General features: G+C 37.2%; 9 protein-coding genes, 1 non-coding gene and 2 pseudogenes across 10 annotated transcripts; 6 read left to right on the forward strand and 6 right to left on the reverse strand.

Moving 5' to 3' along the window:
• Nucleotides 1-30,685: 30,685 nt before the first annotated feature.
• On the reverse strand, nt 30,686-35,029 carry LOC107765131 (kinesin-like protein KIN-5B; annotated as a pseudogene).
• On the forward strand, nt 33,844-33,950 carry LOC142182409 (small nucleolar RNA R71). Its single transcript, XR_012711244.1, has one exon. It is a non-coding gene; the product is annotated as a small nucleolar RNA R71 (small nucleolar RNA).
• A 7,123-nt stretch (nt 35,030-42,152) lies between the features above and the next one.
• Nucleotides 42,153-47,061, forward strand: LOC107765128 (protein sym-1). Its single transcript, XM_016583738.2, has 8 exons — nt 42,153-42,269; nt 42,553-43,119; nt 43,805-43,892; nt 44,917-45,011; nt 45,830-45,902; nt 46,002-46,094; nt 46,187-46,273; nt 46,779-47,061. Exons 2-8 carry the CDS (start codon nt 42,719-42,721, stop codon nt 46,857-46,859), a joined length of 918 nt encoding a protein of 305 aa, XP_016439224.1. The 5' UTR covers nt 42,153-42,269; nt 42,553-42,718; the 3' UTR covers nt 46,860-47,061.
• Nucleotides 47,062-48,077: 1,016 nt separating this feature from the next.
• Nucleotides 48,078-48,701, forward strand: LOC107765129 (heavy metal-associated isoprenylated plant protein 19-like). Its single transcript, XM_016583739.1, has 3 exons — nt 48,078-48,122; nt 48,228-48,309; nt 48,409-48,701. Exons 1-3 carry the CDS (start codon nt 48,078-48,080, stop codon nt 48,699-48,701), a joined length of 420 nt encoding a protein of 139 aa, XP_016439225.1.
• A 6,122-nt stretch (nt 48,702-54,823) lies between these two features.
• Nucleotides 54,824-57,210, forward strand: LOC107765127 (GEM-like protein 4). The gene is made up of 4 exons (XM_016583737.2): nt 54,824-55,054; nt 55,139-55,222; nt 55,721-55,983; nt 56,844-57,210. The coding sequence occupies exons 1-4, from the start codon at nt 54,835-54,837 to the stop codon at nt 57,018-57,020; spliced, it is 744 nt and encodes a 247-aa protein (XP_016439223.1). The 5' UTR covers nt 54,824-54,834; the 3' UTR covers nt 57,021-57,210.
• Nucleotides 57,211-57,916: 706 nt separating this feature from the next.
• Nucleotides 57,917-58,754, reverse strand: LOC107765134 (kunitz trypsin inhibitor 5). The gene has a single exon (XM_016583744.2). It carries the CDS (start codon nt 58,679-58,681, stop codon nt 58,055-58,057), a length of 627 nt encoding a protein of 208 aa, XP_016439230.1. The 5' UTR covers nt 58,682-58,754; the 3' UTR covers nt 57,917-58,054.
• Nucleotides 58,755-68,819: 10,065 nt separating this feature from the next.
• On the reverse strand, nt 68,820-69,860 carry LOC107765133 (kunitz trypsin inhibitor 5-like). The gene has a single exon (XM_016583743.2). The coding sequence runs from the start codon at nt 69,713-69,715 to the stop codon at nt 68,957-68,959; it is 759 nt and encodes a 252-aa protein (XP_016439229.1). The 5' UTR covers nt 69,716-69,860; the 3' UTR covers nt 68,820-68,956.
• Nucleotides 69,861-80,326: 10,466 nt separating this feature from the next.
• On the reverse strand, nt 80,327-81,295 carry LOC107765132 (kunitz trypsin inhibitor 5-like; annotated as a pseudogene).
• Nucleotides 81,296-111,580: 30,285 nt separating this feature from the next.
• Nucleotides 111,581-114,711, forward strand: LOC142182148 (uncharacterized). Its single transcript, XM_075256139.1, has 4 exons — nt 111,581-112,052; nt 112,328-113,073; nt 113,179-113,283; nt 113,449-114,711. The coding sequence occupies exons 1-4, from the start codon at nt 111,581-111,583 to the stop codon at nt 114,709-114,711; spliced, it is 2,586 nt and encodes an 861-aa protein (XP_075112240.1).
• A 7,221-nt stretch (nt 114,712-121,932) lies between these two features.
• On the reverse strand, nt 121,933-124,306 carry LOC142182149 (uncharacterized). The gene is made up of 6 exons (XM_075256140.1): nt 124,166-124,306; nt 123,399-123,606; nt 123,228-123,253; nt 122,842-123,057; nt 122,365-122,655; nt 121,933-122,268 (listed from the first exon to the last, which is right to left on the reverse strand). Exons 1-6 carry the CDS (start codon nt 124,304-124,306, stop codon nt 121,933-121,935), a joined length of 1,218 nt encoding a protein of 405 aa, XP_075112241.1.
• Nucleotides 124,307-125,665: 1,359 nt separating this feature from the next.
• On the reverse strand, nt 125,666-126,705 carry LOC107765126 (kunitz trypsin inhibitor 5). The gene is given in 2 exon segments (XM_016583736.2): nt 125,666-126,506; nt 126,508-126,705. Coding segments are annotated over 2 exon segments (591 nt in total). The 5' UTR covers nt 126,580-126,705; the 3' UTR covers nt 125,666-125,987.
• Nucleotides 126,706-133,156: 6,451 nt separating this feature from the next.
• On the forward strand, nt 133,157-134,158 carry LOC142182150 (uncharacterized). Its single transcript, XM_075256141.1, has one exon. It carries the CDS (start codon nt 133,157-133,159, stop codon nt 134,156-134,158), a length of 1,002 nt encoding a protein of 333 aa, XP_075112242.1.
• Nucleotides 134,159-144,179: the final 10,021 nt, after the last annotated feature.

The raw sequence follows: 144,179 nt of genomic DNA on the forward strand, positions 1-144,179 counted from the left end.
CACTTTAACTTTTACAAAGTTCATAATTATTCAAGCATTCATGAGAGGTTAAAAGGTTCAAATAGATGGCTAATTCAAACAAATGGGTAAAGCTTGTAGTGTGGTTGCCAAAGAACTGATTACAGGCTCAACGAGGTTAACTACGATACATAACAAATAGGTGGGTGGACTATGTATATATATGGTTCAACAAAGAAATGCCTATATCACTTCCCAGACTAAACAAGACAAGTTCTAGGCATCCAATGCAGTGCACAGAATACAACAATCCTCACACACATATGGCACATGACTCACTCCCGATTGGATCATCGAAACGCTCTAGTTTAGGGTACTTAAGCCAATAAGAACACACAGTTTAAGACATTCTTACAAGAGTTAACAGTTGAGCCTAAGCATCACACTAAAATACCCGCTATTCAAGGCATTACAACGTTAAGAGATCCTATTTCTATTTCCACCCATAGCCCACAAGTTCCTAACTAACAATAAAAAAACTAACTACACTCGGTTCAAATGAAACCCTTGGAAAAGAACCGTGGCTTAAAGAAAAACCAAGGGGGAATTGATACACTACTACAAAAGATTTTTTTTTGTGTGTTTTTTTTCTTCTTCGACTTTAGTCCATCAAGAAACTCGTCGAATGATATCCATCGTCGGGACAAGTCGAAAATGATTTATGTAAATAAACTACAAAACTATTCTACATACAACATACAAACAAAGTATCCCCCACCCCACACTTAAAATGATGTCATGCCCTCATGTCATACAAAATAAAGTAATGCGAGGTAAAGGAACTTCCCTGGAAGATCAGTCTTGATCGGAGACATTGTCCATGATTTTCTTCTCTGACTTCGCATTTTGGGTGGCCAAGGCATCAACTCTAGTTCCCAATTTCATGACGGAAGTGCGCAACCCTGCCATTTCCTGTTCTAAGGCTATCATCCGCATACTTCGTCTGACTGCAGATGGTCCTTCAACCGCAGAAACTTCTTCCTATGGGGTGAGGAAGGCCTAACTTCCTCCTGCACTTTTTCGCTCTCCTCTGACACCTTAGAATCATCACTATCAATTGCACTAGGTACCACCGTATCCTTCCCAATGGTCACTTTGTCTGCTCAGAACTTTTCTTCTTTCTTCACCTTGCCATCTGTAAGCACGTGATTTTTGCCCTATATGAGAATTACTCCCAAAAAATTCAAAAAATAAAGTAATTTTTCTTGGTGTGCAATTTTGTGATATTTTGAATAATTATTTGTATTTGTCTGTGCATGTTTATTTGCTAAATTAAAAAAGAATACAAAAATATGTCGCATTTTGCATGTAGGATTTAATCCTACAATTTGTTAGTAATTAAGTTTGTTTACAAAAAATAAAAATTTACAAAAATAGGCATCGTTTGCATTTTTAGCATTTAATGTCCAAATATACAATTTTATGCTTAATTATTACTTAATTGTGCGTTTATTGTTATTTGGAGTTAATTTGCGCTTTTATAACTTAATTTAGTTATTAATAATAAGTTAAGTATTTTTATAATTTAGTTTTAGAAAAATAAAAGAAGAAAAGAGAGCAAAAATATAAAGAAAGTCGAAATTGGGCGGTCGCCCACCAGTATAATGCAGGAATACATTTATATCTTTTCATTTCTGTTCTAGGTCGCCTACCAGTATAATGCGGGAATATATTTCTGTCTTTTTATTTCATGTTCTAGGTCGCCCACCAGTATAATGCGGGAATACATTTCTGTCTTTTCATTTCTATTCTAGGTCGCCCACCAGTATAATGCGGGCATACATTTCATATTTTTGCATTCAGGCGCCCACCTGTATAACGACAAGAATACTTTTGAGTTTTATACTGCAGATCTTGAAAGCAATAACCCCACCGGAAGGCAGAAGGTTACAACAGGAATCCCTCAGCAGGAAACAATAAAAATCCCCAGCACCGGGAAGCAGAAGGTTGCAACAAGAGGTCCCAGCACAAATTCGAGCGCCTGAGTCAAAAGAAAGAAAAGACGCATTTTGAAAGAAGTGGCATGTGAACATTAAATCATGCCCAGCATAGCAAATCTGATAAAGAGAGTTGTATCCCCAGAGGAACTGCCGAAAAGCTTAATGAAGAAAGCCATGTCCCCAGCGGACCGAACAGAATAATGCAAACTGGTATTCAGAAAAGCAAAGGGCCAGTGTCATCCCCAAAGTCTTGGAAGAAAAGCACCGGAGGAAACACAAGCCGACAAGAAAGCAAGGCAACAAGAACAAGTTACAGTCTAGCCTAGCTTCTTGTTTTCTTTTAAAGCACGGTGTAACAAGGAGATCGGTAAGCAATGGTAATAGCATGCAACAGCAGTAACCTTGCAATCCCACGGTAGTCCCAGCTACCAAAACTTCCCGAACTACATCGACCTGATTCCTGTTTAGCCCAGGATATGTAGGAAACCTCTGAAGCAAAGGTTCAGTCAAATCTTTTTCAAAAAAATGCTTCATACGGAGTACTCGGATGGGCAAAAATCGCTCGCTTTATCTTTGCACGAAAATCCTTCGTGTCTTCGGGCAAAGAGGGGCAGCTGTAAGCACGTGATTTTTGCCCTATATGAGAATTACTCCCAAAAAATTCAAAAAATAAAGTAATTTTTCTTGGTGTGCAATTTTGTGATATTTTGAATAATTATTTGTATTTGTCTGTGCATGTTTATTTGCTAAATTAATAAAAAATACAAAAATATGTCGCATTTTGCATGTAGCATTTAATTCTACAATTTGTTAGTAATTAAGTTTGTTTACAAAAAAATAAAAATTTACAAAAATAGGCATCGTTTGTATTTTTAGCATTTAATGTACAAATATACAATTTTATGCTTAATTATTACTTAATTGTGCGTTTATTGTTATTTGGAGTTAATTTGCGCTTTTATAACTTAATTTAAACAATAATAAATATTTTATACCTAGTTGCGGTAAATATACATATCTACTGGGGAATTTTTCTATGAAAGGAAAAGATAAAAGGAACAAAATAAAAAACAAAGGAAAAAGATGACTCTTTAACAAAAGAAACTATAAATAAAAACCTATCAAACGCAGACACCGACTCTAATGGTCATGACATGCACATGTGGCCTATCCTCCGTCGTCAATCGCCTTTCAAGACCTTCAATTGGCAATTCCTCATCTGATTCTCAATCTTATTCGACTTGTAGTGCCCGAAGGATTTTCACTATCAAGCCTCTCTCATTTGGGTTTTTCTCTCAGCTTTCATCGCCTTATGGTGTCTGTAAAGGTTTTCACCAATAAGACTCTCTCATTTGTATCACTTTCCAGCTGGGGATTTGGAGTGTTGCCGGTATGACTCTCTCTGCTGGAGATTAGAGTCCTTTTTGCTGTGGAACAGAATGTTATGTTCGCCGGTAAGACTCTCATTTGTCTGACTTGGCATCTTTTGAAGACTGATCAGAAGGTCTTTCTTTGGACCGTAATGTGGGTTTTTGGATAGGGCTAGAAAGAAAGGGTATTAAAGGCTCAAAAAATGCATCAATTTTGGGTTCAAAGTTACAACCTTCAGAACTAGATTTATTTACAACAAACGCAACTTTTGCCCCAGTTTCTTGCTTGGGGATATTTTAATTGATTTTTTTTTCATTTTTCAAAACTATGACCGAGCCGTGAAGCGCCTACGTATCCTCTTTGAGGAATCAGGTCAAACGTAGTTCTCAATTCCTCTGTTTTCATTTGACTTTCCTTTGTTTTTTTTTTGTTTTTTATCATTTTTCTTTTCTTTTCTTTTTTTTTTCTTTTTTTTCGCTTTGTTGTTTTCTTTTCTTTCTTTTTTTTCGCTTTGTTATTTTTTTTTTTTTCGAACGAGGGGTACGAAAGAAAAACAATAAGGCTCAAAAAGGGTTAACGAAGGATAAAGTGTTTAGGTAGCAGAACAAAATGCCTTCGTCATTCCAGTCTTCAAAACATGCCAAGTGCAAACAATGCAATTAAATATAGATTTATAGTATCTTCCGATGGTGCCGGACTTGACAATTATGTTAAACAATTTATTTTTCCTTTGTCATTTCTAAAGCACCGTTGGGCGACACTCTCACTCTCATGAACGACTCTCATGCCAATTTGGCGAATCTTGCATTTAACAATTTTCTTTATGTTTTACTTGCCCCAGTTCCACATGACTCGGGCTTCAAATAATCTCAAACCGTTCTTATTTCCTTTAAATGTTCTGATTGCCTTTCCGGGGTTTTATGATTAACTTTAAAGACTAGGCCCATTCAATTAAATGAGATATTCCTTTTACAAATTCCTTGCTGATTTCAATTAAAAATTCAATTACTTAATTATGCAAAGTCAGCCTTCCGGCGTCCCTTTCGGGAACATTCGGCTATGTCTTGATAAAACAGCGTCACCCGACTTCTTTATGACAAAATTAAAATTTGACATTTTTTATTTTATTTTATTTTATTTTATTTGTTTTTGGCTATTTTAGCAAAATGGGGGGTTGGACCCGATGAGGGTTGCCTACGTATCTCACATCCACTGAGAATCAAACCCGCGTAATTCGGGCGATCAAGAATAAGTAGATGAACTAACTTTTTTTTTTTTTGAATTTGTGAAAGAACTACTTTAAAAGAAGAAAGGAAGTATTTTTTTTTGGATTTTTGGTTGATTTTCTTTTTAAAAGAAAGACTTCTAAGATGTTTTTTTTCTGAATTTCATTTGTTTTTTTTTCTTATTCTAAAGAAAAAAAAGAAAATATTTTTCGGAATTTTACCTTTAATAAAAGAAATGCTTCTAAAAATATTTTTTTTGAATTTTGAATTTCTTTTCAATTTTGAAAGAAGAATCAAAATATTTTCGGATTTTTTATTTTATTTTATTATATATATATATATATATTTTAAATAATTAAAAAGACTTTCTAAAGAAGTCAATAATGGAAAATATTTTTGGATTTTTTGTTTTGAAAATTTGGGGGCCAAAAAAATTTTCTAGACTTTTGGCAAGACAAATATTTTTGCAACAAATAAAGACATATATATATTTTTTAGAAATAAAAAAAACTTTTGGATTTATATATATATACATATATATATTTGTGACAAATAATGAAAGACTCTTTTTTTTTTTTGCATTTTCATAAACAAATAAAAAAAATAAAAGAAACCATTTTAAAAATACGACTCTTTTTCATTTTCATTTTCATGGCAAGACAAACTATATATTTTTTCTATTTTTTTTTGAAAAACAGAACAACGACTTTTTTTTTCTTCGCTTTTAATAAAACAAACTAAACATTTTTTCCTCATTTTCTTAAAATTTCGGCAGAGTTTTGACAGTATTTGGGCATTTGGTTTTATTCAAAAATAAACAATCAATTCCCTAACCGCTATTTCCTTTTTTTTTCAATTTCAAAATATTATTCCTGATATTCAAAAGTCGGTCAACACACAAGTCCGAATCAAATAAATGCGCAAGTAGTAGCAAGTAAGATGCATCAGGATGGTCATTTCCATTTTTTGGTACACCTGTCCTAGACAGACCCAACCCCTGTGTTGAGCCTCCAAAGTCAAATGCACGTGATGCAAACAAACGTTCCTACTAGGGATCCGACATGAAGCTGAGTTATTCTAGGTTCATAACCTGGGTATTTGTTCTAGACTGTGTACCCGAGCGGACAACTCGAGTCGAGGAGGGGGCTACGTACCGGGGACCCGCGGGATCGTCCGGCTTTGTAACTTATCCGGCCTCTTTCTTATTTCAGGTATTGACACTAACAGAATAGGGAGTCTCGACCAGCGAGCTTCTCCCCGGAGGTAAGAAGAGAAGGGTTTCGGCACAGTTTATATGTACAGTTCAAATAATATCAAAGCAGTAAAAGCATCATTTAGCACATTAGGCTCAAACATGTAAAAATCAGATAAAACCAAATATAACAATTTATCTAAGCTCGAATTTCTAACCCTGAACCAGTGGTTCAGGGATAAATATTCCCCAGCAGAGTCGCCAGAGCTGTCACACCTCCTTTTTATCGCTCCGCGAGGGGTGAAGGGAGTTTTTTCCAATTAAAGGACAATCGAAACGGGATTTGTTTGTTTGTTTCAGAGTCGCCACTTGGGAGATTTAGGGTGTCCCAAGTCACCAATTTTAATCCCGAATCGAAGAAAAGAATGACTCCATATTATAGTCTGCGTACCAAAAATCCGGATAAGGAATTCTGTTAACCCGGTAGAAGGTGTTAGGCATTCCCGAATTCCGTGGTTCTAGCACGGTCGCTCAACTGTCATATTCAGCTTATTTATCTGATTTAATATATGTTGAACCTCTGTTCAAAATTTAACTTTTAACCGCTTTTATCATTTACTGTTATTTTTATCAAGAATTGCAACATCGTGGAAACACATCTCGAACCACGTCACATCAATGCACCCATGGTTGTGGGCATATTTCAACTCTGTTGAGATTTGGATTTGGGTCACATAAATGTGCACCCGAGTTTAAGAAAATTAAATGATTAAAGGCGCGCCTAAAGCGACTAGCGTATCATTTACTTTGGGTAAGACCGTGGAATTCACTAAACAGTCCATCCCGAATTCTAAATATTCAATTAAACATTTATTGAGGGTCCCACAATTTGGTGCATTTTATTGGGCGAGACTCATCTCATTTTATTTTTTAAAGGACAGTCCTAAAATGCCTACATTTTTCTCTTATTAAATTTGTCTCTACAAAATAAAAGAGAAAATGTCTTAATTTATTTACATGCTACTACCTAGTTATATTATACTAGGTATGTTCTCAGTTTGTCAAAATTAAAAAAAAAACTTAGGAATCTAATTTTAATCCTAGACCATTTACATGCTAAAATTAACCAATATTATTTAACTAAACAATATTCCTACCGAGTTCCTAAATGACCTATTCGTTTGATTTTTTTGACTAGGCGGAGTTACTACACCATTTATTTATTTTTAGGGCAATATATAGATAGTTCATCCGTTAAGCTATCGTCGGATGTTCCACTGTATATATTAAATAGCTACATGATTCTGATTTTTGCAAACTAAATAATTTATACATACAAATAAAATTCAGAATATAATTAAATTAAATTTAGAATTTCAACTCTTCATTTTCGTATTCATGCTTCATATTTCGGTTTACAATGACCAGCGTGTCAGTTGTGTACCTGATATCGGAAGCAAAAGAAAATGAAGATGAGAATCAGCAACAGTAATAACAGTACAACACAGCAACAACAACCCAACAACAGTAACAACCCAGTAACAGACCGGTGAAGTAGTAATCCCAAAACAAATGCTTTCAACTTTTATGAAACAAAAACAATTAATGCTGATTTCAATCAATGAAAGAAAGCAGAAGATTTTTTAGTTTTTTTTTATTTGAAAGTTTGAATATTTTTCGGAATTTTTTTCTCTCTTAAATATTCAGTTTTTTTTTCTCTCTGTTTGTGTTTTTCTGTTCTGTCTCTTTTTATTCTCTTATTTCAGATTCCTCTCTGTTCTTTTTCTTCTGTCCTCCCATGTTGTGTTCAAGACTTCCTATATATAATCTCAACCCTTTAATCAATTAAAATCAATCACTTTCCCCTACCAAACCCATTATCTTCCCACTCATCCCGGGCATATTTTAACTCTATTGAGATTTGGATTTGGGTCACATAAATGTGCACCCGAGTTTAAGAAAATTAAATTATTAAAGGCGTGCCTAAAGCGACTAATTTTAATCCTAGATCATTTACATGCTAAAATTAACCAATATTATTTAACTAAACAATATTCCTACCGAGTTCCTAAATGGCCTATTCGTTTGATTTTTTTTACTAGGCGGAGTTACTACACCATTTATTTATTTTTAGGGCAATATATAGATAGTTCATCCGTTAAGCTATCGTCGGATGTTCCACTGTATATATTAAATAGCTACATGATTCTGATTTTTGCAAGCTAAATAATTTATACATACAAATAAAATTCAGAATATAATTAAATTAAATTTAGAGTTTCAACTCTTCATTTTCGTATTCATGCTTCATATTTCGGTTTACAATAACCAGCGTGTCAATTGTGTACCTGATATCGGAAGCAAAATAAAATGAAGATGAGAATCAGCAGCAGTAATAACAGTACAACACAGCAACAACAGCCCAGCAACAGTAACAACCCAGTAACAGACCGGTGGAGTAGTAATCCCAAAACAAATGCTTCCAACTTTTATGAAACAAAAACAATTAATGCTGATTTCAAACAATGAAAGAAAGCAGAAGATTTTTTAGTTTTTTTTTTATTTGAAAGTTTGAATATTTTTCGGAATTTTTTTCTCTCTTAAATATTCAGCTTTTTTTTTTCTCTCTGTTTGTGTTTTTCTGTTCTGTCTCTTTTTATTCTCTTATTTCAGATTCCTCTCTGTTCTTTTTCTTCTGTCCTCCCGTGTTGTGTTCAAGACTTCCTATATATAATCCCAACCCTTTAATCAATTAAAATCAATCCCTTTCCCCTACCAAACCCATTATCTTCCCACTCATCCCCATTACACTAAATAAATATATCAACTCCACCCCATTATATTTTGTCCCCCATGCTTCACTAAACAAATACAAGATTCCTCCCACTAAATTTTGTCTTGTCCCCCCTTTATATTAAACAACTATATCACAACCCACCCCATTACATTTTGTCCCCTATATTTCACATAAAAAATTACAAAATGTACAATTCCTAAACTACCCCTCCGACCTTACTGAAATTACCAAACTACCCCTGAACGTACTGCAAATTACCAAACTACCCCATCAGCTATAACAAATCAATTAATCACACTCAACCAAAATATAGCCAATATGACCAATTTCTACACAAATTTAAACAACAAATCACATGAACATGATTTCTTCAACATTTCAACAACAAATCACATGAACACAAATTGAACAACAAAGAACAACTAAAATTTGATTGAACAATATTTTTAGCAACAAACAATCCTATTTTCTGATTCAACAACAACAACAAACAAGTATATTTAGATTTCTAAATTCAATCATATTGAACTTAAAATTAACTCTAACAACATTACAACCATTCAACAACAACAACAAACAAATATATTTAGATTTCTAAATTCAATCATATTGAACTTAAAATTAACTCTAACAACATTACAACCAACAATTCCTATATTAAACTTAAACAAGATTATGAGACAAATTCAAGAAATAATCATAAATGATAAACAAGAAATCAAACTATACAAATTTCGGATTCAAGATCAACCAAACAAAGTATGAACATGAATGAATCTATTTTTTAAAACAACAAACATGACAGATTAAACGACTCAAACAACATTAATAATTTCTGGAAAATATATAACAACATGAAACAAATTGAAGAAATAATCAATTAAATTTCAATTTGAATCTAACAAACATCAAACTAACAAATATTTACCTAAACAACAAAACAAACATGAAATAAACATGAAAAACAAATTAATTAATTTCCATTTGAAATCTGAAAATTAATTCAACAAAACATATGAACAAACTAGAAAATTATTTCAACGACGAACAAACCAAACAAGAATTGAATCATTTATCGATTTTGGATCCGAAAAATACCAAACAAAAATATGGACGATAAATGAGATTCAAAACCCAACTAACCGGAAATGAAACGACGAGCAACGATTGTAAACAAATGTGTCCGGGCTTCGACTCAACGAAAGACCTTCGAACTTTGACGATTCGAAGAAGATGAAGCAACGTGAAGCCTAAGCAACTGCTGCGACGAGCAGCAGCAGCAGTGCGTCGAGTGAGGATAAAGCAGATGCCCCGGCAGCAGCACGACGGAGGAAGAAGAAGCAGCATGAAGCAGTAGCAGCTGGGAGCTGAACGCGGCACAGCGGCAGCAGCAGCGGCATCATGGCGTCGGCTGTGTAGTTGTCCATGGTGACGATAGTCGTTTGGACATGAAGACAACGGGACTGGGGACGATGGATGCTGGTTCGCTGCTGGGCGGGGTTATGGGTGACGGACTGTTTAGGCGGAACGAGGAAGAAGATGACCGGAGCTCAACCAATAACCATGGGAGCTTGACGTTGGAGAAGAAATAGAAAAGAACATCCCGTTTCGATTGTCCTTTAATTGAAAAAAACTCCCTTCACCCCTCGCGGGGCGGTAAAAAGGAGGTGTGACACCATCCATATTAGGGTTCTCTGGCACCTATACAGTCCGGCATAATCTAGTGACCAGAGAGGAGAAGAAGAACCCATACCTCTTCAGTGGTGAACGGATGAACATCTCAGACTGAATAACCTTGGCCATATCAAAATCGTGGCCATTCACGAAGCACCAGATCAAGGCAGCTCTCAGACCATTTACCTCAGTGGCGTTGTGGGACGGTAGCAGTCGAATATTGATGACGTACAACCAACACTTTCCTTCAAAGGTGAGTGAGGCTGAGTGCAACTTCGATTCCTGCACAGCCCACACTACCACTTTGTCTGGTACACAGATTGTTCTGAAAAACATGTGCCAATTTGTTGGTATTCACCGGTAAGTATCATAGTAATCCACCTTCCCATTGAATACATGATAACTAGGGATTCTTGTCTAGTTTATGCTCCTTTTTGCTTGAATTTTGGACTAAAATGTGTACAAGTATTCCCCAAAAGCTAACTTGTTGTTCTTATTTGCAGTGTTTGGTCAAAAGGAGACAAGGATGTCATAACCAACTCAAAAAGGAGTGAAACCTGCATAAGTTCAAAACCAAGTCAAAGCAGTGCTACAGTGGAAAATCCACCGCGGTCGCAGAAGACTCACCACGACTGCGGTCCTTTTATTGCGGTCTGTGGTGGCAAGGTTCAGAGAGATACCAGTTGAGGCATTGCAAGTTACCGCAGTCCGTAATGATTTTATGCGACCGCGGTACCCTTACCATGACAACGGTCCTTTTACTGCGATCCGCGGAGGAGAGATTCAGAGAGCCTTGAGTTTTTAGCAAAAGATGAAGACCGCGGTAGCCTTACCGCTGCAGCGGTCCATTTTTCGCTATCACCGGTACCTCTGTCAGGGGCATTTTTGTCCGAAAAATTTAGCTGTGTATAGATACTTTCTTTTCAGGTTTTTAGGTCATCTTATGTTAGCTGAGCACTTGAACGACAACTTTTGTCTATTTTGAGTAATTTTGTAGCTTACGTAGCAATTAGTCTTAGTCTCTTATCTTGTAATTACAATTTATGGATTATTCTTCATCTCAATCTATGATTTCTTCTTCAATTATGAGTAGCTAAACCCATTAGCTAGGGTTGTGGCTCAACCCTAGTGTAGGTATTTAATGGGTCTCTTATTTTAGGGCTTAGATGTTTATGGGTGATGGATATTTGGCGTGATTTGTGCTTTTTATATTGAATTGGTGGTTGCAAACACTAATTTGTGCCTTTTTGACTTAGGCTCTTCTTGAGAAAGATAGCTTATGTCTAGGAAATTCAGGCCAATAAGGAATTGGGGTGTATTCAAGAGATTGATAGCCCCAATTAAAGGGTTAAACCTAGAGATAGTAATACCCGACTTAAGCTAACATTACTTGTACAAATTGAACACCCAATTGGGCTTGAGAAAGCCAATTAGGGCAAAGTTACTGTTACTACCGAGAGGTGTAGAGTGAGTAGCTTCGTGCATTGGTTATATCACGATCCCGGCTATAACATTATTGCCTAAGTTTGAGATACCGTTAGATACTCACCTAGGAGAAGGTCACTTCCCTAGTGCCTCTTTACCCATTTAAAAAACCCTACAAAAATATCTTCTTAGTTTATGTTTTGTGCACCATTAGTATAAAATTAGAAGTAACAAACAAACAAGAATTATTGGAAGTGCAATCAAAAACACTACACATTGCTAGATTAGATATGAATCCAACTCCAAATATATCTAGCTCCATGTGGATTCGATCCCGACCTTCTCGGGTAAAAGCTGCATCGACCGCTCTTGCCACTCTATAGTGGTGTAGGGTTGGACCTGATCACTTTTTGGCGCCATTGCCGGGGAAGCTAAATGGTTTTTGCTATCTATCTAACTAGTTTTTGTTTTGTATTTCTTTCCTTCTGTGTTACTAATTTGTGTGTGTCATAAATTCAGGTACAAAATGGTGAACACCGATAATCTTGGAAATGCTATTTCGGGGGATGAGGTTGATGACAATATTGATGATGAGGTACCTATAGTGCCTCAAGCTCAAAGGAGAGGCCGCCAGGCAAATGATAATGTTCTATACCCTCCCCTGCCCCCTCCAAGAGTCGCTCCTCGGGTGCTTCCAAATGAAGGATATGCTAGTGCAATTGTCCCACCTCGGATCCGGGCGAGCAATTTCCAAATTACAAATGTGATATTGACTTTGTTAGAGCAGCGAGGGTATTTCACAGGTGTTCCCCATCAGAATGCATATAAATATCTCAAGGGCTTTGTGGATATATGTTGGGGAAGCAAGCAAACAAATGTGTTAGAGGATGCATTATGGTTTAGATTATTCCCTTTCTCACTTAGAGGGAAAGCTTTGGACTGGCTCGAGAAGCTTCCCAAACATTCTATCACTACATGGGATGAGTTGTCCAATAAGTTCATAGCCAAGTTTTTCTCACTGGGACATATGGCGGCATTGAGGGATGGAATCTTAGCATTCAAACAGGAACCAAATGAGCCCCTTCATGAAATCTGGGATCGATATAGAACTATGGTCAAGGAATGCCCCAACAATGATATGACTGAGGCAATGAAACAGACATTTTATCGGGGTATAAACACGACCAATCAGTGTGTGGTGAACCAGTTAGCATGGGGTAATTTCATGAAGCTGCCTTATGTTGAGGTTTGTGATATTTTTGATGAGATAGTTGATACTTCTTCAGCTTGGCAAAGTCGAGCTAATGTGCCATAGGGTGACCCCACTGTCATTCACTTGCATAAAGAGCTCTATGACCATGGCCAAGCAATAGCAGAGTTGACTACAACAATGAACCAGTTGGCAAAAGCTCTGTTACAACAAGTTTAAGCCTCTAGACAAGTTAATACTATGGAAGGTGTCAACATGTTGGTCAACAAGAGGCGACAAAGAGGTCAACAAGGTCAAAGTAGTCCGGATCAATATGACCAAGGTAGTGGTGGTTTCAATCAAGATGAAGGTTATGATGAGCAGAATGAAGAAGTGTAGTATGTGAACAATTACCAAGGACAAAATGGCAATGCTCCTAACCAATAACAACAGTGGAGATCCCAAGGCAATTGGGGAAATCAAAACCAAGAAGGAAATAGCAACTAGGGGAACAACAATCAAAATTAGGGTAATCAGAACAACCAGGGAAACTGGAGCGGCAACAACAACAATTGGGGAGGAAACAACAACTAAGGGGGTTAGAATAATGGCAATCAAGGGAATCGGGGGCAAGGCTTTCAAAGGCCTATGATGTATCAACAACCAAATAACCTACCTCCATTTCTGTCCCAAGGTCCTAGCTCGTCAAATAATGAGATGGGAAGGATCAAGATGATGTTTGAATAAATGATGAAGAAGAACGCCGACTCTAACACCCAGTTGGCATCCCACAATACTTTAATCTGGAATTTGGAGGTTCAACTTGGCTAGGTTTCATAGTCTTTGAATACTCGCCCTAAGGGGGCTCTACCTAGTGATACGGTAGTAAACTCGAACGGTGGTAACAACATCAGGCATGCAATGATAGTGATTACTAGAAGTGGCCGAGGTGGTGATGTAAATACCTCCAAGCAAAAGGAAATTGTGAGCGATGAGATTCAAGTGCAAGATAATGATGTTCCTTTAGTTGATGAGAAAGTGAGAGAAGAGAATGTAAATGCAAAAGTGAGGATTGATGTTCATGATGATGAGGTGGAGACCCAAGATGATGTGAACACGTCTAGGGAACACGTAATAGACATACTAGAGATGATAGTGCCCAAGGCTAAGGCTCCCTTGCCAGGCCTCCTCCTCCTTACCCTCAAAGGCTTGCGAAGTAAAAGAATGAGAACCAATTTAAGAAGTTCATAGAGATGATGAAAAGCTTGTCAATCAATGTTCCATTAGTGGAAGCTCTTGAACAAATGCCTGGTTACGCCAAGTTCATGAAAGACTTGGTGACTAAAAAGAGATCCATGGATTGTGAGATCATCAAAATAACTCACCAAGGAAGTGCAATTATGCACTCGATAGCTCCAAAGCTCGAAGATCCTGGCACTTTCACTATTCTATGCACCATTGGGAGTGCAGATTTCGCAAAGTCATTATGTGACTTGGGAGCGAGCATCAATTTGATGCCTTACTCCATTTTCAAAACTTTGGGTATTGGTCAACCACGACCTACTTCAATGAGGTTAGAAATGGCGAATAGAACAATGAAGAGGTTGTTTGGTATTATTGATGATGTTCTTGTTCGGGTGGACAAGTTCATTTTGCCTACTGACTTTGTGATTTTGGACTACGAGGTTGATTATGAGGTTCCAATCATATTGGGAAGACCTTTCCTTGCAACTGGGAAGGCCTTAGTTGATGTGGAAGTAAAGGAACTCACCTTCCTAGGTGGGTAATGAAAATGTGGTCTTTCATGTGTGCAAGTCAATGAAGTAGCCTAACAGTACTGAAGTGTGCTCTTTCATGGATCTTGTCACGAAAGTGATAATTGATGATACTAGAGCAATGATCAATGTGGAGGACCCTCTAGAAGCGGTATTGTTGAACTTTGATGTCAATAAGGATGAAAGCCGGGTGGAGTGTGTCAATGCTTTGCACGGAATGGGCTCTTACTCTTATGAGCCTCAGAAGCTCTCTTTGGATCTTGAGAATAGAAAGACTCCACCAACAAAGCCCTCAATCAAGGAACCTCCCGTGTTGGAGTTGAAGCAGTTGCCTCTACACCTCAGGTATGAATTTTTAGGCCCTAGTTCAACTTTGTCAGTTATTCTTTCCTTTTGTATTACTAACATACAGGTAGATGTCACTTTGGCGGTGCTCCAAAAATGGAAGAAGGCAATTGGATGGACTCTACCTGATATCCGGGGGATAATCCCTGCCTTTTGCATGCACAAGATTATTCTTGAAGATGATGCCAAGCCCTCCGTAGAACATCAAAGGAGGTTGAATGAAGCTATGTAAGAGGTTGTCAAAAAGGAGGGGATCAAGTGGTTGGATGCAGGGGTTGTGTATCCCATCTCAGATAGTTCTTGGACTTCGCCGGTGCAATGTGTACCGAAGAAGGGCGGTATGACTGTGGTTACCAATGCAAAAAACGAGTTGATTCCCACCTGGACTCTCACCGGATGGAGGGTGTGCATGGACTACTGCAAGCTGAATAAAGTGACCCGCAAGGATCACTTTCCATTGCCTTTTCTTGATCAGGTGCTAGACATACTTATTGGGCGGGCCTTCTACTGTTTCTTGGATGGGTACTCTGGGTACAACCAGATTTTGATTGCTCCGGAAGATTAGGAGAAAACAACCTTCACTTGTCCGTATGACACCTTTGCCTTTTCTAGGATGCCATTTGGTTTGTGTAATGCATCGACTACGTTCCAGCTATGTATGATGGCCATATTTACCGACATGGTGGAGGATATTTTGGAGGTGTTCATGGACGACTTCAGTGTTGTGGGTGACTCGTTTGATAAATATTTGAAAAATCTTGACAAGGTGTTGGCCCGGTGTGAAGAGACCAATCTTATACTTAACTGGGGAAAATGCCACTTTATGGTTGAGGAGGGTATTGTCCTCGGCCATAAGATTTCAAAGCATGGTATAGAGATGGACAAGACTACAATTGAAGTGATCTCAAAGCTTCTTCCTCCTACTTCAGCCAAGGGGTTAGAAGTTTTCTTGGGCATGTGGAGTTCTACCGAAGATTCATCAAAGAATTTTCTAAGGTAGTGAATCCTTTGTGCAAGTTATTAGAAAAGGATGCCAAGTTCATGTTTAATGATGAATGCATGAAGGCTTTTTAACTTCTCAAGTACAATTGACAACCACTCCCATTATTACTGCACCCAATTGGAGCTTATCTTTTGAGCTCATGTGTGATGCAAGTGACGTTGCGGTTGGAGCGCTCTTGGGTCAAAGAGTCAACAAGATGTTTCACCCAGTGTATTATGCAAGCAAGACAATGAATGATGCTCAAGTGAACTACACGGTGACAGATAAATAGTTGCTAGCAATTGTGTTTGCAATGGAGAAAATTAGGCCTTACCTCATGGGGGCCAAAGTGATAGTTCATACTGACCATGCAGCACTTCGCTACTTGATGACAAAGAAGGATTCCAAGGCGAGATTGATTAGATGGGTTCTATTGCTTCAAGAGTTTGACCTTGAGATTGTTGATCGGAAAGGGAGTAAAAACCAAGTGGCGGACCATTTGTCCCGCTTGGAGGAGGAGGGGAGGACTTGTGATGGCCTTGAAATTAATGATTCATTCCCTCATGAGCAACTTCTCTCCGTATCTGTGAATAACATGCCTTGGTTTGTGGATGTTGCCAACTTTCTTGTGAACGGTATTGTTCTGTGTAAGCTCTCATAACCGGTATTGTTCCGTGATGAGTGCTAGAGAGCTTGCGGAATTTCAAAGAAAAATGAGATGCCTCTCACCACCATTCTTGAGTTTGACATATTTGATGTGTGGGACATTCATTTTATAGGCTCGTTTGTAAGCTCTTGTGGCAACATATACATTCTTATGGCTATTGATTATGTTTCAAAGTAGGTTGAGGCCGTGGCTTTACCCAACAACGAGGCCCAGAGTGTTGTGGCTTTTCTTAAGAAGAGTATCTTTACTCGGTTTGGCACTCCTAAAGCAATCATTAGTGATGGAGGGTCTCATTTTTACAATAAAGCATTTGACACTTTGCTTGACAAGTATGGTGTCAATCACAAAGTTTCTATCCCTTACCATCCTCAAGCTAGTGGGCAAGTTGAGGTCTCCAACAGGGAGATTAAGAGCATATTGTCGAAGACCGTCAATGCAAATAGGACCGACTGGTCCAAGAAATTGGATGATGCTTTATGGGCTTACAGGACTGCTTACAAGACTTAGATTGGTATGTCTCCGTACCGGTTGGTGTTTGGGAAACTTGCCACATACCGGTTGAGTTAGAGCACAAGGCCATGTAGGCTTTGAGGAAGTTAAATCTTGAATGGGATGTTGTAGCAAATCTTTGGGTGGAGCAACTTAATGAGCTTGATGAGTTCCGGTTCCATGCCTATTCCAGCTCGTACTTGTATAAGGACAAGATGAAGTACTTACATGACAAATATGCTTGTGGAAAGGAGTTCAAAGTAGGTGATTTGGTTCTCTTGTTCAATTCCCGGTTACGACTGTTTCCGGGAAAGCTTAAATCAAAATGGAGTGAACCTTTTGAGGTGGTGCTTGTGACTCCATTTGGTGCTCTTGATTTGAAAAACAAAAATGGTGAGATCTTTAGACTTAATGGACACAGAGTCAAGCACTATCTTGGCAAATTTTATGACAACCACGTGGTGGCGATGATCCATCTCAAGTGATTGATGGTAAACTGCGTCGTGCCGCGACGTTAAATCAGGCACTTCTTGGGAGGCAACCCATGTATTTTTCCTCTTGTCTTTCTTTGATTTTCTTCTTAATGTAGGATTTTCTTTTGAACTAACTGGTTGCGAGATGTGTATAGGGATATTTGATACAGTGCAGGATTAATCTGGAAAAATGGGCACTCTCTGAAGTTTGGATCACGACCACGCTTTATTTTTCGTGGTCTGCGGTGGCCTTATCGTGGAGGCAGAAATTATTCGCGGTCAGCGGTGCTAAAGGTCAAAAGTGGAGGCTCTCTGAAGTTTCAACCACTGCCACGGTGCATTTTTCACGGTCAGCAGTGGCTTATCGTTGTCGCGAAGGGTTTTTCGCTGTCCCCGGTGGTCTCAAAGCAACAACCCTTCTGAGTTTCATAACTGCGGTCCGCGGTGCATTTTTCGCGGCCGCGGTATGTAAGAATGCGTGGGTCCCAGGGCCTGCCTATAAATAGACGCTTAGGGCCCCTTTTTACACTTTTCGCTTTTTGTTCTCTCAAACACCATACACTACTGTTCACTCTCACCCTAATTTGTACAAACACAAGAACTGAGTTGAATTTGTTTTAGATTTCACATCTGGTAATTCTAAGCAACCCTTAGTCTTTAACTTTGTTCTTGTTTTCCTTTAAATTGATAGTTATTACCTCTTCTTATTCTTTTTTTCGTTTAATTTTTACTTAGGGTTCCATAGTATTAATTATATTAGGTATTAATTAGTCAGAAATGGTGATTAACTACCTAGTGGATTGATAATGTGTTGATTAATGCTAAAATGCACGAAAAATTTGAAACCCTAGGTGCTGAGCCCAAATTTGGCCTTCGTGGTCATCTATCTTTTGTGAGATTTTTAAGTCTTGATAACTGCGGTCAGCGGTGGTATTTTCCGCTGGTCCGCGATGCACTTACCGCGGCCGCGCTCAATTTCTCGTGGTCCGTGGTGCCATTTAATCAGAGAGTGGGTAGTCTGAGTCCCACCTCTCCGCGATCTACAATTGATTTTTTGTGGTCCACAGTGCAGCCTTCGCGGCCGCAGTGCATTTTTCGCGGTGCTATTGAATCAGAGAGTGAGTAGTCTGAATCTAAACCTCTCCATGGCCGCTGTTGATTTTTCGCAGTCCGCGGTGCAGCCTTCGCGGCCACAGTGCATTTTTTGCAGTCTGCAGTTTTGTTTTACACTGTCAACTATTTTTCTGCACTGCTTCTTCTAGTCTTTGCACCAATAAGTTTCTACTGATTGTACTTGCAGAGAATGGTTAAATTTAGAAAAGCCGATGACAAATAAAAAGGTAGAGCAGAGTCCTCCCGGGGTAGGGGATGAGGCATGATTAAATTGACCCTAACGGTTCGAAAAGAAATTGGGGAAACGAGAAAAATCATCAAAGCTGCATATAGAGTTGCTTCCCATTTTGAGAGAAATGAGTACTTGCCTTCCCGGGAGGCATCGGAGTTTGATTCAGTGCCCGAATATGTACCCGACTTCCCAGATAGACATAGGTTGAGAGATGTACCTACACCTCCAGACTCCCCTACTACTCGTGCTCCAGTTCATATATCTTCTGAGTCGTCTAAAGGCTCAGCAGAGAGCAATGATAGTTTAGCTTCAACCTCACCTACACTTTCGTCACCTGGACATGATGTAGATGTTGGGGTATCGGAGGGAGAGGGAGGGGGTGTGCCTCAAACCGGGTGTGTGGAGAGAACTAGAAACCCTGAGGTGTGGCAAAAATGGTTCATCAATGAGCTAGCTTATCACAAGTTCCGAGAATGGTGGCCTCTAAGGTCGTTTATTCATGAACGCCAATTCATAGAGAGGGATCTCCTGCCATACAACCCCAACGTGAAACCGCAATTCAATGAACGAGTGGGGTGGGATTACTTCACTAGCAGGTTTCAGAGGCAAACAAGCACTTAGTCAAGGAGTTTTACGCTAATGCTTCCTACATCAAGAAGGATACCAAAGTGACTAAAGTGCGAAACTTGAAAGTGAAGTTTGATGGGAATACAATAAATGAGTACTTGGGCTTTAATGAGGAAGATAAATCATTGTACTTGGAGAAGTTGGCACTTGATGAGGAAGCCCGTCCATGGTTGGCATCATATTTGGCTCTCCCGGGCACCACCCCAACATGGTTGACATAAGGAGTTGCAATCTTGAGGAAAACCTTAAACCTTGAGGCAAAAGGTGGGGGACTTTTGTATGCAGCAGGGTGGACCCCACTACCCATGAAAATTTCATGCCGGTCTCCCGGGCAATATTGTGGCTGCTATTATGGTGGGGTTCCCGATCAATGTCGGAAATGTCATGTCTAGGGTGATCACTAGAGTGGTCAATGAGGGTGACAGATCCCTTCCCGAACTTCCTCACAATGTACTTCAAAGATGAAGTGGAGAAAAGAAACTTCAATGTGAAGGTAAAACCCAAAATGGCCTTTTCATGGTACAACCTCAAGTGTCCGGACAACCCTAAAGCCAAGGGATTCAAGGGCAAAACTACTACTTTTACTAGCCAGTCTGAAGAGCCAGTAGTGGTAGTCACTCCTTCACTGCCTCCCACTTCCATACCAAAGCCTGCCTACGGACCATCTACTTCTACTCCTCCAGATATTCCATCCTCCTCAACATACCCATTGACTGCCCACAGATTGAGACAAACACTCTCCAGTATCAACAACTGGATGCAACATCAACTTCTAAGCTATTTGTACTTTCCAGTATAGTAGCAGCTCAGTCAGTGCCCTCACAGCCACATGTGCTAGCTTCGGTTGAGGAGACTCTCAAGGAGCTTCTGGACAACCAGAAGAAGCTCCTTGATAACCAAAAGCTGATAATGGATGCTCTTGCCGATCAAGGGAAAACACTTAAGGAGCTGAGCAAATACACAAAGAAGCTGAAGCATACACATGCATCGAAGGAGTCAGTTAAGGAATTGAGGGGAGAAGTTGAGAAGATGAAGGAAGCTGACCATTTGCCTTTGGAGCTACTATTGCATGATCACCCTCCAACAGCTCAGAGCAGGTTCTGGAGCAGGAGATTGAGAGAGCTCCAAAGAGAAGGAGGAGGATCCCCCAGGTGGATGATGTTGAGATTGAGTTGGAGGAGACGGAGGGTACTGCTTCTAGCCAGCCACAGGCCCCCAGGATAGATGATCCGGGTGCCCAACCACAAGATCCTGTGCTACCATAGGACCCCACTCAGTCATAGGAGCCCATGCTACCACAGGACCTCATACAGACGGAGGATCCATATGGAGTTTTCTTCATTCTCTATCTTTCTTTTTGAACTTATTTTTGGTTAGTTAGCATTGAGGACAATGCTAGCTTTCATTTGTAGGGGTGTCCCTACTTTGATTTTTGATTTGGTAGTTTGATTTGATAGTTGGACTATAATTATAATAATATTTTCTTTCTTTATGCTTATTTTTCACTTTTGGTATGCATATAACTTTACATTTTATTTTACTTTCCGTTATTATTCTAGTTTGGTCTGTATATAAAGTTACTCTCATGTATATATTCATCCCTTCTTATGTATATTCATCTAAACCCCCTTTGTACATATTCAATTTACTTTCCGTATTTTACTTCATAGCTTCTTTTACAATTTCCTTAATAGTATAGCTTTTTATTTCATTTAATAGCTTCTTTTTCGATTCGTAGCTTCTTATTTTTCAAGTTTTAATGATCAATAAACCTTTGATTTTCTTAATGCCATGGTTCTTTCCAAAGGGTTTGAGTCTGTTTTCTTTTTGTTTTGTGTAAATGGTAGTTAGTAAGCAATGGTGCTTTAGGCAAAGCTTCACTTGGGCCTAACACATTTACCTTTGACCTTATGGTTAAAAATAAATTGTTGTGTATATGGTGATAGTTGTGACCTTGAGACTCTTGTGTTGGCTAAACAATCATCGAGTGGTTTCTCGGAACCATTTGTGTTGCTCAAATCTTAGCTAAGGTTGTTGTGGGCCCCCGACTCTGTTTCTTTAGCAATCCTATAGCTTGTGTGGTGAGGTATTGATTTTTAAGTCCAAGTCCCGTGCCAATGAGTCTAGAACTTGCCCTGAATATTTGTCTAGGCAAAATCCTAAGTGTAGCTCGGCTTGAGAAGTGATTATAGGCTCTCCTTGATCCCAATTGAAACTTAAAAACATTCATAGCCTACCAATGATGATATCCCTAGTCAAGACCGTTGAGCTTTAGCCCTTATTCTTTCAATAACCATGATACAAACCTTTATCTGTTCTAAAATGACCCTCTCTTGGCACCCTATCTTTACTTAGCACAAGGCAAAAACATAAGTTTGGGGGGAGAGACAAGGAATGCAAAAGTGATAAAAGGTACAAAATGAAGAAAAGGAAAGGCAAAGAAAAAGAAAAAAAGAAAGAAAAGCCAAAGATTCAAAAAAGAAAATGAACAAAGTAGAAGAAGTGAAGGGATTCAACGAAAGTAAAAGATGAAAGGTTTGGAAAGGTTAGAAAGGAGAAAAAGAATTGAAATGAACAAAAAAGAGTGATAGTGTATCTCTCTAGCCCCTAAAGAAGAAGTAAATGACTTAAAGAGTCAAGAAAACATGTGCCAAAATAAAGCAAATGAAGTGCTTAAGGGGAGATGAAACCTTCTTAGACCGATATATCCTACCCTGAACTAAAGGCCTTCATTACATTCCCACAAAAGCCCTATATGATCTTGATTTGAGTGAGCTTACATTAGTGGTGACTCACATAAGGGGAAAGCTTATGGTACTTAGAGCCGGACTTGTGACCTTCCTTTGAGAGAGTGAGTGTGTTTTCTACAATCCTCGTTCTGAGTGCTACAATCTAAAAGTAAGGTTTGCTTATGAAGAGTTGAGGAGTATGAGTTAGGGTTCCACAACGACCAATGTAACAGAAAGAGTTTCCTAGATGAGTTGAGTCAACTCTTGATGCTTTTGTGTCACATTATAGCCATGGTGCTAAAAGGTTGTGTAGTATTGATAATGCGTTTGAGTTGAGGGTAATTATTAGTCCCAATTGATTTTTGATGAGGTTACTTTAGAACAACTGGATTTTCCTTTCTATTATCTTGAGGGGGTGGGAATTACTTTGTTTGCTTGAGGACAAGCAAAAACTTAAGTTTGGGGGAGTTGATAACTAGGGATTCTAGTCTAGTTTATGCTCCTTTTTGCTTGAGTTTTGGACTAAAATGTGTAAAAGTATTCCACAAAAGCTAACTTGTTGTGCTTGTTTGTAGTGTTTAGTCAAAAGGAGACGAGGATGTCATAACCAACTCAAAAAGGAGTGAAACCTGCACAAGTTCAAAACCAAGTCAAAGTAGTGCTACAGTGGAAAATCCATCGCGGCCGCAGAAGACTCACCGCAACCGCGGTCCTTTTATTGCGGTCCGTGATGGCAAGGTTTAAAGAGATACTAGTTCAGGCATTGCAAGTTACCGCGATCCGCGACGATTTTATGTGACCGCGGTACCCCTACCGCGACAACGGTCCTTTTACTGCGATCCGTGGAGGAGAGATTCAGAGAGCCTTGAGTTTGAGCAAAAGCTAAAGACCGCGGTTGATTTACTGCAGCCGCGGTAGCCTCACCGCTGCAGCGGTCCATTTTTCGCTGTCACTGGTACCTCCGTCAGGGGCATTTTTGTCCGAAAAATTTAGCTATGTATAAATACTTTCTTTTTAGAGTTTTAGGTCATCTTATGTTAGTTGAGCATGTGAACGGCGACTTTTGTCTATTTTGAGTAATTTTGTAGCTTACTTAGCAATTAATCTTAGTCTCTTATCTTGTAATTACAATTTATCGATTATTCTTCATCTCAATCTATGATTTCTTCTTCAATTATGAGTAGCTAAACCCATTAGCTAGGGTTGTGGCTCAACCCTAGTGTAGGTATTTAATGGGTCTCTTATTTTAGGGCTTAGATGTTTATGGGTAATGGATATTTGGCCTGATCTATGCTTTCTATGTTGAATTAGTGATTGCGAACACTAATTTATTTTTGACTTAGGCTCTTCTTGAGAAAGAGAGACTAAGTCTAGGAATTTCAGGCCAACAAGGAATTGGGGTGTATTCAAGAGATTGATAGCCTCAATTAAAGGGTTAAACCTAGAGATAGTAATACCCGACTTGAGCCAACATTACTTGCACAAATTGAACACCCAATTGGGCTTGAGAAAGCCAATTAGGGCAAAGTCATTGTTACTACCGAGAGGTGTAGAGTGAGTAGCTTCGTGCATTGGCTATATCACGATCCCGGCTATAACATTATTGCCCTAAGTTTGAGATCCCGTTAGATACTCACTTAGGAGAAAGTCACTTCCCTAGTGCCTCTTTACCCATTTAAAAAACCCTACAAAAATATCTTCTTAGTTTAAGTTTTGTGCACCATTAGTATAAAATTATAAGTAACAAACAAACAAGAATGATTGAAAGTGCAATCAAAAGCACTACACATTGCTAGATTAGATAGGAATCTAACTCCAAATATATCTTGCTCCCTGTGGATTCGATCCCGACCTTCTCGGGTAAAAGCTGCACCGACCGCTCTTGCCACTCTGTAGTGGTGTAGGGTTGGACCTGATCAATATAGGCAATTGATACACTCTCCCGATGGCTTCTATCGAGGCATTCACCCTCTTTTGTCGCACAGTGCAGATGTGATCCTCATGTTAAGAGCAGTTGTCGTAGAATTCCCTGACAAGCATCAAGTTACCCTTCTCTGGATCTTCGAAGAAGATGTCCAGCCTGCGCCTAATCAACTCCCTATACATATTAGGGTACTCAGCCTGGAGGGATCCCCGGTCAACTCCCCTTTCCGGTATAGGCTTTCTAGTAGCCTTCGAACTGAAACGGTCTTGGGTAGCTTTGGAGACAAACCTGGTACGACCAAACTGAGCTAAACTGGTCGGTGCCCGTGCTCGGGACGAGTCTCCATGACCACTTGACAAGGCACCGGTAGTGCATCTCTTATTTTGGCAAACTCATTGTGGCAATTCAATAAACACTTATTGTGCATATGCCCCCCAAGGTACCCAAAGACTCAATTAAACTTCCATTCTTCACAAACTCAACAATGTCTTCCCCAACCCAACCAAATCTATTATCCTCACATGCCAACATATATACTAACAATCCAAACAAAGACAAAAGTACCCATAACTTCTACTATCCTACACTTACAATAGAAGATGAAAAGAATGGAACAAAATTGAAAAATAAACTATATAAAAAGTATAATCATGTTACTTACTTGAAGATCATGTGAGGAATGGAGCTTGGGGAGTGGTTGAGTAGAGAAGAGGAAGCAACAGAGAAGATTTTGTTAATTTGAAAAATTGGAGGAGAAGAAGGGGAAGGGGTGTGCATTTTTTTTGTTTTTTTTTTGTTTTGGGGAAATGGGGGAAGGGTTTTAGATTTTGTTAGGGGGGAGGGGGAAAGAAGTGGGGGAGTGGGCGGTTAGGGATGGGGGGTAAGTAAAAAAACTAATTAAAAAGGGAGAAGAGAAAAGAAAAAAAAATTAACTGAACCTGAACAGTGCCTCATCTGCGGTCGATCTGCGGGCACGGATAGTGACCACTGCAAAATCTGCGGTCGAATCCGCGGTTGAATTCGCGGCCGCGGATTTTGACCTCCAGATTTTTTTTCTTTTTCGCACTTTTACCTATCTCCAGGATAATTTCGTCACCCTGAGTCCTTCCGCTGCGCATAATTTCATCCCTGCACATTAGTAGATCGGTCAATATTATCACCATTCAAAATCACTTACAAAAATAAGAACAAAGAAAAATAATGGGTTGCCTCCCAAAAGGTGCCTAATTTGACATCGCGACACGCTGATTTACAACAAATCATGGGTTGCCTCCCAGGAATCGCCTAATTTAACGTCACGACACGATGCATGCTTTCATTATTAATCTTCGCTCGTGTATTGGGGCTTTTCCAAAGATATCACCACTTTATCCCCCTTTTCTTCGACCATTCCAAGGTAATGTTTCAACTTTGCCTATTTACCGTGAACTTATTTGTTCCATCTTCTGATTCAATTTCTACAGCTCCACTTGAGAACACTTGCACCACTCTGAAAGGTCCGGACTATCAGGACTTCAATTTACCCGGAAACAATCTTAATCTCGAGTTGTAAAACAATACTAGATCTCCGAGTTTGAAGTTTCGATCTAGAATATGCTTATCATGCATCATTTTCATCCTTTCTTTGTACAATCTTGCATTCTCAATTGCATGGAACCTGAATTCCCCGAGTTCATGTAACTTAGTGACTTTACTGGTGCCTGCGGTCTCCATATCCAAATTCAACTGCCTCAGTGCCCAAAGGGCTTTATGTTCAAGTTCCACCGGAAGGTGTCATGCTTTTCCAAACACCAACTTGTATGGTGACATACCAATTGGAGTTTTAAATGTTGTGCGGTATGCCCATAAAGCATCATCCAACTTCTTTGCCCAATCAGTCCTTATTGCATTCACTGTCTTGGTCAAGACATTTTTGATTTCCTGGTTAGACATTTCAACTTGCCCGCTCGTCTGTGGGTGATAAGGTGTGGCCACCTTATGACGAACTCCATACTTTTCCAACAACCGTGCAAACGCTTATTGCAAAAATGGTTTCCACCATCACTGATTATAGCTCTCGAGGTGCCAAAAAGTGAAGATATTTTACTTTAGAAAGCCGGTCACCCCTTTTGCATCATTGGTTGGGAGAGCCACGACTTCAACCCATTTGGAGACATAGTCAACTGCTTCCAATATGTATTTGTTACCATACGATCTGACGAATGGCCCTATAAAGTCAATCCCCTACATGTCAAATACCTCCACCTCCTGAATAGTAGTCATCGACATCTCGTGATGTCGAGATATGTTGCCTGTCCTTTGGCACTCATTGTAACTTTTCACCCAAGCATGGGCATCCTTGAACAAATTTGGCTAATACAAACTCGAATCCAACACCTTAGCTGCTGTCCGAATTCCTCCAAAGTGTCCACCATATGGTGAAGCATGACAAGCCTGCAAAACAGAATGTTGATCTTTCTCGGGGATACACCTACGGATTATATTATCTACACATATTTTAAAAAGTAGAGGTTCATCCCAATAATAAAACCGACAATCGCGAAAGAACTTTTACTTTTGAATGGAAGAGCGTTCATAAGGTACAATACCGCTTGCTAAATAATTAGCAATATCAGCATACTATGGCATCTCCTCTATTGTCATGGCTAGTAACTGTTCATCTGGGAATGTCTCTGTTATATCTTCAACCTTTACTTTCTTTTCAGCTCCTTCCAACCTTAAGATGTGGTCTACTACTTGGTTCTCTGTCCCTTTTCTATCACAGATCCCCAAATCAAATTCTTGTAGAAAAAGAACCCAGTGGATCAAGCGTGGCTTTGACTCGTTCTTTGCTATCAAGTACCTAATTGTTGCATGGTCAATATAAACAATAACTTTTGAACTAATCAAGTACGACCTGAATTTGTCGAATGCAAAAACTACAACCAATATCTCCTTTTCTATCACGGTGTAATTGAGTTATGCACCGCTTAGCATTCTGCTTGCATAGTAAATTGGGTGCGTCACCCTACCCTTTCGCTGCCCAAGACTGCTCCTATAGCATAGTAACATATGTCACACATGAGCTCAAATGGTTGCTCCCAGTTGGGTGCAACAATGATGGGTGCATTCACCAGTATCTTCTTCAGCTCCTCAAATGCCAACCTGCAATCATTAGAAGACACAAAGGGCTGATCCTTTTCAAGGAGTTTACATAAAGGGTTAGCAATCTTAGAGAAATCTTTTATGAATCGCCTGTAGAACTCGGCGTGCCGAAGGAAACTTCTCACTGCCTTGACCGAAGTGGGCGGTGGCAACTTCTAAATCATGTCAACCTTAGCATGGTTGACCTTAATTCCTTTACTGGACACTCGATGGCCCAACATTATCCCTTCTTATACCATAAAATGGCACTTTTTCCAGTTCAACAATAAATTTGTCTCCACACATCTTTTTTTAACATTCTTCTTAAATTGTGAAGAAAATCTTCGAATGAATCCCCCACCATGGAGAAATCATCCATAAATACCTCCATAATATCTTCAACCATATCCGTGAAGATGGCTAACATACACTTCTGGAATGTAGCTGGTGTATTGCAAAGGCCAAAAGGCATTCTCCGAAAGGCAAAGATGCCATACGAACAAGTAAAAGATGTTTTCTCTCTGTCTTCAAGGGCTATTGAGATCTGATTGTACCCCGAATATCCATCCAAGAAACAGAAGTGATATCGCCCAACCAACCTGTCCAACATTTGGTCAATGAATGGCAAGGGGAAATGGTCCTTCCGGGTGGCTGTGTTCAATTTCTGATAATCCATGCAAATCCACCACCCCGTGATTATACGAGTCGAGATCAACTCGTTATTCTCATTTTGTACGACCGTCATTCCTCTCTTCTTCGGCACACACTGAACAGGGCTGACCCAATTGCTGTTAGAGATGGGGAAGATGATACCCGTATTTAAACACTTGATCACTTCTTTCTTCACCACCTCTTTCATATTCGGGTTCAACCTTTGTTGGTGTTTTTTGAAAAGTTTGTGCCCTTCTTCCAAGAGAATCTTGTGCATATAAAAAGCCGGGTTGATACCCTTTATGTCTGCCATGGTCCAACCAATAGCAGTCTTACATTCCTATAGCACCTATATGAGTTTCTCTACCTGCACATCTAACAAACCGGATGATATAATAATAGGTAAAGTAGAATTAGGCCCTAAGAAAGCATACCTGAGGTGAGCTGGAAGTGGTTTCAGGTCCAGCTGTGGTGGCTCCTCTATTGATGGCTTCGCAGGTGTTGTTGGTCTTTCTTCAAAGTGTAGGGGCTCAAACTGGGGTTCCCTTTTCTAGAACCCTTGACCTTCGAGAGCCATGACCCACTATGCCAACTCCTCACCATCCACATTTTCCAGATTCATCAAGCAAGCTTCTAACGGATCCCTGACATTAAAAGTCTCATCCACCTCTTGTAGTATTACATCCACGACCTCCACTAACAAACAATTTGCAAATTTGCTTGGTCTCCTCAAAGATTGTTGAGCATTGAATATTATTTCTTCATTGTTCAACCTCATTTCAACTCTCCAATCTCACAATCTATCAATGCTCTCCCAGTGGCTAAAACGGCCTTCCCAAAATGATTGGTATCTCTTCATCCACTTGACAGTCAAGAATGACGAAGTCTGCAGGGAATACAAACTTCCCCACTTGAACAAGCACATCATCAAGAATTCCTGTTGGTCTTTTGACCGTGTGATCAGCCAATTACAGCAACATTAAGGTCGGTCTAGCTCTGCTAATGCCCAATTTTATATAGATTGCCAAGGGCATCAAGTTTATACTAGCTCCCAAGTCATAAAATGCTTTAGCAAAAGCATATCTCCCAATGATGCATGGGATAGTGAAACTACCTGGATTAGACACCTTTTGAGCCATAGGCCTTGTCAGTACCGCGCTGCAGGTCTGCGTCAGAGTTATAGTGGACATGTCCTGAAAGTCAAATTTTTGTGACATCGGGTCCTTCATCATTTTTGCATACCCTGGCATTTCCCTCGAAGCATCAATCAGTGGAATATTCAATTGATTTGTCTAAGCATTTCCATGAATTTCCTGTATTGATCATCTTTCTTTTGCTTTGCCAACCTTTGAGGGAATGGTGCAGGAGTCAACCTCTGCCCACTGCTTTGTGTCTTTTCTTTGCTGGAAGCTTTTTCTACCACTTGTTCTGGGAGTTGTTCACATTCCTTCTCCTTACCCTTGTCTAGGGGTGGGCGTTCGATATTTCGGTTCGGTATTTAAGAATTTCGGTTTGGTATTTCGGTATTCGGTTCATCGATTGTTTATACCAAATACGTACCAAATTATTTCGATACGGTTCGGTATTTCTTATTTTGGTTCGGTACGGTTTCGGTTTAACAATCAATGCTAAGTGCTAACAGTGCACATGGATAATTGAAATTTTCACTCTAAAAGAATATGTTTTTCAATATATAACACTATAACATATTAACACTAACAGTGCACAACTGCACAACCACAATGTGCACATGGCTGAAAGCCTGAAACAAGAATAACATCTGCAGTTGCAACTTGCAAAGGCAACCTTGCACGCCAGTATACTGAACTCAATGTCAATATTGTATGTCATACAAACTTGCAAATTTGCAATGAATCTGGCGTATACTGTAGTTGGCAAAAGCTGGCCAACTGCACAATGCACATTACTAATTACACAACTATATTAAACAACTTAAAGTCTTAAACACAGTTAAACACTTAACACAGTCCAACAAGTCCAACTGCAAGTCTGCACAGTCTTAACACTTAAACAGTTAAACATAGTGCAACAAAAAACAGAGAGGGCATCCCTCAACAAACAGTCTTGAGCAGTAGCACGGCCTCACGGGGCGTTGAGCAGTAGCACGGGGCATGATTGCACTTGAACCTAAGCTATGTGAATAGAGTGTTCAACCAAAGCTGTTATAACACGACCAAGAGTAAGCAAACTCTTATTGATTTCCCCCGCTTCTCTTGCACGAGCCTGAATTCAAATAGATATAGTTGTTGTAAGTTGGATTCGCTTTATCAGGGTTAATCCATACAAGACTTGTTACCACCATTCCAGAAGATGCATATAACCGACCGCAGCTTGTTTGGGGTTGAAGCATAGTTGTTATCATGCTCTTTTTTGTTTTTTCCCAGTGCTAATTTGTCATTTAGTTAACATTTATTTGAATAACCGAGTATAAGAGAAATGTAAAAGCTTTCCAATTTTGCTTTAAAGCACAAATCTGTGATGCTAATATCATACCTCTCGTGCACCTGATCGAGAAATATTTTCTGATCCTGCTAAATCAACAAGATTGAGCTTGCCACACTTAATGAGCTCCTCATCTCCAACAGTCATTTCTTTGACATGAATAGTTATGCTAAAAATAGAGTGAGAACGGCTGCAGAAGAAGAGTATCATTAACTTGTCGCTTAACATTTACTTTTTAAATCGATTAAAGCTAACAGGTCCTACCTGCTGCGTTTGTTCAATAGAGTGTCTGCTGTGTGCCTCCTGGCTGCTCCTCGCTCCAGGAGGTTATAAATGTCGTTTGCACTGTACACAGCTTCTTCCTCAAGACCCCTCACTACAACACAACCTTTTCCATCCTCCATGAGAGATACAAGCTTCTTTTGTCTCTCTTCTGAAGACTTTGAGGGCTCTTCTGAAGCTAGCAAGTCAGTGATTTCTTCATTGTATAGTTCCCAAAAAGTCACTTTCATGCTATAATCTGCATTTTGACCTTCAAGCGTATCGAAAATTTGGCGAACTGCCCTTGGAATAATACCTGCTTCAGCTGGTAATTCACCAGCCTATAACATAAGGAAAGAACAAGTCTTATGGACAAGAGTAGATCAATGTGAAAGATGATATGGTGTATAGTGTGAACCAGTTAATACCTTATTCCTCATTCCTCCTTCCATTGTGTATTTTTACCTGTACCAGTTTACCCATATGCAAATACAGTGCAATTAAATCCGTCAAGAACTTCCTTAACAATGGGCGAAATGGCTTGATCATATATCGATCTCTGTTGTGCTTTTGGGCCAAAAACCTGGTAAATAGCATATCTTTAAGACAACTCCTAATGCTAACATTCTTAACATGTCATCCATCCATTTAATGAACAAAATGCTACTATAAAACAAAGAATTATACCTTGTCAAAAGTGAATACTTTGTCTACTTGCTTGTTAGCTACATTTTGTAAAACAGAAACTTCTCTTTTACTTTCATTACATGTTATGGCCTTTGGAACATTTATCCTTTGCTCATCATCATTCAATGGCCTGAAACAACAACAACAACACTAAGATTTGTCAAATGAAATTTGTAGCATTTGTTTTTCTTGAAGCCAATGTGTAAGAACATCAATCAGCAACAATGCATCCAATCCTAAGCCATTGATGTCCATATTGAGGTGTGTTTTTCCACATTCAATTTTATAAACACATAACGATAATAAAAAAAGGTAGGTTTACAACATATAAATCATGTCCTAAAATATGATTTCAACCAAAAGAATAGAGTCCAAGTGTCTGTTGTTAGGAAAATTTCAACCGGGGCGACTAAAAGAATAGAGTGTTCAACCAAAGAGAGCATTCTGCTATTGTTAGTTGCTCTGCTCATATGGTAAAGATCTAAAAATCAGACATAAACAAAGTAATCATATGGTAAGCCTAACACATAGTTGTGTACTCACAACTGTTATTATACAAGCAAATGAATTAAACAACATGAAGCCATGAACGTGATACAAAATACAAATGATATTTTCCTACTAAAGGGAAAAGCTCAGAATAGCAGTTCATTCAATCAGCAGTACAACCAAAAGAAAGCGAAACAACAAACCTCTGAAATTGAGGAGTGAGGAATCGAATCGAGCTGGAAATCGCCTCCTATAACCCTAAATTAGTTTGATGCAGAAAATCAGAAATTAAAAAATTTATGCGTCTGTACTCTAAACTCAAGAAGTTCAAAACTTAAAAATGTAAAAACTCAAACAAACCTCAGAGAGTAGTCGAGTACTGGGATGAGATCATGAGAATGAGATGAGACTTACAAAACTTACAAAAGTAGTGAAGTTAACCGGTGAAGATGAGATGAGACTCGAGCTCGAATGTCGACCGGTCGTAACTCGTAAGTCGTAACTCGTAGAGACGTAGACTGATATCCTAAGCAGTCGATTCTCGTCTAGAATCGCAGACTGATAAGTGATATCCTAGACTCGCAGTCGATTCTCGTCTCCTTCTTCTCGATGAAATGGCTAAGCACTGAAGAGTGAAGACTCTGAAGCAGTAAGCAAGCCCTAATGAAATGCCTAATTTGATTCTCGACTTGGGTCTTGGGTTGGGTACTTGGGTATTGATTGGGATTGGGCTTGGGTTGGGAGTTGGGGGAGCTGGGCCTGGGTGGGAGTGGGACGTTGGGGATGGGGCATGGCATGGCCGCATGGGCCTATAAAATAGGTAATTGGGCTTAGTCGCTTAGATATTTTCGGTATTTCGGTTTACCAAATTTGTAAAATTATAAAACCGAACCGAAATACCGAAGTACCGAAAATTCATTACCGAAAAAACCGAAACCGAAATACCAAATTAATTTTGTTCGGTTCGGAATTCGGTTTTTCAGATTTTTTTCCCACCCCTACCCTTGTCAACTTGTGCCTGTTCAATTACAACCTCGTTGAGCTCTGCTGACTCATCTGTCTCTACAGTAACTGGAGTAGTTGGCGTTGTCTCTCTCTTAGATTGAGCAACTTCCTACTCCCTATCTAAATCTCTTCCATTCCTGAGACTCACTGCCATTAGCTGATTTGGGTTCTGCTCATTTGGATTAATGTTTGTATTTGCATGCAATGTTCCTTGTGGGCGATGTTCAAGGCCATATATAGTTGTCCCAATTGAGTTTCAATGCCTTTGATTGCTGAATCATGTGTAGCTAACTTCTCTTGCATCTTTCCATTTGTCCCAATGAGTTATTGCAGCATGCCCCTGATTTCGATCATGTTATTGTTTGTTGTTGATGAGGTGGTTGGTAGGCCAACTATTGCTGGTGCTACTGATTATAGCCCTGCTGCCTTTGATAAGGCACGACTTGGATTTGTGGTCGTGCTCCTCCTGGATTGAGGTTGTGTTGTGGCTGGTTTGGTCTGTAGTGTTGGTTTGTTGTTGATCCCCATTGCTGCCCACCTTGCCTCTGACCTCCGAAATTATTGACATAATTCATGTCTTCGCTGAAACCCTGGTTGTTCATTCTCTCTACTCCACGAGCACATATATGACTGGTTTATGCAAGGAGTGCATAAGCCTCCAATTGTGGTATCAACAATGTGCACCCATTTCGTACCCATCTCATCAATTTTCTTTGTCAGCAAGCTCATTTGGGTCATGAGAGTGGCTATGTTTTCTTCATTTGTATTGTTTGGGTCAAGAGCGACAGAATGCATTATTGGAGTGAGTGTTGTATCTCTCGTCGTCTAGCCTGAATTCTGAGATATCTTGTCAAGAAGAATCTTACACTCTGTGAATATTTTGCTAAAAAATGCACCCCCGTCAGAAGTATCTACATTGGCCTTCAGACCGTCAGCCAAACCCATATAGAATCTCTGTCCAAGCATCTGATATGGGATGCAATGGTGCGGACATTTCACTAATATACCCTTAAACCTCTCCTAGGTTTCCTGCAAAGTCTCAGTCGGTTTCTACCTGAACTGCAATATCTCATCAATTTGCCTCGCAGTTTTGTTAGGAGGATAGAACTTGTTTAAGAACTGCTTGACTAATTCTTCCCAAGTATCAATGGAGTTTATTGGGAGCGAATTCAGCAAACTTTGAGCCTCCCCATTCACTGAGAATGGGAACAGTAATAGCTTAATTGCCTCAGGAGTCACATTCGGAAAAGCGGGGTTAGAGATAATGAAGCTTTGATGGGTTAATTCTGAGTTGCATAAATTATTAACTAGAGTAGTTCGAGAGAATGCTTCTAGTAAATTATCGTAATTGATCGAGAGATAATTGCGGTAGCCCGGAACTCATAGCCCTATAGAGTGTTATGGCAAGATTATAGCTAACATGTCAGGAATTAATCCGACAATTGGGGAAATCAATAGCCCTAAACACTTTTGCCATTGAATTCAACTTTATTCTTGATTATTGCTAGTTTTATTGTCATTTTTCCTTAGTTAACTAAATTCTACTCATTATCCATTAAAAATCTTGCATCCGAGAATTGTTTGAGCTTATCATTAGCAGTGTTAAAAGTAATAGTAATAGGTTAGTTCCATGTGGGATTCGACTCCGTACTTGAACCGGATTATATTTGCAGTGATCGCTTAGTCCTTTTACAAGGCATAGTTGGGAGTAATCAAATTTTGGCACCGTTGTTGCGGAATTAACGGTGTTATTTATTGCAGCTTGAAAGAATTGCTAGGATTTTTAGTTTAGTTCAATTTTCCGTGGTGTTAAAAATATCTCCATTGAAATTCTCACGTTGAACTCTTCTGTGCCTCAAGTACATGCTAGAAGCTCCTTGAGAGCTGGTGACCTCTTTAAAGGACTCTCAAATCCCAAGAAAACATTCCGGACATTGAATCGGGCTAACAAGAAGGGCAAACAGCTAAAACAAAATGAACAATTCGAAATTGAAATGGGTGATGTAGACAATGCCAACAGAAATAATAGAAATAATCAAGTGGACCCAAATATCAGAGTGTTAGCACCCTTGTGCCAGAAGTTGCTCTATATGATTGGGCGCAACCAACTGCTGATAATCTAGCCACTGCAATTGCAGTTCCTCAGATACAAGCGGAGACATTCCAGATTACCAACAACATATTGCACCTGTTGCAGAATAGGGGGTTGTTCTTCGGGTTGTATATCGAAGACCCACAACAACATCTGAAGAACTTCCTATCAATTTGTGTCACTCAAAGACAGATTAAATTCAAGTAATTAATCTCTTAACTTACCTGAAGGTGGTGTTGTTCAACAACAATTTAGCCATGTATTCTTTCTCAAGAAATACAAGATAACTAGACACGATTAATCAAGTGCCCTTTCAATTAATCACAAGACAACACATAGTTGAACAATCATAGAGTAAAAATGGCTAAATTATATCAAAACAGAGTCAAGACTTCATCCAACAATTGGTTCCATCAACCCTAGATGACGGGTTTAGCTACTCATACTAATAAATAGAAATTCACTATAGAAAGTCATAATCAACAATGGAATTAAGAAGAAGATGATGAAAACTCTTAAGGAAATTATCTATCTTCCTCCCGTGTTCTTGCCTCCAAAATAACTCTCTAAAAATAGCTATCTTTCTCTTCTGGGCGAATTAGGCTTCATATAGGTTTAGGTTAGTCGCCTTGAAAATTACATAATTAACTATGGGCTATTGGCTTCCATCAGCTCGTCCGCGGATTTGACCGCGGATGATGAGAGGCTATAATTACGTATTTTAGTCGCTTATTACACTCAAATTTACTGCACTTTAATTGAGTTTGAGCTTTAATCGCTAGTGTCTTGCACTAATTGTGTGTTTTATACCTTGTATGAGTGATTCCGAGCTATGTAGATGTTATGGAATGAATTCAAGTGATATGGAGCTTTGAAGTATGAGTAAAAGATCAAGGAATTAAGCCGGTATCATGTTGGGGGTCAGATGATAGTTAGAACAAACAAAGAATCGAGTAGGCATATTGCACACTGTCTAGTAAAATACACATAACTCTTTGCTCAGAGCTCCATTTGGGCTCCACAATATATGGTTAGAAATCTAACTCAAAGGGATACAACTTTTATGTTTTACGTTTTTCTAGATTCCAAACGGAACAGGGTGAAATGTGCGCATCAAGAGTGCGGCCACGCTAAGGTCGCGCTCGTCAGGCAGAATCAAAGTGGATATGCGCGGTCTGAGTGTGGCCGCGCACGTCCTGTCCGAAAAATGTGTCTTTTTTCACGTAGGAGAAGGTGTAATTGTTTGGGTCAACCCTACTTGGTATATATACATGGAAAAATGGTATTTTGAATACCTTTTGACATACTTTTGACATAATTTAGACCTAAGGAGGCTAAGGAGACCGAGGATTCGACCTAAGGAGGCAAGAATACATTAGGAGCAAGGTGGAGAATTCTTCTACGAGTTTCTCACTTCCTCTTCCTATTTTTCATTGTTGGTTATGACTTTTAGTATTGTATTTAATTTTGCATACTATTATGAATAGCTAATTTGTTATCTAGGGTTTTGATGGAACCTTTTGTGGGATAAATTCTTATTATGTTTTTATATAATTGAGCCGTAGTATTTTCTCTATTTGTTCAACTATATTATTCTTGTGGTTGATTGAAGGGCCTTCAATTAGCTGTACCTATTTAGTATGTATTACTCGGGAGAGAGTGCACATTTAGGTAGTTGTTGAACAACATCACTCCCGACGTATGTGAGGAATCAATAACCAAGAGTTTAAAGTTGGGATTAGGGATAACAAAACCTTGGTTGCAATTTAAGTGAGCTGTAATTAAAGTCAGCTAGCGTAACTCGGGAGAGTATGTCTAGTAAATTGTCGTAATTACTCAGGAGAGAATTACAACACGCAGAGCACTCATGATCGGTAGAGAATACTTAGGCGAAATTATAGAAGACATAGCAGGAAGGATTCCGACAATTGGGAAAATCATAACTCTAGACCTCCTTAATCTTTTCTCCAACCTGTAGTATCTTTAGTGTTAATTTATTATTTTAATTTGTTAGTAGTTAGTTAAACACAAGAATCTTAATATCTATAAGTTAGGAATTGTTCAAGCTTGTATTCTTGGTGATAGTGAACAACTGTAGTTAAGTCGTAGTTCTCTATGGGATTCGACTCCGGACATATAAACCGGATTATATTTGCAATGATCGCTTAGTCCTTTTTATAAGGCATAGTTGAGCGTGATCAAATTTTGGCACCGTTGTCGGGGAACTAACGGTGTAGTTGTAGTTGTATATATTGCTAGGGTTCAAGTTTGAACTTTTTTTTTTGTATTTTTTTTTTGTATTTTTTTATAATTGTTGATTTGAGAAACATGACATCTTGGAACTATGGAAATTTAGGTGTAGATAATTCTACTATTGATCTCCATACATATTGTGAAGGAAACCACCCGTGGCAAATTTTTCAAAACATTCCTGAGAGCGAGTTATGTGCACCAACTCAATCTTATTTGTGGAATGTGTGTAGTGGTAAAAAGGGTCACTTTTATGGTTGTGCTTATATTTCTTATTTTCCCGTAAAAAGGGTCACTTTTATGGTTGTGCTTATATTTCTTATTTTCCCCCAACCCCTTACTATGATGGTTCTACCTTTTCTTGTGAAGTTAATAGAAACAAAGAACCTGGGAATGCGGACCTGAAGGAAATCAAGGATATGCTAAAGTGCCTTCTGGAACAAAACAATTAGAAACAATTGCAGATAGAAAGGTAAGAGGCAACTATTCGCAACTTGGAGGCTTAAGTGAGTCAAGTGGTTGAAATTTTTAATGCTCAACAAGCCAATTTTGAGGATAGGAGCCAAGAAGAGCGTGAATTTGAGGTGCTAATTGAGGAGGTCAGAGTAAAACATCAACAAGCTAGCCAACTACAATTTGAGGATGTCGATGTTGTAGAAGTGAGACTACAGTCAGCCAAGGACATTGAGGATACAAATTTTGTTGACTCTAGTATCATTGATGTTGAGGATGCTGAAAGTCCTGAAGTTCATGTGTGTGAGCGCATTGGTCCTCACTCCAAACACTTTTCTACATTGTGCTTGGATGATGATATAGAAATAGAGTCATCCGAGCTGATTGAGAAGTCAAGGAATGAGGAACAAGGTGCCTACATTCTGGAATTTTTCTTGCCAGAAAGACATGACTACATACCTCATCTAAATCCAAGAAGTGTAGAATAGTACAATGGTTGCTTGGGTCAATTAGATTTGTTCCTCCACCCTTGGAGTATAGCCGAAAACTTGATGCCAAATTGGGGGTTAAATTCATAAGATCGAGGTGGAGGCAAAAAGTGATTCGCGTCGTGCCGCAACGTTAAATCAAGCGCTTGTTGGGAGGCAACCCAGCTTTATTGCTTTTTTTTAATTGTATTATTTTTGTAGTGTCAATTTTTTATTTTCTAGGAGCATGAAAAGCAAAGCTATTGGAATGATGCAACAACAAACCAGATGGTTGGAACTAAGTGTGAGGTACCCACACGAAGGACCAAGCCTGAGAGAAGTCTGAGTACCCCATGAGCTGCTAGTGCTTCGGCCTTTGGCCTATCAAGGAGTTTCTCTTACCCTCTTATAGTTATGATGTGCATTGGGGACAATGCACAATTTTAAGTGTGGGGTATATGAGGAAATTGTCTAGGTGACTTTTCATGCTACTTTAACTGTGTTAGTTTAATTAAATAATATTTTTTTTATTTTAAAGATTGGACTTTTTCCGACGATGGATCTATTAGACAATTTTCTTGAGGGATTTAAGTCTAAATAAAAAGAAAAAAAGATTTTCTTTTGTTAGGTAATGTAGCAATTACCCCCTGGTTTTTCTTTGTGCAGCGGTTCTTTTCCAAGGATTTTGTTTGAATCGGTGTAGTTAGTTTTTTTTGGGAGTTGGAGTCATTGTATTGTGTTCTGAAATGAAGAAATATCTCTTGACTTTGTTATGCCTTGAGAATAGTGAGTACTTTGGTTGTGACACTTAGGCCCAGTTTTTGACTCTTGTATTAGTACCTTAAATTGTATGACCTTAACTTTGCTTAACTTCTTTGACTAGAGTGTCTTGATAAAAACCAATCTTGAATGAGTTATGTGCCATGTGTGTGTGTGTAAGGTTTTGTGTTATTCTGTGCGTGCACTTGATGTCTAAAACTTGCCTCGTGTGTTTACAAAGCAAAATAGTAGTTTTGTTCAGTCTTGGAAGTGATACAGGCATTTCTGTGTTGAGCCAGATATGTATATTTTACCCGCCTAATTGTTATGTATCGTAGTTAACCCCTTTGAGCATGTAATCCTGTTTCTTTGGCAACCATATTTTTTTGAATTAACCATCTATTTGAACCTTCTAACCTCTCATGAGCACTTGAAGTGTTATGAACTGTGTAAAGGTTAAAATGTGGGGTGATTGGTTTGGCTTTTGAGTGGAACTAATGAGATAAGGAGAAAGGTGCACTGTTTTGAAAAAGTAAGAACCACTTAAATAAAAAAAAAAGAAAAAAAAAATTGTATTGTTATGAAAAAAAATTCCCTGATAAGTGGTGACTCTTGATGTAATTGTGCTTGTGCTTAAAGAAGTATGAGGTAAAATACATTGATGTGAAGGCGGAGTTTGGTTTCACATAAGTATGGTTTTTTGAATGTTAAAGTATATGTATTAAAATGCTTAGGGAGGTGTAGCCACTCTTCTATCTAAATGTATCCAACCCGTCCCGCAGCCTACATTACAACCAAATAAAGTCCTACTTAATCCTAGACTGAATGAGCTCGATTAGTAGAATAATACACTACGGGCAAGCCTATGGTGCATCTTTTGTGGCATATGAATGTTATTTCTGAGAGTGAGTGAATTCTTTCTATCTTGAGTTCCTAAGTGCTCTTAAATTTTATTGTGTGGAACTACTTTCTTTTATTGTGTGAGGGCACTTGATTCATGAACGAAAGGTAATGTCAGTGAACTCTATGTTAGAGTAAGTGGGTGAGTTGTGAATAATATGTGGTACTTGTGAGTCAAATATTGAGGTGAAGATGTTACGCTTTTGTGCTTAGTCTATTTTAAATATTCTTGGTGTGATGAATTAGGAAAATTGTTTAAAAAAAGGTCGTGACTATATAAAGTGTAGTTTGGTTGCTCGAGGATGAGCAATGGTTTAAGTGTGGGGGTATTGATGATAGTCTATAATTATGTATTTTAGTCACTTATTACACTCAAATTTACTGCACTTTAATTGAGTTTGAGCTTTAATCGCTAGCGTCTTGCACTAATTATGTGTTTTATGCCTTGTAGGAGTGATTTCGAGCTATGTAGATGTTATGTAGAATTCAAATGATTTGGAGCTTTGAAGTCTGAGTAAAAGCTCAAGGAATTAAGCCGGGATCATGTTCGGGGGTCAACGGATGATAGTTAGAACAAACGAAGAATCGAGTAGGTATATTGCGCACTGTCTAGTAAAATATACATAACTTTTTTCTTAGAACGCCATTTGGGATTCACAATATATGGTTGGAAAGCTCACTCAAAAGGTTACAACTTTCATGTTTTATGTTTTTCCCAATTCTAAATGGAACAGGGTGAAAAGTGCACGTCAAGAGCGCGGCCGCACTCGTCAGGCAGAATCAAAGTGGATATGCGCAGTCTGAGCGCGGCCGCGTACGTCCTGTCCGGAAAATGTGTCCTTTTTCGTGTAGGAGAAGGTGTAATTGTTTGAGACCAACCCTACTTAGTATATATACATGGAAAAATGGTATTTTGAAGACCTTTTGACATACTTTTGACCTAATTTAGACCTAAGGAGGCTAATGAAACCGAGGATTCGACCTAAGGAGGCAAGAACACATTAAGAGCAAGGCGGAGAATTCTTCTACAAGTTTCTCACTTCCTCTTCCTATTTTTCATTGTTGGTTATGACTTTTAGTATTGTATTTAATTTTGCATACTATTATGAATAGCTAATTTGTTATCTAGGGTTTTGATGGAACCTTTTGTGGGATAAATTCTTGTTATGTTTTTATATAATTGAGCCGTAGTATTTTCTCTATTTGTTCAACTATATTATTCTTATGGTTGATTGAAGGGCCCTCAATTAGATGTGCCTATTTAGTATGTATTACTCGGGAGAGAGTGCATATTTAGATAGTTGTTGAACAACATCACTCCCGACTTATGTGAGGAATCAATAACCAAGAGTTTAAAGGTGGGATTAAGATAAACGAAACCTTGGGTATGATCTAAGTGAGCTGTAATTAAAGCGAGCTAGCGTAACTCGGGAGAGTATAAATAGTAAATTGTCGTAATTACTCGGGAGAGAATTACAACATGCAGAGCGCTCATGATCGGTATAGAATACTTAGGTGAAATTATAGAAGACATAGCAGGAAGGATTCCAACAATTAGGGAAATCATAACTCTAGACCTCCTTAATCTTTTCTCCAACCTGTAGTATCTTTAATGTTAATTTATTATTTTAATTTGTTAGTAGATAGTTAAACACAATAATCTTAATATCTATAAGTTAGGAATTGTTCAAGCTTATATTCTTGGTGATAGTGAACAATTGTAGCTAAGCCTTAATTCTCTGTGGGATTCGACTCCGGACTTATAAATCGAATTATATTTGCAACGACCGCTTAGTCCTTTTTATACGGCATAGTTGGGCGTGATCAGCGGATCTGGCCGTGGATTTCACCCAGTGTTCTGCCTTCAGTGCGCGGCCAATGCGCGGTCAATCCGCGGCCGCGCACCTGGAGAGGACTTCGCCGCTTGCTTTTCTTCCTCCTTTTCGACCGTGCGACCGTGCTAACCTCCGATTGGCCTTCCATGCTCCATATTGACTCCAAAACACTCTTTACCTTCCTTATAGCTCGGAGTGGCTCCTGCAAAGCATAAAACTCTTAATTAGAGGTTTTTGTTATCTTTTAACATTCAAACATTGATAAAGTGCGGCTAAATTAAAATGTAAATAGTATCTAAATTGCATAATTATAGTCTACTATCACCTCTGTGTGTGTCTTTAACTTAAGTAATATATTATAGTTTTTCTTTGGACAAAAGAAAATCAATTTTAGTTGAGAAGCAACCGTGGTGGATGATCAATAAAAGAAATTTCTGAATATGATATGATCTGCATTCAATGATGAAACACTATATTTTAGTTAAATCACACTCCAAATGCTAAGTTGCAGTAGCTATGTGTTACATTAAGAACTTGAGGGAAGATGTTCGTCACAAACTAAAAACTCTCAAATAAAAACAACGGAACATAGCATAGGCCAAGATTGCCAGATCGATTCGCCCGTTTTTGCTCTAGTACCTTCAAGGTCAGGTCTTTATCTTCATAAAGTTTCGAGTCAAATTCTTATTTAAATAATCAATTATTACCCCTTTGATAATATTTATTTTAAGTACAAAAAGTGTTATTTTTTAATGCTTTACCTGAATATTTAAAATTCTTAATTAATTAATCCAAGTTCCGAAAGGAACAAGTTTCATGCATGTTTTGAGGAGTGCTTCGCACCTTTTCCTAATTTAAGATCTTACATTATAATCTTGAAGAGTTAATACTAGATTATTCATTTATAGATATCCTGAATCCTAATTCAGGCGACGACAATAATTAATTCGAGAATCAGCTACGTTGTATTCCGCTTCAACCCGGTTTGTAATATTAGCCAAACACCGTCTTAAACCCTCAAAACCTCAACACAAAAGGCGCACAGTTCTGGTAATAGCAGGAACAACCTGAAAAGCTATCCAGTCGAAGCAGGAAATGCAGGTAACAATGGCTTCAAACGCCTCAATTCTCACCCGCAGTTCTCTTTTATCGGTACGGTTCGTGGATTTCCCCCTAAAATCCACTTCACAACTCCACGCCCAGACCCGAAGTCGATTTGGAAGGTCCTCTTCTGCTATTTCTTCTTCATCTTTTTCTGGCAAACACTGTGGGACCCAACTCGGTGCCTCAACTCATGGGCTGAAAAGTTTGCATCTTTCTGATATTGGGCCTAGAAGGTTCGGTTCTTGTAAGAATTTTCAGATGTCCGCGGTTTCAGGCGGTGGAGGTAGTGGTTATGGAGGCTCCGGTGATGGAAAATCCGGTGGTGGTGGTGATGGTGGCAGTGACAGTGGCGGTGGTGGTGGTGGTGGGAGTAACTGGTCATTACTTGCCTGGTAATTTTGTTTTAAATTAAAATTTGGAACAAATATCTATTGCTTGTTTTAGTGTACAAGTTTCAAAAGTTTGTGTCCAGTCCAACAACATCGCATAAATTGGAATGGATGGAGTACTAAATATCTCCTTGAGTAAACAAGTTAGCCAAATGCTTGTAAGCATGTTAAGTACTACTAGCATTGTTTATGCTATGGGTTGTTTGAAGGATATTTTACTTGTCACTGATAAAACTGAAAAAGTGATAAATCATTTATACATTGGGAAAAAAAAGCATGAATTTTTCCCTTTTTCTTTTCATTAAAGGCTTGCTATGTTTCTCTCACCATTTCTATTGCTCTGAGATTAACATATACTCTTCAACAACAACAATCATGCCTCAGTTTCAAACAAGTTGGGGCTGCCTATATGAATCCTTGCCTATTGTAAACCTGCTCATATAAAGGAGGGGGGTTGTGGTAGGCTGACAACCAACTTAAAATCAACCAATTTATGCTGAATCCTAACTATAAAGAATATTATATACTCTAGCTTATTTTTGAAAAAGGAATAGTAGTATATATACATCTGATAAAAAATAATAATATATACAATACTATAAAGCTTCATTTTTCTTGTAAGTCATATCTCGACAATGTTGTTAACTGTATCATCACGGCCCGAGAATAATCGTTACTTCTGCTGTAGGTACTTATCTCTTCTCGAGAAGTATCCAGTATGGACAAAAGCAGTTACATCTGCACTGTTGACACTTTCTGGAGATCTAATCTGTCAGGTAAACTCAGTAAAATGAAATTCAAGCTTCAAGAATCGGTAGAGTCTGTTGGGGATACACACTTTTTTCATACCGTGCTTGTCAATGCTAGTGCATGTGTTCTCTGTTGATGCAGAAGTTACAAGATTTTGCAAATCAGAGATTCCGATTGTTTAGCTAGTATTAGTTGTTAATTTCTAACACCTGATGAAGTAAGCTTATAATGAACTCTATTTCCTTAATCATTAAATATATTCTTTGGTACGTGGTTTTGGATTACCAATGTCAAATGTTTATTCTACTTTATGGTTAACATCGTCATAACTTGTCATGTGTAGTTATGGTATTCCTACTATGGTAAGGATTTTGGTGTTTGAGATGGTAATTCCTAAGATGATGCTAATCAGATATTTTCTGGTTTGAAAGAACGGAAGAGAAAGAAGCAGAGGAAGGGGGCAAGCGTAAAACTTTCTTTTTTGAAATGATTTTAGAGAGAGAAAGGAAAGGAAAAGGAGATAAAAGGATGGATAGGATGATGAAGGAAACATCAAGTTCTTATGTCCAAATGTGTATTGAACTTGTGGATTGAAAGAAAGGGAGGAAAGGAGCGGGATGACTGCAGTTCTTTTTTTGAATTGATTATAGGGGGAGATAGGAAGGAAAAATGCATCGGGTCATGAACGATACACCAAGTTCCTTTTCTGTACAAATGTGGTGAAGGCAAACCTCCTTTGATGAAATTTTGTAATGTCATAAAAGACAGTAGGCATTATGAACCATCTAATCATTATATTAGTTTTATTCAGTGTCTACTCACACTCCTTCCTCCCTTTCTCTCCATCAATTTCAAAAACAAATTCCTTCTTTCACTTTCCTTCTTACAGTGCAAAGCGTCAGCAACTCAGTATCCCTGCTTGCAATCATTGACCAGTGCTTTAAATTAGTGATACCATCTTTTCCCTCTTTGAAATATATTCTCTTCGCGATGATTTCAAGCTATTTTTTCTGTTTCCTTCACCTTTTAATTGCTGGCTATGTGTCACAGCTGTGGATTGACCAAGTAGCATCTGTGGATGTAAAGAGGACGTTTATATTCACATTATTGGGGCTGGTCTTGGTGGGTCCATCTTTGCACTTTTGGTAATATCTTCACAGCCCATTATTATTTCCTCTCTATACAGCTCTGAATCTGCTTTTACAACTTGTATTTTGGTCTGTGTATCTCAACCTTCTACTGAAGCTGGTGTTGTTATTATGTTATTTACTGCATACTGATTGCCTAATCTGCTGGAGACCTGTCTTTCTAACCCAGTACTTAAACTGGGAATACAAAAATACAAGATGCTCCTTATTTGTTTGTAGCTTTTTTTATCTTCATGTAATGATTTTTAAGTGTTTGCTATATCAATTCAGTGGACGATATGTAAAGTAATCCGATTTTCGTCCGTAGGTTTAAATGATACTAACTGCAGGTATATCACTGTATTTTATGATGGAAAATGGTTGAGGGTAGTTCTAGATCTTCAATTTTGTTTCTGATGATCAATTTAAATTTTACGTGCAATCACAAAAGCTGATTTGTATTTGTTGTTAATGAGCTCGGTTTTTAAAACTTATGCAGAATTATCTACTGAGTATTGTTTTAAATATCATTTAGCTCATTGCCTTGCTAAAAAATATAGAAGAATTAAGCTAAATAGCTGTCCACCAAACCGCTTAGACTGAAAATAGCTGGCGGATGTATAATATATGTATAACCATGTATAAGTGTTATCTATGAATACGAGCTACCAAAAGTAAACGGTGAATCCGGCCAACTATTTGGGTAAAGATCCTAAAAATATATGTATCTACCAGATATGGGTGCATATCTTGTTTGTTTGGTGAATGCCTAGGGGTAGAATTTTCCTAATGGCATTGTAGAATAGCTCCTCGTGTTCTGACTCTGATATATTTAGGTACCTCTACTTGAGTAGATTGGTCACAACTCCAGGGGCCTCTGGTGCTGTCATGCGCCTTGTACTAGATCAGGTTTTCCTTCTTTTTCATTTAGTGATAATGTCTTACTTACTGGAGTAACTACTGCCTTCTGAATGATATTGCCATTGAATTTGAGCTGCTTTGATACAGTTCCTTTTTGCTCCAATTTTTGTTGGGGTTTTCTTATCCTCTTTGGTAACACTTGAGGGAAGGTCATCACAAGTGATTCCAAAGCTTCAACAGGTATTCTAAATGGCTCTCTTTTCATACTTATTGGAATGGACCCTTCGATAGATGCATACTAATAATTTACTTTTGAATTTTTCTTAATTAAGGAGTGGTTCTCATCTGTCCTTGCAAATTGGCAACTCTGGATACCTTTTCAATTTATCAACTTCCGGTTTGTACCTCAGCAATTTCAGGTTAGTGAAACAGCCATGTTTCATCATTTTGTTTGATTATGAGCATGGCTTCCTGTCAGCTTCTAGCTGCTTGGAGATATCTCTTCAAAAAGTTGATCCTATTGTTACGAATTAGCAAAAACGCCCAATCATTCATGTAAAGAACTAGCCAAATTAACTGACATAAAGCTGGATTAGCAGTTTCAAGCTATACTTGAAGTATTTTGGGGTGTGCAGACTCCGCTAAACCACAGTATTGGAGATTCAGTTGGTTGTTTAGCAATACTGCAAAGAACTCGACACCTGAACCTCTTTTTTGATCACTCTTGATTATTGTGATTCATTCACATTCTAATGCGTATTTTTTTAAAGGCTTTTACAGCCTTTAATTCTCTAATTGGGACCAAATGTCTTTTTGCAATTACTAGTAGTTACGTGTAGTTTAGTTCTTGTGTTCAGATTCTTTTACATGTTTGTATACTACTCTAACCAACTGGAATGTTCTATTCCCCTCCTCTGCTTGCAGGTCCTTGCTGCTAACTTCATCGCTTTAGTGTGGAATGTCATACTGTCATATAAAGCCCACAAAGAAGTTATTGTAAAATAGGTATACCTAGGTCAGTTTCAGTTGTGTCTTTTTTGTACAAGGGATACTTATTTGCTTATCAGAGAAAAAGTAATCAAATAAACTGTTTGTTAGAAGTATCAGAAGAAGTAAATTATATTTGTCAGATGTACATATTGACCGAGATTGGAACACGCGGTATGGTTGGTTGTTTAGTCAATATAATTTGATGCGCTTGTGTTTATGAGAAGAAACACCAGAGGTGCTTCCCCTCCCTGGAGAAGAATGTGTTGCAAACTTGCAATAGTTATATGCCCTGGGGCCTTCTCCAACTCCATGTAATAGTGACTGTTCTTTCACTTTTTTGGATTAGCAGAGGTATGCACAACTGCTTTAGAGACGGGGAGGGAAATGAATCTAGTACAGCTCATTTTATCTTTGTTAGAATGGTTGATTTTTTTAAAAGTGAATAAAGCTGAAGAAATTAAAATTTGGAGGCAACATATCACACAAAAGAGGATTTTCTACTTGTGCTTCAGTATGCTGTGTTGGTTCAAGTTAACAATGAGAAACTAATCTTTTTCATCACAATGAGAGTAATAAAGCCACTGCCAAAAAAAAAAAGAAACAGCCTGATAGTAGGTGATTAAGAATGGAAAATGAATATAGCGACTCTAAAAATAATAGCCGAAAATTGTATATTTTTTGTACATGTGTAATTCTGTATATTATATATAAAAAATATATAAATTTTATAATTTTTGCAACTATCGGTTTTAAATAGTTTCGGAGTGATTTTTGCCCTTAAAGAATACAGGGTAAGGGATGAGAAATAAACGGTTTAGACGTTTAGCCCAAGCAAATTGCAAAATCCTAAAAGGTACAATAAAATTCTAAAAGTTCGATCTGAATGTTAATATAATGGCACGTTTTTGGGCATCTTGGTTAATTAATCGCAGTTTAAACTTTGTTTCAAGTGTGAAACGTCTTTCTTACTGTAGATTAAACCAAAGAACTAAATGTCTATAAAAAAGCCACCAACGCCGAAACAATATATATATATATATATATATATATATATATATATATATATATATATATATATATATATATATACAGAGGTTAAAGAAAAGATAATGAAAAATCAAACTTTATCTAAAACTCAACCGGGCGCGACACTTCGGTCGTTTGCCATAAATAGTATAACTGCAATTAACCGACTTTTGGATTTTCAAATGTCTCAATGTTCCATCACTTCCAATGGGAAACAAGAAGAAAAAGGAACAACACAAAATAGCACCAAAAGTTAGCTACTCTAATATCATTTTTTTCCCGTGTTTGTGTAGATATAGAATTTATTTTCAAGTATAGAAAACTGCAAGATTTTATTAATTGTCATGATTGGTACAGGTTGTGGACGTAGAGTTTAAAATTTCAATGTACTGTGAAGGATGTGAAAAACAAGTTGCCAAAGCCATTTCCAAAATCAAAGGTAGAGCCCTCGTTAAAAAAATTAAACTATTTTTGTATAAATACTGATTTTAATTAGTTATGATAATCTGTTGTATTTTTCTTTGTTTTTTCCTATTAGGGGTTGAAGAATTCATGACGGATATGAACAAACACAAGGTGGTAGTGAAAGGCCGAATAAATGCAGATAAAATGTTGAAGAAACTTAAGAAGAAAACTGGAAAGAGAGTAGAAATGCTGACTAAAAAAGAAGAGAATAAGAAGAAGGGTGAAGAAAAAGAAGGAGATTTGTCATCATTTGAAGCAATTAGTCCAAGACAAGTTGCAGATGCTTTAATTCTTGAATTTACTGGAGATAGTATGTTATATACCATGTTTAGCGATGAGAATGCAAATGCATGTTCGATAATGTAAAGCTATTCTTTTTTTGGACATGAACATTTTTTCCTCTGTCGAAAAAAAACTAATTTTTCATGTCTGAATTCTTCTTCTTCTCTCATTATCAGAGATTCAGAGTCATGTGATCTTATGTTGCTTCGACTATTCGAAAATATAAATGGATGTGTGTCAAATCCTCTAAAAGCAATGTAACTTCGGAGAATCTGACATGAGTGCATGAGATTGTTACTCAAATAACCGACTAGATCTAATGAGTACTTTTTCTAGCCGATATACATAGATTATACATTGATTATATACAATTATACATATACAATGAATTGTACATATAATACATCTGGTGGCTATGTTTAGTTTGACATATTAGGTGGACGGCTATTTGGGTTAATTCTTTCTTTAAAGAATCCACGCAACATTGATGTGATCCACTAATTCTATCCAAAAGATTGTCATCACATCACTCGTAATTAAGAGAAAAATGTGTGAAGTTGCATGCTTAATCCAATTTTATGTGAGCGTTGCTGTGTTAAAACAAAAAATCAGAAAACTGTTAGAAGAATAAAGAAATGTATAAAATAGTAAAGAATCAGAAATATTCCGAGTCCACAAGTTTCTTGTGCGTCCTTAAGGAATTTTAACCCCCTCACACGTTGCCAAGGTAATGGATTAAATCCTCACAGGATAAAACGGAATAAACCTTCCTGCAACAGTGGCAATACAAACTGCAGGATACCAACGAACTCAAAGAAAGGAGCAAAATCACACTTACGAATTTGAGAGAGAGAGACTGCGAATTAGGATGCAGTATATTCAGAAAGAAAGAAGTTCTAGAGTGTTTTTCGTATATTGAAGATGCAGCCTTGCCTCAGAATTTATAGGCAAATATCAGAAGAGGTGTCTGGAAAGGTGCCTTTTCAGAAAATATGCGGCCGAACCGCGGCCAGAAAGCCTCTCTGAATATGACTCCCGCGGTTCTACCGCGGTCGCGGCAGAACCCCGGCCAGTGAGGCCCTCTGAACTTTCAGCAGTGTTCTGGTGTATTTTCAGCAGTGATTTGGCATTTAATTTAATTATTAAATCCGAAGCCGAGCCGAGCGACGACGACGGCACGAGGGTTCATTCTCTTCAACTCCTTTTAAGAGTTTTAAGAAGTGAATCTATATATAAGCACACAAATGTGATTGTCCCTCACCAATGAAAGACAAAGTGCAAGACAAAAGTTCACTTCTTCAAATTTTTCATTTTCCCTCCATTTCTAATTCACACTCCTTCTACTTTAAAGCCCAATAGCTTAAAGTCCAACACTTTCTCCAATGTTTGTATCACTCGGTAAGTGTAGAAATGTGTATCCAACTTGTGCAACCAGAAATCACCTTTCAAATTGATTGTATCTACAATTAGGATAATGTTTTTCAATATACTTCCTAGTTCTATTTTACATTTTAGTAAATACAGTTTCATGCTATCTCACTACTAAAAAACTGCCTAAAATCATCCAAAATTATCGATTGAAATCGATCGCAATTTTCCACTAATTTCGGTCGGTCAATTAAATTTCATAAACGACCAAAAAAGAAAATTTTTTCTGAAAAAACCGACCGAAGTAGGTCGAAAAATTCGATCGAGATTTTTAATTATGCAGTTAAAAAATACATAGTCTGGGCATTGAACCAGAGTCGTTCTGTGGCATGGCAGGATACTATTCTACCGCTAGACCATTAATACATTTTGGTTTAAGACTTTCTTTTATTTTATTTGTACTCTTTAATTGTATTTTCACGCGAAGATAACTGGCCCGATTTCGGTCAATTTAATTAAAAATATAAAATTACCAATCGAAGTCGGTCGTTTTTTAAAAGGACAGACTGAAATAATCGATCGATTTCGGTCGGTTTTTTAATATTAATAGTGATTATTTTGCATGAATAACCGACTAAAGTTGGCCGGTTTCTTAAAAAATAAATTTCGCGAGACGCCAAAATAGTTTTACGCATTTTTGCGCCAAAATAACTAACCAAAGTTAGTTGATTACGTAAAAAATTAAAAATTAAAAAATTTTAAAACATCGACTGACTTTGATCGACTTTTCGATTGATTTTTTGCCTACCGAAGCGGTTGGTTTTGACCGAATTTCTAGTAGTCTCTTTTCACATGCCCCTCTTTCAAAATAAAGATGCAATAAAGTAGTTCATTGAAAGAAGAGATATAATCATTTGGATTACGGAAAGTTAATTGGTATTTATGTGGAGTCACACAAAAATGTGGACTACAATGTCTCCTTTTTTTAACGCTTATGGCAGTACTACTCTACGCACCTTTTACGAATTTTAAGATCATAATAAGTGAATTGAAATTTGGCAGCAAACTTGGAGAAAATGTTTGCGCAAAAAGAAGGATTAATTACACTTGCAAATAACAAATAATTATATAAGAACAATTGAGAAAAGGAAAAAAAGGAACAGAATGTACTAAATGTACACGCGAGTCTCAGATTATCAAGTACCTTACAATTTTGACCAAAAAAATTCAACGATCCATAATACAAGAAGCAATTGTATATTATAATTATTAATTTATAACTACTTCGGATCAAACTCCACAAACACGTGAAGAAGAAACTAGAGAGACCCCTTTCTTCAAAGAAATACGGCTGCTCGAACATATATACTTCAATCAATACTAGTTAGGTTTTTTTTATCTAATCTAATAATATTATTTTAGTCTCTTGCTTACCTAAGAGATGATACACTCTTTTGTTAAACAGTTGAATTGAAGAAAAAATGTAGAGGGCAAGTTATAGTTCTGCCGGGTTAATTTTTCAAATTTTATATATATATATATATATATATATATATTAAAATTTATTAAATAGATACAAATAAACAAGTTTATATCGTCTATTAAATCAAATGATCAGTAGTAAAATTCTAAATTCGAACTCATGAAGTTCAAATCCGTCTTTCATTTATGTCTAATCGACGAAATAGACCACATCCTTGACCATATTTGCATATGTATGGGTCTAAAAAAGACAAAGAGGTGTCACATTCTTAAGATTCATCTTATAATTAGATGGCTAAACAGTATTATGAAATTATTATAAGTCGCGCGTTTGATATTAGTACGTAATATATTTGGCTAGTGGAGGAATAAATGTTTAATTGGTATGCGTTTCGTGTAATCCAATCTCAAATCAAATATATAGAAGCTCGAAGATATTAGTTACAACACAAAAGTCCATAAATATTCGTATTATATTAAGTAAAAACAAATGAAGCCTAACTTTATCTTAGTCTTTCCCGGGTAATTCGGAACTCGTTCAATCTTCGAAAGATTATTTGTTGTTTGCTTAATTAATCCAACACTTAAATACTCAAATATAACGCTAATCCTAAGTATTGATATTATACTAGTAAGAAGAAAAAGGTTATACTCGTTATTTTGCGCTAACAATATGATCAATAGTCAGGTGGACCGATGATTTGAAGGTCGCGAATGCACATTTTCATTCAATCAAAATCTGTTTTGTAAGTAGGGTATTATTACTAATATATCATAATTTCTAAAAGATATAACAACTAATATGTGCACATGATTTTTTTGCCGAACTTTTCAGATGGAGATGACCACTCTCTTTGCAACACAAGTACGCCTATGTCAATAGCACATGTAGGTGGTCCATTAATGAAATACTAACTCTTAATGAATGATACTCCCTCGGGTCCATAATAAGTGCTCAAATTATTTTTTTATTTTGGTAAAAAATAAATGCTCGTTTATATAATGAAGAAAAAATTCAATTTTTTTTTCCAAAATTACCCTTATGTACGTATTCCTAAAAAGTTATTTACTCCTCACATTTGAGAAGAGAAGTAAGTACTACTATAACTGTAGTGCAACATTTAATGAAGGGTAGATTAGTCACACTAACTATTTGCGTCTAGAATTTAGTATTTACTTAATGGGTGTACCCAAAGCAAATTGGTCACTTATTGTGGACCGAATGAAATATTAAACTAATATTAATAGAGACAATCTTCCATTTAATTTATAGGGATCAACAACAACAACAATAATAATAACTCAGTAAAATTTTATAAATAGGGTCTAAGAAGGATAGTACGTACGCAGACGTTATCCCTACCCAAAGGAGGAGAGAGAAAGTGTTAATTTATAGGGATCATGAGAACCAAAAAACGTGTTTCTTTGTCAGGTCTTGGCATGTGATTACAGGAACATAATATTCGTTGGTCGGACCAAAGTTTGACTAGTATTAATTAGTAGGACAAAGAGAGTTAAAACTACGTGCTTGATTATATTGTCGCACTAATATAACAAAGAGAAATCCCAGGAGCGAAAGTCACATGAAAGTAACAGCAAACATACCCTCATGAAATAGATTAAACTATGTCGCACGCTTGAATCCACTGTGCCTTTGCCACCAGGATGCAAATTACGATAAAAAGGATGAACATGAACGTGAAAATTAATATTTTTTCATAATTAGCGAGAAGTGAGTCTTGAATTCAAGACAATGCTTTGATAAGGTCTATGTTGCTCGAACTCTAAAAAAATATTATCGGGTGCGTATCAGATTATTATTGGAGAATCTGACATGGATATGACAATATTTTAGAGAGTACACACAACATATGATACGATATAAAATGTGTATGAGTTCATCTAAAAATAAAAATTATTTCAGAGAATATACTTTCATCGTAACATAATAGTTACTTAATCTCAAAATAGGTGGTAAAGCAGCCATTCTAATTAATTATGAATGTTTAAGTTTTCTACATCTCGTGATGATACAATCGAGTTAATGTAAAGAGCTGCCAAAGAGGGAAAGTGGCTGGTGAGCCCGTCAAGCCATACAAGAACAAAAGCCCAACTGTGACTCAAGTATGGATTTTTTGGTAGCGTATTAGACGAAATTTGAAAGAAAGCAAGTCAACTTTGTGGTCTTTCTAGAATTTTAGATATGCATTTTTAATTAGGATTTTCCACAATTTTAGTACTAGTATTTTCCAAGTTGGTGGCTGCTATCGTAACTATTTCAGCTGGTCTTATCAATTTTTTGTTTCCTTTGATGTGACATATGTATCTTTGTTACTATGTTGATACTTGATAGTGTAGTTCTTTATTTTTCTTTTGTTATATACTAGGATTATATTCTTCGCCTTTTCGTTCGACTTTCTTTTTTCACCTTTTCTTTGGACAAAGATGATTTTTTTCGCTCTTGTACGGATTACAGTTATTTAACGGCAAAGTCCCTAAACTTTTCATATCATGACATGCACTGTTTATTAAGCAAAGTGTGTATGTGTTTAGTGTATTGTCAGTTCGCACAACTTTTCATATCATGACATGCACTGTTTATTAAGCAAAGTGTGTATGTGTTTAGTGTATTGTCAGTTCGCACAACGAATATAGCATGTGTCAATTGTATTGTTCGTGTAATTAATACGAGGATGTATACAAGGATACAAACAACAAAAAATATAGGGGTGTATACATGGGTACATAACCATAAAAATACAGTCAAACATACAAGGTGCAAAAAAAATAAAAATACATTTCATACCTGGAAAACAATACATACATGGTGTAAAATCAAGACGAAATAATAAAATATAGAGATTTTCTGAAAAATTCCTCCCTCGTAATACAGTAGTACAAGTGAATTTGCTATAAAATTTAAATTGTTTTATCTTTTCCCGAAGATTGCAGACATGCAGTTGCACCTCCAGTACACATTTGAGCAATCATAATTATATTTCAAAGTTCGTAAGGAATGAGGAGAACCATGAAAATAGAGAATTTTTTTTTACAATATTAATAGGAGATATATATGTGACATAGTCAAGGATTAAATAAGATCTCGTAAGCCAAAAGATTATTATGTATATAGAGTTAGAAAAAACTAATAATTTATTAAGATTTAAGTAAAGCAATGTGTATAGTTTCCAGAAGACGGCCCCAACTTCGTGTTTTCTGGAAAAAGTAAATAAAAAGAATCTTCGAAAAACTAGAGTTAATTTTTGGTAAACTAAACGGTGGGGGCAGTTAAGATTCTTATCTACACTGAGTACTGTGTGGCCGGCCAACCATCCATTTAAATATACCACTTTCCTCCTACTTTCACATGCAAATCACTCGTATTTCAAAAATACTCAAATTAAACATGAAGGAAAATCATTACCAATTTGAAGATCAACAAAATTATTGTGGCAGCTCTTCCGCCATGAGCTCCTCCTTTGGGACAACTCCAGAAAGGCATTCTTCTTTTTCTCAAGATTCTGAAACTGTCAGCTCTCTTCACAGTTCTTCTTCTTCTGATAATTACTCTCCCAGAGTTACTCCAAGTAAGTTTAAACAGGAAATTAAAGAAAGAAGAAACAAATCAAATTAAGGATCATTTTGTTAACTCTTTTATGTATTAATTTCAGGTCAAGATGATTCTGCTATAATTGTTCACAAGAGGAAATTGGGAAAGAAAGCAAAAAGTTATGCTTATAGAATTCGCGAGCATGGTATGTATGTACGTCTAATTCATTCTGTTTAGGGTGCGATTGGTTCAAAACCAGAATATCACTTTTTTCACTTTTAGCCCCAACCAAAAATTATCTTTATTAGGTAGCCAAAAAAGTGTATAAAAATTACTATATTTTTTATATATAACATATAGAATATACAAAAAAAATATTTTTCAGCTATTACAGTATCATTTCCCCAAATTAATTATAATCCTGAGATTGTAATACCAGGATTATAATCGGGATAATATATCAATCTCACATCCTATATGGGATAAGTTAAACCAAGATTTTGGTATAAAAATAATACCGATTTTAATTAATAACTCCAATCAAAGATAAATTTCATTCCAAAATTTATAACAGAATAACTCAACTAATCCCTTGAACCAAACAGCCCTGCCCCTTAATTTAATTATTTATTTCCTTCCCTTTTTGCTTCTTTAAGAAAAAATGCACTAAATATTTTCGTAAATTAAATTTGATGTTTTGCAGTGAAATTGGGGCCAAAGTTTTCAGAAACGGTGAAGGGGAAGCTGAAAATAGTGAAAGAAGGAGGGAGAAGGAATATATTCAGGAATATGTTTAATGTGAATGAAGGAGAGAAGCTGCTAAAGGCATCACAGTGTTATTTGTACACAACAGCGGGTCCAATTGCTGGGATTTTGTTCATATCTACAGAGAAAATAGCTTTCTGCAGTGAAAGACCCATAGCTGTTCCTTTCCCCTCTGGAGGAATTCTTAGAACACCTTACAAGGTTAGTTACATTACATTGATTGTGTTAAATTAATGGAAGCGTAAATTTGGGAGGGTTTTCAGTTTTTTCTGTAAATTTTTATTCTAAGTAAAATGAAATGGGTTGAATACCTAGTTGAAGGGAGCTTAGAGCAACCCTAAAGACTTATAGGTCACGACTTCGAGCCGTGAAAGTAGATTGTTTATATGAATACCCTTAGCGTGCGGTCCTTCTCTGACTCGTGCGTGAATGCGAAAAGCTTTGTGCTCCTGAGTTGAGTACTTAGAGTTAAGCAGCTAGACTTGTCCAAAATTTGTTAGGTTACACGAGTAGGTAAGACATTATCAACTTGTGTAACACTTTTCAATATAATTGGCTTTAGTTTTGTGTTTTTTCCCGAAAACATTAATTAGCGCCAAGGCTTCCCTTTGAAGTGCGGAATGCCTAGAGTTAGGTTTAAAAAAAAAGCAAAGGGGAATATTAGTTGAATGATTTTAGGAGGAAAAATGCAGGCTGTATTTTTTTTCCTTTTAATAAATTGGGTACAGTTCACCTATGCTAAATTTTATACTCCATCTCAATTGAATAATTAACTCACAGATTCGTCCCCACACGGCTTTCAATTATTCCCTCAGACCACAGCGTACTTGTTTATCTATATAGTCACTATTTAACATACACTATTGTTATTCCTCTAGCTGTCGCACCATAAAATATGTAGGGGTTAGGGGTTCTGAGATCTCAAATATTTTAGAGCATTTTGATTTTGCAACATTACTAAGGCCTCATACAATTGTATAAAGCACAAAAGATAATTAATTAGTCAATCTTGTGTTGTGTGAAATATTTCTCAAATATTGTGGAAATTATGATTCCTGCAGGTGGTTATTCCAGTGAAGAAAATTAAAAGAGCTTATGCAAGTGTGAACGAGAACAAACCATCTCAAAAGTACATCGAGATAGTGACTGAAGATAATTTTGAATTTTGGTTCATGGGCTTTGTACGATATGAAAAAGCTTTCCTCAACTTACAAAAGGCCATTTCCATGTCGAACTAGCTAGCTATTAGATATTAGAATTTTTAGGATTTTAAAGAGGATTCGTAAATCTGTAGTTTTTTTTTCCTTATTAGATGTTGAACTAATAGCATCTAATTAATCTATGCTTGTTCATGAGAATTCTGAATTTTGTAGATTTTGAAGTTTAGTAGATTTCTTAGCATATATATAATATAGGATTACGACCTAAGTTATTGAGTTTTATAGATCCGTACTTCCCGTGCTAGCTCATCCCCTGCCGCCAACAATCACAATTGAACCTAATTATAGGGGTAATTAATTATGGCAGAAGCATGACTATTTTGACTCGGCAGTTTTGAAAGTATGAGGAAAATATTGCTTCACGTGTCCGAAAGATTTCGCTTTATTTCATTTTTAGACTTCTCAAATCGAAATAATTTAGGGTATAACTTTGATTAATTTTAAATGTTCAGTTCATATAATTGATATTATATTATATTTTCTCAAACTACGTTCTTAAAAACTATTTTAATTTCGTTCAAACAGTGCTAAATAAAAAGAGAAGTCATATTAACGTCAAAATCCAATTACTCAAAAGAAATAATGTTATATAACATGAAGCAGTGGTACAAACGAGAAAAATCATCAATTTAATGTTTAACACGCTTAACAGAAAATAAATATAGTGACAGGCTGTAGCGTTGTGTCAATTTATAATAGTCCAACAAAGCATTGACCCATAGATAAGTCGATCCTGCTGTATTTTCGTCTCTGTTCAGCAAGTTGCTTTCTTCGTCTCTGTTTCTGAAATTGAATACTAGTATTTTTATTCTTTTTCCTTTTAACTTTTGCAACTATTAGAGATGAATTTTAGAGACGCAGCCGCACCCTTTATTATATTGCATTTCATATAAATCATTTAAAGAAACATGTAGTAGCTATATAATTTCACAACTAAAAACATAACAATCTTTATTAATTATCAACACTAGTGGAGGACTATATTCTTCCTTATTCCTTCACTGATACAGACTATATACAATGAAATCACATATAGTATAGTATTTGCAATTCTAGATCTTATGAAATGTAACTTTCAAAGGTTGATCAGAACGAACAAACAAAACCCTTTTGCTACCTTCAACAAGTATTCCAATGTCTCCACAGAATGGTCTGCATGTCTCACAAACTCCAGGACAATACACAAGTTTGTAAGCATCCTCGTACTTGTCAATCTTGAACCAATTGCTCAATGTTTCACGCCCTGGATTTCCTTCTACTCCACCAACTGTCACCAAATAACGCTGCGGAATTATTTCAGTGTTAATTCTCCATACTGTGGACGAATCAGAGATATGAATAGATGTAAATTTCACGTTCAGATCAGTTGATATTCCGATGATGTTTTCGTTAGGGTTCGCAGGTGAAAATTGAAGGTAACCGCCGATTGAAGATTCATCGGCATGTTGGCTTACGACTAGTGGATTGGTTCGGTTCCTAATGGATGCCACCTGAAGTCCACCGCCGTTGCCCCGACCCGCTGGAAGGATATAATAATTCACTCCTGTCCGGACAGCGTTACCGGAAACGTCGAGCACCGGTTCAGGAACATCTTGAGCTTTTACGAGGAAAGAAAAGCTTGTTGATAATGCAACAAGAAGAAAAGGTACCATGAATCGTGTAACGTTAATAATTTCCATTGTTAAACTAACTTGTGAATGGATAAAATAAACTTTTAGAGAAGCAGCGCTATTTATAGAACTAGATAAAGGTTTCGTATTATATGGAGTAGTTTGAAAATTCTCAGTCACTTCAAGGATTTTTCTTTTTCACATCGATGGAATTGACTATCAACTTTTCTAGCCTTTTAATTTTTTTTATAAAGCCGTAGTTATAAATAATGTATGGTTTGACATTTTTTCTATGTAACTTATCCATGCCTTAAATTTTACACATTAAACAGTGGGATATCAATAAGAGTATTATCCTCCTAGAATCTAAGTTGAAAATTCTTGTACATATTTGAGTTGTGTACTCAGCTTTTCAAATGTTGAACTATATTCACAAATGGACGAAGTAAGAGACGTAGCCTCTTGTACAAGTACACTTGGGATTAAGGTGGATCTATAATTTGAAGCATATAGGTTCGTACAACACCTCATGTGGTCCGACTCTTTCCTGAATCTCATGCATATCGGGAGTTTACTGTACCGGATTGCCCTCTTTTTTTGCCATCAGTTCGGAATTGTAATTTTTTAAAAGTTATATTAACTTTCAAATTAACAATTTATACATATATAATGATTTTTTAAAGAAATATATAGTTTTAAAAAATAATACTCCCTCCGTTCCAGTTTATGTGAACCTATTTCCTTTTTGGTCCGTTCCAAAAAGAATGAACCCTTTCCAAATTTGGTAACAATTTAACTTAAAGTTACAACTCTACCCTTAATGAGAAGCTTTTATAACCATACAAATACTCTGAGCCCCATTTGGACTTGTTTAGGACCACAAATTCCAAAAGTCTTTATTTTTTTCTTAAACTCCGTGCCCAGTCAAACAAGTTCACATAAATTGAAACGGAGGGAGTAGTAAATTCGGCCGAATCCGTAGCCGATTTGACAATAATAGCCAACTTTATTTTGATCGCTGAATAGAAAGGTCAACAACAAGCTAGGTGCTAGCAACAAAGTAGCATGAGTACATATTTCCTTGTGACACAACACGTAAAACTAATTCGTAATAAAGTCAATTCTTGGAAAAGTCAAAACAAATACGTGCGGAGTTTAATACCGGAGAAGAGCTTAACAATCCCTCTTGCATATAGAACTGCATATATATGAAAGTCTAAATATATTCTCCTGATTTGCAAGATAAGATTTTCGTTTATGATATCATTTGAATCTTCTACTAGTTTGAAATTTTGCACTCTCTACGATTATTCCAGATAATATTGATTATCAATTTCCTGCGGCCATTTGATCCTGTTAAACCGCACTCATCCATCCGGTCCAATTTATCTTAATGGAGTATAAGAATCAAAGAAAAGTCTTTTGAAATTTATGATGTCAAACATGTCATAATACGTGCATCCGTAAGACATTAACACTTGTGTTCTTAAATCATAGCACTTGTGTGATTATAAAAATTTCTAATTAATAAAAACATGAAAAGTTTAAAGTTTAAGTTAAATTGTTTTACAATTGAAAGGTTGTACTATTCACAGTTCACAAATTGAAGGTAGTAAGAGACGTATATGCTTGTATACATTGAGACGTAATCGGGATAGGATCTCTTGACAAATCAATTAGCTAGTGTGATCGGTAGTGAATCTATAGAAATATAAATATTTATTAGTACTTCAATCTGCTTAAATAGTATGATCAAGTACAGCTCAACAAGCTGGGTGCTAGCAACAAAGTGGCAAGAAATACAGGAGGAGTTTTTCTATATATGCTCGGTACCTTGTTTAGCAGAACGTGTAAGGAGGTCCTTATTTTTCAAATAATAAAAAAGAAAACTTATTTTGAGAGTTATGGTGCTTGACCAAACCTTTGAAAAATAAGTATTTTAAAGTAGTAGCAGAAGCTTTGTTTTTCCATTGCAGGGAATAGCTGGAAAAATAGCTTTTCCTTTGAAGCATAAGCAGATGTTGATTTTAACTTTTTTAGGATAACATATTCTTAATAAAAATTTATATTTATAAAAAAATTCGTATAAGTTATTTATACTTAATAACATGATTAAAGTCTCAACTATTACATAATTTTTCTATTTAATTGTGACACTTAAAATCAACTTTACAAATAGTGATAAAACAAAATTGCTTCTTAGTATTAACAAATGTGATTTTTAAATAATTTTTCAAACACAAATTGCTAATATTTCCAAGTAATGCGGAATTTAATACCAAAAAATAATATTGATGTTTCATATTTCAATACCACACAAGAGGGGGGGGGGGAGGATTTTGTGTGATGTCTAATTTTTCGCTTAAACTGATAATGGAAGGACCTGGTTCTTCAATGTGTTCCTCATACTGCTGTTGCGAAATAATAAATGCAGAAAGTAAAGAACACAAGTATATTTACGTGGAAAACACCCAGCTCAAAAGGTGAAAAAAACCACGACCTACTACTTAGTAGGATTTTCTCCAACACTTCACTAAATCACTGAACCAAAACATCATTTACAAAACTCTTTGTAAACCTAAGGATTACCTCTAATCCCGTTGTAGCACACAACCTCTAACTGTTGCGACAACTTCAAGTTAACTCTACCTTGAAAACTCTGAGTACCTATTACAATTGCCTCTAGATAAAGCTGAAAGGTACAATGTGAAAACACCTACTACGATTGAACTAGAATAAAAGATAGACACTTGGAACTAGTTCTTCTATCTGGTTCACGTAGCTTCAGGTTTGCACAATTGAATCACATACGAACTGCTTGCGAAATTGCCTTGCTATTTTGCTCTCAATTAACGTTTAACTTCTACGTTTGTGCAACACCTGGAATGTGAGAACATCCTGCAAGTTATAGAGCTAGTAGATGAAGAAATAACTAGAGTTCTAATGTTACTCTTCCTTGGAGGAAGAGTTCTAGTAGATTTCAACTTCTAACTCCTTCCTTATCTTGGATAATGTTCTCCTTGAGTAAGGAGTCCTTCTACTTATCAATTATGCAACCTTTTCGATTAGGAGATATTAAATACACTAAGTTAAACTTATCTCCTTCACGTGAATCCCACATGCTCAAATTTGCCCGTTTTTGTGCACCTGAGGGATGGACCTGGTTCATGCTTGAGTTCCTTTGTCAGTCTTCAAAACTAACCTTTACTTGGGCCAACAAATTTCCCCTTTTTGATGATGACAAACTCTGTGCTTTTCATAAGCTTAGGCCCTGTTTCAACTCAGCTCAACATCAATACAATGTTTAAATATTTTTCCTTTTATCACTTATCATCAAGGACCAGGTACATTAGGTTATAAACATCACTTGCTCAAAGTGTAAAACGTGTAAAGCACAACCTTTTCCCCCCCTTTTGGCATCATCAAAAAGTTGCATAAAAATGTGAGATAACTAGATTTTAAAGCTTACGCATGGCCACTGGGGCTAATTCAAATGCAATGATGGATTAATCATCATAGATCAAACTAAGAATTTTAACCATCAAAGAAATATAAACAAACAACTAGAGCAAAAGACAGTGAATTTCATTGATGATTGATAATATTCTACCACAAAGCATAAGAAGAAATAAAAATACTGGAAACATGAGCAAAATGACAAAAAATCCCAAACTGGGTCACTGGTTGATCTACACTAAGCTAAGAGGCTTAAGGCGGGGAAGAACTAGGTACTTGGCTTTTGACTTGGAGGAGTTTCGGCATATCTTGAATAATGCCAACATTATTCTCCTTTTCTCTTTCCAGCTCAGTTCTAAGATCATCTCTCTCAGTCTCTACCTCAGTCAACCTCTTCTTCAGCCTCTCAATCTCAGCATTCTTAGCCCCACTTTCTTGCATCAAGGCTCTGACCTTGCTATTCACTGGTACCTTCTTGGATGAACCTGTTTCTTTAGGAGTGACATTGATTTCATAATCGCAAGCAAGTAGAGTATTAACCCCAAAATGATCCTTACTTGTAATAATCTCCCACTTCGTCATAGGTACCTTGAAATGTGAAAGTACAGTTGTGAGAATGAAGCCATAGGAAATGACATGAGTTTTGGTGCCATTGATAACTCTATCAAGAAGTTGGATTATAGCTTTTAGTCACTTTCTTCAGAAGGTCTGCGAGGGGTTCCTCTACAGATGAACCGGGTTCATCTCCCCAAACAACCACTGTACCTGCGTCTTTGGTTAAACTCACAGGAGTGGGTGAAGAATCAACCACTATTGTCCCCTTTCCCCTCACAGTAGCACCCTTGCTCTCCCTTTTTTTCATTTTTACCACCAACTTCTTTAGATTCTGTAGTGTCAACACCTGCTATAGATCCTACAAATTTATTCTCCAAATTTGCAGCAACTTTAAAAATTGTCTTAGGAGAAATATTAGAATCAGAAGATACATGTTCATTGGAAGAACTACTTTCTTTCCCCTTAGTAGCAGACTTAAATGAATCTTCAGATTTCTGGGATTCTTCTTCCCTACATTCTTTCAATTGCTTGTTTATTTTCTTGATCTGCTCTCCTTCAGCGACAATCTTACGAGCCATCATCTTTACTCTACTTTTCTTTGATATTGGTGTGGTTGAAGGAGTGGTAGAAGGTGTGGAAGTGGTTTCCTGTGGTGGTGATGACGGATTTCAGATGTGTTCGACATATCTGGGCTAGGGTATGGAAGAGAAGAGAATTAGATAGTGTTTGGAAGATGAAAGTAGAATAAGAGTTTTTTACGGCTTGAGAAAGATGAAGTAAGGAATACACTAAGGCTGATCAATATATGGAGGAATAATTAATGGGGTAACGATAACTTTTCAGACTCTTAGAAGTCTAATCAAACTGAATTTCAGTTTTAAATAGACGTTGGAGTGTATTCCTAGAATCTAGATACTTCCATTTGGTTGGGACTCTTTTGAACGGAACTGGTTCACTTGTAACAGATAAGTCTAAAATGAGTTTGGAATTAGGTAGAACTCTACTCATGATCCAAATATAATTATTTCAAATTATGCAAAGTGTAGAAAACATACCTATTTATCTTGATGAACCAGGTTCTTCACTGAAAATTCTCTTATGTAAGTCTAAATTTGCCAAAACAGAGAAAATATACTTAGATATTAATGAGTCATTTTAGCATATGTCACATGAGTATACTGTTGAAAGTATGAGACTGAGCAAGATTTAATCTAATTATATACAAAATTTACAGACTTTCTAACCAATAATTTTTTTTAATTTATCTTTGAACTGGTCCTTTTAGGTGACCTTAATCATCCCTAATTCCAACTTGTTCCTCTCAAAGTGATCTCTACTTAAGGCTTTTGTTTCTGAAGACCCATTTTGTACCGATTAGTGATATATCATTGGGTCTTGGTACTAGATGCCAAACTCGACTCCTTTCGAATTAGTTGAGTTCATCTTGCATTACATTTACCCAGTCTGCATCCTGCAAAGCCTCAGCAACCCCTTTAGGTTCAATAAGAGATAAGAAAACATCGAAAGTACAAAGATTGTTTAATAAAGATTTGGTTTTGATTGCAGAGGTTGGGTTAGTGATTATATTCTCAATGGGATGAGAACTTTGATACTTGTAAGATTTCACAACCAACTGGTTTCCCCTTGATGTTCTTTCAATGCTTTGTTGCTGTGGAACAGGTTCATGGATAGGTTCCTTCGAGGTTTGAGATTCAGTTCCTCTTTGTTCAGTTCCCCCTGTTAGGTTACCCTGAGCAGAAGAACCTGTTCCATCACCTATTCCTTCTTCTGGTGCAACTTCAGTCTGGGTTGTGATTTCATTTAAATTTCTTACCAGCCCAATTGCATCATCTTCATGTTCCTGTCTCTCAAAAAGAATGTTAGTTTCATCAAAAACCATATGTACACTTTCTTCTACACACATAGTTCTTTTGTTATAGATCATATAAGGTTTACTATGTGAAGAATATCCCAAGAATACTCCCTCATCACTTTTGGGATCAAACTTTCTTAGGGAATCTTTTTCATGATTGCGAATAAAGTACTTGCATCTAAATGCCTTAATATGGGATATATTTAGCTTTCTCTCTTTAAGTGACTCATAGGGAATCTTCTTAACAAGAGGTCTATTCATGCAACTATTTATGATAAATTCAGCAAACTTAGCATTTTCAAATTCAGCTCTATGACCAGACCTAATTGATGCAAGTTGATTACCTAGTTGTTTATGAGTTTTTCTAACAGAAGAAGTAAAAATGTCAAATGCTTCATCTTTATATGTTAAAAATAATGTCCAAGTAAACCTAAAGTAATCATCAACAAGCACCATCACATATTTTTTACCACCTCTGCTTAATGTTCTCATTGGACCACAGTGATCCATATGGACCAGTTCCATCGTTCTGGTGGTGCTTACCACTTTCTTGCTTTTAAAAGAGGATCTTACATGCTTCCCCCCTTGCACAAGCCTCACAAACTTTGTCTTCCTTAAAATTAATGTTAGGCAGCCCCATCACCAGGTCCTTGGAGACTAATTTATTGAGTTGACTCAGACTTGCATGTCCACGTCTCTTGTGCCAAAGGAGGGGATCATTATCCAACACACTTAAGCAAGTGAGTTCATTTTCTGAAAGTGTGGACAAATCTACAATGTAAATATTATTTACTCTTTTCCCTTGCAAAACAATCTTGTTAGTGATAAGATTTATCATTAAATATTTGGTAAAGGTGAATGCTACCAAGTTACCTTAATCACACAATTGTGATACACTGATTAGGCTGTATTTTAGGCCATCTATCAAGTAGACATTCTCAATAGAGTGAGAATCAGTCTTACCTACTTTTCCAACCCCAATAATCTCACCTTTCTTCCCATTTTCAAAGGAGACATTACCTCCTTTGAGGTCCTCAAGTGAAAGGAACTGGTTCTTTCTTCCTATCATATGCTTTGAGCAGCTAGTATCCATGTACCATATTTTGCTGCTCCCCTTCACTTGGACCCGCAAAGGAAACCAGGGGTTAGTCTTAGGAATCCAAACTAGTTTGGGTCCCTTTCTATAGGCAAAAAAGTAAATTAAATTCTTTTTGGCCCATCCTGGCAGCCTACTTTTCTCTTGAACAAATATTTTATTCTTTTGACTTGCCTTTTCTTTTGAATTACATTCACTTTTGTAGTGACCAGTCTTACCACAGTGTGTGCAAATTCTGTTCTCAGGAAGTGTGAGGTACTTGCTTTGGGAATCCCACTTAGGTGCGGGGGTCCCGTAGCCAAGTCCTCTCTTATTGCTACTATAATGTTCATATCGCCATGAAAGTGTATCGGAGGACCTATTCCATTTATAGGTTTTGTCTAGCTCGTGCTTAACCTTGCTTAGATCCTCCTTGAAGACTCTTATCTACTCATCTCTTTTGTACAACTCGTCTTTCATTTTTCCTAGGTTTTCTTCTAATATGAGTTGTGTGTGATCAACTTTCTTTTTACCTGTTCCTAATTTCAGTTTTAGATTTTCAGATTTTAGCTCTAGGACAGTGGTATCAAGTTCATGAACCTGGTTCTTTAACTCAACATTTTTACTATCACTTTCACTAGCCCTAAGTTCCTGATTTTTGCACTTAGCTTTCAAAATCACACACTCTTTAGACAGTTGTTCCTTTTCATTGTTTAGATCCTCAGATTCATCAATGAAATGTAGGAGTAACTCAGATAGCCTTTCTTTAGATAAAAACTTAATCTTGTCTTTGAGATGAATTATACTTACCTCAGATTGCTCATCAGATTTTCCAATTGCCATAAGTGCTTGTTCATCTCCATCTTCACCTTCTGAGTCTTCATCTGAGCTTTCTCCCCAGGTAACAACCATAACCTTTGTTGATCCTTAGTTCTTCTTGGGTTGAACCTGTTCCTTCTTCCTGTTCCTTCATTCAGCTTTTTTCTTCTTCCATTCAATTTCCCATTGAGGGCAGTTTTTGATGTGGTGATCAGTCTTCCCACACTTGTAACACCCCTCATTGGTTTGTTTTTCAGGTACCCTTGGTTTGCTCGCTTCCACTTCTTAAAGGACCCTTTCCTCTTATTAGGTACTTCTTGAAGTCCTTTGTGATCATGGTCATTTCATCCTCCTCTAGATCAACACCTTCCGTGATTCTGAGTGCCAGGCTCCTTTCCTTCTTGGGTGCATCCATCTTCATGGTTTGCCTTCTAAGTTCATAGGCAGTGAAATTTCTAATTAGCTCATCTAACTTAAGAGTGGTAATGTTCTTTGATTCCTGAATAGCCGTGGTTTTGCTTTCCCAAGAGACTGGCACAACCCTTGTCAAAATCTTATCAACTTTGTCTTCTTCAATAATAGCCCTTCCAAGAGACTTAAATTCATTTGTCAGTGTGGTGAACCTTGTATATATCTCCTGGATGGTTTCCCCTTTCTTCATAGTGAAATTCTCATATTGAGAATACAACAGTGTTCCTCTGGACCTCTTCACTTGAGGTGTTCCTTCATGAGCCACTTGCAAAGTATCCCAAATTTCCTTAGCAGTGGTACAACTTTGAATTCTACTGTACTAGTCTGGACCAAGTCCACACACAAGCCATTTCTTGGCCTTAGCATTCTTTTCTTATTTCCTCAAGTCCTCAGCATTGTAGTCAGCTCTTGTTTTTGGTACATCTACTCCTTCAACATTCTTCTTCATGGTAGCCAGGGGACCATCAGTAACAATGTCTCATAGCTGTAGTCTTTTCCGATGATGTATCACTCATCCTATTTTTTCACCAAGAGTAGTACTGGCCATTAAAGAGTGGAGGCCTATCAGTGGATTGCTCTTCCCAGTTTTCAGGTGGTACGCTCATCTTGATCTGTTCTTAAGGTATTAGCCTCTTCACGGATAACCTGTTCTAATACCAATTGATGTTTTATACTTCAATACTACACAAGAGGGGGGGGTGATTTGTGTGTTGTCCAGGTTTTCGCTTAAACTGATTATGGAAGGACCTGGTTCTTCAATGTGTTCCTTATACTGCTGTTGCGGAATAATAAATGCAAAAAGTAAAGAATACAAGTATTTTTACGTGAAAAAAACCTGGCTCAAAAGGTGAAAAAAACTACGACCTACTACTCAGTAGGATTTTTCCCAACACTTCACTAAATCACTGAGCCAAAACAGCATTTACAAAACTCTTTGTAAACCTAAGGATTACCTCTAATCCCGTTGTAGCACACAACCTCTAACTGTTGCGACAACTTCAAGTTAACTCTACCTTGAAAACTCTGAGTACCTATTACAATTGCCTCTAGATAAAGCTGAAAGGTACAATGTGAAAACACCTACTACGATTGAACTAGAATAAAAGATAGACACTTGGAACTAGTTCTTCTATCTGGTTCACGTAGCTTCAGGTTTGCACAATTGAATCACATACGAACTGCTTGCGAAATTGCCTTGCTATTTTGCTCTCAATTAACGTTTAACTTCTACGTTTGTGCAACACCTGGAATGTGAGAACATCCTGCAAGTTATAGAGTTAGTAGATGAAGAAATAACTAGAGTTCTAATGCTACTCTTCCTTGGAGGAAGAGTTCTAGTTGATCTCAACTTCTAACTCCTTCCTTATCTTGGATAATGTTCTCTTTGAGTAAGGAGTCCTTTTCCTTATCAATTATGCAACCTTTTCGATCAAGAGATATTAAATACACCAAGTTAAACTTATATCCTTCATGTGAATCCCACATGCTCAAATCTGCCCTTTTTTGTGGACCTGAGGGATGGACCTAGTCCATGTCCGAGTTACTTTGTCAGTCTTCAAAATTAACCTTTACTTGGGCCAACAAATATTATATTACAAATTTTAGTATAACTTATACCAAATTTAGCATTATTTACGTAGGATAGGATGAGAGATGAAAATCATGTATTAACAATGATGAGAGTATCTAAACATGTAAATTCTCTTATACTAAACAATGCATTATTATTTATTGTATGACAATCTCTTTATTATTATCATTGCATACGCAGTTTTTGTACTATAATCTGCGTATTAGCTAGTCAGTAAAACAAACGACTTTTGTACTGTTTATACGTTGGGTTTGTCTTAGAAAAAAATGAGATTATATTGGAAAGAGAGAGACAGGACTGTATTACTAATCATCTGCACACCCTTTTTTTTGTGCATTGTTATTTATAAATACCGATTTCAATGAGATAAACAATGAGACATCAACTCGTATTCAATTACAATTGACATATACATACCTAGTCAACCCAAAGCTACAATACATACATAAATAGATAATGTATTAATTGATGACCTCACTTTTCCTAGTTCCTTTTGATCTAATTCTACGCCACCTTTATCAAGTGATAAATAACAATTATGCACGTTACAACTTTAACAAAGGGCAAGATTGGCAGTTTGTCTGCGATGCTGGGATTGAAACTTGGATTAATTGTAACCCATGGATCATCCGAGTTTGTGTATTCAAATTTAACTTTTAAAGGTTGATTTGAACCGACAAACAAAACCCTTTTGCTACCTTCAACAAGTATTCCAATGTCTCCACAAAATGGTCTACATGTCTCACAAACTCCAGGACAATACGCAAATTTGTAAGCATCCTCGTACTTGTCAATCTTGAACCAATTGCTCAATGTTTCACGCCCTGGATTTCCTTCTACTCCACCAACTGTCACCAAATAACGTTGTGGAATTAATTCAGTGTTAATTCTCCATACTGTGGACGAATCAGATATTGTCATAGCCGTATATTTGATGTTCAGATCAGTCGATATTCTGATGGTATTTTCTTTCGGATTTACTGGTATAAATTGAACGTCAGTGCCGCTGGAATTTTGAGTATTTTGGCTTACAACGAGAGGATTGGTTGTGTTCCTAATGGATGAGATATCAAGTCCACCGGGGCTGCCCCGACCCGCTGGAACGATCAAATAATTCGCTCCTTTACGGACAGCGTTACCGGAAACGTCGAGTACCGGTTCAGAAACATTTTGAGCTTTTACGAGGAAGAAGGATAAGCTTGTTGACAATGCAAAAAGAAGAAAAGGTACCATGAATCGTCTAACGTTCACTTCCATTTTCATTGTGTTTGTATGGATTTATTCGTATAGAATTACTTGTGAAAGGATAGAATAGGTTTATTTATAGAACTGCGATGAGGTTTGAATATTCTACTGGTTTGCAAGATAAGGTTTTAATAGAACTACTGGTTTTGCAAGATAGACGGAATTGACCATCAATTTCTAGTCATTGCACGTCTTCTGTTTTACTCATTAAACAATGAGAAAACAATTACTCATGCTATCCTCGTATAATCTTTGCGATCTTGTACATATATATCTGAACTGTGTCAGCAATTTTAAAGGTTGAACTATTCACAAATCTTTTAAAAAGAAATTATTCACAAATGGGCCAAGCAAGAGACGAGAATGGAGCGATAAATTCTCTCGCCAAAAATATTATTACCATGTAGGTAGGTATTAAATATTACTCTTGATGAAATTTCTGGCTTTATTGGTAATTAGAAGGGAGTACTATAGATAGTTCAGTGTACATATAGTACTCCTATAGGATAAAGATTTGGGATAAGTTCTCTCCGACAAATCAAACGGTACATATATGTTTTAGGACATAGTACGCAACTTTGATTAGCTTAATATAACGATTGAGTATACTAGGGTAGTAGCAGGAAAATTGAATGATTAAGACCGTACGTCTATTAGACTTAGCGAAGCAGAGCTATTTATGGATCTGGATGAAGGTGTGCATATTATAAATTTTGTTTGAAATTTTCACACCCTAGAAAGATTTTTTTTTTCTTTTTCAGTTGGAATTGACTATCAACTTTGATTTGTTCTGTATAATAGAAAGATCAACAACAAGATGGGTGCTAGCAACAAATTAAGTAGCATGACAACCTTTTTTTCCCTTGTGACACAATACGTAGTATTAATTCCTAATAAAGTCTATCTTGAGAAAGTCAAAGCGAACACGCTAAAAGCAGTAGGAGTTTAGCATACATACCGGTTTAGCCGAGCTTATGAGAAATAGGAAGTGCTTATTTTTCAAAAGAAAGAAAAAAATACTACTAACATTTTTAAGTAGTAGCAGAAGTTGCTTTCCTGGTGAATGGAAGAAGATAAAAAACTATTCTCGATAGAAGTATAAGCAGATATATTTTGTCTTTTCAAGAAAAATATATTAAAAATGTACATTTACCAAACTATATGTACCTCTCCCACTTCTCTCTCACTCTATTTTGTGATTTTTCAATTTTAAATTTATTTAAATCAAACTAAAAAAATATGAGCCTCTAGTCTGTTGATCTATTTTAATAATACTAGTATTAGGGTACGCGCTTTGCACGTGTACCCTGTATCAATGAATATATAATTTTTTTTAAAATACAAAAAAATATTAAATAATGTGTGTTATTGAATAAAATAAAATAAAAATATAAGTTCTTAAATATGATGAACATTGATTCTTTTTAGCCCGTTAGCTTGATAAATAAATAATAATATAAAATCTTAAAAAATACTATAATATTAGAGTTTTAATACTTTATAAAAAAATAACGTAAATATATGAAGCTATCATTTATTAGAATGGTTATAAAAAGAAAAAAAAAAGACTTCATATGTAGGTTATCCATATGAAAATTTTGATCGAATGGTCATATAAAATAAAGGTCACAAAAAATAAGGTAGAAAACCAATGTTTATTGTTATTTTATTATAATTATTCAAATTTTAATTGATAAAGTTATTTTTTTAGACCCTTGAATTATAGTTAAAAAGAAACGATAGCTGAAACAATGGTAATAACACAATGGAAGGATATCACAATGGAAGTTTAGCTTTGCTTTGAATGGCAAATACTTACGTTAGTTTTGATTTAATAAATATATTACACGTCATATAATTCTATATATTAAAATTTTTACATAGTTCAAACAAAAAAAAATAATAGTGTAATAAAACAATAAAAATAGAAGAACAATATTGCAGAGAAAGAGAGAGAGGAAATTCTTATTGAATTTTGGGATGATTTACAATGGGGTAGGACTCCTCTATTTATAGGCGGGAAAATGACTTAGCCACAAAGTAAAACTCTCTACAAGATAGACATTCACTCTAAATAGAATTCTATTCATAACACTCCCCCTTGAATGTCTACTCGATAAGTAATGTGCCTCATTAAAACCTTAACTAAAATAAAACCCAATGGGAAAAAAATTCTAGAAAAGGAAAAAGAGTACACATATCTAACAATACGCCTTTTGGTTGCCTCGTTAAAAATCTTGCAAGGAAAACCCAGTGGGACAAAACCTTGTAAGGGAAAAAGAGTGCAACGCGCATTAACTCCCCCTGATGAGAGCATCAATTCACATCCTTGAGCCTTCGCATCCCAATCTTGTGCACTAGCTTCTTGAAGGTTGACGCCGGTAGAGATTTTGTGAACAAATCAGCCATATTATCACTTGAACGAATCTATTGTACATTGATATCACCATTCTTTTGAAGATCATGTGTGAAAAATAATTTTGGTGAAATGTGCTTTGTCCTATCTCCTTTTATGAATCCTCCCTTCAATTGAGCTATGCATGCTGTATTATTTTCATACAAAATCGTGGGTAGTTTGTCACATCTCAAACCACATTTGTCTCGAATAAGATGTATTATAGACCTCAACCACACACACTCTCGACTTGCTTCATGAATAGCAATTATCTCGGCATGATTAGATGAAGTAGCCACAATTGATTGCTTAGTCGATCGCCAAGATATGGCAGTGCCTCCACAGGTAAACACATAACCTGTTTGAGATCGAGTCTTGTGTGGATCGGATAAATACCCAGCATCGGCATAACCAACAAGATCAGAACTGTAATTATTGCCATAAAATAAGCCCATATCGGTAGTCCCTTTTAGATACCGCAATATGTGTTTGATTCCATTCCAGTGTCTCCTTATGGGAGCAGAGCTATATCTTGCTAAGGCGTTAACTGAAAAAGTAATGTCAGGCCTTGTAGTATTGGCAAGATACATTAGTGCACCAATTGCACTAAGATATGGTACTTCAGGACCAAGTAGCTATTCATTCTCTTCTTGAGGTCGGAATGGATCCTTATTTACATCAAGTGACCGAACAACCATCGGAGTACTTAATGGATGTGCTCCATCCATGTAAAACCGTTTTAATACCTTTTTTATGTAGGTAGATTGATGAACAAAAATTCTGTTTGCCAAATGTTCGATTTGCAAACCAAGACATAATTTTGTCTTTCCGAGATCTTTCATCTCGAATTCCTTCTTTAAATAATCAATTGCCCTTTGGAGTTCTATAGGAGTTCCAATAAGGTTTATGTCATCAACATATACGGCAAGTACAACAAATTCCGATGTTGTTTTCTTTATAAAAACACATGGGCAAATGACATCATTTATATAGCCTTTCTTTAATAAATACTCACTAAGATGATTATACCACATTCGTCCTGATTGCTTTAGACCATACATCGATCTTTGCAATTTGATTAAAAATATTTTCTGGGACTTTGAATTATGTGCGTTTGGCATTTTAAATCCATCGGGAATTTTCATGTATATCTCATTATCAAGTGAGCCATAAAGGTAGGCGGTAACCACATCCATTAAATGTATGTCAAGCTTTTCATGGACAACAAAACTAATGAGATAACAGAAAGTTATAGCATCCATAACGGGTGAATATGTCTCTTCATAATCGACACCAGGCCTTTGTGCAAATCCTTGTGCAACAAGGCGTGCCTTATATCTTTGTACCTCATTTTCTCATTTCTCTTGCGTACAAAGACCCATTTATAGCCAACAGGCTTAACACCATTAGGTGTTTGGACTACAGGCCCAAAAACTTCACGTCTTGCAAGTGAATTCAACTCTGATTGGATTGCTTCTTGCCATTTTGGCCAATCTAGTCTTTGTCGACATTCTCCAACGGATTGAGGTTCAAGATCCTCACTTTCTTGCATAATGCTAGATGGAACATTTTATGCAAAGACATAATCCACCACTTTATCCACTCGATTCAAATTTGTCTCAATATCGATTGGATTTATTGATAGTTCCTTATTTTCTTGAGTCTCGAGCTCAGTGGTTTCCTCATGATTCTTAGAATTTATTAAATCGTGGATTTCTTCGTAAGATTCTTTCGTAGTGTCATTTTGATCATTTGTTTTCCTTTTTCTAAGATTTCGTTCCTTAGAACCTAATGGTCTACCACGTTTTAGGCGTGCTTTTGACTCATTAGCTATGACACTAGAAGATTGTCCAACGGAGACATCAATACGGATTGGAACATTCTCTGCAGGGATAAGTGATTTTGTTATCCTTTTCAAATCCGTAAATGCATCTGGCATTTGATTTTCTATTCTCTGCAAATGGATAATCTTTTGCACCTCTTTTTGACAAATAGAGGCAAGTGGATCAAGATGAGATAATGATGATTTTTTCCACAAAATTTCCCGTTTGGTTTCACTTACTTCTCCCTCTAATTTTGGGAAAAATATCTCATCGAATCGACAGTCTGCAAATCGAGCAGTGAATAAATCCTCCGTTAATGTTTCAAGATAGAGAATAATGGAGGGCGATTCAAACCCAACATATATTCCTAACCTTCTTTGCGGACCCATTTTGGTGCGATATGGCGGTGCTACAGGCACATATACTGCGCATCCAAAAATTCTTAAATGGGATATATTAGGTTCATGACCCAAAACTAGTTGCAACGGGGAATATTTATAATAATTTGTCGGTATGAGACGAACTAGCATTGCTGCATGCAAAATGGCGTGACCCCAAACAGAAGTGGGCAGCCTCGTTTTCATGAGTAACGGTCTTGCTATCAATTGCAGGCGTTTAATTAAAGACTCTGCAAGATCATTTTGAGTGTGAACATGAGCTACATGATGTTCCACTTTTATCCCAATTGATAAGCAATAATCGTTAAATGCTTGGGATGAAAACTCAACAACATTATCAAGTCTAATAGACTTAATTGGATTATCGGAAAATTGTGCCCGTAGTCGAATTATTTGTGCCATTAATTTTGCAAACGCGAGGTTGCGAGATGATAATAGGCACACATGAGACCATCTAGAAGATGCGTCTATTAAGATCATAAAATATTTAAACGACCCACTAGGTGGGTGAATAGGTCCACAAATGTCCCCTTGTATACGTTCCAAAAACGCAGGGGACTCAATTCCAACCTTTGTTGGTGATGGCCTAATAATTAACTTGCCTTGATAACAAGAAGTGTAAGAAAATTCATTATTTAAAAGAATCTTTAAATTCTTTAATAAATGCCCATTTGAGTTTTCTATAATTCGTCTCATCATAATTGATCCAGGGTGTCCCAATCGATCATGCCAAAGTACAAAAGTATTGGAATCAATAACCTTTTGGTTTACAGTATAATGTGTCTCAATTGCACTAATTCTTGTCCAATACAGGCCACAAGATAAAGATTGGAACTTCTCAATAACCCTCTTTTGGCCAGAGAAATTCTTGGTAATGATGAGATATTTAAGATTATTCTCATCTATTGTCTCAATATGATGTCCATTTCGACGGATATCTTTAAAACTCAACAAGTTCCTCTTGGACTTGGAGGAGAACATTGCATTCTCTATGATAAGTATTGTTCCCTTAGGCAGAGTTATAGTAGCTCTTCCAGAGCCTTCAATTAATTTACTACTACCAGAAATTGTAGTAACATCTGCCTTACACATATTTAAATGAGAGAAATATTTCTTCTCTTTGAATATTGTATGTGTCGTACATGAATCAATTAAACAAATATTTTTACAATTGAACTTTGATCCAAGTTTGCTTTGTGGAATATCCATATTTGCTTAATCTTCTCAAAGAGCTTCTTGAGACGGTAGAGTCTCGTGCTGATAACGTGTAATAAAACAATAAAAGTAGAAGAACAATATTGTAGAGAAAGAGAGAGAGGAAATTCTTATTGAATTTTGGGATGATTTACAATGGGGTAAGACCCCTCTATTTATAGGGGGGAAAATGACTTAGCCACAAAGTAAAACTCTCTACAAGATAGACATTCACTCTAAATAGAATTCTATTCATAACAATAAGTAAAATTTCAGCTAATTTTGACGTTCTAAAAGTTAGGAAAATATTAATGATTATTTTGAGTGTAAAATTAATTTTCTTAATTTCTTTTTATACTTCTTATATTTGTCGAAGGATATCCAACAATGGAAATATAACTTTTCTTTGGATGGAAAATTACTGACGTTAGGTTTAATAATTAATGTGTTACATGTTGCCAAATATTATGACTTTTTACATATATACTTCAAAAGAGGATTAAGGAAAGATATAATAAGAAAAATCTTAGGTGATTTTAAAGTCCTAAAAAAATTAGGAGAAATAATGAAATGACTAATTTGTCTTGTATGAAATCAAGTTTTAGAGGGTAAAAAAAGCGAATGACATTTCGCTAAGGGTCTTCGTGCTTTTAATATAGTACTAGTCTCTATGCTCGTGCGTTGCACGAATACTTTATGTCGAATATAATACGTATATCAAAAATAATAACTTTCAAATGCATAAATATTAGTAATTTTAATGTTTTCACATAATCAAAGTCACAAAGTTATATATTAAAGTTGTACAACCAATCAAAGTACGCAACATATATAATAGTAATAATTTTTGCTATGCAGTAAATTCTTTTGTTAACCTTAATGATTCAGGTATATGAATGTAATATATCAAGAAATACATTAATGACGGAGAAAAAAAGAAAGATAAAGTTTTCCATGGCAATATTTTTTGGGCAGATGCCCTATTAACATGTCTCTTTTTTTATTCTACAACATCATTTTATTATGAAGTATATGAGTATGCCATTTGAGACTCAACACCGGCTTTTTAAAATACCCTTTTTCAATTTTTACAAAATTTTATTTCTAATAAATTCTTAACCGCACAAGTATTTGAAAAATATTTATTTGATTATAGAAATGATATAATCTATCTATACTATATTAAAAGTACGAAGGCCTTTAACAAAATATCGTTCGCCATTTTTACCCCTTAAATATAAATTTCACATTGAACAAAATCGTCATTTAAATTTTCTCCTAATATTTAGGAGTTTTAGATCGACCAAATTTAATGCATTAAATCATTCCTTATTGAATTAGGTAAGAAGTCATAATATTTAGAACTTTAAAATCAATTAAAAATTTACCTTGTATTCTATAAACGGGAACAAATAAATATAGCATTATTCCCAATAAAATTGGCACCTTAGGAAGATTCTATCGGTTTTGAGGATTGATGGTGAGCAAAGAAAGAATTAAAGGTCTTCAAGCATGTCTTTACTCAACTGTATGACTTTACCAACTTTTGTAATGGAATGTAGTTGGACTCTTTTGGCTTGTGATTACTTTTTTCATATGAAGACTTTCGTTAACATGGCTAGCTATATACACGATGAAAGAACAAAAAGAAAAGGATTTCATGAGAACCAATTATCCACAAGTCAGGTCCGTTTTATTTTCAGTTTAACTTTTTAATCTAAAATTAATTATTTAATCTTCCACAATTATTCTTAAATATTTTTCGGACAGAGAATTGGATGAGGCTAATATCAAATTTAAAAAGTATTTATACAACGTACACATTCATTGCTACAAAGAAATTATGAAATTCAGTTTTGGTTTTTATTATTTGGACTTTTATGAGCACGCTTTATAGAATTAAAATTTAAATATAACAAATTAAAACATTGAAAAAAATTTGGAGAAATATACACGAAAATTATTTTTGTACTCATAAAAATATGAGAATATAAATTTTCTTTTTGAATCAAGTCGGACTTACTTTTAAAAAGTTTCAATTAAAATGAGAACTGATTATAGACACACACAAAAACTAAAACATTACATTCATGAGAATTTGTTGAAAGAATAAATTCTAATTTTAATTTTAACATGAATTCTATATTTTCACTCCTTAGGATAGTATTAACACAATAGTTGGATTCTATTTTTGCAGTAGTGAGTTATTCTTTGCTAATTCGTTAGAAACAATTCCTATAGTATTTCTTATTGATTAAAGAAAAGAAAATAACATGCATTTTACTTGCGAAAAAAAAGAGATAGACGTCTTCTATAAGTTTGGTGACCTTGTTTGTATCTTTTAAAATGAATATAAGAATATATAGCTTTCGATTTTTTTTTTTTTTTTAGAAAACTCCTATTTTCAAAGTTAAATGGTATTATTGAAACTAAAAAAGATGCATGAAATTTGTGAATTGAAGTAATGAAATTATAAAATTAAAATAAATTTTATGTCGAATATATTGATTGAGATGACTAAAGACTTCTATGGAATAAATTTTTGTTCTTTTATTGAGTTAGCTAAATAGAATCAACAATCATCATTTATCAAGAACTTACAATTTTTTTACCTCTATTTTATAGTTCAAGTAGTATAATATTTATCTAAGTTTTTAATATTTTATATTCATAGAGATAGAGTACACGTGCAACGCGCGTACACTAAGACTAGTATTACATAAAAATTACAAAAGTATACTTCCTCGTACCTGAAATGGTTCATTCAAATTTATAATCAAAAAGCACGAGAGAGTCATCTTGTTATTTCAAGAGCTTGCACAAAGATATTAATATAAAAAAATATATAACTTCACTACTAATTAGTTTGCTTTACAATCACCTTATCTTATAAAGAGAATTTTTTCTTCAGAATACATGTTTTAGCTAGACCACTTTAAAATAGTGAAAATTATACTTAATTATTTATGCTGAAAAGAGCGGAAAAATAACATGGATAGAGTAAGTTTGCGTGTATTAGGTTTACTGAATCTGAATTTCCTTCGTAATTTGACTTGAGCATCTTGGCTCATGTATAGTAGTTTTTCTTCTGTCAGTGTTTGATTTGGTCTCAACAATTTATCATATTAAGGATTTTATTAGGACTTTGAATTCTATAAATGATGTGATATTTGACTTGAGATATCCGCGACCCGACCAGCACAAGTATTAAAAGTTCTAATATTTGTTATACTTTGCTCTAAAGTAAGCCCTAGTTAGCAGTAAAACAATCTTTTCATTATCTTTTTCTGAAAAGAAAACATCCACCAATAATGATAACTAATATTTATTGATAGAGAAAATAAAGAGGGTATTTATTAATCTGTTTTGATCCCTACAAAATCCTCCTAATTACAGAGATCAATAACAATTACGATGATTATTATTTGATGGAATAGATGTGCATAAGAATGTAGCGATGCTTCGCGTACTCACTGCTAATTGGGGCTTACTTTAGAGCAAAGTGTAAGTTACACTGTATAGCAAACTATTGGAACTCTTAATTTTAAGAATAGGTTAGCCGGATGGAAAACTAATTTGTCAATCAGGCCAGAAAATTCTGGGCATAATTATAGTGGCAACATGGCTCAATTATCCTATGATGTAATTAGTTGTCATGATGATAATTCCAATAGGATGACTATGACAACTGTAAATAGTAGTAATAACTTATGGCTTGGTTCTAGAACTACGACTTGTAATAGGGAGCCAGTTAGGCTCCAACTCTCTGTACGTATTCACTAATTAGCAATATATGTTATCTTTCTGACCAAAAAAATAAATAAATATTGGAACTCTTATGACATCAGATAACCAAAAAAAAAAAAAAGTAAGAAACCTATATAAAAACTTCAATGCAAACCTCAAAGCTCCATAGTCAAAGTTAAACACCATAGATTTTCATCACTCATCTACAATTCAAGCAATTAAATATTTAGGGTAGTAAATACTTGCCTTGGGATCTTAATAAAAGACGTGTTGGAGCTGGAGATTGACAGCTTTTCATGCAAATATATGACACATAATAAATTTCAGAAATTGACATTGTAGGCAATCTCAGTGACGAAGGAATATTTTTGTAGGATTGGTAGGCTACGTTCAACACAAGATGGCCAAAAGAGTTTTACCCAAAATCAACTTTGTAGGCTTGGTGTATGTGTAGTTTAAATCGAAAATAGTTCAGCTTTAGATAATTTATAATTATATTTTTAAATTATATAAATATTTAAGGCTATAAAAATCAATTAATATTTGGGGGATATTTTAGTCGTTCAATATTTAACAAAATTATTGGTGCTTTTATAATAATATAGATAAATATAGATAGATATACTAGTTGTACATCAAGTGAATCTTTAAATTTATTATTATAATTGGATACTCAAAAATTACTTTTTCAAATAGTGATTATACACAAATTGATTTTCTAATGGAGTACTAAAATATGTTTTCTAATGATTTGGCAAACCCAACGGCTACTCTACCAAAATTATGCGGAGTTTGTTACCAAAATCAAACACTAGTGTATTACTAATTTTTGTATATTTAATTTTACCGGAAATTTATGCATTATTTATGTAGGGTTGAAGATGGAATAAAAATATGTATCTGATGAATATGTGGATCCGAGTATCTAATAAAAATAAATCATCATCAAGCAATCCCTACATAAAAATTCATATATTATAAATTACTGCATAACAGTCACTCAATTACTATTCTTTATTGCATATTGATCTCTGCATTCCAATTCAATTGCAATTCACTCTAATTTATAAAATGATATTCAAACTTGCATTCCAGTTCAATTACAATTTATTCATTTGATATAAATATTCGGCGTCGATAAATTTTTATCGTCAAATCACAATACAATACATTAACATGCATGTGCACTGATTAATTACGACACTATATATTCTGGTACCTTTTGATCTTCTACATTAGCTTTATCAGGTAACAAATAACAATCCATATTACAACTTTAACAAAAGGCAAGGCTGACAATTTGTTTGAGATGCTGGCACTGGGACAAGGAGTATAATTATTTATAGTTTCATCCCAGTATTTGATACAATCAAATGTAACTTTCAATGGTTTATCAGAACCAACAAACAAAACCCTTTTGCTACCTTCAACAAGTATTCCAATTTCTCCACAGAATGGTCTGCATGTCTCACAAACTCGAGGACAATACACAAGTTTGTAAGCATCCTCGTACTTGTCAATCCTAAACCAATTGCTCAATGTTTCACGCCCAGGATTTCCTTCTACTCCACCAACTGTCACCAAATAACGCTGCGGAATTAATTCAGTGTTAATTCTCCATACTGTAGACGAATCAGAGATATGAATATCTCTGACGTAAACTTGATGTTCAGATCAGTTGATATTTTGATGGTATTTTCGTTCGAGTTTGCTGGTGAAAATTGAGTGCTAATACTGATGATAGATTCATCGGCATGTTGGCTTACGACTAGCGGGTTGGTTCGGTTCCTAATAGATGCAACCGTAATTCCACCGCCGTTGCCCCGACCAGCCGGAATGATGCGATAATACCCTCCTTTTCGGACATCTTTACCGGAAACGTCGAGCACATCTTGAGCTTTTACGAGGCAAAATAAGCTTGTTGACAATGCAACAAGTATTAAATGTACCATGAATAATCGTCGTCTAACGTTAACTTCCATTTTCATTGTGTTTGTACGGATTAGTTTGTATAGAATGAATTACTTGTCAACGGATAAAATAGGCTTATTTATAGTACTACGATTAGGTTTGAATATCTTACTAGGAGATAACAGAAGATTATTAATTAGTAGTATGATATATCATTTGAATATTGTACTAGTAGTAGCTTGCAAGCAAGATGGAATTGACTATCAAATATTTCTAGCCATTAATTGGGCCCTGGTAAAACCGTATTAAAAATTATTGAATTATTGACCTTTTTTCTGTGTAATATAATATATGTGCGCCTTCTGTTTTACTTATCAAAAATAGTGGGGAAGCTAACTACTATAGTATATGCTAGTATAATCTTTGCACGTTTTGTACATATATATCTGAATTGTGTTAGCAATTTCAAAGGATGAACTATATTTTCACAAATCCTTAAAAGAAACTCACGAATAGACGAGTAAGAGAGGACGGTCGAATATTATATTTTACGTATATATATTAAATCTTGAATATCGTTAACCAAATTTTTGACTTTATTGGTAAAATAAGTATATATACTTCCTGCATATATAATATAGGATAAAACTTGGGATTATGCAATCTCTTTGACAAATCAAACGGAACAGTGACCTATTTTAGTACATAACACGCAACTTTGATTAGCTTGATAGAACGATCGCCTATTAATATTAGATAGTGAATCCGTGCTTCACGCTACACGATATTGTTTTTCTTTTCCTGGTTAAGTTTGTTAAAAGAAATGACTATAACCTAATTCGTCCAACTTGACATAATAATCTGCAAGTTGCATAATTGTGCCATACATATCAAGTGTTCTTTAGATGTAAGGTTGTGTCCAGTGAATTTATGGTGATACCAAAACATAAATCAAAAAATATATTGTTATAAGTAAAATATTTTCTCATTTTATTAGCAAATTACAAATATGTACTTTTTAATTTCAAGGAAGGAATTGAAAATTTCTAAATAGAAATGTTTAAACCATCAATTGAAGAATTGTAACGATCCGATCGGTCGTTCCGAGAGTTTTAGCCCCGTTTCTCCCATTTCTGCTTCATTTTTTGTGGTTCAGCTCTTTTATGCTGTGTTGAGTTGGTTGGCTCGGTTCGGAAGGATTGTAGAGAGAAATGAGACACTTAATCTCTTAAGTTGATTATAAAGTTGGAAAAAGTCAACCGAAAATTGACTTGTGAGTAAATGATCTCGGAACTTAGTTTATATGGTTCAGATAGCTTCGTGAAGTGATTTGGGACTTAGGAGCGTAATCGGAATGTATTTTGGAGGTCCGGGGTAGATTTAGGCTTGAATTGGTAAAATTGGAATTTTTGCGTTTTTCGGTTGGTAGTGAAAATTTTGATATAGGGTCGGGATGGAATTCCGGAAAATGGAGTAGGCCCGTTGTGTCATTTGGGACGTGTGTGCAAAATTTCAGGTCATTCGGATAAGGTTTGACAAACTTTTTGATCGAAAACGGAATTTGGATGTTTTGATGTTGTTTTGAGTGTTCCGAAGGTTGGAACAAGTTTGAATGATGTTATGGGATATGTTGGCATATTTGGTTGAGGTCCCGAGGACCTCGGGTGAGTATCGAGTGGTTAGCGAATCAAATTCTTGTTTTGGAAAGTTGCTGATTTTCTGATTTTTGTTGCAGAAGAATTTGTTCTCCGCATTCGCGAAGATAGTCCCGCGTTCGCGAAAAAGAGCTGGGCCTAGAGGAGAAAGTATTCTTCGCGTTCGCGAGTCTGGGTCACGTTCCCGTAAGTTTGAATTCCAGTGAATCGCGAACGTGTGAGAGGAGTCGCGTTCGCGTAGGGTAATTGGACCAGCTGGGACCCCAGGAGTTTTGTGCTTCGCGTTCGCATAGGTAAGGTCGCGTTTGCGAAGGCTTGGATAGTTGAAGCTTCGCGTTCGCGAGTCTGGGTCACGTTCCCGTAAGTTTGAATTCCAGTGAATCGCGAACGTGTGAGAGGAGTCGCGTTCGCGTAGGGTAATTGGACCAGCTGGGACCCCAGGAGTTTTGTGCTTCGCGTTCGCATAGGTAAGGTCGCGTTTGCGAAGGCTTGGATAGTTGAAGCTTCGCGTTCGCGTGGAGGATGCCGCGTTCGCGAAGGGGGAATAATTGGTCAGTGGAATTTTGTGCTCCGCGAACGCGAGGGAGCTACCGCGTTCGCAAAGAAGGAATTTATCCCTGGGCAGAATGTTTAGATAGTTGCCTTCGCGATTTTTAGTCTATTTTCCACCATTGTTGAGTGGTTTTGAAGTTTTGTGAGAGGGATTGAAGAGGGAATCGAAGGGAAACACTTGGAGGTAAGATTTTTGAACTAAATACTCGATTCTATGATAATTTCTAACTAATTGGACATGGAATTAGTGGGATTTAAAGCCTAAAATTGGGGAATTAGGGCTTGAAATTGGAGAGTGTAAATTGGGGATTTGAGGGACCATTTGAGTTTCGATTTTGATGTTCTTGGTATGTACGTACTCGTGGGAGGATAAGGATTCTATTGATGTAATTTTTATCGGATTTCGAGATGTGGGCTCAGGGTTCAGGTTTGACAAATTTCGGGATTTTTAATGTAATTTGATTATTTTCGCGTGAGCTTCGTTCCCTTAGCATATATTGATGTTATGATTCTGATTTTTGATAGATTTGACACGAGTTGAGGCCGAGTCGAGGGGCAAAGGCATCGTGAGCTAGAGTTTGGACCGGATTGAGGTAAGTAATGATTGTAAATGTTGTCCTGAGGGTATAAAACCCCAGATATCACATCGTTGTACTACTTTGAGGTGACGCACACGTTAGATGACGAGCGTGGGGTCGTGCACCGTTGGGGATTTTAACTTGGTACACCCCGTACGACTATTAAGTCGCGCATTTCATTGAAAACTGTTTGATATCATTGTGTTTGGGAAAATATTACTATGTTTTGGGCTGAATGCCATATTTGGGCCTCGTACCAACTGTTTTGGACCCTTAGGGGCTTTTACTACTATTCCTCACTATTTTGACTTATTATCTGTACTCAATCATGCTGTATTTTACTGATTTCATAACTCAACCATATTTACTCTGTTTTGATACTTTAAATGATATTTTGGGCTTAGCTTCCTTTTTACTATTGCCCGAGGGGCTTGAGAGATTTCTGACTGAGTGAGGCTGAGGGCCTGTGTTGTAAAGATACTATGGGATCAGGCTGCACACCGCAACAGGTTCTTACTGATCCATGGTATTGTGAGGCCGAGGGCCTGATTTATTATGCCACGAGGTGGCTTGTTATAGCGTTTGGGCTGTAGGAGCCCCTCCAGAGTCTGAACACCCCTAGTGAGCTCGGGTACCCAGTGTGATTGTTGTGATGTAGCCCTAGGGGCTGTTGTTGATTTATGTTGTTGCCCGAGGGGCTCTTCTTGATCTATGTTTTGCCCGAGGAGTTGATTACGTTTCTATCCTTTTTCTCAATATTTTCATCACTCATTTGAAACTATTGAAAGATGTTTTAAAATAAGGAAAAGTTTTACTGAAATTGAGTTGTTTTACGAGAAAGATGATTTCTGTATTGTTTTGAGCAATGTACTGTATTTTTTGTAGTGTTGTGACGTGAAATTATGTGTTTCTTACTGCTCAGCTTTTATTTACTTTTATTACTTTCTGCGTTGGCGTATTCACATTACTCCCTGCACCTTGTCTGTAGATCCAGGAGTTATGGGTCGCGATACTGAGCATTGATTGTCCATTCAACAGGATTTCGGAGTCGACAAGGCAACGACATGGCGTTTCCAGCCATGTTCTTCTCCCTCTTACTTTCCCTAGCTTTATTTAGTATGGTCTTCCAGTCTTGTTTAGACTTTATTGTATTGAGACAGAGATTTAGTTGCTCATGACTTGTGATACCCCAATGTCGGGCTTGTGTATCTATTCCGCATTGGTCATTTAGACTTATATTATGAGATTTCTTATTAATTAATGGCTTAAAATGACTTTTATAGAATAATGGTTTGATTTGGGAATTGTGTCGGCTGACCTAGTTTTACGATAGGCGCCATCACGACCGGGTCGATTTTAGGGTCGTGACAAGTTGGATCAGAGCCTAGGTTACATAGGTCTCACTAGTCATGGGCAGGTTTAGTAGAGTCTCGCGGATCGGTACGGAGACGTCTGTACTTATCTTTGAGAGGCTGCAGAACCTTTAGGAAATCCTACATTCTTGAAATTCTTATCGTGCGTCATTGATTCAGCTTGAAATGTAACTCTTTGAATTTCCTTCCACGCGTTCGTATGCGCGCATGAGTGCTCAGTATCAGCTGTGCATCAACGACTTGTGATTCTCTAATCGAGAGGCAAGATGTGATTTTGGTGTGTTGATGTTGGGCCAGTCTGGAGGACTTGAGGCTGGACTTTGCTTGTAGCTTGAGCACTAAGTGGTTGATTGTGTGAGTACGTGCTTTTGGATTTATAGGTATGATATGTCCTTATTAGTGGGAGTGATGACTGGTAGCTAGGTGATGAGTATGTTGTGACTGCGAGATGTGTTCATATGATTTGAATGTGACGAGATAGGTCTGTTTGAGGGTAGAAAGGACTATCCGGTGCTTGATTTCCATCGTGATTTGATGTATAGCCCGAGTTGTAGGTGCGTTGAAGGATCCTTTCATGTTGTCTAGTTGGGGAGTGAAGCAGATTTCATGTTATGAGTTCAGACTCAGGAAGATTAAGTGATTGTGTGATGTTTATATCGGTGGAAGGGTATAAAGAGATGCTAGTTGTGTGATCCCTATGTTATTTTGTAGCGGGATCTCTATTACCGGGGAAATATATGTATTGCAATTTGAATTTGGATCGCTTGAGAGTTGGCTTGTCTGTTACGAGGATGAATACGAGATTTGCAGGTGATTTGAAGTACTAGAGGATTTGTGTTGCACGAGCTTATGAAAGATTTAGTTTAATCTCACCACGGTATTATGGCAGTAGTAGAGTATGGACATTGTGAGTTCTGTGTGTTTTGACCTATGGTTTTGATCCAAGTAGGGGAGTCCGCTACTAATTAGTTGATGGCATGGTTATGTGTTGTATTTGTTTCAGTTTGAGGTATACTAGTGAATCAAGTGTGGCTTGCAGGGGTTGAGATCGAGGATGACTCGAGTGAAGGAAATTTTAACAAAGGTTATGTTATGCTTCATGGGTGTATGAGAATCACGGAATGACTTGAGTTGTTATTGGTAAAGGATGTACGGTGCATGGAGCAAGAATTTGTTTGGTTGCGTTAAGGTGGGGTTACTTCCATCGGTGTTGCTATTCTAACGAGGCACATGTTGTTCGGTTCATTTGATCGGTCTAATTAAAACCTGAGTATAGTGGATGACTCCCGAGAATGGTTTTGAAGGATTTAAGGTTTACACGTAGAAAATGGAAATCTTCAGGATGTATATTTGGCTAGGAACAGGGGTTTACATTGGAGGGTGTCAATACTTGTGGCATTTCTATATCATTATGGATTCTACACATCAGTATCAGGAAGGTGGAGGTAATGGTTTTAGATTCGCAAGAAGTTTCTTCAGGGTAAGTATTTCGAATGTGGTACTTTTGGGGATAATTGAGAGAGTAGTCAGCGACTTATGAGCCTTAGTACGGTGTGGTTTTATGCTTAGGTCTCGTGTGGTGAGCCTGGGTCGAGGATTGTGGTGTGATAGCGAGAAGAAGTATCAAGTTAAAGGTAAATTAGAAGGAACTTGGATAGATGTGATAGCTTGGTAGTAGGTCAGATCGGCATGGTAAAGGATATGATTAGTTCTTTGGGTGTTGATGAGGTAATGAGTTTCTACAGGTGTTTTGCGGCAATGCTATTGGGTTTTAGTGACCTGCGTAGCTTGGTTGAGTTAGAAGGATTTAGTCCTGACGGTTTGGTTTTGTGCAAATGGAATTCGGAGAGTTCTTGATGGTTTCTACCAAGGTTAGAGATGTATGTTTTCTACGGGCGTGAGAAGCGTGTGATGTATATTGATTTTCTTCTAAATGGGATCAAATGGAAAGTTCTTGGCTAGTTGAGTACGTAGTTGCTTGTGGCTCGGAAGGGGTTATAAAGTTCTCATATTTATCATAAGATGGCATGGTACATGCGGTTTATTGTGTAGGGTTGAAAATTTGCATGTGTAAGGTCCCGGTTCAGTTCTGAAAGGAAGGGTCATAAATTCTTAGACAGCATGGGCAGTTTAAGAAGATTAGGAAAATGTAGTACTAATTGATGTGGCTTGATGAGGGTATATATTTTAGAAAGGGCGATGTTTGAGTTATGGATACTTTATTAGTATTGCGACACTCTTTTGTTGGATCGACTGCTGATATTCAAGCATTTTTGGTAGCACAGAAGAATTATAAGAGTACCCCTTGTGGGATGATTGGGTATTAGATGTGTGTTGTATATTCGGAAGGTGGAGTTGGGATCAGATATGGTGATTCGTGTGCTATATGGATTTGGAGACTATGAGTTCTCATAAACATGTTATGTTGTGGTTGTGGGTCGCGTGTATCAGCCTTGTGTGGTGACTATCGGGGATTGGATACCCAAGTGGATCGTTTGTTGCTTAGTATGTTAGATTGTGGTGTGATGCTGGGTATGGGTTAGTCATCTTCGTGTCGTGTTATTCTAGACTGTTGCGCTAAGACGGTGATGTTGGCTATGCCGAGGATGCCACGAATTTAGTGATGAGGTTCAACGGATTATGTTCCCAGGTAGGGTGATTTCATTTTTAAAGATCCAGCGGATGGTTGGGAAGGGTTGTTTTCTTATTTGGTCTCCGTGAGGTATTTTTCGGATGTGTTCCTGCGGCCGGGCATGCTGCCGGACAAGGTTGTTGATTTGGTGCCGAGAACCATATCGTATGGCACCAATGGAGTTGGAGGAGCAGCTTCAGGAACTCCTTGACAAAGGGTTCATTGGTAGGCCAATATGGATGTGTGTTTTGCATCGAGTCAGCTTTGTTGACTCCGAGTTGCTATTGTTGAGGGGTGTGTTGGTTCGATTGTTATTGAGTTTATTTGTGTTATAGGGTGATCTATGAGTTACCTTTCCGTGTTGTAAGGCGTTATGATTTGTTGGTTAAAGGCACATATGGTGCGGTTCTATTGGGGTCTCATAGTGAAATTCGAGTGGGAAGAGTATGAGGTATTGCTCAGTGGATGGAGTATCGGTTGTGCCCTTTTGGGTTTGTGTGGTGTTATGTCATTTGCTTTGCCGTGGTTATGATGATTTGCTTTTGGTACTAGATATCAAATTGTGTGTGGGTGTTGCTTTTGAGCATAGTGACTTGAGGTGTTTCATGTGGACCAGTGTTTGGATAGGGTCGCGCATTGCAACGAAGTTATATGGAGGTATGATCCTTCGGGCTAGATTCGTGTATTCTGGTTCTTCGATATATGATTGGATCTTAGCATTGTGTGGTGGTGGTATTAGTGAGCTTGCAGTACAGTTCTCTTATTTGAGTCATTTTTCCATGATTTGAGTACATTTGGACTGTTGCTTATTGGTGCGCGGGTCGTACAGGTTGTGGATCTAGATTGTATCGATGTGTCATATCACTAGAGTAGTCGTGTTGGATGAGATGAGGTCATTGAGATCTATAATGAATACTATCAGATTCAATTTCAGCATGTTGGAAGGATAATATCAGGATTCAGCTTAGAAATTTACTATGGTTCTTGCCAAAGGAGAGTGAGCTTCATGAATGGCTAATCTGAGGAATGATTACGATTTTGCGTGTTTCTTTCATCATTGGCAGTATATGAAAGTGTTGGAATGAGACTTTAATTGATAAGAGATTTATTATCGGTATTTGGTTGTTGTGTGCAGCTGTCGTGATTGGAAGCTATCACTACGAGTGTCTGAGTTATGGGGTATATCATGTAATCGCATCTAGGGTTGAAGATATGGTTTGTTACAGCTTGTTCAGACTTATTCAGAGTATAGATGTGAGGTCCTACTCTTATATGTAATTTCGGGAGTGGAAATTGGGTTCTAAGTTTAATGGGCTAGGTTGGATTGTGAAATTTCAGTTATGTTGTGTAATCAGACCTATATGGGATAGGGTGACGTGGGATCACCCCCGAGTATGTGCATGGTAAGGTTATACGGCAATTTGTTGGCTTTTGGAACAACTCTAGACACGTTCGATGATGAACGTATGTATAAGTAGGAGAGAATGTAACGACCGATCGGTCGTTCCGAGAATTTTAGCTCTGTTTCTCCCATTTCTGCTTCATTTTGTGTGGTTCAACTCTTTTATGTTGTGTTGAGTTGGTTGGCTCGGGTTCAGAATGATTGTAAAGAGAAATGAGACACTTAGTCTCTTAAGTTGATTATAAAGTTGGAAAAAGTCAACCGGAAATTGACTTGTGAGTAAATGATCTCGAAACTTGGTTTTTATGGTTCAGATAGCTTCGTGAGGTGATTTGGGACTTAGGAGTGTGATCAGAGTGTATTTTGGAAGTCTGGGATAGATTTAGGCTTGAATTGGAGAAATTGGAATTTTGGCATTTTCCGGTTGGTAGTGGAAATTTTGATATAGGATCGGAATGGAATTCCGAAAATTGGAGTAGGTCCGTTGTGTTATTTGGGACGTGTGTGAAAAATTTTAGGTCATTCGGACGAGGTTTGACAAACTTTTTGATCGAAAACGAAATTTGGATGTTTTGGAATTCTTAGGCTTGAATCCGAGGGTGATTTGATGTTTTCATGTTGTTTTAAGTGTTCCGAAGGTTGGAACAAGTTTGAATAATATTATGGGATATGTTGGCATGATTGGTTGAGGTCCCGAGGCCTCGGGTGAGTTTCGGGTGGTTAGCAAATCAAATTCTTGTTTTGGGAAGTTGCAGGTTTTTTGGTTTTTATTGCAGAAGAATTTGTTCTTCGCGTTCGCGAAGATAGTCCTACCTTCGCGAAGAAGAGTTGGGCCTAGAGGAGAAAATGTTCTTCGCGTTCGCAAGTCTGGGTCGCATTCGCATAGGTTTGGATTCCAGTGAATCGCGAATGCGTGAGAGGAGTCGCGTTCGCATTGGGTAATTGGAACAGCTGGGACCCCAAGAGTTTTGAGCTTCGCGTTCGCGTAGGTAAGGTCGCGTTCTTGAAGGCTTGGACAGTTGAAGCTTTGCGTTCGCTTGGAGGATGTCGTGTTCGCGAAGGAGGAATAATTGGTCAGTGGAATTTTGTGCTCCGCAAACGCGAGGGAGCTACCGCATTCGCGAAGAAGGAATTTATCCCTGGGCAGAATGTTTAAATAGTTGCCTTCACGATTTTTAGTCTATTTTCTACCATTATTGAGCGGTTTTGAAGCTTTTTGAGAGGGATTAAAGAGGGAATCGAAGGAAAACACTTGGAGGTAAGATTTTTGAACTCAATACTCGATTTTATGATGATTTCTAACTAATTGGACATGAAATTAGTGGGATTTAAAGCCTAAAATTGGGGAATTAGGGCTTGAAATTGGAGAGTGTAAATTGGGGATTTGAGGGACCATTTGAGGTCCGATTTTGATGTTCTTGGTATGTACGGACTCATGGGAGGATAAGGATTCTATTAATGTGATTTTTATCGAATTCCGAGATGTAGGCCCGGGGGTTGGATTTGACCAATTTAGGAATTTTGATGTAATTTGATTATTTTCGCATGAGCTTCGTTCCCTTAGCATATATTGATGTTATGATTCAGATTTATGATAGATTCAACATGAGTTGAGGCCGAGTCAAGGGGCAAAGGCATCACGGGCTAGAGTTTGGACCGAATTGAGGTAAGTAATGATTGTAAATGTTGTCCTGAGGGTATGAAACCCCAGATTTCACATCGTTATGCTACATTGAGGTGACTCACACGTTAGATAACAAGCGTGGGGTCATGTACCGTTGGGGATTTTGACTTGGTTCATCCCGTACGACTATTAAGTCGCGTATTTGATTGAAAATTGTTTGATATTATTGTGTTTTGGAAAGTATTACTATGTTTTGGTCTGAATGCCATATTTGGGCCTCGTGCCAACTGTTTTGGACCCTTAGGGCTTTTTACTACTATTCCTTACTGTTTTAACTTATTATCTGTACTCAGTTATGCTGTATTTTACTGATTTCATAACTCAGTCATATTTACTCCGTTTTGATTCTTTGAATGATATTTTGGGCTGAGCTTCCTGTTTTACTGTTACCCGAGGGGCTTGAGAGATTTCTGACTGAGTGAGGCCAAGGGCCTGTGTTGTGAGGATATTAGAGGATCAAGTTGTACCCCACAATAGGTTGTTACTGATCCATAATATTGTGAGTCCGAGGGCCTAATTTATTATGCCACGAGGTGTCTTGTTACAACGCTTAGGCTGTAGGTACCCCTCCGGAATCTGAACACCCCCGGTGAGCACGGATACCTAGTGTGAGTGATGTGATGTAGCCCGATAGGTTGTTGTTGATTTATGTTGTTGCCCGAGGGGCTGTTCTTGATCCATATTTTTCTCGAGGGGCGGTTCTTGATTCATGTTATGCCCGAGGAGCTGATTACGAGTGATTGTGAGGTAGCCCGAGAGGCTGGTTCTGTTGATTTTATGTACGAGGGACGGTTTATAGTACATGTTTTGCTCGAGGGGCTGATACGTTTCTATCCTTTTTCTCACTATTTTCATCACTCGTTTGAAACTATTGAAAGATGCTTTCATCACTCGCTTGAAACTATTGAAAGATGTTTTAAAATAAGGAAAGGTTTTACTGAAGCTGAGTTATTTTACGAGAAAGAAGGTTTCTGTACTTTCTTTGCAATGTACTATATTTGTTGTAGTGTTATGACATGAAATTATGTGTTTCTTACTGCTCAGCTTTCATTCACTTTTATTACTTACTGAGTTGGCGTACTCGCATTACTCCATGCACCTTGTGTGAAGATACAAGAGTTGTAGGTAAGGATAGTGAGCATTGATTGTCCATTCAACAGGATTTCAGAGTCGACAAGGCAGCTGCATGGCGTTTGCAGCCCTGTTCTTCTCTCTCCTTCTTTTCCTAGCTTTATTTAGTATGGTCTTCCAGTCTTGTTTAGACTTTATTGTATTGAGACAGAGATGTAGTTGCTCGTGACTTGTGACACCCCGATGTCGGGCTTGTGTATCTATTCCGCATTGGTCATTTAGACTTACATTATGAGATTTCTTTTTAATTAATGGCTTAAAAATGACTTTTATAGAAAGATGGTTTGATTTGGAAATTGTGTCGGCTAACCAAGTTTCACGATAGGCGTCATCGCGATCGGGCCGATTTTAGGGTCGTGACATGAATTATTCCGGTTAAATTCAAATTTAGCAGAGTTTGAGTATAAAATGTTGTTAGAAATTTGACTTAGTGTTTGACATGATTTATTCCGGTTAAATTTCGATTGATTGTATATAGGTGTCACGACCCCGGTTCGCCCTCCATGAACCATCGTGACAACACCTAGTCTCTAAGACTAGGTAAGTCTAAATTGCGGAAGATAAACCAAATTGCAGAAATTAAATGATTTAAACAGAATTAGAGTAATAAAACAGTGTTTAAAAGTACCGCTCGGCATACACAATATTTAACTCGCAATCCGATACATACTTCCAAGACCCGGAAACTCATGAATCACAAGCTACAGATATTACATAGTGCTCTAACTCCAAAATAGTCTAAAACAAGTAAATACAGAAGGGTTGTAACTACAAGAGAGAATAGAGTGAGACTCCTCGGTCTGCGGACGCGGCAGATATACTTCGAAGTCTCCAAAGGGTCACCTCGCCTCAAGGATGGTATGTCTGAGTCAAGGTACCTGGATCTGCACATGAAAAACATGCGCAAAAAGGGCATGAGTACACCACAACGGTACTTAGTAAGTGCCAAGCCTAACCTCGGTTGGGTAGTGACGAGGAAGATCAGGGCCCTACTGAGGTTAAATAAAATATAAAGTTTAACAGTGTAGAACACAATAGTATAATTAAGTATAGCAATAAAAGTAACACAAGATATAAAGGGCAATAACAACTATTACAGAGACAAGGTAAACACCGAAAGAAATACGGTTCAACACCAAAATAACAATCGGGGATCTCCCAGGATACCGTCCTATAGTCCTAAATATACATATCCAATGGATCTCTCGGGATCCCGTCCCGTAGTCCAACTCATAGTGCGCGGGGATCTACCAGAATCCCGTTTCATAGTCTCAAATGTAAATATCCAGTACTGGGGGAATCTACCGGGTGCATTCCCGTAGTTCCATATAACTGTGCAGGGGGATCTACCGGAATCCCACATCCATAGTCCCAAAATAAACAGACAATGGGGAGCTACCGGATCCCCACATCCGTAGTCCCAATGTAAATACACAGCAGCAACAGGCAAATATTTAGAAATGGCAATTTCATATTAAGGCAACAAGTAATTCTAGCCTAGCATGCTGCAGAGAATTCATGTAAGGCAGTGTGAGCAAGTAAAATAATTAAGTCACTTAGACATGCTTTCCTAAGCTAACAACAAGCTTAATAGTGCAAGTAATGAAAACAAGAAAGGAAACATACTAGTAATTACTTAATGAAAACCAGATTTTCAACAATTAGCGCAAGTACGTACTCGTCACCTTACGTACAAGGTATTTCAATTACCAAATATACTAAATCCTAAGGGAAAGGTCCCCCACACAAGGTTAGACAAGTCACTTACCTCGAATCGGCTCAATAATCAATCCAAAACCATGTTCTTGCCACGAGTACTCGACTCCAAATGACCCAAATCTATTCAATTTAATTGCATAACGTAAATAACACTTCAAGTAACTAATTCTACAAAGAAATTCTAAGCTAATACGCGAAATTAGATAAAATTATCAAAATACCCCTTGGGCCCACATCTCGAAATCGGGTAAAATTTATATTTTCAGAATCCTCATACTCTCACGAGTTCATGCATACCAATATTATCCAAATCTAAGGTCAAATTCCCAATCAAAAGTTGAATTCTGGGTCTAAGAACTTTCTTCCAACTTTTCCCCAATTTTCATCTCCAATCCGAATTTAAATGATGAAACTAACTATAGATTGATGGAATATAACTAGAAAGGGTTAAAGAATTGTTACCCAATGATCTCCTCTTTTATTTCCTCTCAAAATCGCCCTCTCCCGAGCTCTAAATCGAATTTCCAACATTTGAAACTAAACCCTCAAAATTTCCTATTTCTGCCTAGCTGTTTCCGCATCTGCGGTCCTGGGACCGCTTTTACGGAACAAGGGTCGCATCTGTGACTTCTCACTTAAAGCCATCTTCCGCATCTGCGAACCCCGTCCGCAGATGCGGTACCGCTCCTGCGGAAATCCTACCGCTTCTGCAGTCCCTGCTGAACTTCCCCATTTCCGCTTTTGCGGTAGATCCGCCACTTTTGCGGCTCCGCACCTGCGGTCCCACACTCGCAGGTGCAGTTATGACATAAAACAGCTGAAGCTGCAACTTCAAAACTCCGAAATCCTTCCGTCAACCATCCGAAATCATCCCGAGGTCACCGGGACCTCAACCAAACCTACATACATATCCCATAACTTCATTCAAACTTGTTCCAACCTTCGGAATGCTCAAAATAATATCAAAACACCTATTTTTCATTGGATTCAAGCCTAAAAATTCCAAAAACTCTAAAAATACGCTTTCGATCAAAAAGTCTATCAAACCTCGTCCGAATGACTTGAAATTTTGCACATATGTCACATTCAACACTACGGAGCTACTCCAACTTCCAGAATTCCATTCCGACCCTCGAATCAAAATCTCACTATCGGACCGGAAACTTCAAAATTCGACCTTTCGGCATTACAAGCCTAAATTAGCTACAGACCTCCAAAACATAATTCGAACACACCCCTAAGCCCGAAATCACCCAGCGGAGCTAACGGAACCATCGGATTTCTATTTCGAGATTGTCTTCACACTGTTCCAATTACGGTCAACTCTCCAACATTTAAGCTCTCATTTAGGGACTAAGTGTCCAAAAATTCTCTGAAACTCGAAACCGAACATCCCGGCAAATGAAAATAGCAGAAATAAACACGGGGAAAGTAGTTAATAGTCGATCGGGGCGTTAAATTATTCGGACGACCGGCCCGGTCGTCATATCCTCCTACACTTAAACATTCGTTCGTCCTCGAACGAGCATAAAGGCATACCTGAAGTAGTGAAAAGATGAGGGTAATGGCTGCGCATATCCTGCTCGGTCTTCCAGGTCGCCTCATCAACCGGCTGACCCCGCCACTGAACCTTCACGGATGCGATGTTCTTTGACCTCAGCTTTCTAACTTGCCTGTCCAATATTTCCACTGGCTCCTCAATATCTCAAAAGGGCAAATATACCTCGGACTCAACTTCTCTTTCTTCCCAAATCTCATAACGCCCTTCATAGGCGTAACCCGAAGCAGAACCCGCTCTCCAACCATATAGGAAACATCACAAACCTTCCGGTCCGCGTAGCTATTTTGTCTGGACTGGGCTGTACGGGGTCTATCCTAATCACCTTAACCTTCTCCAAAGCATACCGAACTAAGTCTGTGCCCAATAATCTAGCCTCACCCGACTCAAACCAACCCACCGAGGATCTACACCGCCTACCATATAAAGCCTCGTACGGCGCCATCTGAATGTTGGAATGATAGTTTTTATTGTAGGCAAACTCTGTCAATGGCAAGAACTGATCCCAAGACCCTCCAAACTCAATCACACACGCACGGAGCATATCTTCAATAATCTAAATAGTGCGCTCGGACTGTCCGTCCGTCTGAGGGTGAAATGATGTACTCAACTCCACCTGAGAACCCAACTCATGCTGAACGGCTCTCCAAAATCGTGATGTAAACTGAGTACCTCTATCTAAATGATGGAAACTAGAATACCATGTAAGCGAACAATCTCCCGGATATAGATCTCTGCCAGCCGCTCCGAAGAATAAGTAGTACACATAGGATTGAAGTAAGCAGACTTGGTCAGCCGATCCACAATCACCCAAATAGCATCGAACTTTCTCAAAGTCCGTGGGAGACCAACTACAAAGTCCATGGTGATCCGCTCACACTTCTACTCCGGAATCTCTATCTGCTGAAGCAATCCACCTGGTCTCTGGTGCTCATACTTCACCTGCTGACAGTTGAAGCACCGAGCTACAAATCCAACTATATCTTTCTTCATCCGTCTCCACCAGTAGTGTTGCCTCAAATCCTGATACATCTTTGCGACACCCGGATGAATGGAATACCACGAGCTATGAGCCTCCTCCAGAATCAACTCCCGAAGCCCATAATTATTGGATACACAAATCCGACCCTGCATCCTCAATACCTCATAATCACCAATAGTCACATCTCTGGCGTCACTGTGCTGAACCTTGTCCTTAAGGACAAGCAAATGAGGGTCATCATACTGCCGCTCCCTGATATAGGGGTGTTCATTGGTCGGTACGGTACGGTATTTAGATATTTTGGTTCAGTATTTTCGGTATTCGATTTCTTAAAATTCTCTACCAATACTGTACCTAATTAAATTCGGTATGGTTCGATTTTTCTCCTTTCGGTTTTGATTTATTCGGTTCAGTAACTTCGGTTTATTCGGTTTAAATACTAACTAGTGCATAGAACCATACACTCTAATATTCTTAATTAAAGTACTCAAAAATGCAAAACTGAAAATGTTTGTTAACAAAACCTTTTTCCAAAACTAGCAAATATTGATCCAAATAGAGAAAATTGTACATAAAAGAATATTTGATCATTAGAATGTCTTGTTACTTGTTTAGAGTTAATTGATGAACTTTGAGAATAAAGGAAAGTAAAATTTTTAGATTTTTTATATTTATGTTATAATTGATAATATGTGTTTTGTGTAATATAATATATATTTCGGTATGGTATCGGTATTTCGGTATTTTATTTTAAAATACCAAATACCATACCTAATACCAATTTTTTTTTAAAACATAAACCAAATACCATACCAAATACCGAAATACCGTATACCAAAAACAAAAAATTTCGATTTTGGTACGGTAATTCGGTATTTACCAAATTATGCCCAGCCCTACCCTGATACGATCAAATAAGGAAGATCGAGAAACTACGCAAGCTAGAACCCGACTGGGCTCTGAAAAATCCACTCTCACAAACTGGCTGGCTAGGGCCTGCACATCCATCGACATAGGTCTCTCCCTTGCTGGTAAATAAGTCAAACTCTCCAAACTCTCTACCCGGCGACTCAAGGCATCGGCCACCACATTGGCCTTGCCCGGGTGATACAAAATAGTGATATCATAATCCTTCAGCAATTCTAACCATCTCCTCTGGCGCAAATTTAGATCCTTTTGCTTGAACAGTGCTGCAAGCTCCGATGGTCAGTATAAATCTCACAAGGCATACCGTATAAAAAATGGCGCCAGATCTTCAGGGCGTGAACAATGGTAGCTAACTCAAAGTCGTGGACAGAATAATTCTTCTTATGTACCTTCAATTGTCTGGATGCTTAGCCAATCACTCTACCATCCTGCATCAATACCACTCCGAGGCCAATCCTTGAGGCATCACAATAAACTGTATAAGACCCCGAACCTGTAGGCAATATCAAAATTGGGGTTGTAGTCAAAGCCGTCTTGAGCTTCTGAAAGCTCGCCTCACACTCCTCCATCCACTGGAACAGAGCACCCTTCTAGGTCAGTCTGGTCATAGGGGCTACAATCGATGAAAACCCCACAACAAAACGGCGGCTGTAACCCGCCAAGCCAAGGAAATTGCGGATCTCTGTAGTTGAGGATGGTCTGGGCTAACTCTGCACGACCTCTATTTCTTCGGATCCACCTGAATACCCTCACTCGACACTACGTGGCCTAGGAATGCCACTGAATCCAACCAAAACTCACATTTCGAGAATTTAGCTTATAACTTATTCTCTCTCAAAGTCTGAAGCACAGTCCTCAGGTGCTGCTCATGATCTTCCCGAATCCGGGAATACACCAGAATATCATCAATAAAGACAATGACAAACGAGTCAAGATACAACCGGAACACACTATGCATAAAATGCATAAAGGCTGCTGGGGCATTGGACCCAAATTACATAACAAGGAACTCGTAATGACTATACCGAGTCCTGAAAGCAGTCTTCGGGTTATCTGGCTCCCAAATCTTCAACTGATGGTAACCTGAGCGCAAGTCAATATTAGAAAACACCCGTGCGCCCTGAAGTTGGTCAAATAGATCATTAATACGAGGCAAGGGATAACAGTTCTTCACTGTAACCTTGTTCAGCTGGCGATAATCAATACACATACGCATAGAACCATCCTTTTTCTTCACAAACAAGACAGGAGCACCCCAAGGTGATACACTGGGCCGAATAAAACCCATATCAAGCAATTCATGTAACTGATCCTTCAACTCCTTCAACTTAGGAGGATCCATACGATACGGAGGAATAGAAATGGACTGAGTGCCCGACAACAGATCAATGCCAAAATCAATATCTCTATCAGGCGGCACGTTTGGGAGATCAGTTGGAAACACATCGGGAAAATCCCGTACTATTGGAATTGAATCAACTAAAGGGGTATCAATACTGACATATCTCATATAAGCTAAATACGTGTCACCCCTTCTCAACCATACGCTGAGCTTTAAGAGAAGAAATAACTCTAGTGGGAGTGTGATCTAAAGTACCCCTCCACTCAACACGTGGTACACCTGGCATGGCCAGCGTCACGGTTTTGGCGTGACAATCAAGGATTGCATAATGGAGCGACAACCAGTCCATGCCCAAGATAGTGTCAAAATCTACCATGCTGAGTGACAATAAATCGGCTCTGGTCTCAAAACCACTAAGAGCAACCAAACACGACCGATAAATGTGGTCCATAACAAGAGAATCACCCACATGAGTAGAAACATAAAAAGAGGAACTCAAAGAATCCCGAGGTACACCTAAATGCAGAGCAAAATAAGAAGACACATAAGAGTAAGTGGAGCCTGGATCAAATAGAACCGATGCATCTCTGTGACAAACCAATATAATACCTGTGATGACACAATCGGAGGCAACATCCTTGATACGGGCAGGAAGAGCATAGTATCTGGCCTAGCCTCCCCCTCTAGGGTGACCTCTACCTCCCCGACCTCCACCTCTGGCTGGCTGAGCAGGCTGGGTAGCAACTGGAGCTGTAACCATGGCCTGAGAACTCTGCGGGGCACGCTATGGCTGAGAAGTATGTGGAGGTGCACCCCTCCCAAGTATAGGACAATCCCTCACCATATGGCATATGTCACCACACTCAAAACAAGCTCTGGGAAGACGTGGTAGCTGTGACTGGCTCGGGCCAGGTCTGCTGGACTGACCTCTGAAAGCACGCCGCGCAGGAGGCATGCTAGATACCGGAGGTGCATAATAAGGCTCCTGAGGTCTATGAGGAGCTGGAATACCACTGGTTGCTGGAAGAGCTGAATGAACAGGGCGACTCATATAACCCCTACCATGACGACCTGTTGCTGGGGCACGGGCACCAGAGAAATGGCCCGACTCTCGATACCTCTTGGCCTCCCTCCCCTCCCTCTCCTTAGCATGCATACCCTCAATCCTCCTAGCAATGCTCACCACCTGCTGATAAGAAATATCCATCTCCAACTCACGAGCCATGCTAGACCTGATGCTGGGAATAAGACCCTCAATAAACTGGCGAACCCTCTCGCGAACAGTAGAAACCAAGGCTGGTGCATGCCTAGCCAAACTGGTATAACGGATAGCTTACTCTGAGACAGTCATAGCACCCTGGCACAAATGCTTAAAATCTGCGTGCCATGCATCCCTGAGGCTCTGAGGAACATACTCTCTCAGGAACAGATCTGAAAACTAAGTCCAAGTCAGTGAAGCAGCCTCATCCGGACTGTCTAACTCATAGGTGCGCCACCACTCATAGACGGCTCCTCGAAGCTGGAAAGTAGTGAAGGAAATCCCGCTCTATCCTGATATACCCATGGTACAGAGAATGCGGTAGTACTCATCTAGAAATCCCATAGTATCATCCGATGCTAGACCGCTGAAAATAGGAGGCTTCTACTTCTTGAACCTCTCAAGCCTCAACTGCTCATCCTCGGAAGTCGCTGCCCTGTCCTCGGGCTGATCTCAGACTGCAGGCTGTACAGGAATAATCTCAAGGACCTGCTCAACATGTACTCGCAGCTCAGGAGTGCGGGCGGCCGGAGTCTATGCTCCTCCCCCGGCCTTAGATGTACCTGTAGCAAGAGGAAGCAACCCTGTCTGAGCCAAAGTGGTGTACATGCTCATGAACTGTGTAGAGGTCTCCTGAAAAGCTGGTGTAGTAGTAGCAGTAGGCGTATCAGGTTCCTGGACTCCGGTTGGAACTGCTGGTGGTACCTCAGCCAGTAGCTCGCGCAGGTGCTCTGGCTGCACCACGTGCGCGTCCTCGGCCTCTACCCCGGCCCCAGCCTCTAACGGCTGTAATAGAGGGCGCAGGTGCCTGATCATCTCGGGTAGCGCGTGTCCTCACCATCTGTGAGAGAATAGAAGACAAAAGTATAGAATTGTGATATCAAAATCTCGCACGACAAGGAAATTAAATGAAGTGGAACTTTCCTAACGGTTACATAGGCTCTCGTAGATAAGTACATACGTCTTCGTACCGATCAACGAGACTCTAATAGACCGGCTTATGATCCATGACTCCTATGAACCTAGAGCTCTTATACCAACTTGACACGACCCTGGTTCGCCCTCCATGAACCATCGTGACGGCACCTAGTCTCTACGCTAGGTAAGCCTAAATTGCAGAAGATAAACCAAATTGCGGCAATTAAATGATTTAAAACAGAATTAGAGGAATAAAACAGTATTTAAAAGTGCCGCTTGGCATACACAATATTTAACTCTCAAACCGATACATACTTCCAAGACCCGGAAACCCATGAATCACAAGCTAAGGATATTACATAGTGCTCTAACTCCAGAATAGTCTAAAACAAGTAAATACAGAAGGGTTGTAACTACAAGAGAGAATATAGAGAGACTCCTCGGTCTACAGACGCGACAAATATACCTCGAAGTCTCCGAAGGGTCGCCTCGCAGATAAACAGACAAGGGGAGCTACCAGAATCCCACATCCATAGTCTCAATATAAATACACAGCAGGAATAGGAAAATTTTCAAAAATGGCAATTTCATATTAAGGCAACAAGTAATTCTAGCCTAGCATGCTGCACAGAATTCAGGTAAGGCAGTGTGAGCAAGTAAACAATTAAGTCACTTAGACATGCTTTCCTAAGCTAACAACAGGCTTAATAGTGCAAGTAATGAAAATAGGAAAGGAAGCATACTAGTAATTACTTAATGAAAATCAGATTTCCAACAATTAGCACAAATACGCACTTGTCACCTTACGTACAAGGTATTTCAATTACCAAATATACCAAATCCTAAGGGGAAGGTCCCCCACACAAGGTTATACAAGCCACTCACCTCGAACTGGCTCAATAATCAATCCGAAAACCACATTCTTGCCACGAGTAATCGACTCCAAATGGCCCAAATCTATTCAATACAATTGCATAACGTATGTAACACTTCAAGTAACTGATTCTAAAAAATTCTAAGCTAATACGCGAAATTAGGTAAAATGACCAAAACGCCCCTCGGTCCCACGTCTCAGAATTGGGTAAAATTTATATTTTCAGAATCCTCATACTCTCACGAGTTCATGCATACCAAAGTTAACCAAATCTAAGGTCAAATTCCCAATCAAAAGTCGAATTCTAGGTCTAAGAACTTTCTTCCAACTTTTCCCCAATTTTCATCTCCAATCCGAATTTATATGATGAAACTAACTATAGATTGACGGAATATAACTAGAAAGGGTTAAAGAATTGTTACCCAATGATCACCTCTTCAATTTCCTCTCAAAATCGCCCTCTCCCGAGCTCCAAATCGAATTTCCAACTTTTGAAACTAAACCCTCAAAATTTCCTATTTCTGCCCAGCTGTTACCGCATCTGCGGTCCCGCTTTTGCGGAACAAGGGTCGCATCTGCGACTTCCCACTTAAAGCCATCTTCCGCATCTGCGACTCCCCGTCCGCAGATACGGTACCGCTCCTGCGGAAATCCTACCGCTTCTGCGGTCCCTGCTGAACTTCCCCATTTCCGCTTCTGTGGTAGATCCGCCGCTTCTGCAGCTCCGCATCTGCGGTCCCACACTCGCAGGTGCAGTCATGACAGAAAACAACTGAAGCTGCAACTTCAAAACTCCGAAATCCTTCCGTCAACCATCTGAAATCATCCCGAGGTCCCCGGGACCTCAACCAAACCTACCTACATATCTCATACTTCATTCAAACTTGTTCCAACCTTCGGAACGCTCAAATAACATCAAAACACCTATTTTTCATCGGATTCAAGCCTAAAAATCCCAAAAACTCTAAAAATACGTTTTCGATCAAAAAGTCTATCAAACCTCGTCCGAATGACCGAAAATTATGCACACACGTCACATTCAACACTACGGAGCTACTCCAACTTCCGGAATTCCATTTCGACCCTCGGATCAAAATCTCACTATCGGACCGGAAACTTCAAAAATCGACCTTTCGGCATTTCAAGCTTTAAATTAGTTACGGACCTCCAAAACACAATCCGAACAAGCCCCTAAGCCCGAAATCATCCAACGGAGCTAACGAAACCATCAGATTTTCATTGCGAGGCCGTCTTCACACTGTTCTGATTACGGTCAACTCTCTAACACTTAAGATCTCATTTAGGGACTAAGTGTCCCAAAACGCGAAATCGAACATCCCGACAAATCAAAATAGCAGAAATAAACACGGGGAAAATAGTTAATAGGGGATCGGGGCGTTAAATTCTTAAGATCGGCCGGCCGAATCGTCACAATAGCTGATAAAGTGGAAGTGCTAAAAAGCATTTTTAAATATTGAAATAGATTTTATAAATACACAATTACGTGTAAAGTATCGAAATTAATAATAAGTAAATAATTGAATGATGTATTAGATAAAAAAGTGTTATCAAGTTGTTCTTCTCGAAATTACTTTTTCAAAAGTCAAAACTAAAGTTAGATGACCACAAAGTTTCTATACTTAAATATAAGAATGGTGCAAATTGTCGTTTAACACTCCTAATTCTAGCTTCTTCCAAGAAGGAGAAGGAAAAGTAGAAAATTAATTTATTCAAGATAAAACTATCTTTATCATAAATTTATATTTTTCAAATTATTCCTTACTAATTTTAGATTTTTCTTTTTATTTTTGTTTCTAGTTTTTACCATCCTATTAAAATTAAAGATATCACATATATATGAATTATATTGTAACTTTTCAAAATTTTCTTGACTGTTCTTGTTTTTGTTCTTTTCTTTGTGTAATGTCTCGTAACTTTCCAAATTATCTTCTTCTTTTTTCATACTAAAGCAAATTATCTGCATCTTCTTTGGATTATTAATTCTCTTCCTTCAAATAATTATTTATAATTTCTTCTATTATATGCTATTAGTTCCTGATTCTATAAAACAGTTATCAAATCTGATTTGTGAAAATGACCTACAAATAAGTAATAAATTTACAATTGCATTGCATAATCTATCTATATATTATTAAAAGAAGAAGAAAATGCATTCATAAAGTCAAGTGGTAGCCTCACAATAGGTCACTTAGTATTTTAGGACAAAGTTAGCAAGGTTAGGTAATAATTAGTTTCTTTTTGAATTTAAATTTTTAAAAAATAAATAAATTATACATTATGTGTTGTTAATAATTAGTTACCCTTTTTGAATTAGAATTTAAACATATTTAACTATTTCTTTTACGATTTTTTTTATATATTTAAAATTATTTTTATTTTACGCTCTATACCATCTTTTAAGTTTGACATTCAAAATCATCTAGTTACAACTATCATGGCTATAAATAATTTAATCCGACAATATTCTTTTAATTTACCGATAAAGAATTCAACTATTATGCTAATGAAGATATTATTGCAGAGATTGATGAAGGAGATCAGCCTTCTGATATTCCTTTAGAAATGTGAGCAAGTCTTCTACTAATATTGAAGCGTTGTGTGATAGAAGCAGAGACGAAATTGTTGAGAAGTATTATCATGTGTGAGCGGCTTTACTTATTGTTTCATGAGGGATTATCAATATATAGTAATTTGTGGATAGACTTCTAATTTATACTGAATGATGTTATTTTAATGAATTAAATCATCATATAAAAACTAAGTAATTATATACTAGATAATATCATATACTTTAGTATAACTATAGTAAAATTGATTTAAATCTTTAATATATTTTCTTACTTTATGTTTTATATTTTAATTAAAGAAAATAAAAAACAATAAAAGTCTCTTTCGATAAATATTTAAGTTCATTTTTATGTTTAAAAAAATTACACGACCTTGGTACTATCCTTTTTGGTAATTTGACACTCAAAAGCAATTTTTAAAATGATTGGCCAAACACAGATTATTTACCAAATGTTCCAATAAGTACTTCTTAAATGAATTGGCCAAACACAAACAGTTTTTTTTTTCAAAAGTACTTTTAAAAAAAGTACTTCTAAAAAAAAGTACTTTTCAAAATAAACATATTTTGGCAGCTTGGCCAAACGGGCTCTTAATGATTATGCCCCTTTTATCAATGTGCAAACTTAAAAAATAAAAAATAATACATTTCCAAAAAATAAATATTCAAATATTTTCAGGAATATAATTACATGAAAAAATAAATTTGAGTGAGTTGGAAAACTATTTTCTCATTAAAAGGGTTTTTTACATTTTCCATTTTTCAACACATTCCTTAAAAATACTTTGTTTTTAATTTTCTTTGCAACTATAAATACTTCTCATAAAATGGAGTGTGAATCAACCAAAAATACTCAACCAAAAAGATTTCCAAAAAAAATTGTACACCCACCATCCAAATATTATATAATAGTCTATCTTTTTTGGGAACTATTACATAGTCTTTTTAAAAGCTAAATTTCCTTGCCTGTTGGATTTAAGATAACCTCTAACAACTGCATGGGTTCTCTCATTTTTTTAAAATTAAAATTGGAATATTTGTACAAGATATTAATTATCTTAATTCAGCCGCAATAGTTTGTATTTTGTTGCTTTCTTAATTTTTAAATACAACTCAAGTTTATTTCTAATCTTATTCCGTAATTAGAATTAGCAACTTGCAATCATCATATGGACTATGAACGATTTTTTGTCCTTTTATAATAAAGAAAAATAGGTGCAATACTAGAAAATATTAGTACTGTCTGTTTTGAAATTTGAATTTATTTTTAATTATTTGTGAATGGTATGGTCCAGAAAACGTGATATTGGAGTAATGCTCATGTAAATGCAACGATCAACTATCAAAAATGGGGAGACATGCATGGGGAGTAGAGGGTGAAGTTGTCGAGGAACAAAAAGAATTACTACCGCCAAAGAACAAAAGTAAATTATTATTTTTTTAACAATAAAGTTGCTTTGTCAATGAACACCCATGACGTCAAAATATGGAAATGCTCAAGTGCTGGATAATACTGTCCTCAGACATAGTTTAAGTGACATTAAGCACCTAATTTAAATGATATAGTAAAAAGGTACATTTTTTTTTAAAATTTGATGAAAAGTACTGCTCCTTCCGTTCCAGTTTATATGAATCTATTTCCTTTTGGTCCGTTCCAAAAAGAATGAACCCTTTCTAAATTTGGAAACAATTTAGTATAAACTTACAACTCTACCCTTAATGAAAAACTTTTATAACCACACAAATACTCTGGGCCCCTTTTTAACTTATTTATGACCTTAAATTCCAAAAGTCTTCATTTTTTTCTTAAATTCCGTGCCCAGTCAAACATGTTCACATAAATTGGAACGGAGGGAGTATTAATTTTGAAAACAGCAGAATCAGTTTTTCTGCTTTTGCGAAAAAGTTAATTTTTTTTAACTTTTTCCAAGAAGTAAAATCAAAAAATTAATTTTTGAAAGACAGTATCCTTACTATAAAATTAATTTATTTTAAATTATTCTTCATTAGTTTAACTTTTTATTATTTTTTTATTTCTACCATCCCTTTTTTCTTTAATTTATATTTATGGTATTTTTATTTTTCTTCTCATATTCTTTTACTCATTTTTTTCACAAGGTATGATATTTTTGTTTCTTTTGCAGTGTACCGGGTATATTACTGTATTTGTATAAATATATTTATATTGAATAAAATCTTTAAAATATATTTTCAATTCATGTTTAATGTTTTATTTAAATAAAAATAAAAACTTAATTAAATTCGCTCATAATAAATATTTAAATTCATTTCTCTCTTCTAAATAATACTAATTGCAAACTGAACCTTGATACTGTTCGTTTCCATAATTTGATATTCAAAAGTACTTTATGTAAAGATTGGTCAAACAAGATTTGCTTATATTAAATATTGCAAAAAATACTTCTCAAATGTTAATGGCCAAATACAAATTAAAACTCTTCAAATAAATACTTTTGAGTAAAAACACTTTTCAAATAAATAACTTTTGGTAATTTGGTCGAAAGAGCTCTTATAGCTTGTTTGGATGGTTGTTACCTGTTGTATCATATTGTATTGTTACTTTAAATACAATGTTTGTTTTGATTGTTACTTAAATTTTATTGTATCGTATCGTTAAATCCGTCGTTACGTAATGATGAAATGTGCCATTTTATGTAACGACCGATTTGGTGTGGTTACATCGTTTCCTTGTGTTTTTCTCTCAATCTCACCCTTCATTATTATTAAATAATATTATTTTATCATTTACCCAATTGTCACGACCCAATTCCCGAACCCGATCGTGATGACGCCTCTCGTGAAGACAAGGCCAGCCAGACCAAAACGAAACACCTCTTCTAAACAATTAATTATCATAAACGACAATAAAACATAATATAATATCTATAAATTGCAGAATTTAACGATACTAACAACAAAAACCATCCCGACACAGCCCAAACCGGTGTGTCACAAGTCATGAGCAACTAAGAAATCTGGATACAAGTCTACTGAACACTAAATCCGATACAATAGTTCTAAAAACATGAAAATGATAAGATAAAGGAGGTACGGGGCTGCGAACGCCAACAACTACCTCGTAGTCTTCGAATCACTGCCTGGACTGGGAGAATCAGCACTCAGGAGCGGACTCTGTGATGCCTGAACCTGCACACATGGTGCAGAGAGTAATGTGAGTACTCCGACTCAGTGAGTAATAATTATAAATAATGGCTGAAAGCATGAAAACACGTAAAGGCACAAAGCAATTCCATATTAAGCAGTAAAATCACTTAAGGCAGTAAATCAGTGAAGAAGTCAAATGAAACTCCTTTTTAAAATAAGTAAAACAGGAAATTTTTAACAGGTAAATATCCAGTAGAAATCCGCCCCTCGGGCACAGTATCAATCGCTCAGAACAGTATCAGCCCCTCGGGCTCACTCTCAGTACAGTATCAGCCACTCGGGCTCACTCTCAATAATCAATCACTGAGAACAGTATTAGCCCCTCGGGCTCACTCTCAGATCATAATGGGTACCCGCACTCACTGTGGGTGTGCAGACTCCGGAGAGGCCCCTTACAACCCAAACGCTATATCAAGCCACCTCGTGGCATCATCACTTGGCCTCACATCACTCAAGCCACCTCGTGGCATATAAAGTTTCTCAGGCCCTCGGCCTCATATCACTCAGCATATCCTCACATATGGCCCTCGGCCTTACTCAGTTCGAAAATCATCACAAGCACCTCGGGCATTAGTAAAACAGTAGTTCTCAGCCCAAAACATCATTTAGAAATATCATATAAGTTTTCAAATTTGAGTAAAGGTGGCTGAGTTTGTAAAACAGTAGACATCAACAGGACTGAGTTCAAATAATAAGTCAAAGCAGTGAGGAAATAGTGATAAAAATCTCCGAAGGGTTCAAATAGTTGGCGCGAAACCCAAATATAGCAATCAGCCCAAATCGTGATGATAACAAATAAATTTCCGTCAAATACGTGGTAAAATCATCAATCGGGATGGACCAAGTCACAATCCCTAATAGTGAAAGACCACACGCTCATCATCCAGCGCGTGTCTCACCTCAATATAGCACTACGATGTGCAATCCGGGGTTTCAAACCCTCAGGACATCATTTACAATCATTACTCACCTCGAACCGGCTACAACTCTAGCTCACGACACCTTTGCCCCTCGAATCGGCCTCCACGCGCGTCGAATCTATCCAAAATCAGCACGAATACGTCACAATATGCTAAGGGAACAAAACCCAAGCGAAAACAATCGAAAATATCGAAAATCCCGAAATTAGCAAAAACCCGAGCCCCAGACCCACTTCTCGAAACTCAGAAATTTTTACATCATTAGATTCCTTATCAACCCACGAGCTCATACATATCAAAAGTTCTCAAATCCGACCTCAAATGGTCCTTCAAATCCCAATTTAAAAGTTCAAAATCTCAAGCCCTAGTTCTTCCATTTTTAGCTTAGGTTCCATGAATTTCTAGGTTAATTTCACAATAGGATCACGTTTTTTATTCATAAAACTTACCTCCAATCAATTCTCCTTGAATCCATCTTCAATCTCCCTCAAAGAGCTCTCAAAATGATCAACTATGGTGGAAAAAATGGCTCAAAATCGCGGAGGAAATGTCTTATAAACTTTCTGCCCAGTTCTGATATCTCTTCATCGCATTCGCGACCTCAACCTCGCGAACGCGAAGCACATTTTTAATTAGCCAAAATTAACCTTATGCGAACGCGACTCACCCTCCGCGAACGCGATGATTCAGGCTTTACACTTACGCACACACGTTCCCTCACACGCGAACGCGAAGAACAATTGCTCTTGGACCCCATTTCCTTATATGCGAACGCGAGCAAACTCATGCGAATGCGAAGCATCCACTCTTAGCCTTCCGCGAACGCTAGCCTTCAAACGTGAATGCGAAGGCTTAAATTCCTGCCTCCCAAATCCCTTCTATGCGAACGCGACATACCCCTCGCGAACGCGAAGGGTTATTTTCTGCAACACCTGGACTCCCAAAATCTGCAACTTTTCAACTTAGAAAATGGTCCGATTGACCACCTGAAACTCATCCGAGTCCTCCGGTACTTCAACCAAATGCACCAAAACATCCTAAAACCTCATTCAAACTTGTTTCAATCATCAAAACACCTCAAACAACACGAAATCCATCAATTCACACTGAATTCAAGCCTAAGTTTTCTAAAAACTTCTGAAATACGCTTCGATCAAAAACCCAACCAAAACACGTCCGAATGACTTGAAATTTTTCACACACATCCCAAATGACATAAGAAGCTACAGAAACTCTCGGAATTCCATTCCGACCCTCGGATCAAAATCTCACCTACCAACCGGAAATCGCCAAAATACCAACTTCGCCAATTCAAGCCTAATTTTACACCAGACCTCCAAAACCAATTTCGATCGCACTCCTAAGTCACAAATCACCTCCTGAAGCTAACCGAACCATCAGAACTCACATCCGAGCCTCTAACTCATAAGTCAACATCCGATTGACTTTTCCAACTTAAACCTTCTTAAAAGAGACTAAGTGTCTCATTTCTTACCAGATCCACTCCGAACGCAAACTAATCAACTCGATCACATAAAATGCGGATACCGAGGCATAAAGAAGTAGAAATTGGGAAACAGAGAGGTAATTCATGAGACGACTGGCCGGGTCGTCACACCAACCTTTTTATATATCGTATCATAATTTTTCTTTATAATATCACAATTTTATTCATGATATTACTGGTACGTGATACCATGAAACGACGGCAAAACAAGACAATCCATTCAAACATTGTATTCATCAAACGATATAATACAGTACAATACATACGATACGATATATTATGAAACGATATGTAACGATCATCCAAACAAGGTGTTAATTAGCTCTCAAATTAAGGTCATCAAACGCTAAGGTAGTGATTGTAGGGAAAAGCTTTTTCTTTTCTAAAAAAACTTCTCTAAAATAAAAGACAAGTATTTGTTAAAAATTTGATGAATATAAAAAGTGTTAACATCAGACAAACTTAAAATGCCAAAATTGCTCAATGATATGTTTAAGAGCACTATTTTAAACATACCTTCAAAAGACCATTACTTTTTTTTAAACGGAAAAGGATTAAAAATATCCTTATTTTTTGGTAAATGGTTTACTTTTGTCCTCCGTTTAATTTTTTGATCGAAAATTATGTACAACGTTATCTTTCGGTCTAAAACTACCCTCGCGACTAACGGAATATTGTGTGATCCCTTTTTTAATGTGTTTGCATCATTTCATAGGGGCACGTTGCACCCAGACCAGATTGGTTTCTACCCGCCCCAGATTTAGACCCACCTCAATTTTTGGACTCAAATATGTTTTTCAACCTTCGAATTTGCTCTGCAAATTCACCCAAATCCATCTCAAATCTATTCCAGTCTCCCTCAAGTTTCAGATTTAAGCTCCTATTAACGTCCTCAACAAAATCTAGTAACACAGATTCAAAATAAATCACAATTTCAAAAAACCCTAATTTTGAACCAAGGTTTCAAAAGAGTTCTAATGGAATATTACAGCTCCTTCTTCAAGGTTCTCATTCTCAAATCAGTTTGCATAGATGTATTTAGGCTCAAAGTACATTAACATTCCAACAAAAAGTGACAAATATTTAGATCAAAATAAAATTTCACTCCAAATGGGTTTCGAAGAGTTCTTCAGTGGATCCTCCATTTTTTCAAATAAAAAAGTTTGAGATTATCAAATCTATTTTAAAATCAAGTTTTTAAGTATTAGAATCAACACTCAGCTTATATCTGTATAAATAAAAGGAGCAACATAATAGAGAATAAGGGAATTAGTAAGTTAGTGTACAAATACTACAATCAGTTATTAGGAGTACTGTAGGGACCATTAGTCTATTAGGGAATTGATAGTTAAGCGTACACGTATAAATATTGTGTATTGTTACATTGAAGATACATAATATACTTCTCTCATTTTTTTCTTCCTCAATTTGTTCTTTCTCTGCGTATGCTTCTCCTATGTCTAGGGTTCTTCAGCTCATGGATTCTCCGAAATCTAACATGGTATCAGAGCTTTGAGCTGTGAATTGAAGCTCACAAATCGATCCGGATCTGTAATCATCTCCTCAATTTTCTTCCTTACTCAACTCTCTTTTCGCATCTCAGTTCTGAAGCTTTAAGTCATCAACAATGATGGTCGACAATTCTAAGCAGGAAACACCTGCAACTATAACTGAAACTTCTCAAGCCTCATCGGAGGATGAATTTGAAGAAGGAATTTCAGTTCCAGTCACTCATCCTATGTATTTGGCACCTACTGATACGAGTGGAATATCTCTGATTTACTTTCAATTAATAGGCACAGACAACTTCTCACTGTGGTATCGATATATGAAAATTGCTCTTCTAGGTCGAAACAAGCTCAGAATGTTTGACGGAAGGTGGAAGAAGGAGAAATTTCGAGAAAAATATTGGTATCAGTGGGAAAGGTCCAATGCTATAGTTTTGTCATGGCTAATAAATGTTGTAGCACTAACTTTGATCAGTGGAATTGCATATGTTACCAATGCTCACACTGTGTGGATGGAATTGCAAGAGCGTTTTGACAAAGCGAATGACACTAGATGCTACAGCCTACACAAGGAAATTACAACCCTAACTCAAGGTATCTCCTCTATATCTGTGTACTATTCAAAACTCAAAGACCTCTGGGATGAAACTGAAGACTAGTGCCATATCCTGGCTGTGACTGCCCAAAAACTCAAAAATTTATTAAACATCTTCATAAACAAAAACTGTATGAGTTCCTTATGGGCTTAAATGACTCATACTCACAAGCTCGTAGTTAAATCATAATGATGAAACCTGTTCCTTCTGTAAATCAAGCTTATGCTATATTAATGAGTGAGGAGATTCAGAGAAATGTAGCATGATCAATAGGAATCTTAGGGTCTTCACCTAATTCCACTGGTGGACACTATGAATCTACAACATTATACAGTACTAAGCCTAGTAATAGACCAAAGTACAAAAAGAATTTTAATCTACAGTGTGAGTTCTATAAGCTAAAGGGTCATATCAAGGAGAATTGCTATAAAATAGTTGGTTATCCAGCAGACTGCAAGTTTAAGAAGAAAGGGGGAGTTGGTTCTTATAATGCAGTAGCTGAATATGGCTCAACTACCGGTAGTTACAATTCACTACCTGAGCTAAGCTCCTACATACAGCCTCGTGGACAACCAAACTCTGGTTCACAAATTACTACTATGCAGCCAAGGTCTATTCAACCTTTGCAGAACAACAATCACTATGCAAGTATGGAACAACAACCACAACGTGGAGGAGATAGTGCATTTCCCTTCACCAAGGAACAATATGATCAGATTATGCAAATTCTGAACAGCAACACAGTCAGCTCTTCTTCAGCAAGCAACAACTATCCTTCATCTACTTCTCAAGCTAATGCAGCAGGTACTAATATTGCTTTACTAGCTTCCACTAGTCCACAAGAGTGGATCATTGATACAAGGGCAACTAACCACATAGTGTTTAATGTCAATCTATTAAATAAAGTCTCTATAGTTGAACCCTCTATCTCTAGAAAAGTTCTCTTGCCAAATGGAGATGTCACTCAAGTAACTCATGTTGGAGATAGTCAGATATCAAACAACAACACTCTAAAAGAAGTATTTTATATACTACAATTCAAATATAATTTGCTATCAGTGTCAAAAGTGACAAGGGACTTAAGGTGCTTTGCCTTTTTTTATCCTAATTTTTGTGTGTTTCAGGATCTCTTCAATGGCATGGTGAAAGAGATTGTTAGAGAAAGAGATGGTTTGTACTTCCTACAGCAACATGGAAATAAGAGATTGGCTGTTGTGTCCTTGGCAGCTGTTAGCTCAAAAGCTGATCTCTCAATCTGTCCCAATAATATAGCCTTATAGAACAAGAGACTTGGTCATGTGTCCGTTATTGTTCTAAAGAAATTATTTCCTGTCAAACTAGCTAGTATTACTAATGCCATCAATAATTGTTGTGTTTGTCCATGTGCTAAACAGACCAGGACACCATTTCCTAATTGTAGCATTAAGAGTACTAATGCATTTGATCTCATTTATGTAGATGTTTGGGGACCTTATAAAACTGTCACATTTGATGGTTATAAATACTTTCTCTTAGTGGTTTATGACTTCACTAGAATGACTTGGGTTTTTGTACTGAAACTGAAATCTGATGTGTCTGTTGTATTACCACAATTCATTGCCTTTTTACATACACAGTTCAATAAAATAGTCAAAATGATAAGATCTGACAATGGTACTGAATTTCTAAATTCAGTATGTAGAACTGTGTTCAATAACCTTGGAATTCTTCATCAAACTACCTGTGCCTACACTCTTCAACAGAATGGGGTAGTTGAGAGGAAGCACATGCATCCCCTAGAAATCACTAGAGCTCTGAGGTTTCAAGCTCATATTCTAATCATGTCCTGCGGTCATTGTGTTATTACTACAACATATCTAATCAACAGACTACCATCATCAGTATTGAAGGGTTGTTCACCTTATGAGGTGTTGTACAATATGAAGCCTCACCTGGGACATCTTAGAACCCTGGGATGCTTATGTTTTGTAAAGCAAGTACATGAGACAGATAAGCTCATGCCTAGGGCCAAAGCTGCTGTGCTCATGGGATTCTCAGACACGCAAAAAGGTTATATTCTCTTAGATATTTCTATACAACACTTCTTTGTTAATAGAGATGTTATCTTGAGAGAGGATGTCTTTCCATTCAAAGACTTTTTGTCTGTCTCTCCCCCTATATTCAAGCCCCCTCATTCACCTCCTAGATGTGAAGAAGTGTTCTCAGATGGCTGTTCCTCTCCTCACATCAATTTACCTATTCCATCATCTGGTGATCACTTGTACCCTACCTTATCTAAAGGTAGGCATAGCTCTTTATCTACTACTTCTGAACCTTGTCCTACTCTGAGGATATCTCTCAGAACTAAATATCCTCCACTATGGCTCAAGGATTTTGTCACTCAGCCTTCTAACACTACAACTCCATATTCCATGGCCAATTATGTCTCCTATAATAGTCTCTCTCCATCTTACCAGTCTTATATTGCAGCCTTCTCCACTATTGTGGAGCCCTCCTCTTATGAAGAGGCTATTAAAGATCCAAGGTGGGTGGAGGCTATGAAATCAGAAATAGCAGCCTTGGAGGCCAATCACACTTGGGAATTTGTATCACTTCCTCCAGGCAAGATGCCTATTTGTTGCAAGTGGATATTTAAGGTGAAGTACAAATCTACATGATAGGTTGAAAGATTTAAAGCCAGGCTGGTGGCAGGGTTCAGTCAGCAACAAGGGACTGATTATCAAGAAACTTTTAGTCCAGTTGTTAAGATGGTTACTATTTGAACCACCCTTTCTATTGCAACTTCAAAACATTGGCATATACATCAAATGGATGTGTACAGTATCTTTCTATAGGGTGATTTGCCTGATGAAATCTATATGACTCTTCCTTAGGGATTTTAGAGTCAGGGGGAGAGTAGGCCAGCTTGCAGACTTTTGAAATCCTTATATGGTCTCAAACAAGTACGCATGCAGTGGAATGCAAAGCTATCAGAATCATTGATTACTTTTGATTTCACACAGAGTCAACATGATCACTCCTTATTTGCACAAGGAACTGGGAGCTGCATTGTGGTTATACTAGTCTATGTGGATAATATGCTCATCACAAGACCTAATTTGAGTCTAGTAGAAAAGACCAAAACAACACTACAGAAGACCTTTAATATGAAGGACCTAGGGGAGTTAAAATACTTCCTTGGGATAGAGTTTGCAAGATCATCAAAGGTTATTCTTATGCATCAAAGAAAGTATGCATTAAAACTTATTTCTGAACTTGGCTTAGGTGCTGCAAAACCTGCTACCACACCTCCTGAAGTAAATGTGAAACTCACTACTCAGGAGTATGGTGAACACACATGCACAATCAACAACTTGGATAATACAGTATTACCAGATTTTACTAGTTATCAAAGGTTAGTGGGCAAACTTCTATATTTGACACTAACAAGATCAGACATTGCATTTAGTGTTCAAACACCTAGCCAGTTTATGCAAAAGCCTAAAAAAAATCCCATATGGAGGCAACACTTAGGGTGATCAAGTATGTTAAGAATCATCATGGGCAAGAAGTGCTTCTGTCAAGTCAAATGAAAGATGTAATCTCAGCCTTTTGTGATGCTGATTGGGCAGCATGTCCTTTGACTAGGAAGTCTGTGTCTAGTTTTTTCATAAAGTATGGGGATTCACTGATATCATGGAAATCAAAGAAACAAAGCGCTATTTCCAGAAACTCTGCAGAATCAGAGTACAGAAGCATTGCAACAACAATAGCTAAACTAGTTTGGATATTTGGGTTATCAAGGACATTGGAGTGGTGTTTGAATTGCTTGTAACTATCTACACTGACAGTAAAGCAGCCATACAAATAGCTGACAACCTTGTCTTTCATGAAAGGACCAAACACATAGAGATTGATTGTCATTTCATATGACAAAAAATTCAGCAGGGGATAATCAAGATAGAATATATGGGAACCAAAGAATAGTTGGCAGATATGCTAACTAAAGGACTGCCTAGAGCTCAACATGAGTACTTACTGTCCAAGCTAGGTTTACTAGATATTTTCATACCACCTAGATTGAGATGGAGTGTAGAAACAAAAGAAGTAACATAATAGAGAGAAAAGGAATTAGTTAGTTAGTGTACAGATACTACAATCAGTTATTAGGAGTACTGTATGGACCACCAGTCTGTTAGGGAGTTGATAATTAAGTGCACATGTATAAATATTGTGTACTGTTACATTGAAGATATAAAATATACTTCTCTTATTTTTTTTCTTCCTCAAGTTGTTCTCTCTCTGCGTATGCTTCTCCCATGTCTAAGGTTTTTCAGCTCAGGGATTCTCTGAAATCTAAACAATATAACTAGCCAAAAATCAAAACTTTGAATTTTAGTAGACTCTCACCTCGAGTTTTTGAAAGCCAGTAGCTTAGTTCTTTTCTTCTAAGCTCAAACAATAAATTTCAACAATAGGTAATAGTAATTGCTCCGATTTCAGTTTGTCACACACCCAAACTCAAATTTTAATGGATGCCCTTTCGATTTCGAATCCAAACCAGTTACAACAGTGCACTCAGGGAAGAGCGTGAAAGATAAAGTGTGAGAGCGAGAAACGGGTCTGAATTTTGTAGTATAATCATTGTAAGAAGAAGAAAGTTGTTCTAAGAAGAAGGGAATTGAAGAACAAGTTCGGTACAAAAAATTGGGGCGGGTCTAAATCTGGCGCGAGTAAAAACAGATTGAGTGCCACGTGTCCCAATGAAATAATGCCAGCATATGCAAAGATAACGTTATACACAATTTGAACCAAAGTTGGACGGAGGGTAAAAGTAAATCATTTATCAAACAATAGGGATAGTTCATTTTCTCTATCTTTTGTCACAACCGAAGCCTTCTGAAATATTATGGGTCTGTGGTCAAACCTCATAAGTCCTATTCAGATAACGTGTCTGCTTAATTTCGTAAATAGTTGAGAATAATATACTTTTTAACAATATATGTCGATTTTGTCAAATTTAGTGCAATTTAATATTCCCTTTCAACAATATCAAAGAAGAAACAGAAAAAATATAGAAAAGGGAGGCAATGGGATTCACAATCCTGTAGAGCTTGTGGGTGTGTTTGGTACGAAAGAAAATATTTTCCAATTTTTAATGTTTGGTTGTCTTAAATGTTTTGGAAAACATTTTCCTCATCAACTCATTTTCCTCCAATTGGAGGAAAATGTTTTCCCTATCAAGAGAAGGGAAAACATTTTCCAAAACTCCTTCTCATTTCTCAACTTCCCCACCCTATTCCATACCCTCACCAACCCATCCCACACCCCACACCCAACCCACCTAACCCCACCCCATGCCATCTCTCCAAAAAAGGTTTTTTTCCGTCACCACCACCCTACTACGCTACCCACCCCCATCCCCTCACCCCAAAAAAATTTACTTTTTTTTTGTAATTTCAAATTTCTTTTTTTCGTTTTTACACACCCCCACCCACCCCCGCACAATTTTTTTTTACTTTATTTATAATTTTTAAATTTTTATTTTTTTCTCTGCACCCCCACCCACCCACTGCCCCCTGCCCCACCCCTACTCCCTATCCTGCCCTCCTCCCTGGAAAAAATATTTTTTTATATATTTTCAGTTTTACTTTTTTCATCTTTCGGTTTACAGGTTCAAAATTTTACAAGTTCTAAAGTTATGAGTTCGGAGGTTTATGTGTTTCGAAGTTTACGGGTTTAGAAATTATAAAGTTTATAGGTTCAAAATTTTGCGGTTCTGAAAGTTTTGCGGTTCAGAAGTTTATGAAATTTGTGGGTTCGGAAGGTTGTTGGTTCGAAACTTTATGGCTTCATGTTTATTGTATCAAAATTATTTAAGAATATTCTTGAGAAAATATTTTCCTTAATTTGCGTACCAAACACCAAAAAATGAATAAGATTGCTACTTGTTTTCCAAGAAAATATTTTTTTCATGGAAAACATTTTCCATCATACCAAACACACCTTGTATGTTAATCGTTTTTTCCCTGAACCTATATGTTGGAACTAGAAGCTCAATGATTTTTTACCTATGTTTAAGGGGGCGAATCATGTGGGTTGAGAACCTCGTTAACTTTTCATTTCCAAAATTTTTCTTGAACGTTTCTCTTTTATTCTTCGAAACATCGCTAGGAAATGAAATAAGAAACCATGAGCATGGAAATTTTATCACAGGATAATTATGATCATCTTAAACTAGTCCTTTGCGGCAAATGATTGTTCCGGACCTTTTAATTGCAACGACAAGCCGTCTCAAGGTTTCAATTCAAAAGATTGGAAATATTTTTAGGGGTGGCATAGTTTGGACAAACCCTGAATCCAACTAAAATCCGAAATTTTTGAATTTTTGGTTTGGATTTTCGAATTCTGGATTGGATTTCTGATTTAATTTTAACTTTTTTTTGGATATTGGATTAGTTTTCAGATTTTTGGATATCCGAAAATCCGAAATTGTTATACTTCATATTTAGTCCATTATCCATATGCAATAACAATAAGTCCAATACTCTATCCATTAGATATTATCTCATATATTCAGTACTAATTAATAAGTTGTTGTCGGAAAACTTTTTATTTGGACATAATTTTACTATTGCTACTTCTTATCGGCCTTATTAATGTCTTTGTTTTATTTTCTTGATAATTATTTCATTACTTGAATATACGTTATTTGGATGAAGTAGTGAGAATGCGGAACTTTTTAGGTAACTTAACATGAATACTTTTTTAGATGTTCATTTTTTTAAGAAGAAGAAACATCTAAACATATAGGCTCAAAATCGAAAATCCAAAATATCCGATTCGAATCCAAAATCGAACTTAAAAAATCCGATCCAATCCGAGCTTCTTTGGATTGGATTGGGATTGTCATTTATTTACTTCGAAAATCGAATATCCAAAGCGAAGTTTTTTTATTCAATCTGAATTGCCCGAATGCCTACCCCTAAATATTTTACTACTACTACTTTATCATTTTTGTTTTTCTTATTCCTTAACAGATTACAGTTGATATAAGTGAATACGTACGACTTGATCGGTTCAAATAAAATAACTATAATAGTCGTACAAGTAATAAAGTGATAAATCGAGTGTCGAACCCACAGAGACTTGTATTAACTACCCATTAGTTTTACCAATATTATTATTATTATTATAATAATAATAATAATAATAATAATAATAATAATAATAATAATAATAATAATAATAATAATAAAAGTTCTATATCAAGTCTAAGACCTATATGCCCAAGTAGGTATTACCAATATGAATTTTTCTCTTCTATTTGTGCCTTGTATTTAACTATACATTGATTCTAAAGATGTGTATGTCTTTGGAGGTAACTTCTGCTAGCATGGGCTTGCTCACATTGCCGATCGAAACCCAGATAAAAGCTGCGGCAAACTGGCAACAGATTAAAACTTGGTAATTAATTCATGATGAATCCTCCTGATTGGTCCAAAAACAATTAGAAAATGCACTGATAGTTTAGGAAAAGAGCTCTGGAGAAGGCCATATTTATTAGTATTGTGTTATTTTATTGCTATCTCACTGGAAATGGAGCGCACCTTTATCGATTCAGCCCTGTGATGAGGTGAGGAGCTATTGCAATTTGCTAAGATGTGAGTGACGACTCCAAGATGAGCTATCCAATTTCTACTCTGTTTCTTTTATGCAGAAACTTCAATACTATAGGACAAGAGATGCGACTGCATATGTTTTGACACTCCCATTGTTTAATATCACTGATAGAATTGAAGTTGCATGGAAGATTAAACCCTAGATTCTAGAAAATTCAGAGAAGAAGAGAGTGAAGAAGAAGAGATTTTTTTTTATTTCATTCTCTGTTATGCTCTGTTACAAGAGTGAACAACATTTAACCAAAATAACCGACCTACACATGTCTATCACGTCTGTGTTTGTAATGACTAATATACCATCATTTAACTATCTCAACTCTTAATACTCCCCCTCAAGCTGGAGGGTGGAAGATGTCTAACACACCAAGCTTGGAGACCAGGAAGGAATGTTGTGATGCAGTCAGTCCTTTTGTTAGAAGATCTGCTAGTTGTAAGGAGGAAGGAACATGACATGGAGTAATAAGCCTTGTCTTGATTTTCTATCTGAAAAAGTGGCAATCGATTTCTATGTGCTTTGTCCCCTCATGAAATATTGGATTCCTAACTATTTGTATTGCATCTATATTGTCATAGAACAATGTAACAGGTCTAGATGCTTTAACTCCTAAGTCTTCCAGCAATCCTGTTAGCCATGTGATCTCAGCAGTTGCAGCAGCCATACTTCTGTATTCAGCTTCTGCTGAACTCCTGCTTATTGTAGGTTGCTTCTTTGATTTCCAAGATATCAAAGAATGTCCCAATTTAACAACATATCCTGTCACAAATTTTCTTGTATTAAGGCATGATGCTTAGTCTGAATCACAGTAAGCAACTAGTTGATCGATAGGTCCTACTTCCATCAGTAATCCCATGCCTGGTGCCCCTTTGATATATCTCACTATTCTCAATGTTGCCTCCATAAGTGACTCTTTGGGCCTTTGCATGGACTCTCTCAAAGTTTGCACTGCAAAACTTATATTAGGTCTGGTAATTGTTAAGTATAGCAACCTTCCTATTAATCTTTGATAAGCTGAATTATCTTTTAGCTCTAAGTCTCCTGTCTTCCCAACACATGTATCATATTCCACAGTTGTCAATTTTTGATTCAACTCTATAGGAGTTGCAACTGGTTTTGCACTACTTAAGCCTACCTCTGAAATTAGTTCCAAAGCATATTTTCTTTGATTGAACAAGATTCCTTTCTTTGACCTTGATACTTCAATTCCCAGAAAGTACCTCAGCCTGCCTAAATCCTTAACCTTGAACTTACTGTGTAAGACCTTCTTGGCATCATTGACTAAGTTGGGGGAGCTCCCAGTAATCATCAAATCATCTACATATACCAGTATGATGACTATCTCTCCTCCTTGCTGCTTTGTGGATAGAGAATGATCAAAAGGACTTTGTTTGTAACCATTCTGAACAAGTGCATCAGTGAGCTTTATGTTCCATTGCCTATATGCTTGTTTAAGACCATAGAGGGATTTCATAAGCCTGCACACTTTCAATTCCCTCTTGTTTATGAAATCTTTGAGGTAGCTGCATATAAACCTCTTCATAGAGATCCCCTTGTAAAAAGGCATTACTGACATCTATTTGAGATAGAGGCCAACCCTTGGCAGCTGCTATGCTGATAATGGTCCTGACTGTGACCATCTTTGCTACAGGTGAGAATGTGTCATGGTAGTCCAACCCTTCCTTTTGATTATAGCCCTTAGCAACTAGTCTTGCCTTGTATCTTTCTACCTCTCTATTAGCCTTGTATTTGATCTTGTATACCCACTTGGAACCAATAGCTTGTTTCCCTGCTAGTAAGTCCACTATCTCCCAAGTTTGATTATCTTCAAGAGCTTGAATCTCCTATTCCATAGTTGTAATCCATCTGCTATCAGTGGAAGCCTGCTGAAAGGTAGTAGGTTCAACTTCAGCTGAAAAAACTTGCAGGTATGCTTGATAACCTCCTGTGAGATTAGCATAAGTAAGGGTGTTAGTCAATGGATATAAGTATTGGCCAGAGAATTTCTGAGTAGTTTGGTAGTCTTTCAACCAAACTGGGGGCTTAGATGTCCTCATAGTCTTCCTAGGCTCTTGATCACTTCGAATCATAGGTACGTTATTGTCAGGAGTAACATGTACCTCTGACTCAGTGTTTGGAACTAAGTCAATGTAGGTAACTTGCTCACCATGCTCAACCTCTGCTGTTTCTGTGTTTTTGTCTGTGTGATTAAGGTGTAGGACTTATGTAGTAGGTGTATTTGTGTTCTCTATGGCTGGTGCATTGTATGTAGGTGGAATGTGAGTGTCTGTGGATATAGGCAATGAGGGATCAGGATGTGGTGGTATAGAAGCTTGTGTGGGAAATGGATCTTGTGGAGTGGTTACACTTTCTTTAAAAGGGAAAATATGTTCTCTAAAGCTAACATCCCTGCTTACAAAAATAGCTTTAGTTTCTAAGTCAAACAATCTATACCCCTTTTGAACTTCTGAATAACCTATGAGAACTAATTTTCTTGCTCTTTTTGCAAACTTATCACCTTTTGGCAAATTGCTAGAAAAACACATGCATCCAAACACCTTTAAGTGATCAATAGCAGGCAATTTATTATACAAAACTTCATAAGGAGATTTTCCTTGTAGTATGGGTGTAGGTCATCTATTGAAGAGGTAAACAGTTGTCTTTATGCTATCTCCCCAAAATCTATTAGGAACAGAACTCTGAAACTGCAATGCCCTAGCCACTTCAAGTATATATCTGTTCTTTCTTTCCACCACCCCATTCTGTTGAGGTGTATATGGACAACTGCTTTGATGCACAATGCCTAAGGATGCTAATAATTCATTAAAACTGGAATTAAAAAACTCTCTTCCATTATCAGATCTTAGCACTTTCACATTCATGTCAAACTGACTCTTTACCATTATAAGAAAATCCTTCAATACTGTTACAACTTCACATTTAGACTGCAACAAGCATACCTAAGTGTACCTACTAAAATCATCCACAATTGTAAGAAAATAGTATTTCCTATCATATGTAGGCATTTTGTGAGGACCCCAGCCATCAAGATGAATAAGCTGAAAAATACACTCAATCTTACTGCTATTGAGAGGAAACTTCAATCTACTTTGTTTAGCTAAAGGACATACTTCACAATTATGCTGTATACTATCCACTAATTTATTCTTCAAGGCAGGAATATGTTTTATTGCCACTATTGATGGATGTCCCAATCTCATATGCCAAAGACTGCACTCATCAGTATTTTTTGTGACCAATGCTGTTACTTGCTTGTCTCTCCATTTCAGAATATAAAGTCCACAGTTCTCTCTATCAATCCCCATCACCTTCCCATTGTAAAGGCCCTGTAATACACAAAAATCAAGGAAGAATAGAGCACAACATAACAGCTACTTGGTCAGTTTGGAAACTGACAGTAGATTGAACTTAAAATCTGAAACATACAACACATCTTTTAGTTCATATCCCGGCAGAATTGAAGTTTTTCCTTTGTGTGTTATTGAACATTTGCTACCTGTTGGAACTTGTACTTTATGATTCCTGTGTTGCTCAATGTTCTCTATGTTAGATAGAATTTCTTTATCATATGCGATATGGTGATATGCTCCTGTGTCTACTGCCCATTCTCATAAAGATGCATCAGATAACAAGGTGGTTATACCTGCCATTAGTGTATGACTATTACCTGCAGGTGTTTTGTTTAGAAGCTCCAGTATCTGCTTGTTTTGACCTTTAGTGAACAGTTGCCCCATCTGTTGGCCTTGAGATGAGCTTGTAATTTCTTCTGTCACCATGTTAGCATAAGTTCTGTTTCCTTGTCCTTGTTGTTTCTTCTTGCTTTTGAAGTCAGTAGGATACCCTATAATCTTGTAACAGTTTTCCTTGAGGTGTCCCTATACCCATAACGTTCATAAACAATCCCAATCTTCTTACCCTTATATCCTTGATTCTATCATGCCATCATAGTTAAAGGTTTCCTATTTATCTCAAGCACACTTATAGCCTGTTTGGCCAAGCTTCTTTTTGGCCAAAAGTGATTTTTTTGGCAAAAAATTGAGGTGTTTGGCCAAGCTTTTAGAAGGAAAAAAAGTGCTTTTGAGGAGAAGCAGAAGCAGTTTTGGAGAAGCAGAAAAAAGTAGTTTCTCTCCAAAAGCACTTTTTTGAGAAGTACTTTTGAGAAAAATACACTTAGAAGCAGTTTTTCAAGCTTGGCCAAACACTAATTGCTGCTCAGAAGTGTTTTTCAAACTAATTAGCCAAACACAAACTGTTTCTCACCAAAAGTACTTTTGAGAAAAGCATTTTTGAAAAAAAGCACTTCTCAAAATAAGCTAATTTTTGCAGCTTGGCCAGATGGGCTATTAGTTCACGCTGACTTTCTTCTTGAATGACCAAAGCATAGGCTTGATTTACAATCAATACTGGCGTCTTAAGCAATATCTGACTTCTCACCTGACTATAGCTTTCATTAAGCCCAACTAGGAACTGTAATAAACGCAGATTCTTAAATTGGTCAATAAAAGGTCTAGTTTCTTCACAATCACAACCAGGTCCTGGAACTAATAGATCAATCTCATCCCAGAGGTCTTTCATTTTCGTATAATATGATGTTACAGAGTCAGTGCCTTGCTTTAATAATCCAATTTGTATCCATAGAAGGTAAAAACGAGTGAGATTAGATTTATCAAACCTCTCCTTGAATTCCTTCCATACTGTTTTTGCATTTGAAGCATAAATGATGCTCGACTACAATTCTGTTGATACTGTACGTCCTATCCATGAAAGAACAACGACATTACATCTCTCTCACTGATTCGCCAATTCTCCTTTGTAAGAGCTTTTCAAGCAAGTTCCTTCTATGAAACCTAGCTTGTTCTTCCTCAAAAGTGCCATCCGCATCGATCTACTCCACAAGCCATAATTTTCCTGTCCGGTGAGCTTGATATCGTGCAAAACTACTCCAGGTGTATCTATAGCTGCTAAAAACAGAGGGTGATTATGATCAATTGGGAGATTTTCTGTTTCCGCCATGGCTAATGAAATCAAAGCTTCTAATTAGTGTTCGATGTTCAGATCTTGCAGAATTTCAACTCAATTTCAATGACCCGCTCTGATACCATGAATAGAATTGAAGTTGCATGGAAGATTAAACCCTAGATTCTAGAGAATTCAGAGAAGACGAGAGTGAAGAAGAGGAGAGAAACTTTTATTTCATTCTCTGTTATGCTTTGTTACAAGAGTGAACAGTGTTTAACCAAATAACGACCTACACATGCCTATCACTTGTGTGTAATGACTAATATACCCTCATTTAACTATCTCAACTCTCAATAATCACAAATCGTTACGGAATCTTTGGCATGGTTGATATAGCCTAGCCTAAATGAACATGCAATTTAAGTTTCTTATACCGATAATATATATATTTTTCACACTATCAGATGAGTTCATTTATAACAAGTAACTCTAAACAGCAAATCTTATATGCTAATTAACCTAGAAAACCAAGTAATAACCTGCTATGTCAAATTGCATACATTGATAGTTTATTTTTATTTATTTTTTGTAAACTTTTTAATTATATATAACAAAATTTTCTTTACACAGATCCTATGATTTTTGCATTTAGTAGTATAAATAGTTTAATTACAAATAATTTTTGCAGCAAACTAAAGCTTTATAATCTGGTGTATCCATTAAAGTCTTTCACACAATCCTTACTGTCCCGTTTCCTTTTCCTTTAACCCGCGTATGTAATTGTAAAAAATTATGTAACTAATAGTTTGATACAGGCTGTTAAATTTACAAACATGATTTTTAATCAATTCAACAGAAAAAGGAAACTAGGATAATAATAAATCAAAATAACAAAAAGGTGAACCACAAGGAATATAGGGCAAAATACAAAATTGACCAGTAGGTCGAAACTAATTGTTTTAGCTAGCCAAAAAGTATATAAAATACGTATATTTTTTTATATATATAATACACATGTACACAAAAAATATACATTTTGTATTTATTCCTGCGGATTAAAATGACAAATTAATATGAAACACCTCCTTTATAACATGCGTACGGCCCACACCAATAAATTATTACATCACGGTTTGCTATTATTTTGGCTATATATGTTACTAGCTATGAATATCTTAGTAGAAGCGGACCTAGCTTATAATATATTACTAGTTATGCATACCTTATATATGTGTTAGAAAATCCACATCTATTATAAATATTTAATTATGAAAAATCTGGGATGCACCTCCGAATCTTAAGCCTTTTTGAACACAATCTTGAAAACTGGACGATTCACAGCCAAACGCCTCGATCCATTAGCTGCAGGTGCAATACCAATATACCCACACAACAATCTTGGACAAATAAAGGAACACCCTGTAGCTCTTGGACAATACTGTAACGCATAGGCATCTTCATACTTCTGAATCGTAAACAAACTTGTGGCCGTACCATTTTCAGTCCCACCCTTAATTCCGCCAGTGGTGACAAACCCGTCAATTTTCCAAACAGTGGATTTATTGCAAATTGACACGTACCTTGGTGCTGCAAATTTTATATTTATGTCTTCATTTTCGTCAATTACTAGTCCTGCACTTGAATTCACCATTAAGAATTTTAAAGGAAGGCCTGTGCTCTGAACATTTTGTGCTTGAAAAACGTCGAGCGGGCAGCTCCCGTTTTCGCCTTTCGCTAGCGTTAGGCCACCGCCGTTGGCCGCGGTGGTTGCCGGCAATAAGGCTTTTCTGTCTAAGAATGACAGTATATTTCCAGCCAGTCCCTTTAACCTTATTCCAGGTAAAAAATAGGAGGCAAGAAAGCAATAAAATCCTTGATATGATCTTCATTTTCAAGGATATGGTTAATGCATGAAATATTAGGGGCCAAGTGTTTTATATATTTATAGAAGCCGATGTTGAAATGTATGGCATATGTGATCGTTTTGAGTTTTGCTTTTCAAACTTTTGGAAAAATGAGAGCCTAATTTTTGTTAAAGTATGCTAATATGGGTAGAGAAAAGTCAAAACATTGAAATTTAATTTACCGTGTTTTGAATTTCTTATAAAGTTAGGCATTCCGTATGGAGAACTACATTTGAATGGTTTTATCACCGAAAGAAATAAGTGCAAACTTCTAGATTAGCTTAGACAATAATCTGTTGTGCTTATGAATTGTCAACCAATAGGAATGCGATAAATTGGAAAACCAGTCTGTAAAATTTCTTGACTTTTAGTCGATTGAATCAGAAGGTAAAAGATGAGGGCGCGGGGCTAGTACTAGTACGCAATTATTATAGATTTAAAAGATATCACGTGTCTTTTTGCTTAAATATTTTGTACGTACTCCTACTTTCACTGTATTACATGAGGATGAAAACCTAAACTTGGTATAAACAGTAGTTATGGAATTTTCAGCCTATTTCGAGAAATATATAATGTATTCATTAGTTCTCTTAGTCGTCATATTATTTATGGGCAAAAAAGAGAGAGAATGTTTTCCCATTTTATCCGAACCTCATATGTTATCAATTGGTGTGGGTGGATGTCAAGATGCCAACAGGCGAAGAACCATCCATGTCCTGCCGAAGGAAAAGAAGTCCTTTCACTCCTCCAATTATTATTATTTTAGGTACGTACTATAATTAATTCTTGTCAGGTAACTCGTGACATCATTTGTTGGGTAAACATCAGAAATAGATATATTTACAATTAGTAATTGAAAAATAGTCATAGTTTTAAAAATAATAACAATTTAGTTACTTTTCATGTAAAGATAAAATTTGTACAAAAATACTTTTAAAAATCCAAAAGTATTTCAGTATAATATGCGGGAGTTCGAATTTTTTACATATGAGCTTCCAGCATACTATGCTACAATAAAATGCGAAGGAGTTCCATCATAATATGCTGGAAGTTTATAGGCAGGAGCGCCATAATCCCACATATTATGCTGGAATTTTTCGTGTGCTGGAGTTCCAACATAATATGTTGGAAGTTTATACGCAGCACCATAATCCCGCGTATTATGCTGGAACTTTTCATGTTTCACCAAAATAATGACTATGTTTTAATGACTTCGCAAACGTTGGTTATTTTTTAATTACCCGTCCGAAAAATAGGTAGCCCGTGCTATTTTTACTCATTTGTTGTATATGGTATTCACTATTCAGTCCTTCTTTCTTTATTTTCTATTTAATTTCCTTTTATTTCTCTATCATGTTTTTACGAAAATACTCCCTTCTGTCCATTCTTGCTAAGGTTTCGAATTTAATCCAAAATAAGTACGTATTATTTAAACAAAGCAAATATATATATTACTTATGTTTTTTCAACAAATTTATCCTAAAGGCTGTATTAGGAGTTCATGTCAAGGTTGTTTCAGTTTAACATCACATGGTAAAACCCAGCCCAACTACCAAATTTCTTAATCTATTGTGCGCAGTAAACAAAAGAAACATATACAGTAGTACAATGTAGTCGTTTACATTTCTAATAATTACCATTCAAATAAGATAGTAATAAAACAACCAACATAATTACATCTAATTCACTGCACACATCTTTATTTATTCAGCCCCAGGAGGTTTTGGATCGTGATGGTTATTGGCACCTGTTCCTGGATAGTCGTCTCTTTCCACCAACAGCTCCCTCTTCTTCTCCATCATTACCTTAATTCAACAATTTCAAAATTCATCAATTTCATAGATAATCTTAAAGAATTAACACCACAAGATACATATTTTATAGCCACAAGTTTTAAAAGTGTTAGTAATCCGTACAAAGTTAAACACCTCCACGTAAAAAGAGTAAAAAAAAGAAAAGGAAATTACTGTAGTAATAAATAGGATTCAAGAAAGAAGAAAGAGGAACCTTGTAATGAGAATCTTGGAATGGTAGATTTTCTGTAATTGTCTTTAGGCTTCCTGTAAATTATCACCACAAGATACAAATTACTGTCAGGAATCAAAATTAGCAATATCTGAAAAGAAAAGATAATAGGAATAGATTTATTTATGACTTACTTGAAGAAGGAACTGAGATGGTGGAAATGACAAGGGAAAATCCCACAAATATTAGTAAGAATAAGCATAGAAAATTAGAAGCCCTGTGCTTCATTTTTTTTTTTGTTGGAGTATTGTCTTATGACGGGAAGAAGGTAGATGTGAGAACAGAGACAGCTAAAAGTGCTGGCCTTTTATAAGGGGAGGATACTATTTTAATACTTACTTTCTTAAACAATTTCGCATTTTTATGAAAATTAAAGTACATAAACATGGCTAAATAAATATATGATGCTGGCCACTACCTGGCTATAATTGACTTGTTTCTCTAAATGTTTTTTTAAATTACTGGAATTAAACTAATAGCGATACAGTTTTATTGAGTGTTGACTTTATGTGAACAGTACTCAAGTTGTTTTCTGTTTCAACTTGGATATTCAGGTAAAATGTGATTAATGCCAATAAATGATTGTCAAGGCAGGATTTAAATTTACTCTTTTCGTATTGTCTAAAATATGTTATTCATATCTGAGCTACTTTTAATCTGAAGTTACAAAACCTACACTTAGACCCATTTGGACATTAAAAAAGTTTCCTTTTTTTCAAAAAGAAATTTTTTTTTAGAACAATGTTTGTCTAAGAAAATTTTATATTTTTTCAAATCCAGCTTGAAAATGTATTTTCGAATTTGAAAAACTGCTGAGAACTAGTTTTTCAATTAAAAAATTAAAAAGTTGTTTTTTTTAAGTTTTACAAATTTACCCTATTTTTTAAAAATTTATAAAAGGACCCAATTAGTTATTAAACCTAAGTAACAATTAACACCTACAACTACCTACTACCTTATTGAGTGGTCTTGAACTATATTTTGATATCCACTGTTAAGATTTACAATTTATACTTTTACCTGAAGGAGCCACTACAACTTCTATTACAGATTGTTCGTACAGTTAAGCAATCAACATGTATGATTGTTTCTTTCAATAGGATAATCAATTCGGGGTGATTTTGATATTTTTGACAAATTGTAGGGTATAAATCATGTTTCATGATTTTAAAAAAAGTACATCTAAAAATGTTGCAAAAATTATAACCAAACACAACTTCATCTTCAAATCAAATTTTAGTAAAATTTCAAATTTGAAAAAAAATCTTGGAACTTATGTCTAAATGCCTACTTAGATACCATCATCTTGGAGCCTATAAAATTCCTTTTTTTTTTGCCCCGAGATTCCAATGTGATCGGAATATAATAACTATTGTTATAGAGACTAGACTGATGCGTGCTAGTAAATAGTTGAGGGACTAAAGTGTAAATAGGAAAAGGGAGGTTAGTTAGAGTCGGTTATGTGGTCTATAAATCGGACCACACTCACGTGTAATAGGCAGATAAAAATAACACTTCAGCTCTTCTTCTCCATCTCATCTCTATATCTTCCATTTCTTCTCTTCTTCTTTTTCATCATTATTTGCTTGCATGTGTGTTGTTTCTGATGCATTGTGTAGAATTTATCATGGTATCAGAGCAACGATCATAAATTCATCGGAATTAGGAAGAAATTCATTAAATCGAAGCTCGACGGAACTCCGATCTGATCAGCTATGGCAGGGAATGAGGTCGCCTCACTAGATCACAATCATCCGCTATTTTTACAATCCTCATATGCTCCTGGACTTGTCTTAATACGGCTCAAACTCACAGGGCCTGAATATTACACGTTGTGGAGCAGGGTGATGAAATTTGCACTCCAGGGAAAGAGTAAACTAGGGTTTGTGGACGGAACTTGTATGAAGAGTATGTATAGAGGCGAATTGGTAGAATAGTGGAAAAAATGCAATGCAATTATTTTGTCTTGGATTGGAAGCATTGTATCGAGTGAGTTGATGCCAAGCGTTGTCTATGCTTCAAATGCGAGAAAAGTCTGGAGTGATTTTTAGGAGAGGTTTGATAGAACAAATCTGACTAGAATCTATCACCTTTGGACAACCATAGTAACATTAAGAAAATGTATTGACTCTATCACTACCCATTTATCTAAAATGAAGGATTTGTAGGATGAACTTGGTGTATTAGTGTCTCTGTCCTCATGTGATTGTGAGGAGGCTAGACCTTCAGTTGAACATTTAAGGCCACAATGTTTGCTGCAGTTTCTTATGAGCTTGAATGAAAGTTATAATAACATAAGGAGTAATGTACTAGCAAAAAGACCTGTAGTGACTGTTAATGAAGCATATGCAATAGTTACTCAAGAAGAGAGTCAAAGGTCCTTAGGTGTGGTTGATACTCATAGGGAACCACTCACCATGTTGGCAAGAAGGGGTCGGGATTTTAAAGGTAAAAAGACCAGGGTTCATTTGTGAGAATTATGGATACAAAGGTCACCTTAAGAAAAACTGTTTTAAGATAATTGGATATCTAGCTGATTTCAAAAGCAAGAGAAAATATCAGACTAGAGGAGGAAAGGTTTATACCAACAATGTCAATGTAAATAATGAGGAAGGCAAGGCACCAGCTGTTCAAGTGCAGGGGAATGGACAATTCTTCATAGAAGAACAATATAAACAATTAGTCAAGTTTTTGTCAAAACCAACAACATCACAGTGTTCTACAAACATACAATAACAACAACAACAACCCAGTAAAATCCCACTAGTAGGGTCTGGGGAGGGTAGTGTATACGCAGACCTTACCCCTACCCCGAAGGAGTAGAGAGGTTGTTTTCGAAAGACCCTCGGCTCAAGAAGACAAAAGGACAAAAGAAGATATATTAGTAACACCACAGAAATAATATATGAAAAATAAGAACGATATGAAATCAAGAGGAATGATACAAAGCAAAAACAAAATAGTATCCCTACCAAACTAGTCTCCCAGAGTTATGGCGTAAGGCAAGACTCAACCACCTCCTAGCCTACAACCCTAATACTCAACCTCCACATATTCCTATCAAGTGTCATGTCCTCGAAAATCTGAAGCATCACCATATCCTGCCTAATCACCTCCCTCCAATACTTCTTAGGTCGTCCTCTACCACTTCTCGAGCCCTCCATAGCCAGCCGTTCGCACCTCCTTACCGGAGCATCTGGGCTTCTCATCTGAACGTGCCCGAACCACCTGAGCCTTGCTTCCCGCATCTTGTTATCAATGAGAGCTACACACACCTTCTCCCGAATATCATCATTCCTAATCTTATCCATCCTACTATGCCCGCACATCCACTCAACATCCTCATTTCTGCTACCTTCATCTTCTAGATATGTGATTTCTTAACCGGCCAACACTCATCCCCATACATCATGGCCGGCCTAACCACCACTTTATAGAACTTACTTTTGAGTATCAGTGGAACTCTTTTGTCATACAATATCCAGATGCTAACCTCCACTTCATCCATCCTACCCTGATACGGTGTATAACATCCTCGTCGATCTCCTCTCCCCCTGGACAGGTATAATTTCCTTGCTAGGAAAATACATGTATGTGTGATTGGGTGATAGACACAGAAGCAACTCATCATGTCACATATTCTAAGGATATTCTAAGTAGTGTGAGAAGAACTGATGATCAAGGAAGGAATGAGGTGCAATTACCAATAGGAAATAAAGCAGAAATAACACACACTGGAGAAGCATCTATACTAGGGAATAAGATAGCTAAAAATGTCTTATATTTACCAGACTTTAAATTCAATCTATTGTCAATATCAAAACTCATAAGAGATCTCATTTGCTCGGTCATATTCTTTTTTGATTTTTGCATGTTTCAGGATCTTTACAATGGCAGGGTGATGGGGATTGGTAGAGAGCACAATGGATTATATCTGCTAAAGGAAAACATAATAGTAGTTGCAGCAGGTTTCTTCTTGAACAACGGAGCAGAAGGTGAACTCTGGCACATGAGGTTAGGTCATGCATCATTGAAGTCTATGCAACATATTCCAGAGTTAAAGAATAAGGTGGACATGTAGGTGCAAGAGAATTGTCATGTTTGTCCATTAGCTAGACATTGTATGTTAAAGTTTCCTTCAAGTAATACAAGTTCTACTAATTCTTTTTAACTTGTTCACCTAGATGTTTTAGGGGCACATAGAGTGTACACATATGATAAAAATCATTATTTTGTTACCATTGTAGATGACTACAGTAGATATATTTGGGTATGTTTGATTCAATCAAAGTGTGAAGAGTTAGTTGTAATAAAAAACTTTCTTGCTATGATAAAAAATCAATTTGATGTAACTGTGAAGGTGTTGAGGTCAGATAATGGTAGTGAATTCTTTAATTCTCAGTGCAATGATTTATTGACATCTCTAGGAATTGAACATTAGAGTAGCTGTCCATATACACCTCAATAAAATGGCACAGTGGAAAGAAAATATAGACATATCCTAGAAGTTACAAGGGCACTGATGTTCCAAAATTCAATGCCAATGATGTTCTGGGGTGACTGCATGAAAACAACTACATATTTGATTAGTAAGTTGCCCACAAAAGTACTGCAAGGGAAGTGTCCATATGAAGTGCTGCATAACAAACCAGCAAAGATAGAGCACTTAAGGGTGTTTGGTTGTTTGTGTTTTGCAAGTAACTTGCTTGGTGGTGACAAGTTTACTCCAAGAGCAGGAAAGTTAGTCCTTATAGGATACTCAAAAATACAAAAAGTGTACAGGCTATATGATTTAGATAGCAGAAAAGTGTTCATTTGTAGATATGTCTCATTCAGGGAACAAATGTTTCCTTTCAAGAAAGGAACTCATATCACAGAAGACATATTTCCATGGGCTGAATCTTTTGTGACAAATGACCTTCTGCCTGAACAATTGGAGCAGGGATTTTCTAGTAAGGAGCATGCAACCACTGAAGATTCAAACTTCTCCACAACTTATGATCAAGTTGAACTTGCCCATGATCATATCTCACCTATACCAGTCATGGAATCAACAGCTAAAGCAGACACTCAGACAATAGAACCAATTGAGACCACAATAAATTCAGTTGATACTTCTGCTATGCACCAGCCAGTAGAACAAGTTGGAGTACAACCAGTTACAGATCCAGACACAAGCCAGTCATATATGGAGCAAGTACATACACATGATGAAGCTGTTGTCGGGAAATCTAGCAGGATTACAAGACCTTCCATATGGCTGAAGGACTATGTTACCCCCTCAAATGCTAAGAATCATCCTCATTGTATCTCAAACATTGTGTCCTACTCTCATTTGTCAGCCAATTATAATAAGCCCTATTTGGGTGTGTTCTCTGCAATAGTTGAACCAAAGAACTTCAAGGAAGCTTGTCAGGATGAAAACTGGGTAGAAGTAATGTCACAAGAGATTAAAGCTCTTGAGGACAATGCAACATGGGAAACTGTTGACCTACCTGCAGGAAAAAGAGCCATAGGATACAATGGATGTTTAAGATAAAGTATAAGGCAAATGGAGAAATAGAGAGATATAAAACTCGGTTAATAGCAAAAGGTTATACACAACAAGAAGGATTGGACTATCATGAGACATTCTCTCCTGTAGCCAAAATGGTTACCGTGAGAACAATCATAAACATAGCAGCCTCTAGAGGATAGAATCTATTTCAAATGGATATCAACAATGCCTTTTTGCAAGGGTATCTTTATGAAGATGTTTACATGGAGCTACCATAGGGTTTCCATAGACAAGGGGAGTACAAGGACTGTAAACTACTCAAATCACTATATGGTCTTAAGCAGGCTTCAAGACAATGGAACATCAAATTGATTGAGGTTTTAGTGGAAGCAGGATATCATTAGAGTGATTATGATCATTCACTCTTCACTAGGAACAAAAATCTGACATTGTTGTTATCTTAGTGTATATGGATGACTTAATTATAACTAGGAGCAATGCAGAACTGATAGATGAAGCCAACCAGACACTACACAATTCCTTCAAAGTTAAGGATCTAGGGGAGCTAAGATATTTTCTTGGTATTGAAGTTCTACGATCAAAGAAAGAGATTCTGCTCACACAAAGGAAGTTATACACTTTAGTTGATATAAGAAGTTGGACTTGTAGGAGCTAAATCAATCTCTACCCCAATAGAGCCTAATCAAAAGTTGACCACTATTGAATATGACAAGCATGTTGGGGTAAATGGAGATGAAAAGCTAGAGGACATAGGAAGCTATCAGAAGCTCATTAGTGAGTTGTTCTACTTGACCATCACCAGACCAGATCTCAGTTTTGTAGTTCAAGTACTCAGTCAGTTCATACAACATCGCAAATAATCTCATTAGGATGCAACATTATGGGTGGTAAGATATGTAAAGGGAGCACTGGGCCTTGGTATTTTGATGGGGACAGGGTCAATAGATACATTGTCTGCTTATTGTGATTCAAACTGGGCTTCCTGTCCTAATACTAGTAGATTTATCACAGGATATGTCATCAAACTGGGAGATTTTCTGCTTTCATGGAAGTTAAAGAAGCAACAAACTGTTAGTCAAAGCTAAGCTGAAGCAGAGTACAGGAGTTTAGCAACAGCAGCTGCAGAAATCACATGGTTCCTAGGATTGCTTAAGGAACTGCAGGCCAAGGTTCAGCAGCCGGTGTTTTTACACTGTGATAGTAAGGCAGCCCTGCAAATAGTTGCTAATCCTCTATTTCATGAATGCACTAAGCATATCGAGATCTATTGTCATTTTGTTCGAGAGAAAATCAAGAACGAGCAATTGGCACAATAATACATCTCTACTAGTTTGCAGATCGCTGATCTCATGACCAAAGGCTTGGGTTCGTCACAGCACCATTTCCTATTGTCCAAGCTTGGTATGTTCAATGTGTTTCACCCCCAGCTTGAATGGGGTATTGTTATAAAGAATAGACTGATATGTACTAGTAACTCATTGAGGGACTAAAGTGTAAATAAGAAAAGGGATGTTAGTTAGAGTCGGTTATGTGGTCTATAAATGGGATCACACTCACGTGTAATAGGCAGATGAAAATAACACTTCAGCTCTTCTTCTCCATCTCATCTTTGTATCTTCCATTTCTTCTCTTCTTCTTTTTCAACATTGTTTGTTTGCATGTGTGTTGTTTGATAGGTTTTCAATGTCTTTGCCTTATGTTTTGATGATCTAACAAACTTAGTCTCAAGAACCAGATAGGGAACCTGACACACATAGACTATTTAACGGATTCCAGCTAAATGTGAAGTGCTATAGCTTCAGGATATAGGAAACCAAACAAGGATCCGATACACTTGTGGTTCCCTCATAGTATTACAAAGTCAATTGGACACAGCTGGAAGCGATGTGATAGCTTGCACTGTTTCTGCATGCACTGAACTATTTCTAGTGCCCACTTATTTCTTGACCAACTAAAGTGCTTACATAATTTCAAGTGATGTCATCAAGGTGTATCAACAATGAGTTTATATCAAAACATCACTTGAAATTTTTTTATCCCCATTCAAGCCTTTTGCAAAATAGAGAAATCAATTCTCACGAGCTTGAAGAACAAATTTAAACGCTACTACGGACCAGTTCCTAAAGTTAGTATTTTGTTGTCCTTAGTTGAGTTGTAACTTTGTGATTGTTCTTATTGTATCTCCTAAACTGCTTACCTAGAAGCGTTAATTAGGAACCCTCTTGTAAAATCCGTAAACTCTTTGAGTTTATGTTGTGACTAGGTTTAGTCATAAGTTAAAGTCTTTGTTACTAGAGAGTGACAAAGTGGCTTGTGGTGAGAGTATCACAAGTTAGTTAAAATCTTTATACTAGAGAGTGACAAAGTGGCTTGTGGTGAGAGTACCACAAGTTAGTTGAGTTAAATCTTTTGTAATAGAATTATTACAAAGTGGCTTGTAATAGGTATTTATAAGTTAGTGAAGTTGAAAGCCTACAGGTGTAGGTCGTGGTTTTTGTCCCCTTGAGTTGGGATTTTTCCACGTAAAAATCTTTTGTCTCATTTACTTACAGTTTTACTAGTATTCTCAGCATAACCTCACAGAGGACCAGGTACTTTACTGTTTGGTGGAATCATATAAACTAACAATTGGTATCAGAGTGGGTTCCTCCTATCAGGCTAACACCTGGAAGGATCCTTATGGCTGCTCCACCAAATTTTGAAGAAGGTCAATCAACATATCGACCTCCCAAGTTCGATGGACAATACTATGGGTGGGTGAAAAACAAGAATGCATGATTTTATCATGGTTGAGGATTCTGAGTTATGGGATATTATATGTGATGGTCTTATGTTCCAACAAAGGTACTGGAAGAACTTCCAATTTCAATGTCAAAAACTAGTAAATAGTACATCGACGTAGACAGGAAAGCTGTGGAGAAGAATTTTCGTGCCAAGAAGATTCTGATATGTGGAATAGGATATGAAGAATATAATAGAATATCCATTTGCGATACTACTAAGGAGATTTGGGAAGCTTTGCAAACAACTCATGAGGGAACCACCCAAGTAAAACAGTCTAAGATCGATATGTACACTACCGAGTATGAACTCTTCAGGATGAAGGACGATGAATCTATTCAAGATATGCACACAAGATTCACTTACACTATAAATGAGTTACACTCACTTGGTGAAACCATTCCTAGAAACAAGCTAGTAAGGAAAATCCTCAGTATTCTGCCTAGCCCTTGGGAAAGCAAGGTGAATGCTATTACTGAATCAAAGGACTTGCATGAGTTGACCATAGAAGATCTGGTTGGAAATCTGAAGACCTACGAGATGAATAGAAAGATAGACAGTGAAAGAAAAGAACCTGGTACTCAAAGATGATAGCAATGACTCAAGTGACGAAAACAGACATGGCTTACTTATCCAAAAGATTTCAGAAGATGGTAAGAAAAAATGGAGAAATGCTAAAAAGGGGCAGCTCTAGCAAACCAAAAAAATATGATCTTTCATAAGTGTAGAAAGCATGGACACTTCATCAAAGACTATCCTCTCTTGAAGTAAGAATTCTCCAAGAACAACCCTGAAAAAGTAGCTAAGAGGAACCCGGTTCCTTTCAAGGACTTCAAAAGAAAGAGATCTGCTGACAATGTGATGAAATAAGCTCTTGTAGCTTGGGGAGATTCCTCTGGTGAGTCTGAAGATGAAACTAATGCTAGTGATAGTTCCATGATGGCAGTTGAAGGCGAAGAAAATGAATATGACTCAGCTTTTGCTTTGATTACCCAATCAGATGATGATGAAGACGATCACAACAAAGAGGTAAATTTCAGGGATGTTCAGAGAAACTCATGTCTTTAGCTAGTGTATTGATTGATGCTTATCATATTCTTGTGGAGGATAGGGATTCCTTGACCTTAGAACTAGGAGAAGCCGAACAAACTAGAGATGACTTAGTGGATGTAGTTATTGACCATAAGAAAACCATTGAAAACTTCAAAGAAGAAAGAAATGATCTCTTGGAAGTAATTGCAGACCTAAGGGAAACAATAGAGAGACCAGAGACTAATTCAAAACCTAGAAATTCTGAAAAAGGAAAAGAGATAGCTAGTGAGGAACACATTAGGCTTGAAAATGAGTTGAAAGCTGTGAGAACTAGGATGTGTGTTGAAACTGAGAAAAACAAGTACCTCCAAACTGATCTGGAAAGAGTAAAAAAATGATCTTGAAAAGTATCTAAAGTGGACCTGGTCCTCAGAAGCTATCACTGCCATGTACACTAATAATGGTGGAAACATGCAGGGAATAGGGTTCCAAAGGGAGAAAACTCCTTACAACCCTCATAGCAAGTACGTCATTGTTTCTGATAACTGGCTTTGTACCCACTGTGGGAAAATGGACACTTCAAAGAAAATTGTCAGGCCAGGGTTTAATCTATTCAGAAAAAACAAAGTGTTTGCTGAAAAAGTGACTACAAAAAGAGGGACCAGGTTCCACTCACAAAAAACGCACATTACCTGCATGGACTAAGAGATCTCTTATTCATCCTCTTGCCTACTACAAGGGACCCAAACTTGCTTGGGTTCCTAAAATTAACTCTTGATCTTCTTGTGCAGGGAACAGTGAAAGGAAGCGGTCAACAATGGTTCATGGATAGTGGGTGTTCAAAGCACATGACTGGGAACACCATGGACTTTCTTTCACTAAAAGCCCTACAAGGAGGGAGTGTATCCTTTGGCAATGGGAAAAAGGGGTACATTCTTGGAGTTGGAAAAGTCGGGAAATCACTCACTCACTCAATTGAGAATGTTTACTATGTCAATGATCTTAAGTACAGTCTCTTGAGTGTCTCTTAGATTTGTGATAAAGGAAATAAGGTGGAATTCTTGTCCAAGATATGTACAGTTACTGATCTGGTAACTGGTGAAGTGGTACTTGTGGCCAAAAGATACAAAAACATGTATGTTGCTGATTTCGAGTCCTTACAAAGTGGTGATGTGAGTTGTCTGAAAGCTGTTGATGATGATGTTGCACTGTGGCATAGAAGACTGGGGTACGCAAGATTTTCTCTTCTAAACAAACTAATTTAGAAGGACCTGGTCCATGGTCTGCCCATGACAAAGTTCAAGGTGCAAAAAATCTGTGATGCCTGTGCTAAAGTGTGAGCACCTAGAGCTTTTGCATATGGACCTATGTGGTCCTATGAGAGTGCAAAGCAAAGGAGAAAAAAGATACATTTTTGTGATAGTGGATGACTACTCCAGATTCACATGGACTCTGTTTCTTAGAACTAAAGATGAAACCTTTGAAGTGTTTGTGGCCTTTGTAAAGAAAACTAGGTGAAGATGGAGTCTAGAGTCGCATGCATTAGGTCAGATCATGGAACAGAATTTGACAATGCCAAATTTGATGAGTTCTGCAATGAAAATGGAATCACCTACAACTTCTCAGCTCCCAAAACTTCTCAGCAAAATAGAGTAGTGGAAAGGAAGAACAGAACTCTAGAAGAGATGGAAAAAACAATGCTAATCGATATTGGAATTGCAAAGAACTTCTGGGCTGAAGCGGTTAACACTACCTGCTACTTGGTGAACAGGTGCATGATCAGATCCCTCCTGAACAAAACCCCATATGAGTTGCTGCATGGAAGGAAACCCAAGCTGACCCACCTAAGAACATTTGGGTGCAAATGCTATGTTCTCAATAATGGAAGGATCAGCTTGGTAAATTCAATGCCAAGAGTGATGAAGGAATATTTCTGGGCTACTCTTCTCAAAGAAAAGTGTACAAAATATACAATAAGCGGACTCAATGTGTTGAGAAAAGTGTTCATGTTATTTTTGATGAATCTTATCCATCATGTGAGAAGAATGTTGAAGAAGATCAAGATGGAGAACCCTTACTAGTCCCTGGTGAAGTCATTGACACGACAAATAGAAAGGCAGATATGATGAGTCAAGTAAAAAAGCTGAGTAAAGACAATATTGTCTCATCTTCAATGGAACCAGGTACTTCAATTACAACCACTGAATCTGAAGAAAGATTGGTTGATGCAGTTTAGGGTACTCCACTAGCACCTGAGAGAAGAACTTAGGAAAACCAGTTAAATGTACCCACATTCTCTCTAAATGAATGCCAGACGTCTAACTGGAGACGCAAAAGCTCTCATCCTCTTGACAACATAATTATCCCTCTAGATTCCGGAGTATAAACCAGGTCAAAACCAGAAATTCACTTGCCTTCTCAGCCTTTCTCTCCTAAATAGAACCCAAGAATATCAAGGAAGCCTTGAAAGATGCATATTGGATTACAGCCATGCAAGACGAGTTACATTAGTTTGAAAGGAACAATGTCTGGCACCTGGTACCCAGACCCTCAGATCGAACCATTATAGGAACCAGGTGGGTATTCGGGAACAAGCTTGATGAACATGAGAATACCACAAGGAACAAGGCCAGGCTAGTGGTTCAAGGTTACAATCAGGAGGAAAGGATTGACTATGATAATACGTTTTCTCCGGTCGCTCATATGGAAGTTATTAGAATTCTAATCGCTTTTTCATCTCATATGGAATTCACCTTGTTCCAAATGGATGTCAAAAGTGTATTTCTGAATGGACTTCTTAAGGAAGAAGTCTATGTGAAGAAACCTCCAGGGTTTAAATGTCATGAACACCCTGAATATGTGTTTAAACTGGACAAAGCATTGTATGGGCTGAAGCAGGCTCCTCGAGCTTGGAATGAAAGGCTGTCAAAATTCCTCTTGGAAAATGGCTTTAAAAGAGGGAAAATTGATAACACCTTGTTCCTAAAGAAACATGGAAGGAAAATGCTCATTGTTCAGGTCTATGTTAATGATATCATTTTTGGGGCAACAACTGATTCTCTATATGAAGAATTTGCAAAACTCATGGGAAGTGAGTTTGAAATGAGTATGATGGGGGAACTGAACTTTTTCTTAGGTCTTCAAGTAAAATAGTCCCCAAAGGGTACATTTATTTGTCAGCAAAAATACATCAGGGAGCTCTTGAAGAAGTTTGACATGGAAACATCAAAGGTGATAGACACTCCCATTGTTATGGCCACTCGACTGGACATGGATGAAATTGGGACTCATGTGAATCAAACCATGTATAGAGGCATTATTGGGTCTCTTCTCTATCTTACTACTAGTAGACCTGATATTGTCTTCAGTGTGGGGCTATGTGCAAGGTTTCAATCAAATCCCAAGGAATCTCATTTGAAGGCAGCCAAAAGAATTCTGAGATGTCTTAAAGGAACACTTGACCTGGTCCTTTATTATCCCTCAGGTGACAACTTTAATCTCATTGGATATGCTGATGCAGACTATGCATATTATCTTGTGGATAGGAAGAGCACTTCTGGAATGGCTCACTTCCTAGATTCATGATCTCATATCATGGGGCACAAGGAAGCAAAAATCAGTGGCTCTTTCAACAGCTGAAGCAGAATATGTAGCCGCAGCATCCTGCTATGCACAACTATTATAGATCAAGCATCAATTTGAGGACTTTGGGATACTCATTAAGAGTGTGCCATTTCTATGTGATAACACCGGTGCACTCAACATGGCCAAGAATCCAGTTCAACATAAAAGGACCAAGCATATTAATGTGAGGCATCACTTTCTAAGGGACAATGTGGAGAAAGGGTTGATATGTATGAAGTTTTGTAGCACAGAAGATCAAATTGCAGACATCTTCACCAAGACATTAAGTAGGGAACATTTTGAAAGAAACAGAGTGAAGTTGGGGCTTTTAAAGCCCAATTGAGAACCTGATTCCTCATTATTTGGCTATGAAAATCACCGTCAAGAGAAAACTGGCTAAAAGCATTTTCTGACCATGTCAAACTCACTTCAATTCTATTGCAGGTAAACACGCATGATGAGTATAGAAGCTGTAGATATAGTGCATGGATGATAAAAGAGGATTGATACTTTTAAATAACAAGTCAAGAACCTGGTTCTTATACTAAATGTTAGTAGTTCTCTGCATTCTTTAATACACGTCTTAAAAAGGTACAAAACACAACTGCCATGTCATCCAACTTTTCAGACTTTGCTGTCACGTCTATTCACTTCATAATTTCATCTCCCTCTCAAACGTTACACTTCTCCACGTCCAACTGCCGTTTCAGAACCGGTGCCTATCTCTCTCTCTCTCTTCATAATTATCCATTTTTAATAAAATCCCCTCTATTCTCCACAAACCATAAGTCCTCTATTCGAACTTTCCAAAACACCTTCGCTCCATCTTTCCAATGGCTGATACAAACTCCGACCTCCCTGCCTCAGTCACACCTGTTACTGAAAAACCTATGGAGTCCTCCACCCCTACTGAGCCCTATTTAACCACTCTTACCCTTCCCGCTAAAATCACACCTCACCCAGATTCCCCGTCCCTCTCCATTTTAGAAACCCCTAAAATTGTTGATCCGTCCTCTCCATCTTCTGTGGTTCCCACTAATCAAAGAACAAGTGGAGAACAAGGTTAAAACCCTAAGGTCATAAAGGGTTACGCCATTATTGGTACAGATTCTGTGGTGGCAGTAGTGCCGATTGAGGAAAAAAAGGTTGTAACCATCTTTGTGGTATATGCTGATGGTGTACTGCATGAGATCATCTCTCAGAAAAATGCGGTGTAGGATATGGGGGACGAAGAGGCCATTGTAACTGTTGAAGGCGCTGCACTAGCAAAAGCTACTAGGTCCTAACATGAGGAACCCGATCCTTCTCCAGAGGACCCATGTCAAGGTTCTCATTCCTAGGACAGTTCTGTTCCTGCATTCGTTGTTGTGCCTTTGGACATACAGGTACCTGAGATGAGGTCTAGTGATAAAGAGGATTTAAATGACCTAGCTCCTGATGCGTTCATAGTTAAACGAAGGGTGGTGTCCACTCCTGAGTCTTCTACCAAGCGACCTACTACCAGGTTGCAAGTTAAGGTGGCCTACGACTCTGCCCTTCAAAAGAGCAGAAAATGTAGTAAGAAGCAAAGGAGGAAGGTGGTGAAAGATGGTGTGCCCGTAAGTGATAAAGCAATCCCTATGGTAGAGGTGGAAGATGAAACAACAGATGAACCTGGTTCATTGGTGAGACGGCCCCAGAAGAAGAAGAAGCTTGCTTCAGTAGAAAGAGATTCAACCCCTAATTCCAAGTTGACGGATGTTGTGAGTGAGTTATCGATGTCTGATGATGATGTGTTAGTCAAATACAAGGGAAAAAAGAAATCAAGTGGTGGGAAGTCCGGCAAATGAAAGTCTAAAATTGTTGAGGAACCTGGTTCTGTGAAAAGGATGAGAAGTGAAGTCAGCCTTGGTTCAGAACTCTTGAGGCACCAAAAGGTTCTGTTGGGTCGTACGTTTGACCCAGCAATCTCTGAGATGGCTGGTATGCGACAAATTCTTGAAATGGTTGAGTTTCAACGATGGGGGAACCTATTCCAAATAGATTTACCTAAGGCATATGAGGATAAGGTACAAATCTTCTTTGCTAGCTTCTTTCCCGTTGAGACTGATCATATCTATGCTTTGGTAAATGGAGTAGATATCGTGTTTGATGTAAAACTGCTTGGAGAAATTCTTAAAGTTCCTTCAGTTGGTATGTCCAGTGTAAAGGATGTGTGTTAGTTTAACTTCAGAAATGTCGTGGTAAAAGACAATGCAAACCAAATGGGGGACCAGATCCATAAGAAGGCGTTGCTCCCTATCTATCAGCTGATTTTCGAATTGGTAAACAAAGTTCTATTGCCTCGAGCTGAGAGGAGAACAGTGACTTCCAAGTCTGACCTGTTCTTGATGGAGCAACTAGATAGCTTTACTCCTGTGAGCCTGCCTGCTATTATGATTGAACACATGCAAAAGGTAGCCACCTTCAAAGATGGTAATCATGGTCTTCCTTACGGGTTTTTGCTTACGCGAGTGTTTAAGTTCTTTGAGGTGTCACTGGGGCAAGCCAAGTTGGGGACTAAGAAGCAGACTTTCTCATAGACAATATTGAAAGAATGCGAGTACATAGAAAAGAATGGGGGGGG

Source organism: Nicotiana tabacum, chromosome 6 (assembly GCF_000715075.1).
Source record: "Nicotiana tabacum cultivar K326 chromosome 6, ASM71507v2, whole genome shotgun sequence".
NCBI classification, from domain to species: domain Eukaryota; kingdom Viridiplantae; phylum Streptophyta; class Magnoliopsida; order Solanales; family Solanaceae; genus Nicotiana; species Nicotiana tabacum.

What these genes read in the sequence shown, in the direction of transcription:
- LOC107765128 (XM_016583738.2), top strand. Translation starts at nt 42,719, where the DNA reads ATGCAGGTAACAATGGCTTCAAACGCCTCAATTCTCACCCGCAGTTCT. An exon ending in CTGGAGATCTAATCTGTCAG is followed by an intron (nt 43,893 to 44,916) that starts GTAAACTCAGTA and finishes TATGTGTCACAG; the next exon opens with CTGTGGATTGACCAAGTAGC. An exon ending in TGCGCCTTGTACTAGATCAG is followed by an intron (nt 45,903 to 46,001) that starts GTTTTCCTTCTT and finishes GCTTTGATACAG; the next exon opens with TTCCTTTTTGCTCCAATTTT.
- LOC107765129 (XM_016583739.1), top strand. Translation starts at nt 48,078, where the DNA reads ATGGGAAACAAGAAGAAAAAGGAACAACACAAAATAGCACCAAAA. An exon ending in AACACAAAATAGCACCAAAA is followed by an intron (nt 48,123 to 48,227) that starts GTTAGCTACTCT and finishes TGATTGGTACAG; the next exon opens with GTTGTGGACGTAGAGTTTAA. An exon ending in AGCCATTTCCAAAATCAAAG is followed by an intron (nt 48,310 to 48,408) that starts GTAGAGCCCTCG and finishes TTTTCCTATTAG; the next exon opens with GGGTTGAAGAATTCATGACG.
- LOC107765127 (XM_016583737.2), top strand. Translation starts at nt 54,835, where the DNA reads ATGCAAATCACTCGTATTTCAAAAATACTCAAATTAAACATGAAGGAA. An exon ending in CTCTCCCAGAGTTACTCCAA is followed by an intron (nt 55,055 to 55,138) that starts GTAAGTTTAAAC and finishes TATTAATTTCAG; the next exon opens with GTCAAGATGATTCTGCTATA. An exon ending in TTATAGAATTCGCGAGCATG is followed by an intron (nt 55,223 to 55,720) that starts GTATGTATGTAC and finishes GATGTTTTGCAG; the next exon opens with TGAAATTGGGGCCAAAGTTT.
- LOC107765134 (XM_016583744.2), bottom strand. Translation starts at nt 58,681, where the DNA reads ATGGAAATTATTAACGTTACACGATTCATGGTACCTTTTCTTCTTGTT.
- LOC107765133 (XM_016583743.2), bottom strand. Translation starts at nt 69,715, where the DNA reads ATGAAAATGGAAGTGAACGTTAGACGATTCATGGTACCTTTTCTTCTT.
- LOC142182148 (XM_075256139.1), top strand. Translation starts at nt 111,581, where the DNA reads ATGGTCGACAATTCTAAGCAGGAAACACCTGCAACTATAACTGAAACT. An exon ending in ACAACAACACTCTAAAAGAA is followed by an intron (nt 113,074 to 113,178) that starts GTATTTTATATA and finishes TGTGTGTTTCAG; the next exon opens with GATCTCTTCAATGGCATGGT. An exon ending in CTGTTGTGTCCTTGGCAGCT is followed by an intron (nt 113,284 to 113,448) that starts GTTAGCTCAAAA and finishes TGTGCTAAACAG; the next exon opens with ACCAGGACACCATTTCCTAA.
- LOC142182149 (XM_075256140.1), bottom strand. Translation starts at nt 124,306, where the DNA reads ATGAAAGACCTCTGGGATGAGATTGATCTATTAGTTCCAGGACCTGGT. An exon ending in GTATACAGCATAATTGTGAA is followed by an intron (nt 122,656 to 122,841) that starts GTATGTCCTTTA and finishes TGCTTGTTGCAG; the next exon opens with TCTAAATGTGAAGTTGTAAC. An exon ending in GAGATAGCATAAAGACAACT is followed by an intron (nt 122,269 to 122,364) that starts GTTTACCTCTTC and finishes GATCACTTAAAG; the next exon opens with GTGTTTGGATGCATGTGTTT.
- LOC142182150 (XM_075256141.1), top strand. Translation starts at nt 133,157, where the DNA reads ATGCCAATGATGTTCTGGGGTGACTGCATGAAAACAACTACATATTTG.